General features: G+C 39.9%; 2 protein-coding genes across 24 annotated transcripts in view; both read right to left on the bottom strand.

The window, feature by feature from the left end:
- The window catches only part of ITGA9 (integrin subunit alpha 9), a 230,823-nt gene extending 226,836 nt beyond the window's left edge, over positions 1-3,987 (bottom strand). Inside the window, exon 1 of the mRNA XM_075143035.1 lies at positions 3,812-3,987. Within this exon, the coding sequence (XP_074999136.1) occupies positions 3,812-3,987 (176 nt within the window). The remainder of the gene's footprint in view (positions 1-3,811) is intronic.
- Positions 3,988-18,319: 14,332 nt separating this feature from the next.
- Positions 18,320-96,038, bottom strand: GOLGA4 (golgin A4). 23 transcript variants are annotated; one of them, XR_012672577.1, is made up of 26 exons: positions 95,648-96,035; positions 85,185-85,280; positions 75,610-75,708; positions 70,892-70,957; positions 69,413-69,727; positions 67,361-67,408; positions 66,864-66,920; positions 65,380-65,478; positions 64,720-64,858; positions 63,789-63,976; positions 62,653-62,736; positions 61,674-61,821; positions 55,332-55,510; positions 54,122-54,253; positions 52,980-53,156; positions 47,772-52,063; positions 46,866-46,987; positions 45,713-45,843; positions 41,501-41,614; positions 38,034-38,054; positions 37,796-37,864; positions 37,079-37,154; positions 31,142-31,245; positions 25,933-26,019; positions 20,332-20,490; positions 18,320-19,302 (listed from the first exon to the last, which is right to left on the bottom strand). XR_012672577.1 is itself a non-coding variant. In XM_075143006.1 (26 exons), exons 1-25 carry the CDS (start codon positions 95,750-95,752, stop codon positions 23,411-23,413), a joined length of 6,978 nt encoding a protein of 2,325 aa, XP_074999107.1. In that variant the 5' UTR covers positions 95,753-96,034; the 3' UTR covers positions 20,872-21,270; positions 23,377-23,410. The 23 variants fall into 23 exon arrangements, 22 of the variants coding, with proteins under 22 accessions (XP_074999106.1, XP_074999118.1, XP_074999108.1 ...); XM_075143006.1 differs by lacking the exons at positions 18,320-19,302; positions 20,332-20,490 and adding exons at positions 20,872-21,270; positions 23,377-23,440 and having other exon boundaries at positions 95,648-96,034; XM_075143011.1 differs by lacking the exons at positions 18,320-19,302; positions 20,332-20,490 and adding exons at positions 20,872-21,270; positions 23,377-23,440 and having other exon boundaries at positions 53,001-53,156; positions 95,648-96,033.
- Between the last annotated feature and the right edge of the window lie 15,671 nt (positions 96,039-111,709).

Below are 111,709 nucleotides of genomic sequence, written 5' to 3'. Positions count from 1 at the left end.
CTCATTTAAAAAAAGAACGGTCAGAGATGTCACATTATTAACATTTTTTATTGGGGCAAAAATTGACATTTGTTTCTTTTTAAACTGTCTGAAGGAAAGCAGAGAAAGCAACATTCTTGGTCGTTTTTTGAGTCTTTACTCCAAGCTTCTAAATTATATCCAGAGAACAGAAGCACTTCAGCTTGTCTCTGCTCCAAACGCAAGCAGCCACCTGGTTCCTTACTCGGCTGAAAAAGGCAATGACGGGGAACTGGGTAAACCTGTCAAGATTTACAGCCATAAAACCCGCTTAAGGAAGGAAAAGGAGACATTGTCAGAAACACAATAACCTCAGCACGTCTGTGATGACAAACTTTTCTTGAGACGAAAAATGTGCAAAAACAACTCCTAAATAGAAGCATCGTTGCAATTAACTATTTCAGACAGGTCAAAGGCACTGACTTACTCCACTGTCGTAGTGGAGGCTGAATACCCATATTCCACTATAATTTCTGTGTCAAGGACTGTGTAGCAGCTGACTATTCACATTTATCTGATGTAGCATTTCAAACCAAATATCCCCCCCCTTTCTTTCCTCCTACAAGAATATTTGGCTCATATAAATCTTCAAGAATCACCGAATCCTGAATCGGTTTACTGGAAACCTGCAGACCTGCGGTAGATAATACAGACGGGTGCCTTTGTGGTGTTGAAAAACAAACAGCTGAAACACTGAAGACCTGGCCATTACAGATACCATTTTAATATAAATCAGTGGCTATATATATACACACAGAGATATATACACACACACACACACCAGTACATGGACAGGCTACTGAGAATAACACACTTAATCTAAGAAGCTCTCATGATCAGAAGTGCGTTAGGTGAATATCAGCCCTCAAGCAATAAAGAGCAAGAAGCCCTGAACTATCATGACAACACTCTCAAATGCTTGAGAGCATACTCACACATCATTAAATTTTTTTAGATAGGCAAGAGCCCTATCAGCCTCAGATATCATCAATCACATTTTTGCAGGCTCACATAGTACACAGCTCACCAGGCAAGCCATGAATCCCCAAAATACCACTGTCTAAAGTTAACTTAGCTTAACTACTACCTACTGTAATGTATAGGCCAAATGGACATGAGAAAACTGAAATCATAACTCTTCTTTGGGTATATGAAAGCTACAAAGGTAAGAAGAAAACTGACACACAAACCCAAACAATAACCCCATGACTATTAAGAGGAGCTATATGCTACAATGGGATGAATAGAAAACATTTTTACTACATATTCCCTATAACAGACTTCAGCCTTTCCCCAGAATATCACATCTGAAAGAGAAGGGGAAGAGAAAAAAATTAAAAATCATCCAGTAACTCTACAAGCCAGTTAAGGAAAGAGGTCTATAGCTTTGCACACAAAAGCCTCACACACAAAAACCTGACAAATCTGAAAAACAGCAGAGTTCTACTAAGCATTTGCTTCTGCACTCATCCAATAACCTGCAACTGGTAATCAGTTTAGACTTGAAATCAGAGACTTTATGCTCCGAAGGTATGTATAAGATTCTGTACAGTATAAATATGGTTTTAAAATAGTACTATATCATATTGGAAGCCTTTATGCCCAGTTGAAGTGGGCATAGCTAACGGCACTGACAAGGGTTCAGCCCTTTGATGGTCTGAATGTCAAGGAAGATTGGCCAGATCTTTTAGGCTTTCCAGAAGAAATGTTAAACACTTAAAATTGATACTATGTTGCAGTATGCAAAAAAAATGTGCTTGCACTCAAAATATGCCCATCCAGTACAGGGGATGGCATCTTCAGAAAACTGGAAGAAGGCTGCATATACTTTTAAGAACAGAGAGCTTCATCGCTGTCCCTTGACCTTTAGGATGCATGCATGCATTAAGAGCACAACTGCCCATAGCAAACTACAATCAAGGAGAGTGTGAAAAACGTATCTCCCAAACGTGTTACCCCAGCCTCTGTTGGGCACAGGATTTTGAAGCACCCATGAAAACAAACTCCCCGGTTCCACGATGAAAAGAGGAGCTTTCCCATCAATGGTGACAATCCCACCCTCATGATTTTGACAGTGCTGATGCTGACCATATGAAGCTGCTGTTAACCCTTCTGGGTGTTAGGCCTAGCAATTTATTTAACAACACTTCAAGACCTTAGATAATTTTTTTTTTTCCCTGGGTGCCATAGCCAAGGCTCTGTGAAGAAGCTCCATTTTCAGAAAACTGGAGTTTGCGTAACTAACTGGAGTTTTTACTTTTGAGCACCAGACTTCTTACAGATGCCTGCCTTCAGACGGATGCCCAACACTGCTAGTCCAGCATCGTTTCCAAACCAAGTGGGACATCTGGGAGAGTCTCCTCCCTAGTCCACCTCCCCTTCCAAAAAAATCACACCAGCAGGTGCTATCTGAAGATAATTCCTGTTATCGATCAGCATGATAGACACCTACACAAGGAGCAACAAACTATATCATTTTCATCCCACCATACCCCACTCGATCAGCATTTCATTCACACCACTGCAAATCCCCAGCAATTTGTGTTGAGTACAAGTCGCTTTCAGCCTTTGCATCCTTTGTTGGTTCCTGCCCCAAGTTAAGCATTGCTTTAAACTGAGAGCCTTTCTTCTCCCAGAGCGCTCTTCCTCTATGAAGTCTTCTGATAAGTCCTTAAAAATGAATGCTCCATGAAAGCCACTGTGCAGAAAGGCAGAGCACACAACTACTTGTGAAGTAAAGGGTGTGAAAGAAATTCATTTTTAAAGAACTGGACGCCAGCATGAATACTTTTATTTATATCACAGTGCACCACAGTTCCAACATCAACAGCTGAGTAATCGGGCTATATCTAAGTGTAAAAGATAAAGACAAGCTTTGTGGACATTTATTGGCAGCAGTGGCTCCTACTCACATTAGAAGTGCACCAGATGACATCAACTAAGTCCAATTAAGAGAAATCAGTTTTACTTCTAACAAAGAGCCTCTGACCCAGACAAGAGAGAGAGACTATGCTCCAAGGCTTTTTTCACTCAATGGGAAAAACAAGAAACTTGCCAGTTTGCATAATTTTTTGAGATGTAGACAAACTTTCTATAATCGTTCTTTTTTTTTTTTTTTTTTTTTTTTTTTTTTTTTTAAGTTATATAGACATTTCCTCTACGGTCCCTCACGCCAAGAGCAGGCACACAGAGGATGCGATTTGGAAACGTCTCCCCAGCCACCGGAGGGATTTTCCTCCTCGCCGGGCGCAGTACGGAGCCATCAGCGCTGTCAATGCTGAACGCGCCGCTCCCGCTGCAGGTTACCGCTACGAACATTTTCCCCGTTTCACACGGCGTGACCTGTCATCTTTCGCACCCCGTGCGTTCTCCGTCACGAAGAAGAGCTGCTAAATACTTCCCGCAAGGAAGCGGGGCCGCGCAAAGCGCCAACCCGCCGGGCGAGGGGCCGCCGGCGCTTGAGGACCGCGGGTCCCCGGTGCCGAGCGCCGGCTGCCAGCCCGGGACGGACACCCCAGGACTAAAACACCGCCCAACGAGGGGGACTCCGGTTTACATCAGGGCGAACCCCCCGCGCGCAGCGGGCGCGGAGCCACGGCGCTCCCTCCGCCGCAGCCGCACGGCGGGGCGGAAAGAGCGCGGGGAAGAGTCCCCGCTCCGCTGCCCGCCCTTGCCCGGGGGGCTCGGGTCCCGCTCCCCGGCTGCAGGAGAGGCGGCTGCCGCGGGGGATGCTGCGGCAGCGACAGCCCCGCCGCCTCCCCGCCCGCGGGCGCGCAAGGTCCGCGCTACTCACCACCGCGTGCTGTCGTGGTAGTGCTGCAGCACCGAGTACCCGAAGAAGGAGCCGTTGGGGCCCTGGAAAACCACGGGGCGACCCACGTCCACGTTGTAGCAGCGCGCCAGGGCCACCCACAGCAGCGCCCACAGCACCCGCGCACCGCTCCGCCGCGCAGCCGCCACCGCCGGCATCCTGCGAGCCCCGGGACAGCCGCCCGTCCCGGCGCCGCTGAGCGCTGAGCCCCGGCCCGCCGAGCCCGCGCTGCCCCCGGCGCCGACTCCCAGCCGGCGCGGCCGGGCGCGGCGCTTTTGTGCCCGCCCCGCGTCTCGGCTCCACTCGGCTCGGCCCGGCCCGGCCCGGCCCGGCCCCGCCGCGGCTCTGCTGCGCCCCGCGCCGCGACGCGCGGGGACTGCGCGCTCCCTCCGCCCCGCTCCGCTCCGCCCCGCCGCGCCGGCGCCCCCTGGCGGCCGCGGGCGGGACCCGCCGCGGGAGCGGGCAGCGCCCCGCAGCAGCCGCCCGCCGGCGAAGGCGGCCCCGCCGGGGGAAGCGGCGGGCTCCTCCTCGCCCCGCGCCTCCCTCTGGCAGCCCTGCTCCGAAACGCTCGGTCCTCGTCTCTTCCGCCCGGCTCCTCCCGCCGCGGCACCCGTGGGTGACCCGCGGGGCCCCGCCGCCGCTCCTCAGCATCCCCCTCTGCCACGAAACAGCCCTTTAGCTCTGGCTTAATCTCATCGTTCCACCTCCCCCCCGTTCTCGCGCGTCCCTCCGGTTCTGCCCTCATCCACACCGCTGGAGCCGTGACCCTCGAGGGTCTGGAGGGAGAAGAGGGAAGCCACAAAGCCGAGGGCCAGAAGGAGACGTTGGAGGAATCAGTCCCGGCTCCCATCGTTCGTTTGGGGCCCGTGGAGAGGAACGTTTCATGTCCAGGGTGAGAGAAGAAGGGCCTGATTCGTGTCAGGCTGAAACGAAGGGGAGATTTTCCTGGGAAAAGGGAAGCCGTGAGGAGAGGCGATGTCTTTTATCAGGGCAACAGGAATGAAAATACTTTGGGAAAAAAATCAGAGCCGTGTTTTCCGGCATAAGTCCCTCAGGTCTGAAAAAGAAGCGGCAACCTTCGTGGCTAAGTAAAAGCTGAAAATAATTGCTCTGACATTTTAATAGTTAGACTATCTGAGAGCGAAAATAATCACTCAAAGATGAGCAAGAACAAAGGCAAGAAGACAGCCTCCTCCAGTGGGTAAGACAAGGGTGGCGTATCACCCTGCAGGAGAAGGGGAGGGGAGCTACGTGCCAGAAAACCCTTGGGCCCACAGAGCCCATCCTTTTACTATTCAGTAAAGAGCGACAAATTTTAGTGCTCAGGATTCATGAAAAATTGTCTTTAGATCCCTCTTGAGGATCAAGACCAGGATCTCGGAGAAGAAATGCTCCCTCAGAGGTAACTGGGAGTTTCATTTGTTATTGTCAGCCTTTGCTGTGGCTGTTTAATTCCACATACTCCCCTCGTCCATGAGGAGGTGCACTGGGAGAAGCAGAGTAGATCCTGGGAAACATAAGAGCAGAGGGGCCAGGAACTCCGGTACGAGGGGAACCGGTTCTTCTGGCCGACAGCGGGAGACAGGCGGCCAGGTCCAGGACTTCTGGCGTAGGCACAGTCTGGGTGTGTTTGACGCCTGATGGTTCATGGGGAATTTGGTTCTGACGACAACAGCGATCTCCAGGGAAGAGTGCTGCATGTTGGGGCTGTTTGAAAGCTGGCGTGGGGAAACACTGTGGCAGGCCGAATCGCCGTTCAGTACAGGAAGCTCTCGGCAAAAGTTTAATCGTTTTCTGCAAATGACGGCAGGCATCAGGCTGCGCGTTCATCGAGCAGGGAATTTTATGGTAAACTGTTTCATGATATCCCCGTGGCTCTTTCAGAAGCCCGTTTCTGCAGGGGAGCATCCTCATCAGGTAAAAAGATTGTTCATGAGCATTGCCCTTGAGCATCGCCCTCAGAGCAAGCGTCCTGGTGCCATATGTATACGTTGCTGTTTAGAAACTGCCATTTTTGATGTTGACCGTGATGCCAGAAGGCAGACATTAGCGTAGGAATATTCCAGGGACAAGTTTAATAGAGAAGTAATAACTACAGAATTTTGTGGTGAAAAAAATCAATGGAGGAAGGGATGTTTGCAATCATCAAGGTATTTTATGTTTGCTGCGTAAAGCCTAGTGGTGTAATTATTTAAAGCTCTTGTTCAAGGTGGCTTGTAAAAAGGCTGGGGTAGTGCGAGTCTTCTCTTCTTCATGTAAGTATGTCCAGGGTTATGGAGATGTGAACATTTTCCGGTCTTAAATCTAAGTGGCACGGTGCTCAATATCAAATAAAAAGGAAAAGTCACTTATCAATAACTTCAGCCTTTGGTGTACGATCAAATTGAAAGAAACGCTTTGCTCATTAGAGCACTGAGTGAAAACAACGGGGCGTTTACATCATATTAGCAGGCATATTTATAACATTAAATGAAAAGATTTTCACGGGGGTTTTATAACTGCAATCAATATGGATAAAAGTAACCTGATTTAGGCAGAAAGTCAATATGCCATGATTAAGCAAATTCCACAAATGACATGCAATCCCATTAGCGCTACCAAGCCAAATCCTCTGCCTTTTGAAGCAAGAAAGTGATGGGGCTTTTCAATTAATTAACCCGGGCAGTGAACGATGCTCAGACAGCTCTCCGACAAAGTTAAAGGAAATGTGAGCTGACACGCTGGAGGGAGCGACGGGTTCATCCGTCTCCAGAGGGAGGAGGGAAGCAAAGCGGCTGGATGAGGTGAATGAAACACTCATCTCTCACGTTGTAGAGCGCTCTCGGGAGGACTTATTTCAACTAGAAGTGATACAATACGGAACTGTGTCAGTCCATAAAAAATTTTAGCTCTCCATTCTTGGCAAGGAAGACTATCCAGAGAAAGGCCAGGAACACTGCGCATCCAAATACTGAAATCATCTCACAACATTTAATCCAATGGGAATTTTGTCAGTCTGAGCAGAAACAGAAAGTGCCTGTCTAGATGGTGTAGGTTTAGCTGATAAAATCCTGGCATGCCATTTACAAAAGCAATGGGAAGCATCCGACTGCAGCGACAAGCATATAATAATGTACTGTTAAAGGAATATGATGGTAAAAATAAGGGCTGAGAACAAGAAATAATACATTAAATCATATGTCAACCCTTTGCGAAAGAACTATTCAAACTAGGAATAGCTATATCTGCATTTCTATATCCCTGTTCTTGCTGCTTGAACCTCGATGTTTGCATCATCTAGGGAGGCTCCATACCTGCACCACAGGGCTAATTTGTAGTTTACACCCACCTATATTAATTAAGTACTTAACTGGAATTTAACATGCTGTATTTTGGCAGGGCTCGATCTCCAGATTAGGTTTTAAATTAGAAAAGTTATCTGTAAATTGAGGACCGTCAGTGAAACAGCACCCTTGACAATACTTTTTAATTAATAACTTGAATTGTAGAGGTCAGGGGGGAAAAAAAACCAACACAATAATGTTCTGACTGTGGAAAGAGAAAGAAAACAAATGCCCCACCTCTGTGTTCCTTACAGATTCCGTTGTGTACAGACCTGCTTCATCAAGAGCGAGTGCTAACGGACAGTTTCCCTCCTGGAGGCTTCTCCTCCCAAAATGCCACTTCGCACATAATTTTTTTTTTTTAAATATATAGATAGTTTTGCTCCTGTGCTGCACATACTGAACTCAAAATTGTTTTCCTTATTTTGACTAATACCTTACTTAATTTTAAGACACTCTTTTTGGTATGCTAATCATTTGCCTTTCCTTGCATTTGTATCAAAGCGGTGCTGTGGCGTTCCCGTGGTCTGACTGTGGTTGAGGTTTTACCGTCTGTTTTAAGCCAGCCTACAGCCACAAGTAACTCTGCATTTTCACCAATTTCCCGCAGGCACCCACGACTTAGGACTGCAGTTGCTTTAAGCTTGTTTGACCACCAGTTTTGAGCTCCACCTGTTCAGGAGTGGATTTCTCTAACCTGTCCCCATCTCCCTCCCGCTCGCTCTCAGCTTCAGCTGAGGCTGCGCTCCTGCGCTGGGACAGGGCATCCGTCAGCAGGGACGCGCTAACGATGGGAAGGCATCCCATAAGCTCATTAATAGAAAGGCTGCTGCCTCTCTCAGCCGTTATTCATACCTTTATGTCAGTATATGCTTAGCAAAGAGGTTTTAAGTGAACTTGTGTTAATGCTTTCCCATCGCGGCTGTGGGACTTGCTGATTCTTTGTGTGTGTTCTCTATTTCTCTGGCAAGTGCTCAATAGAAGGAGATCGTAACTATGTTTGTAAATCAGGTCTTAATGATAATACTGCAGTTTATTTTTAATCAGTTCCCACGGAGCTGTGTGATCTAATCCACCTTCAGACTCAGCTGAGAGCGACTCAGCTCAGGAGACCAAACTTCTTCAGTCTTTTAGTGGAAGAGATGTTTTCCAGATGTTTTTTGTAGCTCTTCTTGCATACCAGGTAAAGAGCGTCCTCTTCAATTCCACTTCCACTGTGGCTCTGTGCAAAAGATTGATCGTGGTTGCCTCCCCCGTTGGAGGAGAGAGAAGAGCACTGCCGCCTTTCACTGCGCTGTAAGGAGAATGGAGAAGACTTCTCCTCCTTCCTCCTTTCTTTTCAAGCCCTCACCATTGCTGAAGCTGTCAGGGAGAAGGGTGTTGCTTTGGAACAAATACATAAAAGGACTAACTACAAAAAAGACCAAAAAATATTAATATATACATATAAATAAATGTCACATATTTTGCATAAAAAGGGAATTCCCCACATTTGCTTGCCTACCAGAGAATGAGGCAGGAAACGGCTGGACTGACAGGGATGGAGCTCTGTGCTTCCCAAATGACTGCAGTCACACCAAGAGGAGCTTCCTAATTTAAACTCATGCTATTTCAGCCTGTCAGACATCAAATCGTTTGCAGCATCTAGACTTACCAGCAAATGGTACAAACTGTATCTTCCTACATTATTCCCATTAAATTAAGGAGATGTCGCCCTCAATTTTTGCATCAAATGCAAGAGGAATTACTTTTGATAGGTAACACATTCAAGTTGAGTTCCCAGTAGAAAATTGAATGAGGTGCCTACACTGATCTCCTCACGTAGTATACGCATTTAATTTCTACTGTTCTGTTCTTCCATTTGGCTGTAGCTAGTTCTCCGGCTGGAGTAAAGAGGGAAGAAGGAACATTATTCTCTTGCTGGTACTGTTATTTGCCATTGTTAGCTCTTCAACCACTGTCTCTTACCCTTCTCATAGAGCTTTGCTAGAGTTTTTCAAACAGATTGAGAATCCAAAAACTTTTACCTGGGTGGAAGATAGAGCCAATGCAAATCTTAGGTGATACAGAAGCTGATGATTTAATCAAAAATCATCTTCTCATAATAATAGCTAAAAGAACAGATTGGAAAGCCAGAATCTTTAGAGGCTTATATGCAAAAATCAATTGCCCCTTTTTAAGTATTTAAGGGTTTTCTTTTCTTAAACTGTACTGTTTCAGCAGCAATCCAGTTTCTTTAGTGATCCAGCCTCACCATTTTTCTATCCCCTTGAAAACTATGCATTAACATTGGACTTAAACACTTGTCCTGGCTTTCAATATTGGGATATATTTCAGCCTGATTTATGGTCAATTTGAGCCCAAAGAAAAATGCATCATATAATGTAAAATGTATCTCTAAAACATTTATCATATGCCGTATACCAGCAAGTGAAGGAATTAATCTGAGCCAAGTGAAAGGAAAAAAAAAAAATCCATCAAGTAAATTTTTCCCATTTGATAAAGGTGGGTTTTTTTTCCCTTTCTTCAGTACCTCCAGATCTCTGCAGTTTCATACTCAAGTAAGAGACCTCTACTCAGCAGTCTCTGTTCAGCTATACGACGTGCTTCATTAAGTACATGCTTAAATATGAGGAATTAAGGGGAACGGAATGGCAGACGTGAAGCTAAGCACGTGCTTAGGATGCATCGGGACTCAGGCTAACTTATGGATACGCTGCTAACAGCAAGTAGTCATCAAGTTTTGCCCCTCTCAGATTTTCTGACAGCCATCATATGTTTGTTTGCACGTGGTTAGGATTACAACCCTGTTGGATGTATTCATATAGCATATATTTAAAAATGTACACACACGCACGTTGCAAACCAAACACACACAGGCTCCTTTTGAATCGCTTTTTGTTCACTAGCGTTGGTCTCACTAGTAGGCCTGTCACTACACGTTTTTATTTCACGCTGACATCCGTGAGATTGTGTGCTCAGTCACTCAGAGTTGTTTGAACCTCGTTACCACAGCCCAGGGATCAACTGATCAAAATGCTTGTATCACCATAGTGAGAGGAGACACACTTTTATTTGGCAATATACTGTAATCAAATCCTCTATGTGCTACTTCTTTTGATTTATACATGTTAGAAAGCTAAAAGGAGGACCTGTGGATAAAAATGCGTAAATCCAAAAATAAGCCATGTAGCAATATATTCTAAAAGTACGTGCAATGTGACTCAGGTAGTTACCCCTAAAGTAGCTGCGCCAGCCCCACGGGGCCTCTCAAGAGAAACAATGAAGACGTTCTGTTTCCTTATCTCCACTGACAGGTGCCCATCAGGACCACTGTGAGGAGGGGGACAGGTTATCGAGGTACGAGAGCTATGGTTAAGGAAAAGTGAAGCTCCACCTGTGGACAATTCAGAGCACCTGAAGCTGGGCTTTAAAAATGGTCAAGAGACAAACCCCCTCTCTCATCCGTGACCACAGAGAAACTCCAGAAATACTAACCTCGCTACAGCAAAGCTAGCCTTTGTCAGTACCTCTGAAACAATCACTGAAACGCAACCAAAAATATGAGAGCCCTGAAACATAACTCATAGATATCCCCACACTTAAGAAGATTGATACCCTCTTAATTGAACTCGCTTGCTAGCATTGTCTCAGCTTCATCGAACTTAATGTTTCTCGGCTAACTAGAGAGCTCTCACCCATGGCTGAATTTTAAACTCAGATTAGATAAGGCTGCTCACTGTATCATACAAGTTGGAGAAAAACCTGTCACTAGCTTTCAAAAGGCACTGCCCCAGCCTACAGCTTTTCTCCATAATCTTCTTAGTAACCTCCTGGGGATTGTAAGTAAAGGAGGCGAAAGCTGAAATTATGACTTTCCACAATAGAGCTCTTTTTCCCAGAAGACCACCACTTTATGGCTAGCCCTGGGAAAAGTGGGAAGGCTACCTGAAGAAATACATCAAAGAGAAATGATAAATCAAATCCCCCTACTGATTACCGTTCTTTGTCCAGCATCAGGAGGGGATTAGACAAAAACTGCAGTTTCTACATCAACCTCAGGCTGACAAGAATTCAGGTGTCTGACACAGAGACACAATGGATCCTTATCACAGTTTTCTTAAGTAGCTTAGCCCTATCCCCGGTAGTATCTGAGTTGCAAACCACCGACAGCTCTTCCCCCTTCTCCTAGAGGATCCCCAGGACAATGGGGCAATCTCATAAAGAGAACCAACATGCTGCAACGTTGCAGTGAAAAGGATAAATTGTAAATGAAATTCTGCAAGCATCACCTCCCATCCAAAAATCCCACTGATTTCAACCTGCGCATTTCAAGTGCTAAACACAGGTAGAGTCTCCTGTTCCCCGAGGTGGGGAAAGCCGCGCTGCCGTCGGTATTTCAGCAGTGCTATCGCAGAGGCTTATGGAACCGCTGCTTTGCAGACAGCTAACCCTTCCTACTAGCTGCGCTGTGGCCATAGTCAAAGGACTAGCTGATGACAAGACTTACAAAACAAATATAGAACTACAAACCAGGACTGTTTTCAGCAATAGAGCTTCAAATCTAAGCAGAATTAACTAGACTTAAAGATTATACCAACTTACATGCCGTTAAATTTCTGTGTCTTAGTTTCTATAAAATTACAGCTTAAGACAAAGATATTAGGTACATAATTACAAAGAGAGCGTTGATTGTCTTCGTCATTTGATTTTCACTTTTTAGTGAACCTCCAGGGATAGAGGTCCTTTTCAACAGCCTGGACCTAACCCACAGAAACCCAGGGAAGGGTTCCCAGAAGCTTTAATGGAGCTGGACTGCTTAGAATTTTTTAAGCCCGATACAAGTGGATTTTGCCTCATTTATCTCATTTCACTACATCAAAACAAAAATCACAAGTGGGAAACGTGTAGCAGATATGAAAAAGTCACAAAATACTGGCCACATGGTGGATCCTGTGATCCACCATTTTTCTAGGGGATACTAAATCTCACTGATTTATACATCGAAGTGGTGTCTCTACTTTCCTTTTTAGCCTCCATTTCTAAATCTGTTAGTCTGAGACCCTGGTGGTCACACAAGCTTTGGCCACTTGTCGAAAGGTCCAGTTTACACTGCAGCTTTCAAACGTTTTGCTTGGCATTCTTGGCACATCTGCTTTCCATTAGCCTGCCACTGAATGTTTATTATTCCACATGCTAACTATCATAGACTCCTTGTGTGAAAAGTTCAGGTGAACAATAACCTATTTATCATCTTTGAGAGATCCAAACCTGTTCTCCCCAGACAGAAAAGACACTTTTTGCAGTTGTGTGCGTGGGCACTCAAAGCTTGAGCCCTTAACCAAATAATTTGGATATACAGGACCCTTCTGTGACCCAGTTATTCCTAAATTGTCTACTATGCTATGGCTTAATTTGGTGTGTGCTGCACATACGCAGTAGTTCAGAAGAGTAAACTGTGGGACTCCATAGGACTTGTTATTGGCATGAGATATGCCAGAAGCAGCATAGTTATCCAACTTAATAATGTGAAAAACACTGAATTTGAGCATCCAGATAGCAAGAAGGATGCTGTCTTGATGCCAGTGATTTAAAAGAAACCAAACAACAAGAAAGCAAAAAAAACCGCAAATCCTTCAAGCCCTCCACCCTCTAGGACAAAATTTTTTGCAGGTATAATTCAATTTAAATCAGTGGAATTAAGGCAAGGCATTTGCAACCCCCAGAGTGATATTCACTACAAATAATGTGAAGAGAGAAGCACGGCAGTTGTGATAACACAGCAGGCTCTCTTGTTTATGAGCGACATTATTCACACACCTCAGTGACTGGCCCTGGTATAAGAGAGGTTCTGGGAGGAATTTGGCAGTAACAACCCTGTCGTCCCACAGACCAGCAAGAAAATAAGACAAATTTGGAGGTCGATGTGACAATTTCGTGGTTCACCTGCTGATTTCTACTGAGTAGCTTCCAGCATCATGCTATTAAAACGAAGTTGCACACTCCTAGCCCTCTCGCTCACTTGATGAGGACTGACCAGGTGGCACTAGCAATGTTAGAAAAGGCTTGGGACATCTTCCAAAACGGAGACAGCGACTGTCATGCCCAAGCTGTGAGACTGGGGTTTTGATAGAGGCTCCTCCTTTTCCTTTTCAGAGAAAAGCAGAACCCTGGGAAAAAAATAAGAGTACATGATGCTTCCCCATCATCCTTGTAAGTGCTTACAGACCTGCATGTCCCAGGTGAAAGCAAGCCATGCTTCTGTCCTCAGCAACATCACCAATGAAACTGGGACCAGCCGGGTTGGGCTGGTCACACTGCGCATGAAATCAGGTGAGATGTTTAATTACCTTGCCTTCCCCGACACATGATAAATTAGTCCAGGCATCCCAGTGCGATACATTAAACACACTATGCTCACCATTAGTTGACAGCAGCAGTGACATGAGATGTAAGCAAAGTTTAATTGTCACCTTGTCAAAAGGGCATGAACTGAAGTTATTTTTACCTCCTCTTGTCCACTGCGTTTATTTGATTCCTTAACTATAGTATGCCATTACTGCAGCCACAAAGGGGCTTTCTGAAAGCCATCAGGATCCTGCTGAAGGATGTCTATAACAATACATAAATTGACTTCTATTTTTAGTCAATATTAGAGCTTATCTAAAGTAAACATTAATTCTGGCTCCCCTATAGTCAGCATCCCTCCCAGAAATACACACTCTTTTTCTCAACCTAAAAATAAGCCGGTGACTTCATGCATTTGCCTCTTATGCTCAGTCTCCCCACACTATATAAAACAAGCAGCGGACCCACACTGTCTAGCAGCTCTCGGAAAGTCACCCTCACCTTCTGCCTGTTTAAAAACTTATTTCCGAGGAGACACTGATGCACAAGCCCTGGAAAGAGTCAGCGAAGACAAATGAAATGAAGTGTTTAATGAAAAGCGTTTAATGAATAATTGCACATAACCGGCACGTCAAAGAGGAGCTGAAGAGACCACCTGTACAACCCAGCTCTGGCTGTCGCCCAGCAGCTCCCTGGCCCGCAGGGCTCCTACCAAGAGGAAGCCGTGGCTCTGCCAAAACTTCTGGCTTGCCCTGCCGGTTTATCGAGGTGTCCACATGCGCCCATCCAGAAGGTGCGAGGTCAAGTCTAGCTCTCCAAGCAGAAAGGCTGTCTCTAATCACTAAACCTTTTTTTTAAAACAAGGTTTCATACCACTCCAAGTGGTAACTAAGGCAGTATATCTGCCTGTGCTTAAAAGCCTAAACATAGCAGGTTCGACGCATGGCCACGTGCAGCACGCTACAAAGCAACCACGTCTCCTTGTAAGACCTTATTCATGCTGTTCATTGCCACCGGTGGGTGCATTCTCCTCTCTTCCTCTATTATTGTATTAAGCAAGTCACATTAAAAAAAACGTTAAAAAACCCTACAGATGTAGGTCAGACAGGTCCATAGATAAAGGTGCGCCCCAATTCCCAGGGACTGGCATGGCAGTTTTGTATTTATTCACTGGTTGAATAAGGAGAGGCTGTAAGACCAGCACAACTTCCACAGTATTTTTAGGTAGCACGGGGATGTCCTCGTCTTGAGGAAAAGTACGGGGAACCTGGATCTCTCCTGCTTACCTGTATTTATAGCAACATTTCTATCTGTCCATCCTAGAAATGAGGTCCCACCATGGCAGGACCTGCATAAAATACACAGAAACTGTGCTTCATCTCAAAGAGTTTAATACCCTGAGAATCATCAAGCCCTGAATGTGCTACCTGAAGCTGAGGGAAAAAAAAATCCACACTTAGCTAAGGTAGACACGTCCTGTACTGAATTTGTGGTTGGATCAGATTTTAATTCAGTGAGTAACAACGCTGGAATCTCGGGGCTGAAGCATGCTGTGCTTTAAATAACGCACAGATAACGCTCGCCGTGGCTGCAGGGCTTCAAGGTGAGGACAGTTTCTCTCTAAGTGGAAACACTTTTCGGGGAAGTCGAAGCTAGAATTCAGTGTGGGAAACCAAAACATTTGCTCTCTGAAGATAGCTCAGCCTACTTATTATTTTCATTACCTTAAAGGAAGACCCTAGTCTTTCACCTCATCCCTCCTCCTTTCTTTTTTTATGCCACTTATTTAATCACCATTCTAAAAGGGCCACCTAACTCTGGTCCTAGCCTAGGCTATGAGGAGGGGAAATGATCTCCATTATTTTTAAGGCATTACTACTCTCTATATTACAAGCCCTAGAGCCACCACAACAACACACACCAGTAAGAATTTTTGGATTGGCTGTGTCTTCTTTTTGTATAGTTTGCAATTTAGTTGTTTCAAGCTTATAAACCATCTCCAGTGGGCTTTTCCACTTCCAGGCATAGGGAAGTACTGCCCACTTTGTTAAGGGATAAAGGAAAGTCTATTATTTTCAATCCCACAGTTCATTTCCAGAATAATTTGTTGCATCAGCAAGGATGATAATTTGGTAGTATCCATAAGGATATATAGATGTGTAAGTGAACCAGAATATCCAGTTACATTAACACAACATTTGTTGGGGCACAAAATCTCATGGGCAGTGGGGAGGTCTACTTCTAGACAGCTTGTGCCTGCTCATGATCGATTGCTTCTACTCCCTCCGCAATGGCTGATCGGCTGCGAGAACAGCTGGAGTGTTGGTCAGAGACATAGCAAACTCAAAAGTTCTACACAAAACCAGTAATATATTTAATACTTCTCATCTGATCTGCCATGATGAATCTTGCATCTCAAATAACTTTACTCTGTAACTACTTCTCTTCTCTCTTCCTCATTCAGATACTCATTCTCTTTATTTTTCCATTTCAGCTGTTTCTCCAGAGCTTGTGGCTCGAGCGAGAAAGTGGCAAGACTCAGCAGTAGCAGCAGCTTACAGTTAAGGAACAACAGAACATGTGTCATGTTGGCTGCACAGAGAGATGCCTGTTCTAAATTTGTACATACTGTTTGTTTGATCATTTTGATTCATTTGCAAAAGATATACTACTGCCTCATCCAAGTTGGAAAACTTTTAAATGCTTCCCTTACTCCAGTAAAACTGGATGATGCACAATGCCGCTAAATGAGACAGCTATTTTTCTTGCAGACATCAGCACTGTAACAAGTAGGAATCATAGATTAAATAAGAAGGCTAAATACTTTCTTGGACCACTAAAGTTTCCAAAATATAAACAGTGGCAAAGATTACAGCATACACTCTGCTATTCATCCCTGTTCCTTTCAGTGAAGTTAAATGCTTACAGAAATGCTGGAGATTCAAGCCGTCCAGCCACAAAGAGAGGCTGGTACAGCTCAGCAGGCAAAGGCGTCTCTGCCACGGGCATGCTGACCTGCTCTCCAGACTCTGGGTGCCCTCCAGACTCTGAACCTGGTCAGCCCCCAGGGCCACGCAGGCCTTGGTCTCCATTTGGAAAAGCTACCGGCCAAATCAAAGCGGCTTTGGTTACGGCAACACGCCTAATTAGAAAACAACTACCTTGTTCATTTGCCCGATGGCCACCAGGTGATGATGTGACCTGGGCTGCTCTAGAAGCTGCAACCAAGAGGAGCAAGTCATGTGTCACAGCAGACGTCTGCATCACACTTAACTCCATCACCATCCATTGCTGTACCACGATGTGCTAGCACAGCCGTAAGGTAACATGTAATTACCACGGCCTTAATTACTGCTTCTCTGAAATGTCACATGGTGTAAGTGTCAACTGTAGGAAATAATAGCTGTCACTGTTCTACAATGAAAGATATCTCTAGAGACGTGTTTACTTTGAGTCAACGTGCCTTTAAAATTACTCTAATACATACAAGAAAATAACTCAATGTTAACAGAGGAAGACTAGAATCAGTGTAAAAGAGAGCCTGAAAGAGAACAGAAAATTAAAGGTGGTAACTCCTAGATCATAAATGCAATGTAGAATAACATACAACTTACTGCTTACTTCTGTTCTAGCATCTCTAATTTGCAACATTATGAACATACACAACCAAATAGAGTTTGAAAATCCCATGCTAGCAATGCTTTTGAGGACCAGGGTCTAGGAACAGGCAGGAGGATTCATATATAACTGGGTCTGGATATCCCACACATAGGGGAGAGGCTGCCGGTTCGTGCTCATCTTGATTTCCATAATGAATCACTAATGGTGTTGTGAAAGAGCTGTCTTTTCTTGAAAAAGCAAATGAAAAATAAATTTCTCAATTTAACAAACTCCATAGTGAAAAAAAAAATATTTTCTGTAGCACACATGGATGGACAATAAGATTGTATGCAAGAAGTATGAATTACAAAATGAAACCAATCTTCTCAATATTCATCCTAGTTTTCGGCAAGTCTGGAATCCTCATTTTAGAGAAGAGAACCAGATACCATATACTACATAGGAAAGAAAATATATTTTAATATAGCTCACAGAAAGAGGGACTATAAATGGCAGAACTGGAAGTTGGATGGATCTATATATAATATTTTATAAAAAGTTTGAAATAGTATGTTGCCAATAAATATTAGCCTAGGCACTGAAATAATGCAGGAATAAAAAACCCGGTATTTTTCATCTAAATTAACAATGGTTAATCCTTAGGACACTAGAGGACACTTGATAAACATTTTAAGTCTTATCTTTATAAATAGATCTACACATTTTTTTCTATGCACATGTGTATGGGTCCATAAAATCATAAATGCGATGTATATTGAATGTAAAACTGGGGGAAAGTTCAACATAAAACAATCCAAATAAGTCCTCTTGCAGCAGCATCTTTTAACAATCCAGTCTGAACAAGCTTGGGATCCTCTAACCTATGCTAAGGCGGCAGCCAAAACTTCGATACAGTCTTTGGCTTTTAGCTACGTGTGTCTAAACAAGGATATTTTATAATCAGAAGTATTTGTGGCCTGGAGTATATTAGTTTATAGTCACATTGGCACTACTAGCAGTATTTTATGACACTCCAACAACAAAAAAACACTACACAAAATGAAGTTCTCATTTTCATGCTTTCACCCTAACTCATTTCCTTTATTTAAACTCCAAAGCAATACTTTATTTACATATTCTCTTTAAAAAAATAATCTAGAAGCAGTTAAAACTTCAGTCTGACAAAACTCTTGTACTTAGCACTTTCCCATTATGTTACGGAATAGTTATGTGATTGCTTATGAGTATATATAGAAGGGAAAAAAAAACATTTAACTTTTTCAAAATGTGAATTTGGGGAGTGGTTATCTGATTTTAGTTTAAAAAAAAGAATCAAGGATAACTATATAATCTCCTTTACGTTCTTCAATTAGGTCACTTAAGGGGAAAAAAAAAATCATTTACTCCATCTAATGTTGTATAAATATTATACAGACTATTTCAGTTTGCTCCACTGCGCTTATGTCATGCTTGACAAAGTACAGTGTATAACTAATATCCCTTTCACGGAAAGGGAAAAGAACAAAAAGAGAAAATGTGAAAAATAGCCCATTTGTGAAGACAAGAGAACTGTAAGCGATCATAGTGGTACTCACTGTCAGAGTAACACATCTCTGCATTTAATTTCCCAAAGCCTAAGACAACATACACCTTACATGGAAACCTGAAACTCAAACCTATGTTTTAGATCGCTGCAATGATAGCGACAGCAAAATCCTACAAATCTCAGCCAGCTATGAGAGGAACATGCATTTTTCACAGCCAAACGTACCCATGTCAAGTCTGGTCCAGTGTCAGGCAATATGCTGGAGGATTGTCTTCTGCTACGCAACAGAAGCAAAGAGACGATCTTATAACTGAAACCATTACAAAGAACATTTTTTTAAAACCAAATTTGATACATTTGATAAAAGGGAAAAGCTCAAAAAAAAAAAAAAGAAACTACAAATAATAAAGCAGCATGAAAATGAAGAGATTTTGCCAGAGACAAGGCAGTAGGAAATAAAAGATGGAACTCTGGGTCCTTAACTATCAAAGGCAAGCCATGTCCCTTTAGACCGAAAACAATAATTCAAAGCCAGAGGTATTCTTTGGACAGCTGGTGGCCACAATAGACCTTGGAGCACTCAAATTGTTGCACTTCTCCCAGTTTCATTAGGATACAAAACTGTGCAAATAAATTCAGCTTCTTCATTTCTTTTCCTGCAGATGACAAAAAAGGTGAATCCCAGTGCATTTGCAAAAAAAAACCCAAACCCACAACACCAAAACCAACCCCAATTGTATCAAACATCCTACATGTCATTGGCCTCTACTTATTTTTTGGAGCCACGCACAAATATTAGGCTGCTATCTGTGCCCTGGCCTGAGGGTAAGCTAACTGAACAGGACATGGAAAACCACTGGACATGACAAGAGAAATGGCTGAACTTGACAGGTAACAGTATGAGAAGCAGACAAAAGGGATCGTGTTGTGAGGAATGGCTGGATCTCACAGGTGGTTATGGGGGAGTTACGCGAGAAAAGGCTGAACTTCATAGATAATCAGAGGCGAATATTGGGGATGCAGAGTCTTGAAATGCCAACAATGCTGAGGTAATCGCAACTCTAATACCATATGAACAGTATGAGAAATACAAAATTTGGGTAGTGCCCTTGGGCATGACAGCTGGAGCAGGACAACAAATCAAATCTGTCAGTTTGAACCACACCACATTAGCCAAACCTGTTTCTGCCGTCAGGAGGACCCGCTCTTTTCCTTGGCTAACTGGAGAGCACCCAGAGGAACAGATTGAGCATCCCCGTAGCAGGATGCGTGTTCCAGGCCTGACAGCATCAGCAACTAACCATCAATTCCCAACAGTATTCAGAAGTATCTTTCAGGCAGGCAGTATATTTAGAAGGCCTGCTTATGTTCAGAGATGAGGTATTAAGAGGACCGCTGCTCCTATAAACACTTGTTAAAAATTATATTCATGGAAGACTGATCACCTTGAACCATCTTGGCACTAGCATACACAGTACAGATGACGTTATTGATATGGTAAGTATCAAAGTAGCTGGAGAACAAGTTAAATTTATCCATACTTGCATATCGCGTCAGAGGTTCACAACTTACATACCAAAATGACAAGACAGGCGTTACTTAAAGGAACAAAAATACGTAATTTAAAACTTTTACCAAGCAAACTTCCCTACTTGCTATATTGTCACGCCAGCTTTTCAGCTCACCATGTGTCTGTTTCACAGGTTGTGACCCCTTGACAATCTGAAGGTCTCCACTGACTTCTTACAGTACTTGAATAGCTCTTCTTATAAGACGGATTTCAGCCTGGAAATGTCTCAGCTAAGGATGTCTCGAACAGGAATAAGAACAAAAGCTGGTGGATCCTTTCAAAAGAAAATCATACCAAAGAAGTTCCAAAATTATACAGTAAATAAACTTTATTTCATCTCAGCTCTTGTCAGATTAGTGCTGTCAACAGTCACAGATCAGCATATGATACAGTTATGTATTAACTATTTACAATTTACAGTAACGTACTTTTTCTCCAGAAAATATAAGTACAAAAGCTAGGAGTAAACAAATGAGGTACTGCAATTTGGATTTATTGTAGGCAAAAGCATATAGAAGTGACCTTTAGCAAACAATCATAAGATTATATCGGGACAGAGTAGTCATCAGGAGTGCCTAGTTCATCAGGAAAATCACCTCAACCGCTACCCATCCAAAAATGTATTGCACAATTCATTCAAAAATAAAAAAATAAATAGAAGAAACAAACCATTTATTTCAACTCTTAAAAAACACCCAGTAAAGCCTGTATAGAGATACAGTAGTGGGCAATTCCTTCCTAGGATAAAGTCTTTTCTCTCCTTTAAAAAAATAACCTTTAACACAAAATAGAAGACAGTGTTCAATAGAAGAGAAAAAAGACTCATCACCAGATAACCCCTGATTAGCGTTTCTTGTCAAGGCAGTTTTAACTATATTCATGGTCCAAAGGTGGTGCTGAGTTTTGGTTCTTGCTGCTCCGTTTGTGACCTTGAATAATAGCTTTTCTTCGTGTCCCTTCTCAAGGGACAACAACAGAGATATGAACATATTTCTAAGCAGCAGTGTCATGAGACATTCTCATCACAATTTCTTCAAGATGGTCGTAGCCATGACTAGAAGAATGAGAAGTTAGAACAAGTGAACAAACGTTACGTTATTGATAGCAACTTAGAAGCACTTATTATGAAAATAACAATGATGTTGTTTATCGATAGGAATAGGAAATGGAAAAATTTCAGATAAGTCAAATTGCCAAATTATTAACTGATTTCAAGCAAGTAATTCCATTCCAGTATCTGCAAAACAGTTGAGAAACTGTGATGAAAACGAAATAACTTGTAGCAAAACAGTCAGGAGTCTCACTGGAAAAAGATAGTCTACCACATCGTTGCATCATAATCCGATGAAAAACAAAGTTGTCCTTTCTGAATAAGGCCTATCATCAAAATTGAAATGATGAAGTAAAATTTTGGGGCTAGGAAAAAGCCTCCTCTACTAGCAAAATATTTATTGCTTTCACAATGAAGTCATCATCCTCTTAAGTTCTAAGTTTTATACATGCGAGAGTATTATCCCACTTGCTGGCTATCTACTGACATAAGTCACAAAAATACTTGAGATAAAGAAAGAAACTACAATCCAATAATGAGGTCTAAACATACATATTAGCTTAAGTTATGAAAGTATAACAGGTAAGTGCTGACATTAAGGTCAAAAATCAAGCCCTTCTGTGATATGCTTCAAATGCGGCTGAGAACGCCTGAACTTTTTACCACCAGCATTACAGACAGCATGACGAGAATTTAAGTTTCAAACATGCTTTCTGCAATAGTGTTGTAAATAGCTTTGTCCTATCATTACCAACAATTCAATTATTTTCAACAGAGGGCTAGAAAAAACAGTGGCTGATTTTGTCAAGAAGTGATCAAGGCCAGGAGGCAAACAGTCCAAACTCTATTGCGTTTTAAGTGCAATAAAGTGCACCCGCTATTGTATTCAGAGGTTTAAAAGAACACAAAATAAAGTAGAAACCATGACTGTTTGTTAAGATGAATAGATTTTTTCCTTTGAAACAGATATTATTTTGTATTGAAGGCTGTATTTGCATGACTGCAAGAGAGGAAGATAGCCTGTCAACTGCATTGTGATAACTGGCAATGGAAACAGCCCAAGTTAATCCATTTTGCTACGGCAGTGGTGCAGGCCAACCACTGCATTTCAGCCCACTGACAGCCATTGGTTCACATGCACTGAATCACTTCCTGGCAACTGTGCAAAGCTTTTCAGTGGCAAAGGAGGAAAAGGGAAGTTGGGCTGACTGCATCCTATAGAATTCATCTGAAGAGTTTATTAAACATCATACATCACTCATGACTCAAAATGTAATCTTATCAGCAGTGCAGAAAGTTTTACCTGTGTACTTCCATATCCTACTCCTCTCTCAACCACCATTGCTGTGTGTTGCTTGTTTAGCTTGGCTAGTCTGATGTAACCTGTGTCTTTAGGCCTAAATCAGCTGCTGCTTTCCTGTAACACTACAATTAGTGTTGCAGATTCATAATGAAAGTAGCTTAATGAAACCTGAAAAAAGGCAAATAAACTGAGAGCATAAAGCTCCCCAGACTGTTCTCCCTAATCTCTCTGCTCGAGCTTCTCTTGATACCAAGCCAAAGCTCTGATTCAGAAAGGTACTGATGTTTAAACGCATTCATATCCTAATTCCTCTACAGAGGATATTTCATCAATCTTTTTTAAAGTAATCCATTCTCATATTTGTTAGATGTAATAATTCATTTCAAGCAGTACAGTATATGTCTCCCATAAATCTGACTTATTTGCCTATTCAAAAAAGGAGCTCAGAAAGTGAATAAAGACAAAACAAAGCCAAGTGCAATAAAATTTAATATTACATACTAATTTATTTAAAATCTGATTTTTTTTCCTACAATTGAGATTTCTGTAGCTCAATCAACATTTTAAGTTATGCTTATAACTCAAAAAGATTGGTTTTGAATCAATATTTACCATTTTCAAACTTGGCTTTGTAAAGCAAAACATGATTAACAGTAGAACAAAGTTTATCATACACATATAGAAAAAAAATTTGAATTTTTTTTAACAAACAAAAGCAGGCAAGAAAAAAAAAGCAGAAGAATGATTAATCTCATACTACAGGTTTCATCTTTAAATAAAACAAGTATATATTAGGCTTCACTCACCCACATGCTAACTAAGCACAGACTGATGGGATATTCAGAAGATACCACTGCGAGGTGAGGCAAACTATAAAGCCAGGAAGAAAACAGCTTATTGGACTACTTTGTTAATAGTGTAGCTAAGAACTTTGTGGACATCTATTGCTTACAGATGAGGGTGCTGCAGTTAGATCACAATAACTATGTAGTAAAAACTAACAGCAAAGGAGATACATTGATCTAGCATATGCTTATTGACCTAGGAATTTGTTAGAAGTTTTCAGAAACCTGTTAAGTATATGCCCACTAAGAGGGTAAATAATTACATATACTTAGTACTACACACACTTACTCTTTTCCAGTACCACAGTTAATTAACAATTTACACATTAAAATTAGTTATAGATGTTTTGCCCATAAACTAACATACAGAAACAACTAAGCTTTATGTTAAAAATGCACATTTATGTTGTAGCTCAGAACTTTATTGCTCATGAGATCTAAATACTGGGTATTTTCAAATACCAGCATCACTCCAATATTAAGTGTGGAGAAACACTACTGCCATGTACGTAAACATCAATAAATAAAATACAAAAACCCCAGCATATTTCTTGACAGAATAATTTATGAAGACCCCTCCAACTTTTTAGTCGTAAACAGAATTACCCCCAAAAATAATTTGTGCTTCAGTAAACAAACTTATTAACTTCGAAAGTGAAGAAAAAAATTACTACACCCCCCATAATATGCCCTAATATTTGAGTTTGCATTAGATGTCTAATTTAATCTCTGTGGATTTGGAAAGGAGAAAATTCATAGGCTAGATCTGAGCCAAGAAAGGACTGCTATGTCAAACCCAAGAATTTTTTGATCAGGACACAGAGCTCTTTGAATGACGATATCCTTAACAATCAAAGCACCTGCAGCCTGCAAAAAACCTCACTGTATGTTCTAGCCAAAATTTAATACCAAGGACCTTTAATAGCAAGGACCAAAACTTGTTGGATGACTTCAAGTTAAAGTTTTGTTTAGTATCAGAAGTTGTGAATATCTGTTTTAGGAAGACCAGGTTTCAAGTATCAAAAAGCTGAAGGGACTGCAAAAGTAAGGTCCATCTCTCTAACCTCTCTTTTGGCCATCAGATATATATTCCTAAATATTACTCTAGCTTGCCAAAACAAAAAAAAAGTGCCAGCTTTCTACTTGAAGGTCAGAGAAAGAGAGCATTGAGAGAAAATCATCTTTGGGATGCAAGATACCTATTGGAGCTGCATTATTATCAGCATTTATATAATTCTAAAAGTATTTTAAATATTTAAGATTGCAAGACACTCTCAAACTTACTAAGTGTACAGAAAAATGTTGAAGTATTTAACACTTTCCTCAGATTTGATACTTCGAGCAGATGAAATGGTAGAAATTTTTTAAAAATTTGTTTCAATGGATCAACAGGACTTTAACTACTTCAACTGAAATGTAAAAATGTTCAAATTTTTATTTTATTCTGTTTTTGGAATTGCTAAATAAATATATATGCAAGGCCAGTGAGAGAAACAGAATGCAATTATTCTCACTTTAATTCCTAAATATTTTACTAAGCTGACCCACAAAGAGACGGATCACAGTGTTGACTCCAGATAAAACGCAGAGAAAACTACTACTGCAGTTTTTATCTTAAGAAAAAATAGCTCCAATACATAAAATAGTAACAGCAATACCAAAGAAATGTTTATGCTCATATATTCTTCTTCTTTTTTGGGTCTGCTTCTCAAACCCAAATTCACCTTTCTGGTAAATAGATTAGCTGGTAAATACCAGCTGTCACATAATAGGAAGTGTATTGAAACTGGGAAAAAAACAACCAACCAAAACCAAAGTGAAGTGTTTAAGACACTTATTTTTGACCTGTCCTGACCCAGAGTGAACCTGACATATTTTGATGGGTTTTCAGTACAAAAATAAAGCAGGCTCTTAAAAACAAAACAACAAACCAAACGAAACAAAAACCCAATCTTGTTAGGATACTCATTTAAGATAAAAAAGTACCTATCCCACTTCAAACACACATATCCCAGATGATTGAGTTAATCAGTTTTCTATTCTACAAGCAAAACAGCTTTTGTTTTTGCCAGAAATTTTATCCCAGGGCTGAAAAATCTCTCTTGACATATTTTTCATGAAAACTAGTATGATTCCACAGACACTTCTGAATTTAAGAAACGTGAATTTTCTGTCAGATTACTTTTTTGATTAGAAATTTCATCTGCAGAATAGTAGTGATGACTGAACTTGCTTTATTCTGTTGTACCCATAGCTATCAAAAATACGGCTTAACTGATGATGAGAAATACTGATTAAGAAAATATACTTGCTTCCCCCCCACACACACTTTTGCTATAAACTTAAACCTACAGCTGGAATTTGACATTCCACTGAAGAAGAGGGAAGGAGGGAGAAAAGGAGTTTTCTTTGCGGACATGTGGACACAGGGAAAAAGGAGACTTAAAAGAAAGTTTCTAATTCCTTATTCTTGCAACCTAATCTCTTGCGTAAACTTGGTTTACTTATATAACTTACCAATGGTCGAGCATCTTCTCGTTCTAGTATCTTCTGAGTCTGATCTGCTGGGAACTTCAGCACTGTTGTTATAACCTTGGCCATTGTCTAAAAAAAAAAATAGGTAATTTCATATGCACTAAAATACTTTGTAATATTTTAAAATGCATTTCATTTATGAATACTGGATGCTATTTTTAGTAATATCAATGAAAAACACAGTGAAACGAGTAAGATATAACTACTTATTTCACACGATATATGCATGACATGTTACGTGAATTACATGAAAACCATGAAGAATCTTCATTTCACATTGTCACAAACTGCAGCTACTGTAATGCGATGTAAGCTCTATGGTATCTATGCTCAAATACTTGAAGTCCATTATTAAGACAGCATACTGTTACAAATACTGCTCCTACCACATTTGATCTTAACGGGGCCTTTCTGAAAAGCACATTTCAGGCACATGGCACCTGATAGAGTCCTTATGGATTCAACTACAGTCACATACAATCACAATCCAAATACTTTGTAAAGAAATGAAACATTGAGAAAGCAGATCCAAATGTCAGATGTGGAACTCCAGTTGTGTAAATATTTTTAGCGGGTATACAGTAACCCCATATTTAAATAGCAAATCATTTAGACATCCTCAGACAGAAGATGTAAGAATATCAAAGCTTTGGGCAAAACAGGCAACGATTATTTCCATTTTATAAACAGATGAGTGGGAAGAAAAAACTCCAAAAGGCTCAAAACAAGGTTCAGCTGACTTCTACAAGAAAGGTCAAAGTAAGAGCTGCAGTGCAGCTCAAACAGAAGGTGATTGCAACAAAACCAGTAACTGCTGCTCTTAAAGAATGTGGATGAGATAAGATTGCTGCTCTGAATGTCTACTGCTTATTACCAGTCTCACACGTGGAATGAAGAGGGAGGCTGTAGCAACAAAGCAGCTGCAGGACAAAAATGATTGCAGCTGAAAGTGAGAGGTAAAGCCCTAATTTGCAACAATTTTTTCAGTATATAACTTAACCAGGGATAAAAATGAAAAGAAAGCAAAACAAAACCAAGCCCTTTCAGTTCAAAAAGCTTAAAATTAACATATTAATAGTTCCTATAATTCAGAAGTGCCTCTACTGCAGTTCCCAGATACACAAAGGAATGTGCTCAGTGCTACAAACTAACTTAACACTTTTCTAATTTCTTTTGCCAAAATCCTCATCACAATTATTTAGGACTAAAAGATTAGAAAGCATTGAGCTTACAGTCTATTCAAACTCTTTGTAACGGAGCTATCAAGAAAGCCCTCTCCTAACAATTTTTTACAGGACACAATGGCATGCAATTATGAAAGAAAAATCGACCAACACTGCAAATACTCCATGAGTAGACACTTATATGCCAACTTAAAGAGGGGCTTTCTAAAACCTTCTTTCCTGAAAACATTCTGTTTGTAATTTATCACTAGCAATGACTTGAAATCATCTCCATGTTTTTGAGGCCACTAGGGAGATTTTGACACAGGATTATTCAACGCTATTCACAGTTGCATGGTTATGAAACAAAGTTCCAAGGATTGCAGAACTTAGGATAGTGTGTTTAATATAGGCTTACCCTATTGCTCTAACAGTCTATTCTACTATTAAAAACCCCTAATAGCTCTTTAAGTGTGTGAGTACACACATATATGTTCCTGTGTGTGCATCTCTACATCTACCTACAGAAAGACCCTGAGCTTTCCTAAACATAATAGCTAGTTTTGCTGTAAGAGATGATAGTTTGCATTCCCATTTCTTTCTATGAGGCTGACATATTCAGATATGTCATCTCTGAAAATAATACCTTTACAATGATACTGATCAGGCCCTCTGTAATTCAAGAGCTGCTGGTCAAATGCAGAACCTTCAAAATCCAAAGTTTTACAGAAATACCCCTTGTTTTTCTGCAATGCACAAGAACATGTCGAGGTGCCAGAAAAATATCTGCATAAATTTACTATCTCTGACACATATGTATTCCATTACATTCTTCTATGTACCTAGTCAATATCAACACAAACATTTATTACAGACATACAACCCTTGGACTGATTTTCTGGCCTCAGAAGAGACTCCAAACAGCATAATGAAGTTACAAGTAGAGCATCTAGGATTTCTGCAAGACTTAAGATTTAGTGTGCAGTACACCTGGACAGTGCAACTGTTCACGTGTCTGTAGAAAATATTATTTTATTTGACGTACTGGTTTATGCCATGTATTTCCAGGTTCAGATATCCTGAACAAGGTGCATGCTTTGAAAAGGTTGGCAGTCTCATTTCATATACCCTGCCAAGGACGAGGCAAAAAATAAAGTTGGACTGGAGGGCAAGACAGTAAAATCCCCCAGCGAAGACATGTGCAGTTTACAAAGAATGTGATAAGTTCCAGGTTACACATTATGACCATAGTTCCGAACTCTTAGATACTGAGCCACTATCAACCCTCAATATTTATCTTATGTCTCCAGCACTATAACACAACTGATGCATTCATTAATGTCTCTCCTTAATATGATTCCAGGATCATTTACCAGGCTGCATAAATGGCAATCCACCCTAGACAGTTTGCACAGATTCTCTTGAACTCCTTTCAATAAAGAGGAAATAATGTCTATAGAGATCACCAATTTCACTGCTGAACCGCCTTTGAGACATGGCATACATATTTGCACTATAAAAGGGGACCCTGCACAGAGAGAGGCCACCATAATGATCTTACAAAAGAAAACTAGAAAAAAATTGCCTCGTCTGATCCAGGAAAACAAAAGCTGAGAGAAAGGCATGTCTGCACCGAGGAAGTAAATCTCAATACAGATCTTTTAACTCAAGGACTGTGTTGGGGGAAAAAAGCACATGTTAATACTTTACTAACACAGTTAGACTGTGTATTAAAAGATTTTATCAATTGCATTGTCATTGCTCGTGGTTTTCCAGTCAGCATAGCAGGATGAAACCAGTTTTCAAGACATAGTTCAGTAAATTTAAGATTATATGACACAACCCGTATGAGAGCAGACACTATGCTCAGTGTTTTCCAGCAACACATCTAATGGTTGAAAGAAAACCAGCAGATGAAATCAGCTTGAAAGTGCTTTTTGAAGCAAAAGTGAAGAGACCAAAGTATCTTCATAGTTAAATTAGTAAAAATGCTAGGCTTCATTCCATTTTAATTTTCCATTAGTAAATGCGAGTACAGCTACAATCTTGATCAGCTAATAATAGAGGACTAGACAATACCAGAAATTCTTCCCTTCTTGAACGACATCAGAACATTTACCCTCAATTGAAACTTGCTAAGAGGTAATCAAATTAGTATGAACACACAATAGAGAGGAATACAAACACATTCCATTTTAAGAACTCTGTCATTCTCCCTTACCTATCTGCATCTAACTTCCCAAAGCTAAAAATTGTAGTGCTTTGAAAATTATTTCTGCTGGTTGTTTGTTTAAATATAGTTCCCCTTTCAATCATATCAACTTTCAAACAATGCCTTCTCAAGTTATTGTAAGAACCAGATGTCTACCTTTTCTGAGTTATTTTTTCTCTTCCCAATATTCATCTTTTTTTTAGGAGCCAGCGTGTAGGCAATGTTGCAATGGCGTCTTCTGGTTAAATACAACGTAATCTCCAGGGCAAAGAAATACATATATATGTCTACAAATGCATACATATATATAAATGCATACATACATAAATTTATTATATATATTTATTCATATAGCTTCTAAGCAAAGCAATTGAAAGAAAGACAGAAGAGAGACCTAAAGTCAATTTACTTTAGCACTGATTGGTTTTTTGTTGCCGTTATTGAAGAAATCAACTGCAAATTTTAGTATATCACCGTTAAAAAGGAAGAAAAACCCTCACAACTTTATAATCCAAAGTTCTGAGGCATGTAGAGTAATGTTTTGAAGATCAGTAAGAAACAGCCTTATAAGTGAAAAAGAGGTTTCAAATTAGGTTTTCCTGAAAGCAAATTTGCTACGTGCATCAGCTATCTGTAATAGTCATCTGCAGCTGTCTCAAGACTTGTTTGAAGCTGAAACACTGCTGACGTGTTTTTTAGCATTTTTGCTTGTCTAAGTCCCTCACAATTCAAAATCATAAAATCCAGTAATGTACGTATTTTTCTTTAATGATTTCAGTTGTTTGTTATTAAAGTAGGAGAGCCATCCAGCGAGCCACAGGCTTGTGAACAGAAGGTAACTAGTGATTCTGGGTTTTTTGGATGAGAGATTTGTTTTTTTAATAAAAAAAGGAATTAATATCAAAGTGAAAAATGGGATAAAAAGAGAGAGGAAGAGGAATCCCAGAAGGACAAGATGTCCTGCACAGACCAAGTTTTATTCTGTACAGAGCACAATGAGAACAAAGCTAACTAACATAGAAACCTACATAAAACCTCTTTGCTTAATAGTAGTCCAAGTTGTAAGCAGAGCAACAAAGAATGGAAGAACTCCAGGGAGGAGAAAAAAAACAAATAGGAAAAATTCATCTACACAGCATTTATCATCCAAGAAAAATGTTTGTGTTATGACATACCTCTTTTGAACCTGGTCATTCTCTAAGTATCAGTATTGCTACAAGCCAGTACAATTCCAACTTAGGAATGATTTCACAAGCTTGCACCATACAACAAGACGCCTACTGTGCAGTTTTCCACTACTTTTAAGAGTAAATTAATACTATCTACAGAAGGTATGCAGATCTGGGAGCCCTATAAAACACCTTTAAGCAGCAATTGAAGAGATATTTCACCATTTTCAGAGCTACTAACAAAGTATTATTTAATCTAACTGTTACCATGTTTGTTTCAATATGACGTCAAAAGAGCACTTTCGCTAATATTGTGCATACCAGCTTTCACAGCACATTAAGCTTGACTGACAACAGGACTTTTGCTAGTAAAACCATACCGAGCTATAAAGATTTTTATCTTCATAGGTACATTGGTGAGAGATGAACTCCCCTTCCCCGGCCAGTCATCTGGGCATGCTGACAAAGTTTTTAAGGTATAGATCATGCCTCTTTGGAAAAAAAAACATGAAAGCCTATCGAATCCTGTGTCAGTAATAAACAGCATGTAACGAATCACAAACACATGGTACTTCAAATCTATAGAGGAACGATGTTAAACTGTATTCTAACCTGAATCACATGTCACCACATAGAACTTCACATACCTTTGTCTCACGACCCATCATATATTCAAAGAGCACTTTCCTCAAGTATTCAAACTCAGTAGGCTCCCCAAAGAGGGAAACGTCAGTATGGTGAAGGTTTCCACCTGTGTAAATAAAAATAAAAGAACATTTATACTGAAAGTCACTCATATGAATCTACGTTTCACCAATGGTATGAAATTGAACAAGAACAAATGCCGGATTCTGCACCCGGGATGGAGTAACAGCAGACGCAGAAAGGTGTCTGGGGGTGCTGGTTGACAGGAGGCTCAACAGGAGTCAGCAGTGTGCCCCGGTGGCCAAGAGGGCAAGCTGCGTCCTGGGGTGCATCAAACACAGCCTAACCAGCCGGTCAAAAGAGGTGATTATCCTGCTGTATCTAGTGCTGGTGCGGCCTCACCTTGAGTATTGTGTGCGGTTCTGGGCCCCACCATTTAGAAAGGATGTTGAGGTACGGAGGGCACCAAAGCTGGTGAAGGGGCTGGAAGGCATGTCCTCTGAGGAGCGGCTGAGGACATGAGGTTTGACGAGTTTGGAGAGCAGGCGGCTGAGGGGCGACCTCAGTTCTCTCTGCAGCTTCCTGAGGAGGGCAAGTGGAGAGGGAGGTGCTGATCTCTTCTCCCTGGTACCCAGTGCCAGGACGCGTGGGAATGGCTCAAAGCTGCGTCCGTCGGGGGAGGTTGGGACTTGACGTGAGGAAGCATTTCTTTACTGAGAAGGTGGTCAAACCCTGGAAGAAGCTTCCTGGAGAGGTGGTCGATGCCCCATGCCTGCCAGTGTTTAAGAGGCATTAGGACAATGCCCTTAATAGCATGCTTTAACTTTCAGTCAGCCCTGAAGCGGTCAGGCAGTTGGACTAGATGGTCATTGTAGGTCCCTTCCAGCTGAACTATGCTGTGCTATTCTTCTTCCTACCTCCTCCTGTCCCTACCAGCACATGCTGAGGAAATCTCTGAGGACATTTCTTCCCAGCCCTGCACTAGCAGAAGGCATTGAATACCCATAAGCATGTCCCAGCCTAGGCATTGCCTCTCTCACGTTGTGGGAAGGAGGCACGTACCTGCTGATGGGGGCGAGAGCTGCGGATCGTCTCGAGAGAATTGGACCATCCGCCCAAATTTGCAAAAAGCGAGTGTGAAGTGCGGTTTTTGAAAGTCTCCTGTGTTCATCCACTTGAGCTGGGTTTCCACAGGAGGGCAAAACCCCACAGCTCTGACCCTAGCGAGCCTCAAAGATCAAGCCCTCGCTCTGAAGCAGGACGTGCTCCTCAACTGAATGGTGCAAACCTTTCTGAGGTGAGCAATACCTGTTCATTTCCCCGTGGATTTTGTTTCTCTCCTTGTACTCATTTTTAGAAATGCCTGATCTGTGTCCCGTGGGAAACCAGGCTAAAATCAAAGAGCCTGAGAACCACAGCACTCCCTCAGAGCGAAGGTCCATCTGGCCCAATACGCTGTCTCCAAAGTGGCCAACCACCCCTGTCTAAAGGAGAGCACATGAGCAGTGCAAGCCGACTTCTGCCGGGCTCCTGGGGGTGCTCCTAGGCCTCAGTGGCTGGGACCGGCCTCCCCTGCGACCCCCACCCACGCCGCCTCCTGCCCAGGGCCCGGGGGACGTGTCTCAGCTCAGCCTGGGGCCTGCAGGCCCTGCCTGAGCCATGTTGCAGGTGTGCCCGTCTCTGCCCCTGTCCTCTGGACGGGCCTGGGACCTGCGCTGCAGAGAGCTGCTCTCCTGGGCGCAGCCCTCAGGCCTCGGTCAGAGCTTCTCATGCAGAGCTCTAGGCGTGACATAGCGTAACCATGCTGCTCCATTCCCTGCGCTCACCACGAGTCGAGTAACGGGGAGACTGTTATTTGCCTGAAATGCCAGGGGGTTTTCAGCTCCCAAACCACTTTCAAGGACACATAACGCAAAGGTTACAAGTGCAAACAGGATTTTATTTGTATTTGTATTTTTCTGAATCTGTTTCAGAGCCCGTGCTCACAAGCATGAACACAATGCGCATGTGTAGCCAGGAGCAGGCTGATGCGTTCTTCAGTTTAGCTTAAAACATCCCTTGCAGCCTGGCAAAGGCAAGCCACAGAGCTGCAGAAAGCAGCAGCAGGAACACAGGCCAAGCAGCCCCTGGTTCCTCAAGAGGGAGAACGTGAAGAATGAGGACCACGACCGACCACACACAAAAGAAGAAGATGAAGAAGAAGAGGTGTGTGGTACCGTGGGGTATTTTCCAAAGTAGGACACGTAGCGATGACAAGCACACTTCTTGCCTTCTAAAACTTGCTGTGCCGCTGTGCTTCTTGGCCGGTGATGCCTGAAAAGCGCTCTGGTGCCGGCCCTGCGCTTGTGCTGCAGGCAGGGAGAGCTGCAAAGCGGCAGCTCTGGACGGTGCAGCAAGCCTGCAGCCCTTCCAAACCCAGGCTGTTTTACACAAGCAAGAACCCCCGGGGAAATGGAGCCAAGGGAAGAGCAGAGCTCGCTCCCGCTCCAAACTTGCAACGGGCAAGAGAGCCCGAGAGAGCCAGGGCACGAGAGGTGCCTTGGAGGTGCAAGAGCAGCGGGCAAGAAGGGAGCCGACAGGGCCCAGAGGAGCCCTGGCAAGGGGCTGTGCTCAATGCTACGGAGGACAAGAAGCAACCCGCGGGGGCCACCGTGGGGGCCCAGCCCGGGAGTCTAGAAAGCTTCCTCCCCCCGGATGCGGGGCACGAGGGCCACCTTCGTGGAGCATGAGCAGCAGGCACCTAGCCCAAATGGCCCAAAGGAGCCCGGGCAAGGGGCTGTGCTCAGTGCTGCAGAGGCAGGCAAAAACCCCCCGGGGACACTTGCTAGCCCACCGTGGGGGAAAAAAAGCCTTGCTCCCCCCAGCTGCAGGGCACGAGAGGCCATCTTCGTGGTGCATGAGCAGCAGGCAGTAACCTAGCCAAAAGGGACGGGAGGAGCCCTGACAAGTGGTCATGCTCAATGCTGCAGAGGAAGGCAAAAAACCCCCGGGGACCAGTGCCAATCTGCCCCGGGGGAAAATTCCTTCCTGACCCCAGCGCTGGCGATCGGCTACTCCCTGAGCATGTGAGCAAGACCCGCCTCCTCCTCCCACAGGCTGGTCACGCCTCCCAGGAGATGCCCAAGCCCTATTCTCCCTCAACCTGGAGCCACCTCAGGGGCTTCTGAGAGTGGCCACATGCCCCCGGCCTGATTGACCTTGGGGGCAAGAATCCTTCCCACGCCTGACGGGACTCCAGTGGATGCTCCAAAGCTCTGGGACCCCTTGCAACACCTGTGCATCCCATTTCTTATGGCTTCTGCCCCTGGCTCCACGGGGGTTGAGGACGGCGAGCTCCGAGTGCTCCTCAAGAAGGCATTCCCTTGGTCTTGGCACTGCCATCCAGCTGAAAAGGCCCCATAGCCTCGGGCACCTCCACGCGTTGCTGCTTCTCCGCATCTCCTGAAGGGCTTGCGCCGCTTCCCTGAAGGCTGAGGCAGGATTTCCATCCATCAGATGGGCTTTGAAGGTGGCCCTGCCGGGAGCTGGCCTTGCAGCGGAGAACATCCAGCAGCCTCGTCCAGCCTCCGGTCAGCCCCCTCCGAGTAATTCCACCCACTCCTCAAGGACGTCCTCGGATGTCTTCGGGCTGGCCCCGCGGCCAGCTCTGGCAGCGGGACACAGGTCAATGCTCCCTTTTGTCCTGGCCCGGGGCACTGTGACTGCTGCGTTGCCGGGCGGTGGCACTGTGACACGGGGGTGACGGGGCCCCCCATGCGCAGCCCCGCCCACTGCAGCCCTGCCTGCTGTCCCTCCGCCCGGCATCCTTCGGAGGAAGGCCTTTGGGGTGCTGGCCCCGAGGCAGCCCCAGTGCCCAGGAGACCCAGGGGGCTCTCCCTGCCCTTGGGGGCCATGCAGGGGGCCTGGGCCCAGCTGCTGGGCATTCCCGTAAATTCAGCTGTACCTCCACGCTGTGTAAATAAGGGCATTTATACCACAGACAGTCGTTTGGCTGTGGTGATGCCTGAGGTGGAAGAAAGGGTTTTGCTTCCCTCTGCATGAACTTCGCAGAGACATGGAAAGCGTGCGTGATTTCCTCACCATTCCTTACCACTGCATGAAGGGACATCAAGTGGCATTCGCTACTATGCTCTTTATGGTGAGCTCTTTTTCTAGGAAAGAAGTCCTGAACTGTTTTGTGTTCTTGACCGTAGTTTTCCTCCCACTTCAAGAGCGCTTTTCCTTCTTTGGCCTTCACCCTTGATATCTTCTTGAAAGTGATGGCAGCCCTCTCAGCCTTTGTCCCTTCCAGCTGAACTATGCTGTTCTGTTCTTCTTCCTACCTCCTCCTTTCCCTACCAGCACATGCTGAGGAAATCTCTGAGGACATTTCTTCCCAGCCCTGCACTAGCAGAAGGCATTGAATACCCATAAGCATGTCCCAGCCTAGGCATTGCCTCTCTCACGTTGTGGGAAGGAGGCACGTACCTGCTGATGGGGGTGAGAGCTGCGGATCGTCTCGAGAGAATTGGACCATCCGCCCAAATTTGCAAAGAGCGAGTGTGAAGTGCGGTTTTTGAAAGTCTCCTGTGTTCATCCACTTGAGCTGGGTTTCCACAGGAGGGCAAAACCCCACAGCTCTGACCCTAGCGAGCCTCAAAGATCAAGCCCTCGCTCTGAAGCAGGACGTGCTCCTCAACTGAATGGTGCAAACCTTTCTGAGGTGAGCAATACCTGTTCATTTCCCCGTGGATTTTGTTTCTCTCCTTGTACTCATTTTTAGAAATGCCTGATCTGTGTCCCGTGGGAAACCAGGCTAAAATCAAAGAGCCTGAGAACCACAGCACTCCCTCAGAGCGAAGGTCCATCTGGCCCAATACGCTGTCTCCAAAGTGGCCAACCACCCCTGTCTAAAGGAGAGCACAGGAGCAGTGCAAGCCGACTTCTGCCGGGCTCCTGGGGGGCCTCCTAGGCCTCAGTGGCTGGGACCGGCCTCCCCTGCGACCCCCACCCACGCCGCCTCCTGCCCAGGGCCCGGGGGACGTGTCTCAGCTCAGCCTGGGGCCTGCAGGCCCTGCCTGAGCCATGTTGCAGGTGTGCCCGTCTCTGCCCCTGTCCTCTGGACGGGCCTGGGACCTGCGCTGCAGAGAGCTGCTCTCCTGGGCGCAGCCCTCAGGCCTCGGTCAGAGCTTCTCATGCAGAGCTCTAGGCGTGACATAGCGTAACCATGCTGCTCCATTCCCTGCGCTCACCACGAGTCGAGTAACGGGGAGACTGTTATTTGCCTGAAATGCCAGGGGGTTTTCAGCTCCCAAACCACTTTCAAGGACGGGGGTCTGAGCAACCCTATCCACTTGAAGGTGTCTCTGTCCACGGCAGCGGGGTTGGACTAGATGACCTTTAAATGTCCCTTCCAACCCAAACCATTCTATGATTCTGTGACACATATCACAAAGGTTACATGTGGAAACAGGATTTTATTTTATTTATTACTGTGTCAGAGCAAGAGATCTTGCAAAGGAATTCTAATCACAGGAAAAGTAAATGCCCAGACATGTAACACAATAAAGATCTGTAAAATCTAATATTTGTACTGTTAAGAATTTTAGAGTCATGTGTATTTAAATAGCCAAGACAAAATGATAATTCCTCCCCACCCACTTTCGAGTGTCACTGCCTATACCACCCCCCTTGAGGATACAGAAAGCTTAAGAACTCTGATACAGAGCTCTTTTAACTGTATGACATAAAACAAAGCATCAAACAAAACGCTGTGTGATCTGCTCATCTAAAATCACACACCAGCTCTATTATAGCAGACAAGACAAAACAAGGATAAGATGTCACAAAAATATTATACGAGTGTTTTAAGAAGACTGCCATTTTAATAAATTGTCTGAACCAAAGCATATCTTTCAAACAACCGAAAAACTTAGTTGCGATGGAAACTGCGTACTTACCTCTGTACGGTGTTCCAACTGATGTGACGTACGTATTCTTCTCGTAAGTTTTCAGCCGGTCTTCCAGTACATGAATCTAAATAGAGAACAGTCAAAATGATAAATGGTGTTCACAAGCAGCTAAAATAAGCATAATTGAAACAGTTTTCAGCTAAACATCATCTCCTTCTATGAAAGCAAAATACATTTGCTTTTTAAGGAAGGAAAACATGAAAAGTTGTGTTATTAAAAACTGTCCCTAAACTACTTAAGGAAATGTGTGTAGATGTGTATATACACATAAGAATATCTAGCAAATGTTATGCATACATATGTATTTACGTACATATATATACATGTCTATTTTATACACATAAGCATACATAAAAAAGAAAACGTGACAAAATTCATACTTAGCATCAAAAAAGGTTTAGTTCAGAAAAAGAAAAGATCCATAATTTCATGAAGTGCATTGTTCCATTTTTAACTTTGCAAATGTTTTGCTAATCTGTATCACAAGCATCTGGTATTTTCATTCTCAGGGGACAGAGGAGGACTTTGAAAAGTGCACAGATCTTCTGAGAGCAAGTATGAATCAAAACTATTTTACATGTGTATTATTTCCATAGTGCCTGTGCGGATATGTGCTACATCACTTGAAAAGAACAAACCTTTTAATACTGCAAACACAAAGCATCAAACAAGAATACTTTTTACTTGTTCAAACAGCACCCTTACCTGCTCTCTGAATTCCTGCTCTTTCAGTTTTGAATCATTGACTAGTGTTGTCTTCTGTGCAAGCTGTGCCTGAAAGAACAGCCACATATGGAAATCGTCAAGAAACTGCTGTAGATAGATACCTTTTCAATAAACCTCTTTCTCCTTTTAACACACACAAACTTATAAGCAGTATTTCTGCTTTCAAACTGCTGTGAAACAGAACTAGAGAGCAAAATCAATAAAATTTAAGACTTACCTGAAGTTCTGTTATTGTGACCTAGAACAACAACAAAAATTAAATTAAAATGTATGAAAAATACTGCATATATCAAGCACTGGACATGGGTAAAAAAGAAAGAAATATCAATCACCTAGTTCTGATACAGTGTGTTAACTGAGGATGATAAAAATTGAAATGACCAAATCACACATATTTTTATAAAAACAAGTAGTCCCATAAATAGTTTAACTTATTTGTATTGACAGTACATAAAGCTTATATTTAAATTCTCTCATTTGATTCTCATTTGATTATCATAAAAATAACTTCAAGAACTTAGTATTTCCAAATCTTTACAAAATGCATATTGGAGAGGAATGATAATTGAATGAGTATGAAGCACATGCCAGAAAACCCTAGCTACTACTAATACTATTCACAATATTGTATCTTTTTCTTTAATTCTCCAAGTTGCATGTGGAAATGTGAACATTTATCTGAAAATAGCTTCAGCATAAGAGCTTCATGAGCTCTACATCTTGCAAAGATAGCAATGTTTATCAAGTACAGAAACAATTCTAAGCTGAAATTTCTATCTTTCAATGTTTCAACTCTAAGGAAAATAATGCTTTCGTAGGATATAACTCAAGGTTGTAAAATCATTTTAACATCAAATAATTTGTTTGGGGTTTTTTGTATTTGGTTGGTTGGTTTTTTTTGTTTTGGAGGTGTTTTTTTTTTTTTTTTTTTTTTTTTTTTACAGTAACCTAAACCTTATCACAGAAGTGGTACATACTACTTGTTTCTTTCCGAGCCTCTTTGGAATTGTGTTGAAAAGGAAAGCTGTTCCCCATCTCTGTAGGTTCATAAAACCTGTGGGTTTTCCTACACGCCAGAAACAAAATATAGGGGAAAATCATTCCTCTATGGATCTCAAACCTATAAGTGCAATTCTTACTTCTGAAGAGCTCAATCATCTGACCAGACATTTATTTTCTCATGAGGAGAGACAATTTCTGATATTTTTACAACTGTTTATCACAGTCAGACAAATATTGTTCAAACGTATAGTTACGCTTCATGTCAAAGTGGATACGTTATGTGTGATGTTTGGCCTAGACTGACAACAAGCAGCACAGGAAACTTTATAAAAACAAACTTCTGTGTGTTCGGAGACTCCCAACTTTAGACAACAAATGAATCAATTGCCCACAAAAAGCTGCTTCCAGTCAACATAAGACTTCTGAGCTGTTTTACTACTAATGCTGAAGGAAAAAAAAAACCAAACAAAACAGAGTAATGTTACAAAGCAACAAAATAAAAAAGAAATAAGGTGAGACAAAAGATACCATGGCAAATAGAAGATGACAGAGTTCATCTGAATGCACATGTGAAGTTCAGATGTGGATTTGTACACTTCTGCTCAGGTATGTGGACAAGATCCACAGGCCCTGTCCAATTTTCTCACATAGCTCTGTAATGCTGCACATACATGCTATTGTATCAGTTGCAAATATATGCTATTGTACCAGGTAATAGCAAAATTAGTTTCCTGCAGACATATCGAGGACAGGCAATGGACAAATTAAGACAGGTAAGAATTAAGAACAACAACAACTCTTAATTTCTAAGGAGGAAAAAAGAAAACTACCTCCTGACCCCAGAACAGACTGTGTCAAAGAGTGAGAATCCAATCCTGAAATACTGATAAAACAAGCCCACTTACTCACAGCACTCTAAATATTTGAGCTTCAACTGGACTAGATGATGTACCAGGAGCTATTTGCACATTCAATAGCATAATCTGACTATTAGAATAGTTATGTTGTTTTGAGATGAAGTCTCATTGTGAATGGTATGAAACACAAAATTCACATTCAGTTAAATCAGAGCTATGCAAAAGAAAGCTTGTGAACAATTTGCTAAATTCGAATTCGGTTAGAATTCTCAAAATTACTGAAGAAAGCTTGATGCCTGTACGTCAGAGAAATCACAGATATTTAACTGCCTTACACTCACCAAAAAATCCCATTCTTATTTTGCAAGCACTTCGAACCTGGATGCTTTAACTGTACTTAAGTACACGCACTACCACACAACCTGGTTTTCCTCCCCTCCAAATGAGACATGATTTATCCTTTAAACCAAAGCTATTTACCAGCAATGGAGTTCTCTCAACTGGTTTATACCTGCCACAGATGGAACAACTCCTTTGAGTTTCTCCAAAGTCTGCCATGGAAACTCCAAGGAGTGGAGAATCGTGGACAAGATTCCAAAGACAGGCAAAATTAGCTGTTTATTTTGTTTATTGTAACCAGATTCATCTTACATAGAGATGTAATATTTGCAATATTCAAATATTTACAGCTCTATGCTACCATTGCAAATCTGTGCGATGCATTTCTGGAAAGAATTGAGAAATACATGAAATACCGTTGCTGGTATATAGATTTGATATAACTTTCATGTCCTATTGGTGAATATGTAATCCCGAAGATGCATGTATAATATGATGCTAAATGACTGCCTGTATTTATAGTGACTTCTCTAACAAAGTAAGTAGTGAAACAGTTAACGAAGAAGTCCTAAAAATAAAGTACTCTTCATACTTTTCAAAATCATGTTTTAGGGCTTAGGAGTCTCTTAAAGAAGCTTCCTCCAGATAATAAGATTATATAAGATTATCATCAGTGGGCGGAGAAGGGTTGATTAAGAATACAAGGCAGTCTGATACAAATATTTTCTGTTATCAAACAACACTCACATCATGGAATAGTTAATAAAAGTAATATAAAGGGTGTTGTAAGCAAGTGCAAGGCCGAAGGGACAAACACTAGGACAGTGAGGTAATTTGTACTGTAAGTTTGTAGTGTCAAATAAATATATTTAGTATCCCCATTGCTGCCTGCTGTCAAAATGAAAAATTTAAAAATAAGGTTAATATGAATTCTCATCAATTCTCAACATATATGACAACACCTCATATACTTTTCCTCTTCTCAGTGTAATAATAACTAGTAATATTTTCATCAAAGAATTCCTCAAACTAAAATGTGGTCTCAAAAAGACAAAAGCATGCAGTCTTCTTTCAATGAACACCTCTCTGTCCATAATTGATATATTCAAGGCACTATTTCAGAGCCCTCTGGAATTTGAATTTTAAAAAAATCACACTAAAAATGACCCAATGTGATTTCCTTTCCTTCTAAAGGACTTCCAGTAAAATCAACATAAAAAACACACGTAGGGGGCAAAAAAACCCACCTTAAAAATCACAACACAACTGGACTTTTTAACATACCATAAAAAAGGTAGTACCAAATACTGCAGATTCTAAAGAGGTTCTCTTTTGAAGCACTTAACATCTAAAAGAATAGAAACTGTATTGGAAAGTGAAGGCCAGATATAGAAATAAAATACAATTGAGAGCAAACTACAGAATTTTATGCAGACTAAGCATTTCACATCTAAAGATATAAAAATAAATGTTAGTGCCAGCTCACTTTTTCACTGTTCCAACGTTCCTCTTCTGCCATCCTTTGTTTGTATTCCTTTTGCAAGTCTTCTAGCTGTGCCTGCAACTCATGAACTTTTGCTGTCATCTCTTCTTCACGAGCCTTCAAAATACAGGAAAAAAAATTACTTATACTTAAATTAATCATCTAACCACTCAAAACCTGAACTACAGTGGACAGAAAGCAATCAACAAAAGAGTTATGCTCTACACGGGAACAATATGCTTGAAATTCAGTATAAAGGCTAGTTACACTACAGGACTACAGAAAAGAGCAAGAAACAAACATAAGAGCTTAACAAGATTTTGCAGGCCTTCAACAATTAAGATTACAGTTAGGATTACAGTTAGTTTTTTGAAAATTACAAAAAAAGAGCTATTTCTATTGGGCACTAAAACAGCATTCGAGTATAATCCAGTAAGTCTATTACTGGAGAGATTCTGCTTGCTTATATGACCTTCATAAAAGGGACACATGATGATACAGAGTTACTTCCTATACTCTGGAAGTGACAAGGACTTAAATCCTTTCCTCACTCACTCGCACAAAGATGTTCCTAAAGCAGTTTTAAGCACATTTTCAGGAACAACGACTTCCCGTTCACAAGGGTTTGGAGGGCACTGTGCAGTGTGGAGTAAAGAAGCAGTGACAAGAATGGTAGGGAGGAAATGAACTTTTCCTGTATGTTTTACGAGAGTGTGAAGAGTACATTAATAGGAGAAAAATACGATCCTAGCAAGTTAATCCACCTATATGACACTTTGCAAAAAGAAGTATTTTTAAAAATTGTGTCCCCTCGGGCCTTTCTGTGAGGTAACATGTTAGGGAGCTTGTAAAACAGCACTCCAAAGTGCACTGCTGAATTAAACTAAAACTCTAGCTTCACTCATGCTAACCGCTCAGGGCAGTGAGCTGCCTGCTCTGCTATGCAGTAGTATTTCAGATTGGATTAGTACAATTAATCAACTGTTATCAAGAACAGAACTGCTGATCAAAATTTTGTTCCATTCAAAATCTCAGGAGTACAAACTATAGTGATACAGAATATTCACTGGAAAAGTAAGTGCAGAACTAGAAAGCTGGTCCATAAGTAAAAAAAGAATTATTTCCCTGTAAGGCCACTTTTTAATGTGTTCCTTGCACCCTATTTAAGAATAAAACACCCTCCCCATGCAGCCCCTTGGCCCAAAACCACCACCAAAAAGAAACAAAACAAACTCCCCCCCAAAAAAAACAAAACCTAGTGAATGGGAAGTCACAGTACCCAAGCAAGTTTTACGGCCTAGAAGTTTTAAGAATATCCACTTTCGATAAAAACCTTGCTCAAACACCAGGACCTCCAAACACTGTTATTTTTTATTCATTCACATGATTTTTCTATGCCCTCAAAAATACATCAACAATTAACATTTTCTGAGATTTTTTTTATAGATGGTTATACTCCTCTAGTTAAAACCCCTCAATACCTGGCATATTCAGTTGCTTCTATTTTCACTTGTTTGGGGTTTTTTGTGGGGTTCTTGTGGAGGGGGAGAGCGGGGGGGGGGGGGATGGTGGTGGTTGTTTTGGTTTTTTTGAGGTTTTGTTACATCAATAATCTAAAATCTTACAATTTCTAGACTACTGTTCACTGAAATAAATCAAAATTGCATGCACGTCATTCGTAGTCATAGAAGCTAGTTGAAATGCAGAAAGGAAATTCAACTCAAAATGATGAATGAGACTTCTGTAAAAGGGATCTACCTGTGAGCCACTGTTTTTGTAAACCCCTGAATAGAGATTGTAATTTAAATTTCAAAATAATTAGAGATCACGTGGGGTTCCAACATGCTACAGAATCTGTATTTACAGTAAGAACTTATTGTTCTATACAGCACCTCTCAATCCATACTCTAAATCCAAATAGCATGCAGTTTATTTTCAATTACAGTTATAGAGTAAGACTTCAATAAAGTCATAATTTCCCAAATCTTAACCACAAGGCCTACCCTGTATTCGCATGGGAGTCATTACGACAAATGAAAGAATGCACACCTGAAGTTAGGTATTTTATTTTTAGCTCATAGATAGGCTTAAAATAAGCTAGCTGGAGCACAACATTCAATTTTTCTCTAATCATATACTTTAGTGGAAGAAAAAAGACTTAGGTCTCAAATTACAGGCTACGCTGATTTACAAGTCCTTTAATTAGGGAGACTTTCATTAAATCTTATGTGATAAAAGTTTTATGAAAGATAAGAAAACACCAGATAAAGCAAGAGAAGTACCAGGGGAGCACTTCACAAAGAAATCATATTAAGTTTAACAGACTGAATGATTCCTGCTCGTCTTTAAGGATATATACTCAAATCAAGTTAGACTAATTTTTAGCATCATTAACCATGTTTAAAATGCAACAAAGAGCTACAAAGTTATATAAGCAAAATTCATTCTTGCAGTTGGCATTATTTTTGCTTCATCTTCTTACCATTTATGACAGAGACAAACCTCTGCATAAATGTCTTGATGCGAAATTTCTCAAACCTGTCATGAGCAAAGTCAGGTATAAGTGGGGTAATAACCCGTAACTTTAGGCTAAATTGAGAAAACCTATACATCTGCTAATGTATATGTTCCTATTTCTATCAGAGATCTCCATGAATATGACATACACTCAATTTAACAGAAATATTTCTTAACTTTTGAGATGCCTGCAATACTTTTTCAGGAAAAAAGGTAACAAATTCTCTAAACTTTTTTTTTTTTCCTTCCCTGAAATATCAGAAACAAAACACTCACACATATACCATTACCTAAAAAAGAAATATGTACTCTGAAATTTAAAATATCAAACTACAGCTTACTGCAGTTCCAGGCAACTGTCATTGCCATCATCAATGAGATGCAAAAAACAACAGTGTTCATGTCCTCCAATTGCACAGAAGTCAAATTAGCGCAAACCTTCAAGATCATACATTGTGTACAGCAGGCATGTTTCTGACATATGTACAGACTGAATGCATCAGAAAACAGAGAGGAATTACATCTGTATACTTCAAATCACAGACTATTTGGGCCTGTAAAATAAGGACCTGAATGGCAACACACTGCACATTCAGGTAAGAGAAATATAAATCCTCCAGAAATGCAGAATTTAGACCTATGGTACAAAAAAAAATAATCTCAATTGTTTTATAACATGCCATTTTTCTAAATTAGGAAACAAAAGAAAGGGACTCTAGATTTAAACCCCTGCCATCTCCATCCAACTTGCTAGAAGTTAAAAAATCAGAGTGGAACACACCAACTGGTCTACAAGATTGAAATTTTTAGTATTAAACCCTCAGTCATGCTCAGTACATAGCTCTTTGGGCTGGTAACTCAGCATAAACAAACAGAAGTTCACTTACATTTATTACTACTGGCTCTATTCAAGGGACATTCTTTTTTATTAAATTATTTGTGCAAACAGGATTAAGATTAGCAAAATTAAAGCCTGCATCCCAATATGATGTACAGTCTAGCACTGAAAACCATTTAATCTTTTGTTGTCATACCTGTGGGGCTGGGACAACTTACTTGGCTAAAACAGGAGGCATCCTTAGAAGGTAAAATATCTTTAGACTGATGTTGGCTGCCAACTTCTGGTTGAAATGTTACTAGAGGAAAACTATGTTTTTCTAGAAATATCATGCCGACAAACTGTTCACTTATAAGTAAAAATGAAAGCTTTACTAGCATAAGACCTATGCAAACAGACTGCACCCTCCATAGAATAGAACCTTACTTTAAGGGCTATGGTACCAACCTGGACACAGCATCAGAGAAAGGAGCTAGAAAGTGAGGCTAACCCATAAACACTGTATTTAAATCCTTAAAAGAAACAACACACCACCACAACTCTAGTAAAGCTTCAATTTAACTCACTCACTTTCCTCATTTCAATCTGGAACACAAACCGCTCAAGGACAGAAGGACCTAACCGTATAATTTGTAATGAATGACTAGAGCTGGGGCTTAATTTTTCGTGTTCTTTCACGTTCATAAAACACAGAAATAACCATTCTAATTGCAAGCTAGATCACCACACATATCAAGTGTAATTCAAGCATTAAGATCTTCACTAGAAAGGATTATAGCTTTTCTGTCTAGTTATGCAATGAAAAAAGGGGAAGAGTAATTCTGAAATGTATGTAGTCATATCACTTTTCAGAAAGATACCTCAAGGATTTCTTCATATTTTTTCACAGTTCTTTTCAGATCATCTTCTTTTTCAGCGATTTTTTTATGCAACTGTGTTGTCTCTATGTGATGATTTTCTATCAATTCAGTTTCTACCTCCTGGGCTTTACCTATTAAAAAAATATTTATTTTGTTAAATTATGTCACAACAGTATTAGAAAAAGCTTAAAGACAACTGTGGAAGGCACCTGTAAGGGAAACTTGTCAAGAAAATTCATTTCTCCACATTGTCAGTGATAATTATGTCACTTGATCCTAATATGTATAAAGTTTGTTGCCTGCAGTTTTTCGGAGCAATTTTTTCTACCTTTTCTCTAAAAGTTAAGATCACAACCAATATTTATCAACTAATTCTATCTCCTACTCTGATCTAGAGAGTAACTGAAACATCTGCAAATCTTCAGAAATTCCTCAGTAGGGGTACTTCCAGTAACTGTGGAGTCAAAAGGTAACTTTCCACTCACTTCTCCAACCTCCAACTTACACTATGGTGGCAAAAGATGGACAAAGAGAAGCTGAAATATGCTGTAGTCTAGTTATAACCAGATGGTATAGCAATCAGACATCATATCCAGTTGGTACCTGTTAGTAGTTACAGTGAATGAAGTCTGCAAGACACAGCTAAGAAAATGCAATTCTGATTCCCAGATGGATCTGAGTTTCTCTAAAAGCCATCCTTCAGTGCCATATATTCAACGATGGAGTGTTAAAGGTGTTTACTGCTGAAGCCAAAGTAGTATTACAATGAAAACTTACCAATATGCTTTCACCTCTAAAACCTTATTCTCCTTTTTTTTTTTTCTTTTTCTTTTGTACATATGATAAAAAGGTAAGTACCTATAGCTACCATGGGTAACTCTTGCCATGACAGATGCAAACAGAGTGTTAGATCAAAGATCCATTCTGCAGGGTAAGGAAGAACAGCTATATATGTGTTTTCCTAATTGTGCTACAATTAACACTTATATGTTATTTCCTGAGCAAGAGAAGTTATTTGCCCGAGTTCTCTAGGCAGTCATAAAACACATTTTGTCTTTATCAGAGTCCCAGGTAAAACCCCCTCCCCAAAACATCTGAAGATTTGGTTTTCTGGCTATTTTACTGATTACAGTTATATTAGTACTTCACTTACTGATCGTCTCTTTTACTGCTGTTTCCAATTCTCTTTCTTTTTGAGCCAGCTGAGTATTGAACTCTCTCATTAACTGCTTTAAGGTGGAGTTGTGCTTTAACTCAATGTCTTCTTGTTCACATCTATGCAAAAATGTCAAAAAAATACAGTGAGGAAATAAAATGTTTAAAGAGAGTGTGAGAACAGTTTAGCAAGGTAGGAGATCTGGGAATTTCTCCAAAACTATTTTAGAATGGGATGGTTTTGAATTATATGAATTCTGTGGGATTCAGGGAGGCTTTTTGTTCTCTTCCTATTGAATTCACCTGGAAGGCGTAGGTGTTTCATTTAAAAAACAACCCAGAATTGAACCCTTCCAGAGATACGGAGTCTTTGCTGAGGAAGATGAAGAACTGGAAGTAAAGAATGTGCCACATAAAAGCAGAATTTTTAGGGAATTCCTTGCTTGAGAAACCGTTAAGAGGGCTGAGCAGTATACCACATTTTTGTGCAGTACATATGAACAATTCTTGATATCATTTGAACATGAAGCTCTAGGTACTAAGTTTTAATAAACTTTGTTTCCTGTTTGAGGAAGATAGAACTACATTTTATGTTCTGGCAATGCTGAAAATGACCATCACTAAAACAAATGAAAAGCGGTATTACGTTGCCAAAAGACAAACCACTTTTTAAACTGATGACTCAAATAGTGTTTTATGTGTTCATGAAGTGCTACTTTCAAGTAGTGCTACTTTCAAGTAGCTCTTTTCTTGCTATTTCTCTAAGTCTATTTAGAAAAACGACATAAAAATACCAGTCATTACTTCAACTTTACAAATTCAGCTTTAAAAAAGTATTCTTGAGGTTTTAGTGGTTAAAGATAAAGCAAAGAAATGGTAACAAGAGCAGGAACAAAGAATTTACCTGATTTTCTGCTCCATTTCTTCTAAGGACTCCTTCTTTATTATGTCAAGTTCCTGCTGATGTTCTTTTCGCAGAGTACGTAAGTCTTTTTGAAGATTATTCACTTCTTTGCGCAGTTTTTGTTTCTCCCTTTCAGTCTCTTCCAGTTTAGTCTGCAAGTCCTTCTGCTGGTTCTGCATATCACCTAGTAACTTCGGCAGCTCCAAACCAGATTTAGCCTTTTCTTCAGCGTTTTCCTCAAAAGCTTTCACACTGTCATTTCTTTCATCTAACTGTTGCTGTAAACTTTTTAGCTTTTCTTCATATCTCAAACTCATATTTTCCATTTCAATCTTATGCACTTCATTTTCCTTCTCTAGATTATTTTCCAACTCTTTTATCTTCTGTTCTAAAGACTGCCTGCCTGCCTCCTTCTCCTGCAATTTTTTCTGGAAGTCTTCAATTACATTCTCCATATCAAGATGTTTTTGTTCTTTAGCTTTTAATTCTTCCCTACTGCTTGCTAAATCACCACCACAACGAGCATGCTCATCCGCTAACAATGAGTATTTTTTGGTTTGCTCCTCAAGTTCTTTCCTGAGGCTTTCAGTCCTACTCTGCTCCTCCTGATGGCTCTTCTCAACACATTCTAGTTTTTTAAGGAGTTCTTCCTGTTTGTTTTGCAGTTCTAGATGAGAGTCATTACTCTCTCGTTGTTCTTTTTCATACTTCTGCAACAATTCATCTTTTTCAGTTAAGCCCTTCTGTAACACGTGCATTTTCTCTTCATATGTCTGTTGCACACTCTCAAGCATGTTATTTTTCTCTTGTTCTATAGCAGCTTTTACGCTCTCTACTTTTTGCAGCATTTCTTTCTCTAATTCTCTGGAATCTCTTGACGACTTAATTTTTTCTTCTAAGGACACAATTTTGGCCTCCCTCTCCTGCATTTTTTGTTCCAAGTCTCTTACCTGATTTTCTTTTTCTTGCTTAACTTGCTGTTCCTTTTCTTCCATCTGAGACATCAATTGCTTTTTAATAGAACCGATTTTTTGCTCTGCCTTCTTTTTCAGATCTGCCAGCTTAGTGCTGTTCTCTGCATTCAGTCTCTCTTCTAATTCTTTTAGTTCTTCCTCTTTGCTTTTAAGTATCGCTGACTTCATTTGATCAAATTCCCTCTCCTTTGCTTCAAATTCAGCTGTCAGTGAACCTATTTGCTTCTCAAGATTAAGCACTTTTTCTTCAGCCTCCTTAAATCTATTGTCCTTTTCAAAAGCCACCTTCTCTGCCTGCTGGAGTTGCCAAGCTATCTCTTTTTGCTCTGTATCTTTTTGTTCACTGTACTTTTTAAGTTCCTCCATCAAGGAATCATTTTCTGAAGTTTTCTGAGCAATGTGTTCTTCTAGTTCAGCAATTCTTGCTGCTTGGTTTTTTAACTTTGCACTTAACTCACTTTCTTGCTTTTCCCTCCTGTTTTGCTTTTGTTCCAATTCACTTTTTAAACTACTGAGATTCTTGCTTTGTTTAGTCAGCTGCTCCTTCAGTTTATTTAGCTCTTCATCTTTTTTATTGGCTTCAGTATTGCTTAATTCAAGTTTGCTCTGCAAATCTTTAATAGTATCATGATTTTGTGTAAACCTGGTTTGGGCTTTCATCTTCCACTCTGACAGCTTGGCCGTGCAATGATCTACCTGCTCAAGAGCTGATGCTTTTTCTTGACTCAGCATCTCAACTCTGGACGATAACTCCTGTACCTGGTTTAACAACTGTAACCGATCCTCTTGATGTTCCTTGCTTAACAGAGACATGGCTGCTTCCTTCTCCGTTAAACTTATCGTGCTTTCAAGTCTAACATTAAGGTCATTAATTGTTTTGTTGAGAGCAGAGATCTCAGATTCTTTTTCCTGGAGTTCCTCCCTCATTGAGGTGACAGCATTGATATTTTCAGATAGCTCTTTCCTCAGCTGTGTTATGCAAGTTTCTTTTTCTGATGCTGCTTGCTGCTGATGCCCTCCCTCTTTTTGCAATTGTTCCTTTTCTGTTACAAGTCCTTCAATGTCAGCCCTCATGGACATAATTAAGTTGTCCTTCTCTTGCAGCTGTTGCATTGACTTTTGCAAAGAAGCACTTGCAGCAGAATGATGCTCTGTTACTTCTCTAAGTTGAGCTTCTAGTTCAGGAATCTTACTCGTTTTAATTAATACTGTTTCTTTAACTTTTGCAGTTCGGCGCTCGCAATCTGCAATTTTGCATGTTACTATGCCAATTTTTTCATTACATTTTTCAATTAATTCATTGCTTTTTGTTTGCAATAAAGCTTCAGCATTCTTCCAATAAGCATCTAACTGGGCTACAAGTTCTCCTGACCGCCGTTTAAACTCTGTTTCTTTTAGCTGAATTGCCTCTATTTTTTTCTCATAATTTTCATGATCTTTATACTGAGAAGACTGCACAGTTTGGAGTTTCTCTTCAAGTGTTTTCAGTGTATCAGCCAGCTCGGTAATTTTGGCTTTGTCCTTTTCTTCAACTGCTTTCTGTTTACTGAGCTGTTCCTGAAGTCCTGACTGCTCTTTCAGGGACTGATTAAGATCACTTTCCAATTTTTTCAACTGTGTTTTCAGGTCACTTTCCTTATCTGACAAAACATTCACCTTAGCCGCTGACTGCCTTAGTTGTTCTTGCAACTCCTTCAGGGACTCCTCCCTTTTCACCTGTTCTTCCTTCAGTCGGGTTATCTCTGTTCTGGAGCCCTCCTTCTCAGCACTGAAGGTGGCAAGTTTCTGTTTCAGGTCTCCAACTTCCTGCTCTTTCTCTTGCAGTTCCATTTCATGTTTTTCCTGGAGCTCTTCAACCTGCTGATTGAGTTTCTTTTCCCAACTCTGGGTAATTTCTTCCAACTCCCTCCTATGAGCCTCAGCAAGACTCTCTAGTTGCTCTTTCTGATTAGATTCCAGTTTTGACACGGCATCATTGATTCCGGCTGAGCTGGCATGTGCCATTTCCAACATTTTAGCATTGAATTCGCTCTCTTTCTGACTGAACTCCAACTGCTTGTTTTCAAGCTCTTTTTTTAGTTTAGCTTCCTGCTCAGCAAGTTTCTTTTTGAAAGTTTCCTGCATATCTTTTGATTTCTGTTTGATTTTCTCCATTTTGTTCTCCTGACGTTTCAGTTTACTATCATATTCTCCTTGTAAAGCACTAATTCTCTCCTCTGCGGCAAACAGTTTCTGTTTAAGCTCTTCCACTTGCTTGTTTTGTAACTTCATGTGTTCAATTTCATTTTCCTTCTCAGTTAGACTTGTCTTTGCCTCATCCGCCTCTCTTCGTAGATCCTTCAGTTGACATTCATATTGTTGTGTAAGAGAGGTTACTTTTTGTGTATTTTCATTGCTTTGCTCTTGCAAATGCTGCTTCAGGTCACGTACCTGAGAGACGTATGCCTCTAACTCATTCTTGACTTCATTCAGCTGGGATTCAGTTCTTTCTAGCCGCTCACTAAGTTGCAATTTTTCACCTTCAAGATCTGTCAGCTTTTGCTGCAGCTTTGCTAATTCCTCTTCATAAATCTTTGCCTGCTCATTAGAAGTACTCTGATGAGACTCTGAAAGCTCCTCTAGCTTTGCAGACACCTGGACAAGTTCAGCTTCAGATCTTTCTGCAGATTCCTTTAGTTTCTGTTCATGTGCTTTTAGTTCCTCCAGATGTCTGTCTTTCTCCTCCAATGACTGCTTGAGTTTGTTGAGTTCCTCTTTAAGTATCTTCTCAACACCTTGAATAGACATTTCATGCTCTTTTAACATCATTTCAACCTCTTTGTTGTGCCGTTTCCTCTCTTCTTCCAACTTTCCTTCCAATTCTTGCTTTGCTTCACACACTTTACTATTCAATTCTGAGAGCTCTTGTTCTAAATCATGACGTATTTTTAGTGCTTCTGATAGCTCAGAAGACAGTGCTTCTAATTCTGTTTGTTTCACATCAAGTTTTTCTAATGTTTTTTCATTCATCTCTTCTATGTGTGCACGGAAAACTGTTTCTTTCTCTTTCAGAATGGTATCTATCTCTTGTTCTTGTTTCTCTCTCATTTTTTCTATTTCAGTTACTTGTTGCTGCTTTAAGATTTGGAGTTTTTCAGTCCACAGCTTTTCCTGCTGCTGTTTCACATTCTCCAATTCCTCCTTGTGTTTTTCAACTATATCATTGATTTCCTTATTGTGCTGCTTTTTTTCAGACTCCATCAGAGTACTTAATTCCTCTGATTGCTTTCTGTCATCTTGCGAATACTTTGCAAGGGAGCTTTCCAGTTCAAGAATCCTCTGTTAGAGAATACAGTTTTAAAAGAATATCAATATTCAAAAGGTAACAAGTTGATTAAATTTTAAAAAAATCTCACCAGGTTCACGTAACTACAAGTCACTTATTCCTTTATTTTTAGTGTATATCAACCGTTTATATAAGCTTTTCATTCATCTATAGTTTGTTCTCAACTTTGCTTCCATTATGGTGAGTTAGTTATTTAACAAAAATTTTTCTGTTTCACTGCAGTGAAAATAGATACAATAAAAACTTGGAAAGAATTTAACTAATTCAAACAAAATAATTCACATGATATTTATGAGAGATATGTTCACATTTTCTTATTAAGCTAAAGTACCAATACATAGGATGAAAGATATCAGAGTCTACATGAGTATTATGGAGCTTTGTACATATCTACTGATATATCTTAATTCCACCTCTCATGGAAATGCTGCTGTAAGTTAAAACGCTTCTATAGGCAAAACTTCCAAACTAATGTTTGGGAGTGGTGGAATAATGTACAAACTTGCATCAGCAGATAATACAATCCTACCCATTATATAAAGCAAAGGACACTTCAAATATTTAAGCAAATTTTTTACTTACACAAAGTACCCTTATAAGTGTTGTATGGTAGCAGTACCCAGAAGTTAAACAGTTTAAAGTCTAACTCTCCTGTATAACATACACAAAAATTATGTAGATGGATACAAATTCATATACCACACCATGATATAAACAGAATGCATTTCTGTATTTTGCCATCTAATCTTGCAAAAAAACTAGGGGCTGCAGCATACCATGACAATACATTAAATTTGTCACTACAAGAAGCATTGTAGGATTAAAACAACTCAACTGCAATGAATCCACACTATTTGTAAATCTGTCACAGTTAAATATATACTGAAAGGAATTTTTGTAAACATTTACCCTTTTGGAATCTTTACTCACAGTTCTAAAAGTCTCTACTTCTTGATGCATCTTCTGAACTTTCTTGTCACACTCTGACTGTATCGCTTTCTTCTGCAGCTCTGATTCTTCTAAGGCTAGGGATTCTTGCTGCTCTTGTTCTTGAAGGGTTTTTAAACACTCACTCTGATTTTTTTCCTGTATCAAAAATTATGATTAGAACAATAAATATAGTCATCACACCTTCAACTAATCACCTGTATTCTCTCCACACACACAAACAGTTTGTATTTCATTTGTGAAAACAACATTGTTATAAGTCACTTCCATTTTCTCTTCTTGGGAACCATTTGTCTTCTACTTCTCTTTGTACGAAAAACATAATGCAATCCAGCCTTTCATTTTGGTTTGTTTACCACAATTGAGAGTAACACCTTAGAGAAATAAAGGTCTGTCCTCACTTGATTCCACTGCTAATGTATTTTTAAGCTTCTATTTCCTTATAATTAAAAAAAACCGTTGAGAAACAGGTAGAAAAATATAGTCAGGAAGGGACTGTCAAAGTCCCTCAGTCCTAGTCACCAACCATCATGGAAGAGCACAAAAGAGAATCTACTGTTTGTTACGTAAAATTACGTGATGATCTAAAGTGGATTACAGTTTATAAAAAAGAGCAAAGAATCCCAATGACTCCTCCCAGCCTGACCTAGAAGAAAATTCTTTTCTGAGGTCAAACACTTTGAATAGTTAAGCCTGTTCACATAACACAACGCAACCAGACGTAATGATACCAACACTTTTCAAATAACAGGTTCATTCTTTGTACCTCTTTTACTCTAGTGCTGTGGCTAATCGCCAATGATCCAGAGGAAGAAATTAAAAAACCCAAGTCTAACAAAAAGAGTTTTCAAAAAAAGAAGTCTTTCCCACAAGATACAGCTGTTAGTGAGCAGTGATAGTGATTAATTATCATTATTCAGTCTGGATCATTGCAGCTGCTTTCCTTTCATTTTGCTGAAGTCTCTGAGCTCTTTGACTTTTGGAGGAACACTCATATCTTTGAGCGCAGGAGGACTCTCACTGCGGAATAGGGTCAGATTAAGACTTCTAGTCCCACCTCACACTTCGAGAAATGTCTTTCTACACATTTTAGGAATACTTACAAGAGCTGCCTTCATCTTCTCCTGGAACGCCTTTTCTTGGGCCTGTAATCTCTCATTTAGCTCCTGATCTTTGCTAGCCATTTCTTTTTTATGGAATTTTTCTAGTTCAGCAACACGCTCCTCTGAAGACTTCTGTGAATCAAAGTCAGAAAAAACTAATTTCAAAATACTAAATTACAAAACACTTTGTATTATTTCTCAATAAGAAAAGCAGTGCAACAGAGAGAAGAAGCCAGAACCATCTCTTTGCTCCCTTTGAATAAGTAACAATCACTTGGAGCGCTTAATATTAAGCCCTAACAGTTGTCATTTCAAGCTTGAAGTTATCCATCTTGCTTCTCAAGTCTTTCACAGTTTTACTAAAAGAAGACATTTCCTAAAGACTCTTCTACCAAGGTGAACTTGGTGTTTTCAATCTCAGTTCAAATGTGATAATAAATTGGAAAAGGAACTTCTGTCTGTAGCTTTCCCTGTATTATTGTTATTTCATGAGCCAGAAAGTCAAGTGGTGATACCCTATGTAGACAGCCATCTACAACCTACATATGTGCTTTATTGAAGAATAATGTCATGCAAGTCAGTCATCCCCTTAAAGCATCCGTGTATTCTCTTAGAAAAATTAATAACATAACAAATGTCAACACAAGAACTGCAATTTCAGCGTTCAAATTTACAGCTTTGCAAGGCACATGCAGTACTCCTGCAATTCCTACATGAATACGCCAGATGAAGCAAATTTTAGCGATTCTTAACCAGCAAACAGTTTGGCAGCAAGTTCTTAAACATTTACACATACTGGGCTAGAATAATCATTAAAAGTACTCAGTATTAAAACCCAAAATCCTGATGGAGATGTGTGAGCTGACTGCCATTAATTTCTTCTTCTTGACTCCCTTTAAAGTCTCAAGTGTACTTCTAGTAAATAATTTTATTAAATACTGTGAAACAAAGAGTAATACTGTTCATTTTTACATGCCTCTAACGTACTGATTTTAAACTGTTGGGGGGGCGGGGGAAATCTATATAGGGAGTTTTCTATTTTGTCTTAAGTAAATCTTTAATCCCAAAAATTAATTTTTATAGAATTTATTAAATGGCAAAAATTTTATTACAAAGTTCTGATATACTGATGTATTTTACATCTATAGTTTAACTGTAATTGAATTATTAGATTAAAAGCCAATAATACAGGGCGAGTTTCAGCTTTTACCTTCATAATCTCAACCACCTCTTGTTTCACTCTGGTTAACTCCCGTTGAAGATTTACCCTCTCTTCCTCACTTGCCTTTTCTACTGCTTTGATTTTTTCATCCATTTCTGCCTGCAATTTTTTCCGGGCTTCCTCTGTCTTTTGGGCAATACTCAGAGCCCTCTCAAGCTCTTCAAAAGCTGCAAAGAAAAAAAAAGTATATGATAGCTGAGAAATATCTATGTCCCTTGATAGAAGAACAGAGTTCTCAGTAACTGTAAATTACACAAGTAACAGAAGAATGAGCTTAGGAATCCTTCAAGAATTCACATGGGTTTATTATCTAGAAAGGAAAGAGAACTGACAAATAGCTGTGAATGTCTTCCAATACGTTCTGTAGCTTCTATTTCTTCGCCTAAAATCACTATAAAGTACATAAACCGTATAAATAAACTATGGCTCCTCTTCTGGCTGTATGTGCTGAATAACTTTGAAGAGGAGGAAAAAAGCTGCACAAAGAAAAGACAATTCACAAGTTGTTCTTCCGCTAAAACAAGCGGACGGAAGCATAAACCAGCAATGACTGCTATGCAAGTCAGTTTTTACTGAATCATGAAAGAGTTCTTCCTGAATAGAACACTGAAGTATAATACCAGGCACTTTATTCACCTAAGAGCTGTTCATTTCAAACTGTACAACCTAGATAAATTTCTCTTTAAACTGCTGGAGTCCATACAGATGACTTTGCTAATTTCATTATTTCACTACTTACTTTTAATGTAAACTACTGTCAATGCAATTCAGAGACACTGGAAAAGTGTTATGAAGACTGTCCTGTGCTGCTAAACTTCGCAAATAAAATGTAAGAAAAAAATATTAAGATTTGCTCCCTGAAAACTTGAGTATCTATAAGATGTTTCAAAAGAATAGTCAAGCTGCAGTGAAGAAATTTATTTACATTTGCATAAGATGCACAAGTCTGCTGAAACACATTTAATTTACAAATCGGAAGCAGTAATTCCACAGCTGCTTCCCATGCTAAGGAGAAGTATTCTAACATACTTTATTCACTTCATAGATGATCATTTAGATATAAAAAGAAAGCAAAGAAATTCCTGTGTTAAGTTGATTTTTTATTATTATTATTCAATACCAGTATCCAAGTTCCTCACTGAAACTGATGGCAGAATCTATATAGAATAACACAAGACTAGAATTTGATCACTATTAGACAAATCTCTTTTCCTAAATAGATTATGGATGTGGAAAACCCCTGCTGCATACCAAAGGAAAATTCAAGTCTCAGAACAGTCTACTATATGGTTAATTGTTTGCGTAAAAGAACTTTGGCAAAACACCTCTGTAAAATTCAAAATCACAGTGCCAACATTAAGACTGTAATTTATGAGAGCACAAAAAAACCCTAAAAGTATATTATTTTATTATACTCTGGACTACTTGGATACTATCCTGGGAGCACACCGAACAAAATAATTTTTGAAGTGTTATTTAGTATGCTAAGCTTTCTTCCACTTAGTTCTATCCCCCCAAAAAAATCGTAATAGACATGCACATGTCTAGTTTCCTTGATTCACCATTATTTAGTAGGCATTCACAGCAATTCTCGTAATCCTTGTTTTTTTGAAACCATCTTTAATAATGTTCAGGCATGAGTTTTGAGAACTGAATAATAATTTCCATTCCACACCTTCTGATAACATTCAAAACTGAAGCTTTTAACTACAATCTATACTTCTGAGGCAATGCTACAAATACGTTTTCAAGTAATTTAATTCCATAAAATTGCATTCACCCAAATTCTGACCTTTTCCAGAATTTTCTTCTGTTTTCTGAGGAAGCCTCTCTCTGACTATTCACAGCAACGATCATGTTTTAGGACAACACAGGGTTGTTATTGACCCTGGCAATACCAAAGCACATCATTGTATCCACTTTTTCACTCCCGGTTCTACTTAAATAATAAATACTAAAACTCATTACAAAAAATTAAGAGCACTAGAGATTACTTCAAAGAGCAAAAATGGTCTAAAACATAATCCAAGCATGCACGAGGCTTATAGCTCCTAACTTTCCAAGCACAGTTCTTCACAGTCCCCACCAAGGCATTTGCCACCTGGGACCCACAGGACTCAAGTCCTCCCCCCTCGCCACCCCGGGCACAACTCAGTTATGAACACAGCCTGCGCAAGTGCATTTGGAAAATGGCACCGACTTTGCTGGTGCTCCTCTCAGCCCTAACCAAAGCACGCGCAGACAGCAAGATTGGTCAAGTCCGTCAGTATTACAGCATCTTTTTAAAAAAAAAAACAAAACAACCCTACAGACGTTTACAAAGTATAGCTTGAAAATAAAGCCTGCAAGTAAAAGATTAAGTTATTTCACTTTTCCATACACGTTTTCTGATTTTTGTTCTGAGCAACATAGACTTTATTTTCAGTTGAGAAACCTGTTACTTCTGCAAAGGGAAAGAGAATGCATTTGCCACAGCCCACAAATCCGCCAGAAAGACGACCCAGGTTCACACTAGGATTGACTACTGATATGTAATAGCTGAGCAACATGCAGTACAACAGCTGCACCACCGAAATCGCAAGCAGGATGCTAATACAAAAGCTAGACAAGAGCGGATGGATAAAACGCCAAGGGGGTATGAAAGCACAAAGAAGCAACACTTCACAGAAATACACTTAGCTCTCTAAAAGTTAAATTATACACATCTCAGGCACTTTTAGCACTTAAGCAAAACAGAACATTTTTATTCAAAGTAGTTAATTCTAGCGTAGCGTGACACAACCGAATTTCAAACCAGCAGAGGGCTAAACTATCATCAAGTAGACAGAACACAGTCTAAATTATTATTATTTTTAATCTATGGGAGATTTTAATTCTACTGTGGATAAACGTCTGGAATAAAAGTCCATCTTTTTATCCAAGTACATCTATTCTGAACGCAAAGAGTGAAGGCACTGCCTGTGCTCTTCCCCAACCAGCAGAGCTACTGTTGAGGGAAGATCTTTTAACCAAGGCACTGGTTAAGTGAAGTCTCACAAAGGCACAGTGGCAAATCAGAAACAGTAACAAGCACACTAAGAGACTCAGGTGAGTCTTGCAAATTCATGTGACCAAGCCAGACAAACCAGAAACCTTCCTGTGCAGTACATAAATTAGACAAAAAGAGCCTGAGCAGAGTTTTAAGAAGTGCGAGGTTGCAAAACTGATTTTTATAAAACGTGTACTAGAGAGTTGACTGCTTTACATACGCTGCTCCAAAATACCAGTCTCAGGTCCCTTCGCCTTGCCTCTCCTACCCTACCCGGTGCAAGACCACTCCGTACTGCAAAGACTTCTTGCTTACTCTGCCGGTGCTGCAGATGTATTATCTTCAACTATAGTGCCATCTACTGCTGAAAATTGTGAAGAAAGCTCTAAATAGGATGGCAAAGGAGGGATTTACATGTTTTCTTACTGAAGGGTGAGAGCAGGCATCTTGTCAAAAGCTTCAGGAACAAAGGTTGAATTAATTTCCTATAGTTGATTTGTGCATTTAGGCAGGATTTTAAATGCACAGTCCAAGCTTTTTGTTTCTCTGCAGAAGGGTGCAAAGCATACGTTAATTAAGCTTGCAAAAGAAATGTCGCCTACAAAGAATGCCAAAGTAAAGCAAAATGAATTTGCTTTCTAAAGACTTTTTTTTTTGTTTACTGTACAGAATATAAGTAAATCAATAATCTGCATCCTGAGAAGTCAGAAAGGACTTATGCCAAGTAGTCTCAGGAGAAACAAACTTCAGTTTACCAGTAAATTTATGAATACTACAAATAGCTTTGTTGAGGTAAAATATAAATAATCTATGTACACTGCAAAGCATTAAAAGAAAATCAGTTGCAGTTACTTCAAGTAAAAGTGCCTGAGAAGCACAGAATTTACTTTTTAGAGCCCAGTTCAAGCACCAAATGTGTGATGTAAGAAAAAAGAGCCCTTACCCCAGTCCTGTTCATACAAGGCTTGGGAAAGGCACCATGATTCACTTATTGGCATGTGTGGATGCACAAAAACAAGATGCTCTGTGAGATTTCAACATAACGTAACTCTAACTACAAAAAAAATAAACTTCAACTGGGGAGACCAAGTTACAGTTTACACAACACGCACAAAATAAGCATACATATCTTTTCACTATTTCAGTACAGAAAAATACATTAACATTAAATCAAACACTGGAGCATTTCACTGAAGTCACTGAATTACAAAGAAAAAAGCCAGACATGTAACTCTAGGCAAGGTAAAAACATGAAGCGGAAAAATATACCACTTTTTACCCTACAATATAGCACTATGAAAGTAAATTCCAAGTATAAGTGTATTATGCTTATTCTTATTTTGCCGTATCGTAAATGAAATTAACATTTCTACAAATACAATATTCCATTAAGTCAGTTCTTCACTAAATCATGATATAGAATAAGAGAAGTCTAGAATTTAAAGTCATCTCACATTAACTATCCAAGAAACAGAACTTTAAACAAGTTGACCTCAAATACATGAAACTGCCAAATTCTTAAAACTGGTACAACTCAAAGGTTGTGACCTAGAAGTAATTTCAGGCTCTCCCAATACTGATGGTGGTTTTCTCAAATGCCTGAACAATTTAGTTCAACTGTATAGAGCTACACTTCCATTGTACGTCACAACATTTTTGGAATGCATAAAGCCAAAGAAGTAGTAGGAAAACCTAATAAAAGTCACCTTACAATTTTGCCTATCTTAGAAGTAGCATTAACTAATTTTCCAAGGGTTCCAACATTTATATATGCATGCTTAACAGAGTACAAAAATAAATGCACTCAAAGGTAAAGTGGATGCTTACGCACCCTAAAAGTTACCAAAAGTACTTTAAAATTTTATTTAAAAGAGAGCATATTTAACACACAAATCTCCCCCTAGAAAAGTGCAGTGTACTCAGCATATTATTCATAAGTGAAATTACTTCTCACTACAATAGTTAAGTTTTCCAGGTACCCAGAGCATCATCTCTAACCCATTTTCACCTTCTGGCTACACAAACCTGAGGAAATTACTATATTAACCACAGTGTGTAGATATTAGTTCAGAATTAAGAGGTTTCTACTGCTTCAAAAAATGCTGTGTTTCAAACAACTATGACAATAACTTCGTATCTACAGTAGTGTTAAAATATTCTTCAGCTTTTTTTTTTTAATCATGAAGAACAGCTTCCTAGTCTCCAAGAACTGAACAAAATCCAATTTTAACAGGACTGACTGACTTCTGAAATATGAATTTCCAGAGCTAAAGAGACTCATGCAACCTGAAAGGGTAGGAGAGGAGGGCACCTAATCAAAATGTTTGTTACTTGCACAAGATGGATATTCAAGCTGCTTTTCTGTATTACAGCAGAATGATCTACCTAAACTAATCTCTAAAATTGAAAGTTCTGATCTAAATCTACGTAGATTTAAAATAAACCCATATGAACTGTGTTGTTTGAACTTCTCATTGCTTTTTAGAGAAAGAAAATATGCATAATGTTTTATGCAAACTAACCACTTCTGAGCTTCTGCCAAAACAGTGAACTCCTTCAGATGCCTATGAGACCAAGCTAAATTCTTCTAAAAGAATTTTGATAGATATAGCGCAAAACAATTTCACTGTTCAAAAAACAAAGGTGGGGCGGATTGACCTTCTAACTTACTTTCAAGCAAAAGGAGAACTGCACGCACACATTAATTATTGTTACCTAATTTCCATCAGAAGCAAACTACAGCGTGTAATAGTTACATAACCGCTAGGTTCCAAGCCTGAAGCAAAAGGAATCATCACTGCTGTTTCAGTAAAAAGAAATCAGAATGCTTCTGCTATGATTATTGAAAGAAAATGCTTATTATGGTCGTAACAGATCCTCTTGTTTCTACTTCTTCCCAAGCTCTTACACACTCACTGCTATGCTTTCTATGTAAAATACTGGTAGCATTAAAATGATAATTTATAGATAGTTGCAAGTTTCCCTCCTGAAGTTACACCAGCAACAAAACTCTATCAATCTTTTCTCCTACAAATGGGAAAAAACAGCTGCCCTTCAGCAGTTTCCTTCCTAACTCCAGTTGAATTCACAACAGAGACAAACCACTCAAAAACATCCCTAAACTCTGCTGACCAGAAGTGAAGTTAGTAACGACGCTAGCAGGGGTGATATGTAGAACGCTAGGAAAAAGAGCATCTCTTAATATCCATTCCAAACAACAACTGATGAAAGAGTGCAAAAAGACCACGCTGAAGCTTTCTCATGTTTAAACGTGAAAGCTAATAATCTCCAGAATTTCTTACCAGCTCTTTCAGATTTTTCTTTCTGTTCTTTTAATTCCTCGCCTTTTGTAGTTATTTGTTTGATCCGAGCACGCAGTTGGGCTATCTCCTCCTCCTTCATTTCCAATGTTTCATGCATTTGTCGCTTTGTCTCTGCAATTACCATGCCCTATGGAAAAGGTCCTTGTGATAAAAAGCTAGCAAATAAATAAAACGTATAGCTAAAACAATTTTAAGCCAGGACACAATCCTTGTCAGGAATAAACTTTAGTCTATTACTACAAGACCAGTGATCATGGTATTTTTCTATGTCAGAAAACAGAAAATGCTAACAAAAAGAAGGTAAGAATAGGGATTAGTTTGAAGAGTAGCCAAAATTTATCCCGTGGTGAAAATAACTCCTCCCACAACTAAGGACCATCAAAAAACTTCCTCCTTCTGGTACAGATACTTTTCTTTGAAATATGCATTCTGTAAACAAACCAGAACTATAAGCATTGTAGTGTGCGTACTTCTCCTTAGAGAATATGCACATATAATGACTGTTAGTCATGCTGCTTATTACACCACCAGAAGTTACTCCAAGTACCAAGACTGTGATAAAAAAAAACTTTAAGGAACAAAAACCTGAGAAACTTCATATTCCTAAGAATTCCTACCGTTACTTTTCCTTCATTGGTCGTTTTTTAATTCATTTACATTGTATCTCATCTTCGTTGTTTGTTTGTTTTAAAGCTGGCATCAAGGAGTGTATTCAGCATAATTGCTCCATCCTAAATAACATCATCTTGCAGTATTAAGTATAACCTAACAGATAAATACCCTAAAGTATCTATACAATAAAATTCTCAGGTAGCTTAAATTATTTGCTCATTAAAACATAAACCAAACCACATCAGATGACTAAGAACAGCTTCTAATACCAAGAAGCCATATATTGTGAGTTTTAAACAATCTTCTTCAAAAACTACACAGAGTTTAAAGAAAATTTTTTGTTTACCTTGTCTTGTTCTAGTTGCTCAATCAAATTCTTTGCATCACGCAACTGCGTAATCAGTTTAGTCTTCTCAGCCATGTGAAGGTCCTAAAAAAAGACCCCAACCACCAGTTTAAAGCACTGCCACCTGTAAGAAAATACCTTCTTCTGACAAAGAGCTTAGGCTTGGCTCTTACCCTGCACTATCCCTTGGAGGAAGAGCACAAAACAGAATCCAGGGAAATTAAAGTAGGCAGCTTTAAATTACTTTTAAATCTCCCAGTGCTAGGCTGCCTCATGGCTTCCATCATAATTCAGATATCTGATGGCTTTGTTACAGCTGCCACAGTTCTCTCATGGATGTCAGAGCTGCTACAGTAAAATGGGCAAGAAACATGCCTAAGGCATGACCTGCATCTCGCCTTACAAGAGGATCTCAGCAGTGCAACATAATTGCTCATTACTGGCCTTGTTCTGGAAAAGGTCGTTAAAATACTCGAGTCTTTCAGAGCTCTTTCAAACTGGGCTAGTGCTCAGTGACCAAGACAGAGAAGAGAATCTGATCTCCAGAACTGAAGTTGAGTACAGCTATACTTGTCACATTTTCACGTTTCCATTACTATCTGCCACCTTACTTTTACTCCACACTCAGCATTAATGGCCTTAAAAGGAAAATTGAGCAAAATAATTATTTAGCTTTGGGACTGCACTTATGTTTTATCTTCACTATATTGTGCTCTCCACTGTCCTGCCTTTCTGTGTTTTCTGTTCATTTACATAACTGATGCCTCTTCCACTATGTCTTAAAGGTTTAGCTCTGCTCCACTTTTCTCACTTTACCTCCTGTCTTCTGCGCTAGGACAGTCTTCTCCTCACCCCAGCTTCCCACAGCTACTTTATTTCTGACACCATTTTGATGGTTGTTCATACAGTAAGGTTTTTTTTACAGCTTTCTGAGTACAGTAAGGTTTCATACCCTTCTTTACAGCTTTCTGAGTAATTGCTCAATGTGTTCATTTCAGGTGGGTTTTGCACCTTTAACTCCAAAAAAGTACAGGGACAGTGTGTTTAACGGTCTGCCCTATCAATAAATTTTCGAAATACTGGAGTTCTTGCTATGTTTTAGTAGCTACCCGTAAAGTTAATAGCATTTTCCATACCTTCATTTTCTCCAGTTCCTGAAGTCTCTCTTCTAACTGTTCTTGAAGTGCCTCTTTCTCGTTGGTTAATTGGGCGCAGCGCTCCTTATGTGACCGAATCATCTCCTTACAACGTTGCAGCAAGTTCTCTTGGCGCTTCACCCTCTGATTAAGAGTTTCCAGTGTTTTAACAGAATCTTCGTTACCCTCTACAAGACAACATATCAACATTATCATATGCACACCGTTTCCAAAATGTAGATCTGCATTCATCATTCACATTGAGGGTGACTCACAGGTCTCTGAAGAAAGTTATGCAAGGTCTGCAAAACCTCCTACTGACTACTATAACTGCCAGAAACATGCTACGCATACACAGAATAGTAAACACAGTCTTTCACCCCAAATTAATTTACAAAACCCCAGTTACTAGCCAAGCTTCAAATCCAAACTATTATTCAACAAGGTTTTCTATGCAACTCAAATAACCTCCTGATGTGACGAACACTTAGATTATTCAATAGCATAATATCAAAATTGATTTTTGCTTTTACTTTTTCCTGAGAAAGAAAAAAAAAAAGGGGGCGGGGGAGGGGCAACTGGTCTCCTCTCTAATCTCCAGGTATAGGTCCTTGCTTATGGGGGACAGACTCTCTTAATCACTTTAAGTGGGGATAGTAACAACACCTACCTGCAAAAGCAATAATTAAAATACTATCATCATTATTGACAAAGGCAAGACGTATCAGATTTGAATTCTTATGAAAATTTAATATCTTAGAAGGGTTATCCTGTTCTGTAGCTGCCACACTGTTTTCGAAACAATTGTCTCCTCCTAGAAAATACATCCTTACTATGATACGTTCAGCCTTAAGTATTGTTACTCCGTCATAAATAACAGCAGGTTTATTCCCCAAAATTCAAGATCTCTTGAAAAAGCCGCAATACCTACCATTGCTTCCTGATTCCACAGTATTTTCTGTACTGATTTCTTTTGTTGGGCTTTGAACTTGTGGTTCAGATTGGATATTTGGATCAGGCAATTCAGCGCCTACCTGACCATTCTGTAACCTCTGTTTCAGCAACGATACCTAAACAAAATGTTCTTTTTGTTAAAAAACCAAGGATTCTAAGCAGATCATGTTTTCATCTTCAAAACTAGAGAGAGTTAAATAAAATGGTATCAACAAGTAGAGAAAGGAAAAAATCTGTCTGAATTTTTTTAGCATTTTTTAAAATCAGAATTATGTTTCCAATTAACAAAACTTGTATCATTATGAGTGGAGAAACAAAGATCAATTAAGCAAAACACAAATTTTACCAAAGCAATTTTAGCTCAAACATCTGCTAATGTTATGTTCTTGATAACAAAGACATTACAAAGGTATTTAAGCGCAGATAAAACAATCATATTTAACATGAGTGAGATTTTACAAAGGTATCCTCTACCCAAAGACGCATTTAATTTCTAGATAATCATAAATTCTCAAGAGGCTTTACAACGTTGCAGCAATTATAATAAAACATGGACATGCATTATAGGAAATACCTAATTTAAAAAAAAAGTTGGAAGAGCAGTTTTAAAGATCATCTGTTGGGTAAGGTATCTTACCTGAGTTTGCAGGACACTAATGAGTTGATCCTTTTCTTCTAAAGAAGCATCAAATTCCTCTTGAAGATGTTTCTTTGCTTGTTGATCCATCTGGAGCTCCTGAGAATCATAAATAAATGCATCTCAAATGAAAACTGAAATGTGAATTTAAAAGGGTTATCAAAATATTATGAAATAATATTAAAAATACTTCTTCGCAGTTGTGACCCCAGAATACAACCATAAGGTGGATACTTCTTTTACTATACAACATTCCACACAACATAATAAGAGCATCCCATTGTAATGCCAGCATTAAAACAGCAAGAGTCTAGATTTGATGCAGAATTATCAATGATTCTTTCTTCCTACAAATAAGTTCGTGTAGGGATGACTTCAAGCCTGCTCGTGAAAACTGTCTTCCATGCACACATTTCTCCTGGAAGTTGAAGACTGCACTTCGGTAAACTAGATTCTTCATTTAGCCACCAGATTAAGTCAACATAAACAGTAGAAATGTAAATTTCTCTTATGCTCATTCAATATGCTAGCATTCTAATATGACAAATGCCATTTATAAGAGCAGAAAGTTGGCTTTTTTATTCCTCAAACGTGTTTCAAATGAGAAAGCCAGAGAATGCCAAAGAACTTAACTATATAAAAATCAGAAAAGAAAAAAAAAAACAAAACATGGAGATATATATATATGAATCAGAAAGACTATGACAGAGAGGCCCTCGCATACCCGTCTCCGAACCTGATGCTGCAGTGGCTCTTGGGGCAGTAAAAAGGCTTCAGCTTCACATTCTGCTTCACCAGGGTTTGACAATATGGCTTTTGTGAACTTGCCCTTTTAATTTGCTCTGCCCAATAATTTGTACTTATCTTTTAATTAAGCTCAGTGTGTTTATTATCAATACCAAATACATTAGAGCTTCTCCTTTTAATTTCACTGTAACCTAAGGAGACAATAATCATAACACAACCTACCTGATTTTATGACTGAAATCAAACTATACTGCAAATCCATAAAAACAATGTAAATGCTATAACTGAGATCAAGATGAGTATTTTTAAAAATTTGATCCTAAATTTTTTTATTGATAGTCATTAAAATCTTTACTAAAAAAGTGCCTATTACTTGTATTTGCCTAACATTATTATTTCTCAATACTAGAAGAGCAACAAATTGCACAGGGACATCTATTGCTGGGCCCAACAATACTGCAAGAACCACACACATTTCCACCTATTTCACAATGAACAGAAAAGCAATTCAGTCAGTACGATGAACTGCTCTGTCTTAAGAGTATGACAATAAGCTGCTGAATGGGAAACAAGCCAGAGAAATAACCCCATATAAACAAATGAAAACAAGTGGTAAAAAACCCTGCTATGCGATAGAAAATATTTTGTAAAGTGAACAAAAAAATCAAAAGCTCAGCAGAAAAAGATCCTATGTATGTGTGGTATAAAGTAAATATTCAATCAATAAAGGAAATTACCTCTCTCAGTTCTCCAATTCTGCGAAGTGCTTTATCCTGACTTTGACTCAGAATGCCCTTAAAAAAAAGGAAGAATAAACACCACGTGTATTAAATGTAACTTTATATATAAAAGTATAAATAAATTCATAGAATTGTATTTCAGCAGAAGAATTAAAAATTATTTATATTTCTCTTTCAAGTCAAACTTGATGTGTAAGTATTATCATAAACTGCCAACTGTGGGTTGGCAATCTATCACCTGAATTCAGCTGATGCAATAAAAAAGGCTGGAGTACAATAGCTTCACAGCTACTATTTTGACAAACAAATATTAGCTTGGCTTCCTTAGAAATCCCAGGTAAGAAAGAGTCTTTAGTTATACCCACACATATATATACACACAACGTACTGTGTAAGCACACACACAGAGCGCACTGAAAATTAAACTGTATTTGCACTACCCACTAAGATTCAGAGAAGCATTCAGGTAAGAGAGGATGAAAAGTAATGCTTACCTGTAGCTTCTTCTTTTCCCGCTGGATAACTTGATAAGCAGACACTAGCTAAAATATAGAAATCAGGTATAATGATGATAATGCGTCCACTTATAGCTATCAAAGTTATTTGCTTATTGTATCACTATCCGCATTTTCAAACTCTTCACTTTACTTGAGAAAGCTCTTCTGACAGAAACGTACTTAAATTTTCTCAATGTTTCTTTTCCATTTATAAAGTATCTCCAATGCGTTAAAAAAATAAAGCCTACATGACAAAACAATGAGGTTACTCAGCATTCATGCACTTTTCCCTTCACTAAAAAGACCTCTAAGAACAGCCATGCTTCAATACAGGCAGTCAAAAAACTAACTGTATCAGAAAGTTACATCCCAGACAGCTACCCCACTGGGATGTACATTTGTAAGGGTACACGTCCCAGAGAGCTTCACTAAAATTAATTTTACAATGAGTATGCATTAAAAAATACACTTACAAGTCTAGCAAAAAAAGGTCTGTGTAATACTGAATGGTCTCATCCCATGTGCTTTGCAAATACCCAGCAGACAAAGAAAGACTGGAAGTGGACAATATTTCTCATTGTAAGCTGACAAAAGGACTTCATGAGTTACTGCACAATTTAGTTTAATGAAAAATTTGATCACAATTGCCTAAGCTGTCCAAAGTTGAAGTAGCATAATGGCACTTCAACTAGAATATTCCATTTTCAAATTGCTGAAAAATTGAAGGAAAACAAATCCAAACCACCAAAACCAGAAATCTCTAAATCAAAAGATGCTTCAAATTCTTATTTAAAATAAATCAGGGTTTTTCAGAATTCAAAATTACTTTTAATTTCAGAGTAATACTTATTTTGCACTTAAAAGAAAACGAAAACGGCTATGGATGGTTTCCCTTACCATATTTTTTGAGATGCTAACTTTGTATCCTACTTTAAATGAGAAAAAAATTTTACATCTTAAATTCTCATTATATATTGAAACTACTTTCTTCCAAGCTCCAGCAAAACATTTTTTTCCAACTGAACTAAAGAAACTCACAAAACCAGAAAAAAACCCAGACTTTTTTGATAGAGAAAATTAAGACTTGCTGGATTGAGTACACTAAAAAAACAGAACAAAACAAAACACCAACCCCAAACCAAAAAAAACCTACAAACTGAAGAATTTTCATTTTGGAAACACTGTTTACATAAACTTTAAAAAAAAAAAATCTTATTATATTAGCCGGAAAAGAATGAAAAATTAATGGGAGACAACAATTCCTGAATTAATGGAAGACAATTGTTTTTTCAGGTTGCCGTATACATATTTTAGATTCCAGAGATTTTGACGGTAATAGCCAGAGGTCTGCACAGGAATTTTTGTATCTGAGGGCAGCAAACATTTAAAGAACTGTAAAAAACAGTGCAAATGACAAGTTTTAAATACAAAACACACACATATTTAAAAAAAAAAAAAAAAATCAACACCACCAGTTCGAAAGCTTCACTTTTCCCAGTAATTTGGAAAATGAGGAGCAAAACTACTTGTATCTAAAATAGCAAAAGAAACAGTCCTTGAATGAATTCCTTCCAGGGAATACCTAGAAATTATGAAGAGTAGAACTTATTTATTGAAAACAAAACACTTGCCCACTACACATATACACTGTGTACTTCAAGAACAGGTTTCAGAAGAAAAGTAAATTTGCTGTCATGCAAGTACAAGCTATGCTCACCTCTGTACTGAACTCCACCCCTTGCTACGAGCTTTCAGCAGAAACCATCATAGGCCTACTTTGTGTGAGTAACTACTAATCAATCTCTATTGCTGACAACAAATTATTTACAAACGAGAAGAAAAGGATTTCCACATTTTATTACCAGAAAAACATTCGCCCTATCTAGGTCAAAAATAACTAGCCTTACTATAACTTAACTTTCATGTTAGCTGTAAGTCGATCCATTTGCTCCAAACAGGAAAACAGAAAGATTATCCACCACTGCAGTATCTGTTAGCCTCATCTTTTTCCCCTCTCCGCCCAGGTAAGTCAGTAACAACATTGCCTACCTCTGAGTATTTTCCCCTATAGTTGCCCAAACTGCGCTCCATTCTGCGCAGTCGCTGCAGCAACTGCTCTTTGCTGAGGCTGTCCGTATTTCCCAGCGGCTCTTCTGTTTCACTCTCAATGTCAGAAGGTGGATCAAAGGTGGGACTGGCTGCGTCCAAGTCCAGTCGATTCAATGAGTCTCTTGAAGAAGTTCGAACCAGGGACTCCTTAGAAGAGGAGCGGAACAGGGACTCTTTTACTGGGCTTCGAAACAAAGACTCCATGGAGGGAACTCGGAGCTGAAGCCTCTGGGCAAACGACGGAGTGTCACTCAGCTGCAAAAATTCAAAGCAACGAATCACTTCTGCACCGGTTTTAGGCAGACAGACACACTAAAGCCAGGAAACAGAGACCTGACCTGGGCAAAGGAACAATTGCTGCCTAACACATGCATGACACCAAATAGCTACCACTCCTTTAGAAGAATCATCTCCTTGTGCAGAAAAGTCAAGCATGCAGCTACCACATGTGTGCAAGTTCAGACAGCAACTAAATCCAATAGACCACAGCTCTGATTTAAGCTTCTGAAAGAAGTATTTGTGTGTAACCCCTTCAAAAAGTGAAGAATATGTAACTAAAATAAATAGTTGCACTTACTGTTGTCCCAAATGTAAAAAAAAAAAAAAATTGTGACTCACTTCTCAATGTATTAAACAGAAGACTGTATTTATCTCAAAGACACAAAGAAATTTTCCTATGATTAAGAGAACAAATTCATTGTAAAAGTCCTTGTACACTAGTTAGTTCTAGCATGCCGTCTTAAATAGTCCTTCTTTTTATTTTTAAATGGCTTTATGATTTTTACATAAAATGCAACTATCGATTTATGCAGCTAAAGTACAGCTGTTCTAAAATGAAAGGTTCTGTGCTATGGTACCGTATTACTGCTGGTGCTACAGAAGTGATTTGAAAGCATTACTGCACGATGTTGCCCCCACAATCAAATGTTGGGACACACGTGCTAGAAGCCACTGCTAATCCCACTCCAGCAAGCTAAACTTTTTCTGAGATATATTAAAGAATGACCTCCACCTTCATCACTAGTGACAGTTTTCTTAAGCCTATCAGTTCTTTTCCTTCAGCTAGAAATTAGTTTTCTAGCCACACAATATGCCTTCTACTTTTGAAAGCGAGCTTAACAGTCCATATCCCGTCCTGGCTGTGTCCGAGCAATGAGACACACCTCAACACCGGCAGCCTGCAGCACGCCGTCAGATACTGCTAACCTGTCCCTACAAAAAAAGCTCCACGCATCAGTGACAACACTTAATACCAGCTAATGGGATTATACACAAACAAAACACCCTAGTATCCTGACAGAAAAGTACTTGTCATCCCTACCTCCAGCATGAAGATATATACTGGGCACTTAAGCCAACATAACACAAAGACAACACGGCAGTGAAGGAGGAAACAAACCACCCATACCCTTCCCATACCTGCGGAGAGGCTGGTCCGCTTCCATTGTTTTCTGTGGATCTGGGAAGTGGTTGTTTAGTTAAATTCTACAGGAAGAAAAACAACTGTTAGAAGGAATAGACTACAACGACTGTAATTCATCAATTCCTACAAATAGCGTCTGTGTTTTTTCCTTGCCTGTGTTTTTAGTACTTTCTTTTGAATGTTTATTAAGATGTCTTCATGCAAACAAGCTAGTTTGTTAAATTCAAAACAGATTGCTGCAATATACATAACTACAAAGCAGCTATGTGTGCGTGGGTTAGTATGAGACATCTGCAAATGCTGACATCTCCAATTAAATTATTCATAATGATTATTTATGTAACATTTATGCACAAATCAAAGAAACAGCAAAAAGACAAAATGATAGCAGGAAAAATCTAATTGATGACCAGTGTTGTTTACAGCCAACATGAGTAACAGTGGAATCACACTGTCTTTCTCTATTTAAGTACATCTTGGCAGGGAGGCAGGGGTTGTGTGGAAACTACCTGGAAAAAAAGTGCTGGTAACAGGCTGTTTAAGACTCCAAACAAGCACAGGAAGAAAGTTAGACTTTCAGAAAAAACATCCTGTGCAAAACTTCACACGTACATTCCTCTGCACTCCCAAAGAAAAACAAACAAACAAAAAACCCCACCCAAAAACCCCAAACCAACACAGCAGAAAACAATAGTTTTGGGGGTTTTTTGTTGTTGTGGTTTTTTGGGTTTTTTTGTTTGGTTCCGTTTTTTTCAGAGTTCAGACATTTCTGTTCCTAGTCTGTCTATCCTGCTTTTCCTATGTCCTGTGTTCAGGTGTTTTCTAACCTGTACAAATCCAGACAGTTTCCTGGTGTTTAAACCAGGTTAAACTGAAGTAGCAAAACATGCTAGAAACCATCTTGGATATGATTTTTTTCCCCAAGAGAAGCAAAGCACTGAGACATATCAAAAAAAGTATGAGGAATTCAGTTAAAAGCAGTGTAACTTGTAATTTTTAATCAAGATGTACCCTGATAGTTATACGCAAGCTGTAAAATCTAAGGTGTGGATACAACTTAAAATATCCATCATAATCATCCATGTATCTGCTACATGATTACACCCACAGCTTCTACTCTGTGTGGATATGCAGATAAGCATACATAAACATAAATGTAGAAGAGGAATGATTCAGTGTAAAAGGGCTTCAGAAAGGTTTGATGTGGAGCAAACTTATAGAACTACAAAAATACCATAGAAGAAAGAGAAATCCAGACAGTTCAGGAAGCCAGAGAAATGAGCAGTCACCCAGATTCAGACAAAGTGAGCAATAACCAGCCGTACAAGACGACTGTTTGGATTTGGAAATTGCGCTTCACCTGGCTCGAACGAAATCTGCATTCTGCTTCAGAGCACTATCCTGTTGCAGTGGATTTATTCCTAGTGGATTAAGAGCTGTTACTGGGTTTTAAACTAAAGCACTCCTACATTTTATTCTCAGCTCCATTACCTGTTCTTTTTAGTTTCCTAACGGGAAAGTTAATAATAAGGGTAATCCAAATAAAAATTTATCTTATGCTTTATAATTTACAAAGCATCTACCATGCTAGTACCGGACTGACAACAGAGGAAGACAAATACTTTACCAAGAATTACAAACTAACTACAAACACTTCTTTCAAAAAGCATACATTCTGATACCCATAAAAAGAATTAAAGGAAACTATGGAGGGTTTGTACATCTAATTCATAAGAAAAATTTAATAATATTTAAGATCTATTTTAAAACACAAGATTAAGTAGATTTATTAAATCTAATAAGGTGTTTATGAATATAAAAACCATGGGTGCTGTTCTTTTCTGTGAAGATCCTTAAAAAGCTGCCACTAAAGGATCTATGAAGATCCTTAAAAAAAATGCCATTTCGAAACTAAAACTAATGTCGCCACTTTTAAAATTTTCCTATTAGTTGTGCTGACATCTTTGTATTCAATCTGTGTGAACAAAAGTAGAACCTATATTTGGGATTAGACTTTCTATTGGCATAAATCATAAAAGGGATACTCTGGTAATCTTTTATATAAAAACTGGACCACCACAGGTATCTAGCTGCTGCAATTCTAAGTCACTGTGTTCTAGGGCAAAGGGTCATGTTCTGGTGTCTACACAGTAAAAGGTAAGCATGAATGGAAGTTGCTATATATAAGTACGGATTCAAGAGGCTTTGAAGAGCTTAAAAGCCCTACAGCCTTTCATAAGCCTTAAAGAGATGTTTCAGAAAACTAGAGTCACAGAGCACAGGCTGGCGCTTTGAAAGTCTTAAAACCAGTTACATCAAGGTTTCTGGAGACCAATAGAAGTCTTTCTTCCATGAACCCATAGAATATACACAACTGTATCTCTATCCAAAGAGAGCTATACTTACAATCTCTAATAAAAAGGTTGCTTTTTGTTATTAAGGTGTATAAACCAGAGCTCAGTTTTAACTGGAGCACATTAGGGTGTTCTAGTGACACTTGTGCTTCCTTACTTCCTCATTTCTAAAGTGCAAACTAATTCATCTTATTTATTTCTCAAAGATATAAATAGATTTGTAAGCCTAAAGAGTGAAAGCTTAAATGTCTGCATTTAAAAACATTTTACTGTTCTCCTTCCTTCTCAGGTATTCCAAAATTGAGTACGTTATGGGGGAAGGAAGGAAATCTTAGCACACATTTTCTTCCCTCATTTTCCTTTAATTTTTCTTTAAAAACCCTTTCTGTTCGAGAATATTTGAACTGTTTCTTCATGGAACAAAACCCATGCAGCTTAATTAGTAAAGAGTTTATACTAACTTCATCTATGCCAAAAAATCCACAATTACAGTCACTTCTCTATGATGCTCACTCTCTTGGATCACACACCACTTGCACACACACAGTTAAAATACTGGTCTGTTTTAGCAGAATTAATACAAATTTCTGTGCGTCGATGAAACTTTCCCTTTCCTGCATCTTTAGTTTACCTAGGTTTCCCAAACCTATATAATCATTTTTTAATACATATTTGTATATAATCGGCCCTCCTCTTCCCTATAAACTTTTTTATCATTGTTTTCTCCCCCCCCAATTCTTACTGTGAGAGTACAGCTCTAAAGCTTTCAAGAAGTTCAGAGAACAAAATCAGTTTTGCAGGTAACATATTATTAATACACATTAGTAACATATTAATGATAACTCTTACGTTGTATTTATTTGCTATGTATGCAGTCTTGTATATAAATATGCAAGTAAGTGATTCCTGCCACTAAAGTATATACTAAAAGATAATATAAAGACAACATTTAAGCATTCACAGAAATATGTTTTTCGACGTGCAACTGTACTAGGGATATTCTGTAGCGTAGTGAAAAACAGCCCACAACTGTTTACTGCTCTAAGTGTAGAAAAACTTAATTAAATTTGCAACGAAACTTTAAGTAGTGATCACTGGACCTGAAATATGGTCAAAATACCTAGAACTGAGAAAAAAAAAAATCTAGTAACTATTTCAAAACTACAGATTTCAGCACAGTGTGAATGTCCTCTTTGCTCCCCATCAAAAAGCTCAATCTTGAGAACACCCTGACTGAGCTAGTAATGAATCTGTGCTCTAAGGGCATGCTCTAAACAAGCATAACCCTTTACAACAAATGAAGGCTTTCCACAGATCACCTTTTTAATCATTGTTTCAGTCCAATCTTGCTTAGCTTGAGAGAGACAAGTCCAACACAATACAGTGTGTTGTGCTACATCCATCTGCTTATCAAATTTCTATCCTGTTACAGCTTTCAGTGACTTGTCATTTTCAGGCTCTGCATGAGCAGCAAAAAGGCACTTGCTAAACTGGAAAAGCAAAGTAATCAAGAAGTATGAGGATGAGCTGAAACTCTAAAAATCACTGTTTTGAATCACTATGGACTCAGAAATGCCATGCCTCTGAAGCATGTGAAAGATGCCATCCAAGTCCTGTGACAATAATGAGAAGAATACAGCTTTGCATGTGCGTATGTTAGAAAGCAGAAGGCTGCTTTCCTCTCTATGCCTGCTTCTTTTTCTCTACTCCTTGTTCTCTTCTCACTGAGCTTCTCCACGTGTATACTATGAAAACAACACTGCCAGGCAAAGAAATATATATTTAAAATAAAATCTAATTATTAAAAAAAAGACTATTTATCATCACAATAATAGCTGCCAGCTTACCAACTAGAAGTAGCTGAATTTCAGTGTCTATGCGAGAAAATTATTTCCTGCTACCATTAGTAGTAAATGACATTGTGAGGCTTTCACTGTGCACAGCAAAAAGCATGTAATTTTTAAACAAAAACAATCTCAATGTTTATCATATCCATTTATCTTGAATACATACAGACATACATAAAAATGAAGAGGAAGACTTTCAATGGCATTAATGAATTCTAAGCAACAAACGTACAAACTTGTGCAACAATTATTAAAAAGTTGTGTAGAGTATGGTTACCTGTATAACAGAAAAGGTGTTAATTTTTTTATGTTACAATAAATCCACATCATACAGCACACCAGCCAGGAGCTATCAGGTACTACCTCTGCGAAATTTAGTGCAGGGTTAGCAACAGGGTAGTTAAGAGAGATGCCTTTGTGAGAACAAGCCACAAGCGACACTAGGTTTGCCTTCTAGTACAGTACTCTCCTCCCCCTGCTACAGGCATCACTAAGAGGGGTGGGAGGACTCACCACACCGTCACTCTGTGGCTTAGGTTGTTTGGTGGAATCCAAAGCAAAGATAGTATACTCAGAGAGAAAAGCAGGTTCTGCTATCATCCCGGCTAGCAGCTGTCATTCAATGCAAAAAGTAGGAAAACGAAAATAGATCAACTAATAAGGTAAAGAACGTTGCACGATTTTACTCAATTTTTCCACACTATTAAAAACATCATAAAACAATACAGCAGTTTATGACACAACAGATTTTGATAAAGGCAGGACATAACCAGAAACTATGCATTAGATCATTTCAGAACAGCCAAAATATATTTTGATCATTCAAAAGTAAAAAACCACACAATTAAAAAAAAAAAAAAAGATCGTAGTTTAGTCAAAGATAAAGTCTTTGTCTCAATGTTTCAGGCACTGATATTGTAATTTTTTTAAAAACTTCTGTGGATGACTTATCTTCAGATACCAGTGAGCCTTCTTTGCTCTCAGTTATGTGTGAAAAACTCATTATTCTAAAAATTCTATCAGTATTTCAGCTATAAACAACATAAATTGCATACTTTTGACTATTTATCTTCTAGTGCTCTTATATACTAGAATTCTAACTACATTAAAAAAAAATTCCTTACAAAATTTTTCAAACTACTGGCAGACTATTTTGTAAAAACACCACAAGTTGAATTAACCATTTTATCAAGTCAGTATCAAAGAAAAGATTTAAATTCCTAGAAACGAAAAACACGAAGAGAAAGAGACTGGAATTTGAATTCAAACTGGATATATACATGTAATGTAGTGCAATCTAATGCTGTTAGGATGCTGTAAGAGATTTAAAAAAAAAATTCCTCGTGATTTTACTCACACACAAAAGTTCACTGTTAAACTTTCTGATAGCCGGAGATTTCAGAACTGTGCTATCTGCTGACTGAACCAAAAAATGATATGGTTTTTCTTTCTCATTATTTCAGAACAATTTTGTTTTATTTCAAGTTACTAAATAGTATTTTTACGAATAAAATCTATTATAATGTAAGTTAGAGTTTGATTTTTTTTTTGTGATTGTTACATTGACTCCAGTGCTCCAGTAGATGAATTACATAAATTAAAATTGTGAGAGAAAAAATATTTTGATGCATAAGATTTGGAATGCTACATGACTTGCAATTTGTGTCCATGAAACCCTTTCAGAAAATGTATTAAGTGCTTAATGTTCAGTGACAGCCATACACATAAGTCTCTGAATGTCGGTACCGACTCCCTATGTCTTTTCTCTAATGTATTTCTAGGCTGAAAAAACCCAAATAATTACTGAAAAACCTGAGTAGCCGAGACCTAAATTACCAATCCTGCAGAAAACACAGCAAACTAAAAACCTAAACAATATGCTTTTATTGCCTCCTGTTTGATTCGGTATACTATATACATACATATATGCACACATACACACACACCCCCTAGTCCAAATGTCCATTGCTGGAGAATCCTGCTAGTTAACATCAGAAGACCTTCTAGAGCTACAAAGGGAAAGCAGCTTTGGTTCGTGGTCAAAAAAAAAAAACAAACGAACAACAACAACACACTACAGAACTGTGAACTGTCTTTACAGACAGAGTACTAACTCTAAAATTTATGCCCAACTTTTACTTCTCAAACTGGTAAGTACAGTGACAATTAATTCTGACGTCTATTATTCAGGTGCCCTTGTCATCGCATTCCCAAAGCTGGCATGGGACAAGTGCTCCGCTCCAATAGTTTACTTGATTTGCCAAGAACTAGCTAGGTCCAAGAAACTCGGGTGAAATTTCTCACTTTTCAGCTACTACAAACATGAGCTGCTAACAAAAGAGAAGGTCCCATTTCTCCTGCTCCCAATCTTTTTCCCCCCAGCCCGGACACACTTGCCCAGTGCATCCACTGTGGTTGCAACCACATGCTGAGGTTGGTCAGACTGGTCACCAGTCCCTCTCTCAGCCTGTTAGCAGTATAATTCCTAAAAGTAAGCTGTATTAAAGTTCCTGCTATAAATTTGTTCAACTGTGTAAAACCCACCTCTTTGCTCATCTGAGCTTTTAGGCAAAACAAAAATAAGGAAGCTGACAAGTGTTGATGATTCCAGAAAATCTTTGTTAAGTGGTGATGGTTATAGAAGCTTATAGCCTTGACCATGCTATGCATTTTGTACATGTACCTCTTGAAAGGGCACAGAAAAAGAAATGGCAAATACTATATATACACAAGTGTACAAACATACAGCAGCAGTACTACAAGCAAGCCTGATGGTGTCGTGAATTAGAAGCATGCAAATGCTCAACCACAAATAAAACGATGAAATCTTTAAGATAACAATTACTTTGTATGTTTAGAGAAGACCAATTAAGATGATGAAACAGTTTACAAAGCACCCATAAATGGATTATGGCAAATATTATTAACCAAAAGATTATGAACATTTTCAACATGTAACATACATTATCTTCAGCTTAGTTAAGTCACTTTTAAAAACATGACCATCAAGAACTTCAGGAATCACAGATGGTTCAAATTATCTCTTCATAGTAACAGTATGCTAATGTTTGCTTCTCAGAGTATTAAGTTGTGACATTTCACCATAGCACTATTTTGCTTAATCCTAATTCCATTAAATAGTACACCAAGCAACGTGCATTAAAGAGAATTCCTATTTAATCTCTAACAAGTTATTATTCTTCACCTGAAATTAAAAAAAAAAAAAATTGGACTGTCAGTATGTTCAGCATCCATGAATTGTTATATTTTCAATCATCCCCTGAAGTCCATGACCATGTCAGTGCAGCCAAGTTCTAACAGGAGGCTTAGACAGTAAGTCTTTGACAAAACGTTAATTACAAAACCCAAAACTTATGGGTAAGATGATAAAGAGCTTTAAACAATGGAAAGAGTTAATTTTAAAAACTCACTCGAACTACCTGGTAGGCAAGTGATAGTGAGCTTATATAACTCCTTTTTAGCAAGATCAGAAGATCCAAGCTATCCACAGCCTAAAAGATGCCAATCCACATTACTAACTGTTACAGTTTCGAGAAAAACAAAGAAAAAAGCTTATGAATATAAATTAATGCAGTGCTCCTTGAGTTTGCACACCTACAACTCCAGGGTCTCTTATCATAACTAATAGTTTACATAAACAGTAGAATGCAGTTAACAATACTGTTGAGTTTCACAGGTGTTAGTCAGAACCCTGATGCAAGAACATCACTGAATCATCTCAGCTTCACCCTACTGTTGCTTGTGTAAAGGCAAGCACAAAAGGAAGGAGCCAACCCTACAAATAAAGAAGGGCAGAAGACAACAATACTCAGGCAGAACAGTAATCACTGTATCAAAATGAAATTGCAAAATATTTCCTCCCCAGTAGCCAAGACAAGAGTTTCACACTTCAAATAGCTACTAAAGACAGAATATACTCAGTCATGGTCCAAGAGTGGTATTTCCTTCGCACGTTTAGAACTGGCTGCATCTGCATATTAGTGAGTTCATCCGCCATTCTCAGATGTTGGGTGCCCAACAATGAAAATATTTAAGTACTTGCTCACAGTGTTTTTGCTACTCCAGCAGCTCATTACCTGTTACGTTTTTACAGCTAAATTATAGGCAGAACTGTCTAATGAGTCCTACAATTACACTACCTAATGCTTTCCAATATATACATGTGTTTCTATTTGTACTTTTTAGTTTTTTTAATCAACTATTCAGTATGGCTTTAAAACTAGCTGTCTAGTTAACTTGGGGCATTTTTTCCTATGCCTGGAAAAAAAGCAAGAAACAACCTGCTGGTCTGCCAAAATTAGAGCGATATAAATATTTCCACAATGGATTCTTGCACTTCAGAATCTGGCCTAAAACCCACTCTGAATTATCTTAGTAGCTTCAGAAACATTAAGCATATCTGGTGCTATACTGTCTAATGTATCAGTAGCACCACATTAACGCTATGCCAGTAATGTGATCAAGAAAACTAGACCAGCGGGGAATCCAACTGGGCTGAAGCATACTGGAAACAGACAGAATGTGCAAAGATGTAAACAGTCCTTTAACTAACCTTCCCTAATCCTCTGAATGCCATCAAATCACACTTGAAGCTTGCTATAGAACTCCTACTAAGATCTTCCAACATTCTGTTTCAAACATACTCCAGGGTAAATGAGCTCCCTACCCCATACCGACCTTAATCTCAAGCACCAAACTGAGGCTATGATATTGCTGATATTTTGTCACAATATTTAACTCCTATTCTTTTTTTTTTTTGCAAGTAAAATCTTACTAACCACAAACATTTTTATCTTGGAAAGAAAGTTACAAATGAGGTAAATTAGGTGATGAAGCCAGACACCAGATGATGCTATGTTTCCTTCAGTATTACCAAAGAACAATACTTAAGTTATTTTTCAGGTAACCTTTATATTTTGAAAATTCTGAACGGTTTTTGTAGCCCTCCAGTTTGGCTTAAGTTAAGCAATCTTACTTGTTCTTTATGGACTTCCTGAACTCCAGAACCAACTGTGTTCCTATTATTTTTGCTATTCCTCCTCCCTCTGAGGAAGAGCAGCTGTGTGGTATTTGGCTGCCTGCCAGGTTAAACCACGACAGAACTACCATGCTCAAATCTTCTTTTGCTAAGATTCTGAATGAGCGGGGTGCAAAGGCCAAAGTACATGTGATCCCTAGATCAAAGGGCTTCCTTAACATGCTGTGAAACAAAAACCAGAATTTAACAGGGATTAGAGTTTGACCCAAGTCTCATTGCTCTGGAGTAGTTGAATCAATGCATACTACATACATATAATATGTTTGATTGCCAACATATTATATGTTTGATTCCCTTTCAGAAAAAGAAGAGAATCAGTGGTTCCAAATTTCAGATTAACCTGTTATCAAGCAAATTTGAAAATTCATACATTTTGTTAGCAAAGTGCATCATGGTATAAGTGCATTTGTAGGATGTTAATACTCAAAAGCTTCTATAATTGTATGTGGACAGTTTTGCTATGTTGTATACAAGCACAAGAAAGACAGAGGGAAAGGGATTAGACTACAAGTTTGTCTAAGAGACAAACCAGTATTTGCTCACCTAGTTCAAGGAGCTTGGGGATGTCTTACTGACCAGTAACTCATTCCCCACAGTAAAATAAAAAAATTTGGTTATTTGTCCAAGTTGGGGAATGCCATAAAGAAGTTGTGAATAATTCAGTAATTGGCTGCAAATTAACTCTATCGCAGCCAAACCCAGCACAGCAAAATAATCTTTTATGCCTCATCCCTAATGTGATCAGGGAATAGGAAAAACTGAAAAGCTGAAAATTCCAAGGTTTCCCTCTGCAATTAAAAAAGCCCCACAATGTAAGAGTGCAGAACTGCGTTTTCAGAAAGAGGTAGTACAGAAATCAAATACAACTCTTTTCTGGTTTGTTTTTCATTGTGATGAGCAATCTAAACATGCTGGTACATGCATCAGGAGTTGTAAAATCCAGGCTTTAGATACAAACTAAGTTACACAGCCTCCAAAATTTAGTTTTAAATTTGCATGTCAGAAAGGAAAAAAGAGGTAGATATATCTGAACCACCACCACCATCTTTGCATGGCAACATCTATTTAGAAGTACTTCAAATTAAGTACATGAATACAGGACAGATGCAGCATTAACAAAGGTACTGAAGGAATATTATTTCAGCTTTACTTGTCCTGCTTTATTAATAGCCCACACTAGAAAAACATTTCAATTAATTTAAAAACACAGTCATTATATAGGACTGAAGTGAGACTGAAAAGTACCTTGGCTAGTTTATCTTTAGCTCTAAGAAGAGCTATATATATTGTGCTCTGCTGTCACTTCCATAACACTCACAAGGATGTGAGTGATATTTGGATCTGCATGACTGGTAGGTCATCCACAGCAAGCTATCAGCTGTTTGCTCTCAGCTGATGGCTCCAAACTAGCTTTGTTATCTTCTGCAGGTGGGCCTGACTTGTAAATAAGTATGTTATAGGACAGAAAGAAAATTTTGAACTTCTAGGAACTATACTGAATATGATTGATCTATTTCACCTCAAATTCTGTTCAAGAGTCAATGCAGTAACAGTTTGAAAACCAAACACTATTCTTCCCTAGAAAAGATTGGAAGCACTAAGCAAGCATGTTTTAATCATCCAGGGCTGTTCCGAATGGCACCAAGACCAACTCAGAAAGGATAGGATATACAAATTGTCAGAAGAAATTCTATGGAAGTACCAATATATGCTTTTACCTCACACTGTAGTCATATTTTATGAGCTACTTGCAAGAACAGAATACAGAACTAGAAAGACTTCTGCTTTTTCCTTATACATGAAAAAATTATGAGCTTCTCTGTAACACTGCCTCTGGAGTTCCACCTCTGAAGAAGAAGAAAGCAGGCACAAAAGAGAAACTTACCTAGTGTTCCATGAATGGACCGTACATGTTTGGTTTTTTTTTTCTAAACTGAGAATGTTTTGGAATTTTGAAAAGTAAAAAAATCTTACCATTGCAGAATATAAACCAAGAATGTTTGCGTGTATGTTTTATTATGATTCTTTGATCAGACTAATGCTGTCCTTTACAATTGTAATTCACTCTGAAATTGTTTTTATTCTAAAAAAAATATTCTGAGTTTAAATCAAAGCTTTCACGTACAATACTTGCAACTTCAATATTACAGCACTAAAAATCCCAAACCATGATCTATTGAAGACATACTACAACATAATAGCCCAAAAGGAGGACAGAGAACACATAAGAGAACTGTGAAACACTGTAATTTTGCTTAGCTTTCAGTACCAAAAGTGTTAGCAACTATTCATGTACTGCAGGAACGTTTTAGCATATGATACTCTTCAAAAACCAAACATTTTCAGTGTATTAAATGTCAGCCAACTTTAGTTCATTGTAACGCCATTGCCATTGACACCTGTACATAAAACATCTGCCTGATCAAATGAGAACACTGCAAAAATGCCCCCCAAAAGACATAATGCACCCACACAGTCATATATTTTCAGAGATAATATGTAATACCTTCATCTTTTTTAAGCATAATAATACTGTCACTGAACTGAATTTTATGAAAATCTAATCCAACAAACAAATTTCAAAGATGATTCACTTTTAATCATTCTGTTAGCATTTATGAAAAATATTTGGAGAAAGGAGATTTCATGTTTTGATCATTTAAATTTATCTTTATTTTAGTAAAATTTTCCATTTGATGTAAAACCAGTCCTTACAAAAAAAGAAGAGATTTTCATTCCCTTAGCAGCTTCACTACTTTCTGAATTTCTAATTACAGGATATGTTTCACAAGTAAAATTCTCACAGCAGCTCCCTAAGCCCAAGGATAACTGTAAATCTGAGGTCACTTTAGTACTGTGTTTCCATTCTTATCTGCCTCTCTGATCATTCCAGTGTAACCATTGTATTTAGAGTATATGTTCTTCCAACATAACTTGGCATGTCCTGTGGGGAATTCTTTGCTTCTCCTGTTTGTCTGGAAAAGCAGTCTGAAAAGAGAGTCTACTGGGGGGCAACTTACATCTAATGAAACAGTACAAGACAAAATGTAGTTCTCCATAGAAATTATGAACACTACAGAAAGTATTGATACATACAGGTGACATATCAGTAGCACCCAAAAACATTTGGAAATTTATTTATTTTTTAAATATGTTATCCAAGTTGTGAAGAAAGCTAGTATTTTTTAATAAATCAATTGATGAAACTGAGTCAGAAGATAAGCCTTCAGGCTCACAAACCTTTTTCAGATCTGGAATAAAAGCAGACATCCTCAAAAAGAAATACAAGTTAGGGAAAAGTATTCTGCCTTTCACTCAATGTGTGAGTTATACTATTGGAGCAGAAAAGCAGTTGGTAGTTGTATAATAAAAGGGATCAGGAATGTTACCACTTAATCTTTCCCTTTATTTCCCACTGAAAACAGAGAAGATTTCTTCCTTTCGTGTAGGCAGCACCAAATTAATGACAGACAAAAGCCAGTGAATCAGTCGCACAGAGGAACATCACTGTGTCTCATGGCTTCAATATTTCATATTCCACTAAGCTTTTGCTGCTTAAAAAGTCTGAAAACCTTGGCCAAATCAGTCCTTTAACCTCTAGCACATTCTAAAATGGATACACATAATAAAATAAAAAAAAAGGGGGAATCTTTATTTTTGCACTGGTTACTGATGACACCAACTCTCGGCACCAACTCACTCCTAGGCCACAGTGGTAGTTCTCATGTGGCAATATGCCACTTCTATACTCTGGATAAAGAATAGAAATGCAGGTTGTTTCCCCCCGACAAAAAAAAACCAAACAAACCCCAGCAAACTCTCCTTACTGAAACACTTAGTTTATCCTGGGTGACACTGCTTGCTGACATTTTGGAGCATCAGTTAACAGAAGACCTCTCTTCAGGGACAGAGGGAGGTCATTACATACATACATATATATATATATATATATGTATATATAAAACATTAGAGAAAATAAGCATATATTAGAAAACTCAATACTGCATTTCCAAAATACAAAACAAAACGAGGTACTCTTCCTTTCATTTCTATTATCATTGCAGGAAGCAAACTGCCAAGCTGTAATCACCGGTAGGGGTCATAATGGAATCTAAGACAAATTTCAGCTATAGCTGATCATGTCCTGAAGAAAACATGGTGTTAAAAATTGAAGTGGATTGTCCCACTGCAAGAAAACACATCTTTTTTGTAGCAAAACCCAGCAACTGAATTTTCTGGCTAGGAACTCAACATTTCCTCTGACAAAGTTCACAGAATCACAGAAGTTCCCTGCTTTACTCCACCGGCCTATTTTCACGCTCACTAAGTCAGGGCTTTTTTTGTTTGTTTGTTTTTTCTATTTTTAATCAAACCACTTCAAAAAAAGCCATAGTACTTAATATGAAAAAAGATGAGTGCGCATTATCTCCTCTGTTTGCTCTATTATACAAGTCATGGCTACCCTGATAGCAATTTTAATGATATTTTATGATTGATAATTTAGACTCAGTTTGGTGTGTGGTTTGTTTTTTTTTTGGGATTTTTTGGGTGTGTTTTTTTGGGGGGGAGGTGAGGGGGGTAAATTTGATAATTATTACTGGTATGGTTAGAAACATTCACAAGGGCTCAGTTTAAGCCTTTAGGCTCATCCACCTCAAGTTACCTCTGCAGCTAACTGGATTCCCCTAACTTTTCAACTAAAAGAGGCATAAAAAACAAAGTCAGTCTCTCTGAATGTAACTTCTGTCCTACAACCTCACTGAGGTCAGTTCAGCGGTCAGATTTTTAAGACCTGAAGAAGGACTTAAAAGATTTCCTAATTTGGGGGTTAACCACAGCTTAAAGGTCTAATATTAAATACTTCAGTATTTAACCTAAAAATTAGACTATTCAAATCTATAAATGCACAGAAAATAGTAAGATTGAGGAATCAAAAAAAAAGTTAATCAAGGACACAAAGTTAGATTTTTATTTTATTTCTTTTTTGAAGTTAAAGTTGAAAAATACAGAAAAACAGTTCTCAACTGACCTCTTTGTCTGGTGTTAAAGTGCCTTCATCATTCTGATCTGTAAACGAAGATGTCCTGCTTCTGTTGCCAGTTGGTGGAGGGGATTTGGAAGGAACCTACACAGAGATCACATATATCAACAATAATATTAAGTCCAGGACTAATTATTCCGTATCATAATTTACTTCAACAATTACTAACTATAACATCTCAGTAAAGCCTGCTCTAGATCTCCCTTTTAAAGAAAACAATCAGTTCCAAGTACTGTCTGTGATAAGTTCTAATTTCTACAAAATCTCCAGAGCAGAATATGTCATCAATCAGCCACGAGAACATGCAACAAAATTAGTGACTTTGATAATTTCTGACCATGGTCCTCTTAGACCAGATTTGAAACTCAAGCCTCCTAATACTTCAGCAACATACTACAGTTCCTTAAGGTTTAAAAGTTTTGCAAACTTACAGGGATTCAAGCATTTACATACAGAATACCATCTGATTCCTTTAAGAAATTAAAAAAAAAAAAAACAAACCAAAACCACTGACAAAAGCAAAAAACACACTTATAAAATTGAATCTAAACAAAGAAAAAGGGCAGAAGAAAATGACACATTTTATGATGTCAATATGAACTTGTTGTTCCTGTCAGAAGTGAACATGTATTGAAAGAAATTTCACAACTTCATGCTGAGTAAGGTTGCAACAAGCCACGCCAATCCAACCCAAACATAGCTTGGCAGCCTCATACTTCAAAATATAAAATTTCAGTATAAATGTAATGAACATTAAAATATCAATAAGCTTTTATGTACAAAGAAACTAATTAGCAAGATCTCTCATTAGGTATATTCTACAATATAACCGAAATGAACAAAGTGGTGTCAAAAAAAAAAAAAAAAAGAAAAATAACTACCACAAATCCTTCACCACTTTGTTGCAGCACCATCATTGAGGTTGCATACATAAATTCTGCCTTGCCAAATGCCTGTCTCACAAGATAGAGTTAGATGTTCTGAAATATGATTGACAGAGTATCAGACCACTGAAAAGATATGACCAAAAAAGGCAGTTTTTTCAGAGAATTACACTCCCTTTATAGCCTAAATCTATGGGTAGGTTTTGTAAAATTTGGATACTAATGAATTAACTCCAATATCATACAAAACACAAGATTATTCCAAAATCTGTCATAGTTACACGTCTGACCAAGTGGACCCAATGTTCCCACCTGAAAAAACAACTCAAAAGTCAAACATCTCACCTAGTACCACATAACCATTCACCATGAAAGCTCTATGTCCTGCTGAAAAATTCCACACCAAAAGTATTCATGGGGTTTGAAAAACAACAACAACCTATTCATGCCAATAGCCTATTCTCCTCCTTTTATTCCTACTCCCTAACCTAATACCAGTGACTTAAAGAAGATCGCTTGAAGCCCTCACCATACAGAAGGAAAACGGTTTCCAAACATTCATCACCACTTTGCTACTGTTTAAAAGGAGTATGAACATATCTCTTCACTCTGCCCTTAACAGTTCTACAGTTCTCACTGTTGCGTTCAGACTTCTTGTCAATTTGCAGCCATTTCAGTGGCGCTAAGCTCTGCAGCACGAATATTCGTTGATCTCATGCAACAAACAGAAAGATTATGTAACTGAAGTTGGCTAGAACAGCAGAGATGAAAGAGGATAGCATAGTTCAGCTGGAAGGGACCTACAACGACCACCTAGTCCAACTGCCTGACCACTGCAAGGCTCACCAAAAGCTAAAGCATGATATTAAGGGCGTTGCCCAAATGCCTCTTAGACACTGACAGGCATGGGGCATCAACCGTCTCTCCAGGAGGCCCGTTCCAGGGTTTGACCACCTTCTCGGTAAAGAAATGCTTCCTCACGTCAAGTCCCAACCTCCCCCGACGGACGCAGCTTTGAGCCATTCCCACGCGTCCTGGCACTGGATACCAGGGAGAAGAGATCAGCACCTCCCTTTCCACTTGCCCTCCTCAGGAAGCTGCAGAGAGCACTGAGGTCGCCCCTCAGCCTCCTGCTCTCCAAACTAGTCAAACACAGTGTCCTCAGAAGACATGCCTTCCAGCCTCTTCCTCATCTTTGTTGCACTCCTCTGGACACATTCAAGTACCCTAACATCCTTTTTAAATGGTGGGGCCCAATCTACGGGATTGCATTCCCATACTGTGATCCCCCCTAGTATGGGAATGCAATCAGTACAGCTAGAGGGAATCAGTGCGGGACGTGCTATTTCCATATGTATTTGCCTTGTAGGGCCCTTTGCAAAGAAGAAAGCATGGTCTTAAAATGCACTAGCTACCAGTTCATTTTTGAGTATAACTCAAAACAGGTTTTAGCTTCTAAATTCCATGTAGTTTGAAACCCTTGCTACTTAAAGACTGTCTTTTTCCCAAAAGCCCTCTGGACAGGGGGCCCTCCTGCCAAGGGAATCCATCTCTAGCATCGCTCTGCCTGCTGATATCTCAGATCCACGGTTGGACACATGCAAGGGCCTGTCGCATCACACTGAGCTGGAATCAAAATGTTGAGATTCTTTAATTGAACAGATATAGTCTGACAGTTTTCTGCACTCTGCACCAGTTTTGCAAACTCATTACCATGTGTGTGCTAGAAGATTGTTTCTCATAGTTTCTTTCATTAATTAAAAAAAAAAAAAGTTCCTTTGTATCTGAATGACGTCCTCAGTAATTTCATCACACTGACATTCTCACCTGGTTTCAGGTGGGCATATAAAAAGCAAAATAAAAAAAAAAAAATCCTTCTTTGCAGCTACCTTCCAGGCATGCAGGGCCTCTTAAAGAGAGGCACTTGCCTTTTAGTGTCAGATGGCCACCAGACCAGCCACCTCCTTACCCATATCAGCATTACCAGCAACAGCCTTCCTCTTCACTAAATGCCTGCAGAATACATTTAAAAAATCATCAGCGACCTTTACTCACACCCCTGGAGAGCAAAGCATATCCCCACAGACAGCAGTGCCACAAACTGCATCGCACTGACCCACCAGTGTTTCGTCTCTAGAGTTTTTTGGTGAAGGGCTGGATCTGCTGGTCCTGACTGCGTGGAGCTGGACTCCAGCAGGCTACTGATGGGCGAAAGCCCCCTTAACACATCTGTCAGGCTCCACCCTTCATGCTTTGCTGTCATCAAATGTATGAAAGAGTGAAGTTCGTGGTCTGGTCTTTTGAATTTAGATTGCAGAAAAGCATCGTTCAAGAAATGTAGGTTTCCTTGTCCACATCATATTCTGGAATTCATAGCATCCATGAGCCAGAAGCAGCTCTATCTCTATGGCCCCCATCCTGCCTACCAGCTGAAGCTCTGACAGAAGAGATATCCCCAACATCAATAAACCCCGAATTAAGTGCAGGGTAGAAATAGGTAACACAACTTCAGGTGGAGCGCCCTGAGTTTCTGCTCCAGTTTGGAAACATCGGAGTAGGCAAATGTTCCTGGAGGCATGAGTAGGTCACAGGGTGACTATAAGCCACGAATGTGATACAGGCAAATGCATTCTTGTATGTCAGGCAAGCTATTTCCATCAGAAAGGCAAGCGTTGTGCAAAGCCCTGGTGATAATTCACCTGTACATGTATGGACATTTCTCATTCCTCCAGTTCAAGAAAGACAAATTCCATATGGGATGAAGGCAAACAAAGACTAAGCAGTTGATAAGGGGCATGGAGGGCCTACAGAAGATGATGATGACAGGAAGGAGCAAAACAAAGGCTGAGAGGGCTGCTTTCAGAGAATACTTTCAAGAAAGGTATCAAGGATGAAGGCCAAGGAAGGAAAAGTGCTATTGAAGTGGAAGGAAAAATATGGTCAAGAACACAAAACAGTTCAGGACTTCTTTCCTAGAAGAAGAGCTCGCCATAAACACCATAGTAGCAAATGTCACTTGATGTCCCTTCATGTATCGGTAAGGAATGGTGAGGAAATCACGCATGCTTTCCATGTCTCTGCAAAGTTCATGCAAAGGGAAGCAAAACCCTTTCTTCCACCTCAGGCATCACCACAACCAAACGACTGTCTGTGGTATAAATGCCCTTATTTACACAGCGTGGAGGTACAGCTGAATTTACAGGAATGCCCAGCAGCTGGGCCCAGGCCCCCTGCATGGCCCCCAAGGGCAGGGAGAGCCCCCTGGGTCTCCTGGGCACCGGGGCTGCCTCGGGGCCAGCACCCCAAAGGCCTTCATGTGAAGGATGCTGAGCAGAGGGGCAGCAGGCGGGGCTGCAGTGGGCGGGGCCCGTCACCCCCGTGTCACAGTGCCACCGCCCGGCAACGCAGCAGTCACAGTGCCCCAGGGCAGGATAAAAAGGAGCATTGACCTGTGTCCCGCTGCCACAGCTGGCCGCGGGGCCAGCCCGAAGACATCCGAGGACGTCCTTGAGGAGTGGGTGGAATTACTCGGAGGGGGCTGACCGGAGGCTGGACGAGGCTGCTGGAGGTTCTCCGCTGCAAGGCCAGCTCCCTGCAGGGCCACCTTCAAAGCCCATCTGACGGCTGGAAATCCTGCCTCAGCCTTCAGGGAAGTGGCGCAAGCCCTTCAGGAGATGCGGAGAAGCAGCAACGCGTGGAGGTGCCCGAGGCTATGGGGCCTTTTCAGCTGGATAGCAGTGCCAAGACCAAGGGAATGCCTTCTGGAGGAGCACTCGGAGCTCGCCGTCCTCATCCCCTGTGGAGCCAGGGGCAGAAGCTATAAGAAATGGGATGCACAGGTGTTGCAAGGGGTCCCAGTGCTTTGGAGCATCCACTGGAGTCCCATCAGGCACGGGAAGGATTCTTGCCCCCAAGGTCAATCAGGCCGGGGGCATGTGGCCACTCTCAGAAGCCCCTGAGGTAGCTCCAGGTTGAGGGAGAATAGGGCTTGGGCATCTCCTGGGAGGGAGGCGTGACCAGCCTGTGGGAGGAGGAGGCGGGTCTTGCTCACATGCTCAGGGAGTAGCCGATCGCCAGCGCTGGGGTCAGGAAGGAATTTTCCCCCGGGGCAGATTGGCACTGGTCCCCGGGGGTTTTTTGCCTTCCTCTGCAGCATTGAGCATGACCACTTGTCAGGGCTCCTCTGCTCCCTTTTGGCTAGGTTACTGCCTGCTGCTCATGCACCACGAAGATGGCCTCTCGTGCCCTGCAGCTGGGGGGAGCAAGGCTTTTTTCCCCCACGGTGGGCTAGCAAGTGTCCCCGGGGGGTTTTTGCCTGCCTCTGCAGCACTGAGCACAGCCCCTTGCCAGGGCTCCTTTGGGCCATTTGGGCTAGGTCCTGCTGCTCGTGCTCCACGAAGATGGCCCTCGTGCCCCACATCCGGGGGGAGGAAGCTTTCTAGACTCCCGGGCTGGGCCCCCACGGTGGCCCCCGCGGGTTGCTTCTTGTCCTCCGTAGCATTGAGCACAGCCCCTTGCCAGGGCTCCTCTGGGCCCTGTCGGCTCCCTTCTTGCCCGCTGCTCTTGCACCTCCAAGGCACCTCTTGTGCCCTGGCTCTCTCGGGCTCTCTTGCCCGTCGCAAGTTTGGAGCGGGAGCGAGCTCTGCTCCTCCCTTGGCTCTGTTTCCCCGGGGGTTCTTGCTTCTGCAAAACAGCCTGGGCTTGGAAGGGCTGCAGGCTTGCTGCACCGTCCAGAGCTGCCGCTTTGCAGCTCTCCCTGCCTGCAGTACAAGTGCCGGGCCGGCACTAGAGCGCTTTTCATGCATCACTGGCCAAGAAGCACAGCGGCGCAGCAAGTTTTGGAAGGCAAAAAATGTGCTTGTCATCGCTATGTGTCGTACTTTGGAAAATACCCCACGGTACCACACACCTCTTCTTCTTCATCTTCTTCTTTTGTGTGTGGTCGGTCCTGATCCTCATTCTTCACATTCTCCCTCTTGAGGAACCAGGGGCTGCTTGGCCTGTGTTCCTGCTGCTGCTTTCTGCAGCTCTGTGGCTTGCCTTTGCTAGATTGCAAGGGAGGTTTTGTTAAGCTAAACTGAAGAACGCATCAGCCTGCTCCTGGCTACACATGCGCATTGTGTTCATGCTTGTGAGCATCGGCTCCGAAAGAGATTTGGAGAAATAAAAATAATATCCTGTTTGCACTTGTAACCTTTGTGTTATGTGTCTTTGAAATTGGTTTGGGAGCTGAAAACCCCCTGGCATTTCAGGCAAATAACAGTCTCATCATTATTCGACTCACGGTGAGTGCAGGGAATAGAATAGCATAGAACAGCATAGTTCAGCTGGAAGGGACCTGCAATGATCATCTAGCCCAACTGCCTGACCACTGCAGGGCTGACCAAAAGTTAAAGCACAGTATTAAGGGCATTGTCCAAATGCCTTTTAAACACTGACAGGCATGGGACATCGACTGCCTCTCCAGGAAGCCTCTTCCAGGGTTTGACCACCCTCTCAGTAAAGAAATGCTTCCTCATGTCAAGCCCCAACTTCCCCTGATGGACGCAGCTTTGAGCCATTCCCTCCCACGTGTCCTGGCACTGGATACCAGGGAGAAGAGATCAGCACCTCCCTCTCCACTTGCCCTCCTCAGGAAGCTGCAGAGAGCACTGAGGTCGCCCCTCAGCCTCCTGCTCTCCAAACTAGACAAACCCAGCGTCCTCAGCCGCTCCTCAGAGGACATGCCTTCCAGCCCCTTCACTGGCTTTGGTGCCCTCCTTAGGACGCATTCAAGTACCTTAACATACTTTCTAAATGGTGAGGCCGAGAACCGCACACGATACTCAAGGTGAGGCCGCACCAGCGCTAAATACAGCAGGATAATCACCTCTTTTGACCAGCTGGTTAGGCTGTGTTTGATGCACCCCAGGATGCGGTTTGCCCTCTTGGCTGCCAGGGCACACTGCTGACTCCTGTTGAGCCTCCTGTCAGCCAGCACCCCCAGACCCCTTTGTGCAGGGCTGCTCTCCAGCCACTCCTCTCCCAACCTATACTTGTGCCCAGCTTTACTCCATCCCAGGTGCAGAATCCGCCATTTGTTCTTGTTCTATTTCATGCCATTGCCCCATGCTCCAATCTATCCAGATCCTTCTGCAAGGCCTCTTGTCAACAACCCCTCCCAGTTTCGTACATTTAGTATCAAACTTGCTAAGGGTGCATTCAACTCCTGCATCCAGATCATTGATAAAAAGATTAAACAGAACCGGCCCTAGAGTTGAACCCTGAGGAACACTGCTGGTGACTGTTCACCAGTCAGATGTAGCCCCATTCACTACAACCCTTTGAGCTTCTGCCAGTTCAGCCAGTTCTTCACCCAGCGCACCCTGTACCTGCTCATCCCACAGTTCAATAACTTGTCCAGAAGGATGCTGGGATGGACAGTGTCAAAAGCCTTACTAAAATCCAGAAAAACTACATCCACCGCCTTCTCTTCATCCACTAGGCGGGTGACCTTATCGTAGAAAGATATCAAATTAATTAAACAGGACTTTCCCTTTGTGAACCATGTTGACTGTGCCTGATGACTGAATTGTTCTTTACATGTCTCTCAATAGCACCCAGTATGATGTTCTCCATAATTTTTCCAGGTACTTAGGTCAGACTAAGAGGTCTGTAGTTCCCTGGGTCTTCCCTCATGCCCTTCTTTAGATTGGAACAATGATGGCTAGCTTCCAGTCAGTGGGGACCTCCCCAGACTCCCAAGATGATTGAGAGGGGTCCTGCTGTAACATCTGCTAGCTCCTTCAATACCCTGGGATGAATCCAGATACAACTGGTCCCTTACAATTGCAGTGTCCACAAATGGAAAGTCACTGTTCCCTCAGTCATAGTCCTCCGACTCATGCGATCAGGCAGCCCAAGGTCTATCAGTATTATTAAAGACTGAGGCAAAAAACACATTCAATGTCTGCGCTTTTTCTTCATCCCTATTTGTCAGGTGACCATCTTCAACAAGTATTGGTCCAAGACAATTGCAATAGCATTTTTTTTCTCCGTATCAGCAGTTAGAAACTGATGTGTTCTTCAGCCTGTGAGGGGCTGAGCACAGGTATTCTCAATCTGACAGATGACATCAGTTAGCTAACCATTCATACGAAATGGGGAGGCCTACAAAGACCTCCTCCTCAGAAGTGTTACACTTGAGAAACTGTACCTCTGGATTTAATCAGTCTTAGGTCAGTAAATTTAGTCTCGGACACTACAAACCAGAGTACAAATGACAAGCTCTAGGTCTCAAAGCAGAAGATATGAATAGAGCAGAGAGGGTATGGTGAGTGAAGTCTCCCTACAACAGGGTATAGGAAAGACAAAAGCAAAAATGAATGCAAACAAAAGTCTTATAAAACTAAGAAGTGTTAAGTGTTTGGAAAATTTGGTTTGAAAATGTCTCGATAGAAATTAGCTGATAATCTATACGATGATACAATACCCAATAAGTGGAAGGCATTTCAAGGATCTGAAGTACTAAAAGCAAGGTAACAAAAAGTATATTCCACGCTCTTCGCAAGACTCCAGTATAGGCCTCAAAACCTTCTCGCTTATTCCTCATTTACAGAATCTATTTTCAGACAAGGTATGAGGAGTGAGCAGACTAGCCTATTTTACTTTTAAGATCAAATTTAACTCCAATTTCCCTCTAGTGTTACTGGAGAGCAATTGAAGAATAAGCAATACTGCAAGAGAACTATTTTACACAAAAATAAAAATCTGTTCTCATTTTCTGCTTCTGCTTTTCCATTCATGTCAACCCTTGAGTTACATCACCTACTGTGTCCACAGTATAGCAGACTAGGTGAAAGTGCCATTTATCATAAGCTTTTGTATTAGGTTCATGAAATTTGTTCATGTTAATTTTAACAGCCAAATAAAGACTGCAATATATTACGCTGTTGGGTGCACATGTGCGCTCAGGCCCAAATTCTTTCACAAGGCTGATTTTCAGCAAGTTCTGACCCTTTAACACATGCACCAAGTACCCTGAACTAAGTGGGTTACAATATTGCATGCAAGGTACCATAATTTAGCTGCTGCTTATTGAAAATAGTAAGCACTGCAGCTCAATCTTTTTACACTCTACTGAAAGTTCACCACATATGCCAATTCAGGTCAGCACTCTAAACTGCCACTGACAAAAATGTACTTAACTTCCCTAACTAGAGAAGACCCAGAGTTAATAACTATGAAAGGGCTTAAAATAAAACTCAACAAGCTATATAAAGCTTTACAGTAGATCCATTTCCAAACATACAGCCCCTGTTTGACAAATGAGTGATTTAAGAAATACTACATAGCTGAATGTCAGCAGTTTTGAAACCGTGGTCTAATACTGAGACTATGCAGTGTCAGATCTCCCAGGGGTTCAAATTACATTCAGATCAAGCCCGGGCAACTGATCGCCTATTTGTAAAATTAACTAAATTATCTGCCTATAGCTTAACATTCACATGATACAGAGTTTATGCCAGTTTTATTCTTTTAGATTCCAAGATGTGAAGGATACTTAAGCCAGCAAAAAGTCAAAGAGACATAGGCAGACATTATCTTTTTCAGCACAGAGTTTGCCAATACAAAGTTAACTTTTTAAAGTCTTTCTACCCAAATTTGAACCAGTAGAGAGAGTTTATTCTGCTTCGACACATGCATGAAATCATCACAACATTTTTTTGGCCACTGTCACTTTCAGAGATACTCTGCATCCATGTCATATCTAATATGCTTTATTATAATTTAAAAACAGTAGTTTCTAGAATCCAACACTAATGATAATTTTGTGAAAGAGAAAAATGGCCAATTAAATTATGACTAAAAAAAAAAAATGCCTTGCTCTCAGCTTTATAGTATATTCTCAATTATCCCACAGTCAAAAAAAGGGAGAATAAGGTTAAGGTAAGCAGACCAACCCTCTAAACGACGGGAACAGAAGGGACTTACAGGAATTGCAAGAACAAACATTAAGATGAGAAAAAAAGATAACTAGCACTCTCAATGCTGGGTTGTTATCCAGTGCACATGAAAGTGTCATTCCTTTAAATGCTGAAGAAGAAACCAGCTCCTGTTTCCTCCTGTTCGATGTTCAAGCAAGAGACGGTTTTTACATTCCTCCAAAATCCAGCCTTTGTAGAGTGGCCGAAGAGAAGATCCGTCTCAGAACCCTCTGAAGAGGCTTCCAGGACAGGAGGCGGCTCGGTAACAACCAAGTTGGCTTTCAAAGTTACAGCCAAGCCGCGCCGCGCTGACAGAGAGCCGGGGCGCGGCGCTTGCCAGCCGGCCCATCCCGCAGCCCTCGGCCGGCCACCACGGGCAGGTCGCCACGGCCCGCCCTGCGCGACCTTCCCCGCGGCCGGGGCGGCGGGACCGGTCCGACCCGCTGTCAGCGGGACGCCGAGGCCGTCCCGGGCGAAGCGCGGCCCTGCCCCGCCGGGCACGCCGCCACCTCCGGGTGAGAGGCCACCGGCAGCCGGCGGGACACTGCAAGCCGCCCAGGTCTCCGTCCCGGCCCCCCACAGCGACCCGACAGACACCTACCCCCAGCGCCCGCGGTACCTGCGGCGGGAGGGGGGCGGCGAGTCCCCCCGCCCCGCGCGGCGGCGCCTGCTCCTCGCTGATCTTCTGCTTCAGCTTCTTGAACATGGTGGCGGGAGGGAGAGAGGAGGGGGGGCCGGGGGCGAGGGGAGCGTCGTACGACTCCCCGGCCGGTTAAGCAGCGCCTCCCGGGCGAGGGGCGCCGGGAGGGGAGGGTGGCGGTGGTGGGACTTAGCTCCGCTCGCCCCGGCCCCGTGGAGCCGCCGCCGCCGCCGCCTCTCCTTCCTGGGTCCCCCCCACCGCGGAGCAGGTGAACGCCGCGGCTACTGCGCCTGCGCAGCCAACGTGGAGCCGAGCGCTCGGCACGGTACGGGGCGCTGCGAGGCACAAACTTCCCAACGGAATCCCCTGTGCCCTCCCTCCCTCCCTCCCTCCCTCCCTCCGCCCCGGGGGCGGGCGCTGGCGGTGTGCCGACCCGCCGGCACCGGCCGCCGGGACCGCGGCGGGGCGGAGCGGTGCTGCCTCCCTCCCTCCGCCTCCCTCCTTACGGCCGCGGGGCGGGAGGCGGCGCCGTGCTGGGAATAGCGCGGGAGGGGGTGAGGCCGCCCGCCCGCCGTCGAGTCACCGCGTTTCTGACAGGAGGGAGGGGAAACGGAGCGGTAACAACCGCCGCAGCAGCGCCTTGCTGCGCCTTTCCGCCGCTGCGAGAGGTGTCGGCGCCGCCGTAACCGTGCGATCCCTTGCCTTTAACCTCGCCACCCGGGGGGGCAGGCCGCACGGGCGGCAGCAGCCGGGCCGCCCGTCTCCCCTCCCCCGCCTCCTGCGCCCCACAGAGCCGGGAGGGGAGAAGGTGCACCCCGACCTCCCCCTTCCGCTGCTCCGTGAGGGCAGGGGCGTGCGAGGGGCGGCGTGGCGAGCTCCGCCTGCGCCCAGGGAGCGGGAGGCGATTCGTCTCCGGCGGCTTGTATTTCCTTGACTTGATTTGCCAGAATGCCAGTAACGGGGGCTTGCACGCCCGTATGCGACAGAGCCTCTCCGTGCCGGTTAGCGAGAGTCTCCCGCGCAAGCTTGCACAAGCCGAAGAATCGGGCACCTTGTTATGACAAGGTAATTAAAGGTAATACCAAGGCGCTCGATTCGTGGGTTTGTTAAAGTTTCTGACTAAAAAATGCTCAGAAGTTTCTTTTTGAAACTGTCTGAAAACCTATCTGCTGATAAGACACTCACATTTTTTTCATTTAGTCCACGCTGAAACCTTTTGAGTACTCTTCTGTTTGTAAACCTGAGGTACGTTGTTTACAAATGGGCTACCATGAAAGGGGAAAGGCAGTGTTTGCCACCGTTGTTATTATCCCTTTAAAACTGGGGGGAAATGTTCTTGGCCGCTTTGGGTTAAAACCTACGGCTTTAGAGCCCTTGTTGGATGGGGGGGGGGGGGGTGTTCAGTCCTGACAGTGTAGTCCTGTCAAAAAAAGCTAGTCTGAACCTACAAGCCATAACAGCCAGATAAGTATTTTGAAGATTTTTATGTTCTCTCTTCTATAGGTGGACTTGAAACAGAGGTATAGACAAAAGTCTCCAGAACTAAAGGGGCAAAAATGCCTAAATAGCAGTCCATGAGGAGATGAGATAAAATGGGCAATTAAGTTTACTGCAGCCACAAAAAGCAAAAATTCTCTACTTCAGTCAGGTAGCCTCTGTTCCCCCTATATCTGACATGCAGCAGCACGGCTGTACAACTCAGAGGTTAGCAAGCAAGAGGGGTGTTGCCTGATGGATGCTTTGGGAAACCCTCTTAACAACCTTCAGTCTCCTAATAAATCTGCGATTCTCTCACACTTACGTGCTCTATTACAAATGCTAGCTCACGTTCTCTTCAGCATCTACAGATTACACTCCAATTTTAAACCTAAGTCACTAAATGTAGTATGTGAGTTTGATGGATAGATGCGTAATTGAAAGGGTACTAGCTCCTACAGCTATCAAATAGAAAAGCAGAGCTTTGTTAATTCTTTCATAAAATGTATCCAACACAAAGGAGAGAACTGTATTATTTCCTTGGAAAATTGAAAGCTTGAGATAGTATGTTCTGTTTCTCATAGTTTTCATAGGACTAAAAGCCATGTGGAAGAGAACAAGCATGAGACTAGAAACTATGATAAAAGGTAAGTTATTTTTTCCTACACTAAAGTCTTAGTTGCTACAGAAAATGGTAAGGTGATTAATTAAATGGAACTCTGTTAATGAGCTGCAATAATACTAACCCAACGTGGTAATCATATGGCAGTTAGATATTTTCCAGGGGATTTTTTTACTACAGTGTAGTCTTTTGTTGTGTAAATTCCAACATACCTAATCACCTCCTGTTCTCCACAGGAGGTGCCTAACCTGGGTTTTAGGAAGAGGTGAAGTAATATTTGTATGTATCATTTAATCATATACAGATTGGTGGCATTTAAAAAATCAAGGACAATGTGAATTTCTGTGCTTTTAAATTGGTACGAAACAGTGATATTTTGTGATACACAGCTATGTGTCTAGTGTTGCTTAGATAATACAAAGTGGTATCCCACATTAAGTGGTAGTATACAAATTCTGAAGATACATATGATAACTTTGCAAAAGTTATCTATCATAAGCCTTCTAAAAGGGCTTTAACTGTTTTAGTGCCTGGGCAAGTGTGATTAAAACATATTGCAATATACAAAGCATAAACCCCACAGAAGTCCTGGGGGAAATGTCTAGAACTATATTCTCACACACAGTGTCAAAAGCCCTTACTTAACTGCATAGTACCTTATTTCTAGAGCATCAAGCTGATCTTAGTAGATTTCTTTGTGAAGGTGAAAGTAGTGGTTGAAAGTGAAGATTTGCCCCTCCTTTTTTATGTTCCTTAAGTACACCAGTTAACATAGGCTAAAGAAGAGAAATATGACATGATTGTACTGTCTGTGAAAGGTAAATGTACTTCTGCAAACCGCACTGGTTATGGTGGATAATTAAGAATAAAGGCCTGTTCCAAATTAAATCTATAGCAGTCAATGTATTTCCGTGGGAAAGGGAATAGAGCATAAATGTAAAAGACACTGTTTTCATAGCAGTCTAGACTTCTCTAATTGTCAGCGACAGTGACCCACACATTCCTGCAGTCCCATTCCTTGCCTTGTGCTAGCTCCAGCGTTTGTCAGGCCTTTCCCTTAGTCATTTCTGCATGTTGAGTCTGCAGAAAACTAACCTGACAAAAGAGCAAATAATTTTCTGCTGACTTACTGTGCTGAGTCCCCTGAGTACAAGAGCTGCTGCAAGAGGGACAGAGGCAGGCAGGAGGCAGGATAGCTTTACATTGCTCAGCAAGATTCAGCCTTTGCTGAGCAATTTGCTTAACTTTAAACTGAAGTAATCCCAGCAAGTGCTACTTCAAGTTCAGCTAACAAGCAACTCTGTTACTGAAAAAATTGATACTGTCTCAACCAGTAACTATCTTAGTTGCTACTGATGACTAAAGCATTCATGCCTATGGCCTCCAGCCAGTCTAATCTGATTTTTAAAATGCTGTCTTTAAGTTACTGCAGCTTTCTGGAAGTCACAAAAAAGCCATGGGCATAAATTATGAATATGGCTTTCAATACTTTTTTCCACACCTACAACCCCAATTTATGAAAAATGTGTGAATTTGCTAGCAGCTAATTCTTTCAATCCAGTCATTCATCACAAATATGAAAAGACATAGAAGAAAGCAACATAACATATGTTGGTTCGTATTTTGTTTGAAAGGTTTGCCATGTTTGAATTTTTCTTTATATCATCACGCTGTTAAAATAATGTCTAATACAAAATATTCCTATTACTCCTACTGGATAATATTTGACATTAAGGGAGTTGCTTTAAAGTAAATGAACATGAACTGGTAATAGAGTAAACAAACCTAAGCAGAAGGCAGAACTAATGGTCCCAAGGAGTTACTGTTCAGAGCTAATGTACACACCACTGTTCTTTACAGACAGCTTATTGAATGTTGTATTTGGTAATAATCGCAGTTTTTACTCCCACTCATAAAATTCAAAATACTAATGTTGATGTTAAAGCAGTCATAGAGTGTACCATACATAGGTGCACAGGTAATCAGTTTCAGTTAGGAAGTATTTTGACCTTTACTTCAGCACAAAGGTAACAAAGAACAGCACGTTATCTGATAGTGCAGTGAAAACTCTGACAACTTGTACCTGCAGCCTACAGAAGGAGGAGAAATAGTTGTGCAAGGTAAATCCTTTATAGCGCTGTGATTAGAACCCTACCAGTTTTAATATGAAAGTTGGACTTAATGGATAATCAGATAATTTATCTAGCCTGATTTGTTTGCCATTTTTACTTTTGTATCTAAATGTTGTGCTTTATAACCACCACCAGATGACAGTGTTCTAGAAGATTATGACTACGTCTCTACAGAGTCATTGTCAGTATAAATGCAAAACTATACCAACAATGGGATGAGAGTTTAAAAACATTCAGGTCAAGGAATTGACAGAAACCAAAGTTTCTACATCAGCTGTACAATAGTGCCGTGTACAAAGTACGGGATGCTCTAAGTAACTTGCTGGATATCAAATATTAAATTTCTTTACCATGTGGCTGACTTGATGGTTGCTTAGCAAACAGTCTATTTGCTGTTTATTTGTGTATTCATATGTTCATCTGTGGTGCCTAGATATTGGTCTGATCTCAGTGAAGGTAGAACTGAGCAAAAAGGTTCATTAATAGTCATCTGAATAAAGATAGTGACTTGAGGGAAAAGTCAGATTTCTGAGTGTGTTCAAAATGCACAAGGCATTCCATAGGGGGATGGAACACCTCTCCTATGAAGAACGACTGAGAGAGTTGGGGTTATTCAGCCTGGAGAAGAGAAGGCTTTGGGGAGACCTTATTGTGGCTTTTCAGTACTTAAAGGGGGCTTATAAGAAAGATAGTGACAAACTTTTTAGCAGGGCCTTTTACGACAGGACAAGGGGGAATGGTTTCAAACTAAAAGAGGGTAGATGTAGACTAGATACAAGGAAGAAATTTTTAACAATTAGAGTGGTGAAACACTGGAACAGGTTGCCCAGAGAGGTGGTAGATGCGCCATCCCTGGAAACATTCAAGGTCAGGTTGGACACGGCTCTGAGCAACCTGATATAGTTGAAGATGTCCCTGCCCATGGCAGGGGGGTTGGACTAGACGACCTTTAATGGTCCCTTCCAATCCAAACTGTTCTATGATCCTATAAAAGGCTATGAAAAGAGCAAGGGCAGCATTTGAGATAACTGAAAGGTAGCCTAAAGGCTGCAGTTGTTCAAACTTACATGACAAGAGGAATTAACTCACTTCAGAGTGAGGAAAAGCTGACAAGCATTGCTGCTCTGCACCTTGGGAGGGAAAGGAACCTCTCTGCTCTGGTGGGAAAGTTGTTCAGAGATCACATTTCATGCCACACACGTCTCGTTCCAAAAGTACAAAGTGCAAGCTCAGGCCTTGAAGACTACTAAGAACCACTGCAGTAAACTGGCTCCCCAGTTAGGACTGCAGGAGGAGGAAAATTATTTGGATTTATTCAGCTGAAAGACCATAAGCCATCTTTTTGTGAATGGGAATATAAGACACGGAGAGATTTAAAAGCGAGTGACAGGATTTGATCCTGCAAGAGTCTTACTTTGCTAAAACAAAAATCTTCATTTTATCACTACCTTGTTAAGTGGCATTTCCTTTATGCTTTGTTTAGAGAGTCAAAACCCTTCTCTTAACTTCCATTTCACTTTAATCGTTGTACTTCCTAAGAGCTCTGGATGCCATGAAAAGAGAGCCAATGATGCTATAAAACAGCAGATCCTTTATATCAACAGTGATGCTAGTCACGAGTTCGATTTTAAATTAGCTGGCAGCAGACTCTCACTTTTGTTCTTATTTCTGTAATTACAATATTAAAAAAACAAACAAACAACACACCACTATATGGGCAGGGGCCTTATACCTAAAAAGAGAAAAGAACTTGCTCCTGGAGGCAGACCTCCTTCATGGCAGAGGAGTGGGCTGGTTTGGAGGGGACCTGGGTTCTATTCCCAGCTCTCCCAGTGCCTTGCTCACCCACGTTGGGCAACCTATTTTGCATCTCGGTGCTTCTATTGGTATTTTAATCAAGAACAGTGAAGCTAACCAAATTTCTGCAAAGATATGGTTAGTTTTCCTCTTTGCTTGCCCAGCTGCTGATAGAAAGGTCAAAGGAATGACTGCTTATTTAAATGCTTTTTAAGAATACCAAGATATACATTCATAAGACACAATTATCTCCCTGCTGGGATTTTTCCAATTCTGTGATAATATTTTCCCCTTAAGCACCGTCATTAAGAAACGGCAAATGATTTTGCTTAATCATTTCTAGTCAGCAGGGCTAAGAATACATGCAAAGATCTTGAGACACTGAGGCTATTCAGTTGGGAAGAGCTAAAAAAACCTAATTTAATTTCTGTTATCCCTTTAACTAAAGTGTGGAACATCTAAAACCACATCACTGGAGATGCTCCACCCAGCAGAATTCACTTTTGAGGAAAGTCACTGAGTCATAGCATGGCAGATTCTTAAAAAGGTGTACTGAATAACATTTGCAACTATCAAGGAGAATCAGGAAGTATTTTTCCCAATTACAATACTGTATAATTTGATATGTCATTAATGAAAACATGCACTTTCCTTCTGCAGCATCAAATTTATTAATCTGATGCAGAATAGAGGAAACAGTGATTTAGGAATAATTATACTACTTCCCTGCACCACAGTTTCTAGAATTTACGAAACAGAACAAATACACATTTTTGTTCTGTGACTACACAAAGCCGTTACATATAAAAGCACAAAGACAGTAGTTTTATGTAGCTAGATCTATCAATTAGTCCTTGAATTCAGGACATGTGAAGGTTATGAATGTAACAGTTCTCTAAGAACACACAACCAATTTCAGATTAGGAATTTGTCAGCATTTAAGAGAATGTCCTGATATTGCTATATTTTTGCTTGGCTATTGTTGTACTCTAAATTCCCTACTACTCTTACTTTTCAAATGTTTTGGAGGGAAGTGTTTCTCATCCTCCTTAATTCCTTTTTCTAGCTCCCAGGATTTACTACAAGCTTTGCCACCCAGTGAGTAGGGTGGAATATCTGGTTGAAGAGACCCGAGGGCTGTAGGCCTGAAATTCCTTTCATGTCTGACCTACTTCTCAATGACAGGCCCATAGGGCACTTCTACATAAAGAAAAGTAACTTACCTTTCAGCTGAAAATAGTGAATACTTCATCACCTCTACAGAACTACTACAGGAACAGAGTTTTATTCAGTATTGATTTGCATACATGATATCTGGCTTTCTTGAAGTGCTTTAGAAACAAATGCTTGGTAGGTCTGATGGTATGTATGCCCACAGAATAAACACAAGTCATTTTACAGGCGAGTAAAGTGAGTTCTGGAAAACTCAAGATACTGCACAGCAACTTAGTGGTGGCTATGGGATTGAAACATGGACCATTTGATACGGTTCCCAGATTTATCATTTAAAATATTTTTAGCCCTGTGGTCTAGAAGACATCCTTACTTAATTGAGTACACACATAATGAAAAGAGATGCTCCCCTTCTTGTATTCTCATGTTATTTCATCGTCTCTAGGAGCTCACCTGTATGTAAGGATGACATCCTGGCATGCTTCCTTTTTTACTGTCCCCCCTCATCTGCAAAGAAATACTGCCAATGCAGAATCTTGAGATGTGAAGCACTTCTTTGACTTGAGAAAACTATTATTTAAAAGGAAGCGATTACCGAACTGCTCAGAATATTCCAACTATGTGATTTTGCATCTTCATCTGTTAACATGTATTATTTCAAATTAAACTCAAATTCTAATCATCAAATTGTTCTCTCTCAGACTTTGCTCAGCTTATTTTGTCACTTTGATTCCACGCTCCTCTCTCACACACAAAGTTTTTCCCTGCTTATTCCAAAAAGGCCAGAGACATTGGGTTTGGCTTAACAAATACCAGGTACAGCTCACAGCATGGTTATCTTTAATTATTAATATAAAATATTCCTTATTGAATTTTTAATATAAAATATTCCTTATTGAATTGTTAATATAAAATATTCCCTATTGATGAGTGCATCTATTAAAATGGATCACTTACCTTTTAAATGGCAAAATACCAGTTTTCCAACTATCCAAAGTAAACTCTGATGCCTGTAATTGAAGTATTACATTGTTATACTTACAGAGAAAAAAAAAAAAAGCTCAAAAAAAACCCTATTATACAGAATAGTGACAAGTCTTCACACAAGTATTTCCTCTGGTAATTTGCTTCAAACCACCTGGACTTTCCTGTGGCTCTGAAAGAGGAGAGGCTGTTAACCTAAGGGTTGCAATTATACAGTTCAATTTATAGTAAATGCAGTATGAATTCTAACTGTTATATCAAGAAAAACTAAGATAACCTCAACTTGTCCTCCAGCACCTGAAACTTCATTTAGAATAACACCTGTGGGAGATAAGAGAAAAGAGATGCTGAGTTGATGGGAACTGCCTCAGTATTAAACTGCATTCCGTGTCTTTGGGTCAGACAGAGATCTTAATCTGAAAACTAGCAATTTTACAAGTTTGTTTGTTACTACAACATAAAGCAAACTAGCTTGGCGTAAAAAGAGCAAGATTTATTACTCTGTCTGGCTAAATTAAAGGATTTCACGCAATTTGATTTTTATTTCCAATTCCGCCAGGTCCTTCTTATGAAACCAGGAGCCATATTGTGAGCTACTAATTCTGATTTAGCAGCAATTTGCATGCATCCAAAGAAACTCAGAGTTATGATGCAAGTCACTGTTTACTGAAGAATTTACAGTATGATTTTTACTCTGTGAATCTTTTATATTAAACGCATGTGATAATACTTATTCACAGAAGTGCTACACTGAATTATTTACCAGAGATGAAGGCCAGATCTTGCACTCAGGCAGGGGGGCCTGCTGTGGATACTTGGGTCAGAATACACAGAACTCATGGAAACATGGAGATGTAATTCTATCTCCTACCAGTCATGACTAGAATGGAGATGTGTTATTTAGTCTTTGATTTCCAAGTGTAAAGTGTCTTGTATTGTTCTTCTATTATCCTACCTTATTCAGTTCATCCCTGTAACTACCCAGAATAGCAAGAAATGTTATTTCTACATCATGTAGCTCCCTGTACATCTGTTCAACTCATTCTTCAATATAAACTGCCAGAATCCAAAGTACTGAGATGATTTTGCAGGTGGGGCACTGACAGAAAAGAAACCCATTATGGTTAGAAAAAGTGTTGCAAACAGTAAACGTTTCATAATTATACTATAAATATGCACACAAATACTTAGACGGAAGGCGTAACTTCCTTCTGGCTTTGTTCAGATACTGTAAGAAAGATAACTCTTCACTTACTGTCATAATGCATTAACCATCATCGTGCTATTATATAATTCTTGTTCAAAGTACCCTCTAAATCTAACAGTTTGCACTGAAAATGTTTCATGCAGTATTTTCTCTTCTTCCTCCATATATTAAAAATTGCTTTAAGTTTAATCTAATTAAGCACAATATGAAGGTTCATACATTCATTAATTTTATTATTCGAAACATTTTTCTAGATATTTAATTCTTTGTAGTCTAGTGGTCCAAACTTTTGCTGGTCCATTAGGGACAATCCTAAGCAAGTAACATACTGCAGGTAAGATCAAATTTTGTTCTTGCTAACCTCTGTTACAACCTTTTAATTTCTTATAGCTATGAACAATGTCAGAAAGTCTCATTGGGTGATACACTGACCACAAGCCATGTGGAGCTTGGGGTCTTCTGGTGTAGTCCATTTAGCATGTGCTCAAGCAGGAGCCACACAGGAAGGTTAGGTATAGGGAGATAACTGTGAACTATTGTGAAATAACAAACCACCGTGAATGAGTCTGCTTTAGCTTCTGTGATGCCAGTAATCTAGAGTACACAGTGCGTATTTATAAAACATTCTCTTGTTGCCATCACCTTACACCCTGCAAAACAGCCATGAAGCTATCGAGCAGTTTTGGAAGTGACTTCTCTTACCTAAGCCTGGAATACTTCAGAATCAAGGTGGTACTTCTCTGGATTCAAAGGAGAAATTGCTGCTTCAGGAGAATACCTAGTCTCCAAAACCAAAACTGGAAAAGCAGACATCATACAGGTAAACACAGTTGGTTGCTCAACACAAGCCTCAGAGCAAAGAGAACAGATAGGCAGTAGACTGCAAACACAATCCAGAGCAGAGAAGCGGGTACATGAAGAGTCTTCAAATCACTCTTTGTCCAAAAACGAATAAAATTTCTGATTTTTAGGTTCAAAGATTTGCACTTTTTGAATGCAGTTTTGTCTTTTTTTTTTTGCACTGATTCACATACAAATAAATCCAGTTGCATCATTCACGCAGAGACGCCCTAAGAAGACAAAAGCAGAAAGGATCAAGTCAAAAGCTTTGTTATACTGTGCAAAGGAAATAATGAAGGGGAAGAGAGTTCCCTTAGGCTTATTTGAGAAGATTGCCACTGCAGACAAGAAATTTAACTCCTATTAAATAAACTCCATTAATGACAACTGGTAATTTTACTTCTAGTTAGTGAAACTAATTTCATTTTTGCTGTAGTGGAAGAAATTTGTTGTTCTGTTAATTTAGTCTAACGCTAAGACTGCTCAAAGACGAAGGCTGCTCAAAGACAGAAATACTGAAAGCATAGAAAACTGGGGTTTGCCTCCAATGTTTCCAGAGAAGATAATTTTTAGGAGAGGAGGAAGAAAAATACTGAATACACTTAAAAGGCTTGCTGACTGAAATGAAATGCTTTCTTTAACAATGAGAAACGTATCAGGTACATTAGTCAAGACAGAAAATATTTATAGTTTTTAAATCAAAACCAAGAATTGTTTGGTTTTTAACATCATCTTACTGACTGTTATATTTTTAAAACTTAAGTATATTTTTGTTTGTTTACATATTTGGAAATAGGGGAAAGTGTAAATACTGAAAATATAAACTATTAACAGAATTTGAAACATGCGACTCAAAATCAGACCTCACAGTGCAAATACAGAAGAGACAAAGGATCAGAAAATGGCATCACTGTACAGATAACAGCACAGTATTGAGAAATGAGAGCAGGGGTACTGCCTAATGTTAAGGATACAAGTATCAGGTCTTCATTACACCAGTGTAATAACCTTCACATCTTTGTGATCCTGTCTTTCCGAGTGCTTTTATTATAACAACGTGCACCAAGAGTCCACTCCCTGCCAGCAAGAGGCTGCAAACAGCAGCAGCTTTCATCAGCTGATCAGGGATAACAGCTTATACTTCTGCACCTACTTCTCTCTCTTATTACCTTTACTATCCCCCTGCAAACTCCACTCCTTCGTCTTCTCTGTGCTAAACCGAAGAGTTCTCAGTCCTGGATTTTGGCCAGCTGCCTGACTTAGGGGGGAGAGCAGCTGCTTCCCAGGTGGCCAGCCAGCAACGGCTGCCTTGCACCCTCACGCTGGCTGCTGGGGCACCTGCCAGCCCACGGTGCCTCCCACCAGCTGCTGACCTTGTACAGGCTTAGCTCGCTGCCAGCCACGGGCTGGCGTCAGAGCGGCTGGGTGAGCCACTGGCGTTACTTTCCAGGCTGTGTGTTGGGCTCTAAACTTTTATTTCTCATTATCAAGGCAATGATTTCAATTTAAAAGCCTCTGGATGTTTTACAAAATCTCCAAGTGAAACTCTCACATTTCTCGTCTTAACATAGCACATCGAGGGCAGATGTAAAATAGCTTGATTCAGTTTGCCCTTTAATCTTATATTAAGTTGCCAAAAGTAGAGCCAGCAGGTAAAAAAATTGCACCTTAGCAAATGCAAAATCTAAAATCTAAAAGCTTAGATCAATTTCAGTTTATCTATATGTACTGATAAACGTATTGGTTACTGTTTGTGATATACTAGTAGTTTACAGACAATGTCTTCCTTACAACTTTTTTTTTGGTCCAAATAATTTATGGGGTAACATTTTGCAAAACATCTCTTAGTAGTCTTTCTGGATGTCCCTCCTTTAAATCTGATAAAGATGAACAAGTACAACCCTGAAATAGCTAATTTGAAACATGATAGTTTTTACTGCTTTCCTCATCCAGCATGAAAGTTGTTTTTTTTTCCTCCTGTTTTTTGTTGTTGCTGTTGTTGTTTGGTTTTTGGGTTTTGTTTTGTCGGGGTTTTTTTTTTTGTGAGGAAAAGGTGTGCATGTTTTAACAGTAACAACATACTATAGTTAACAAGCCTCTTTTTTCCTGTTCTAGGTTATATTCCAGACTTTATTTCTACGCTTATTGATGACAGATTATAAGGAACACAACAACTATTATGTAGTTTCAAGCAACTAAATTTTATCTGTATCGACCCAGATCTTTACGTTTAGATACCAGTTACCATCCCACTGGTTATTTTTGGTATCATGTTTTACAAGCAACCCAGCCAAATGTCCTCTCCATAACACACAAAAGTAGATAAACGCAGATGCAGAACTGGTTGTTCTAAAAATGAACGTGGCTGTCTTGCTTACCAGGAATTGAGAACTGTGGTATTTCCCTCAGGAAACAGGCAAAGCTTGAAAAGTCAGCATACATCTTACTTGTGCTGGTCTGATGACTATTTAAATTTCTTCTCAGAGGTTTTGAAGTAAAGCAGACCTGGAGAGTTAAGAGAATACTGTGACATCTTTGGTGAAGGAGTAACCTAACAGCATGAAATGGTTATTTAAATAGTTGCTTGTCATTAGACACTGCAACCTGTTTGAGATTCCATTTAGCCTAGTTTTAGTATTTAATTTATTAGTACTTGATGTTCTGTTTTACACACACATACATATTGCATGTATGTGTATTTTATATACATAAACAAAAATTACAGTTTCTGTTGGCAATTTGAAGGATTCTTAAACTGGTGGATTAACCTATTCTATTTTCACGAATAAATCCTAAAAGCATTTGTTTTAAGCCTTAAGTAATTAAAGAAGTTAATGTCTATAACAAAGTAACAAAACTAAGCTGTTGCATAAAAGCTTAAGGTGTGGTTCAAAGTATAGCTTTGCTCTGAAAAAATAATGCAAGAACAGTATGAAAAATATTCATATATATTGTGCCTTGGTTCTGACACCAGATATGCTTTTTGTAGTCATGTAGAGAATTTGGGTTTTTTTTCTGAGGGGGGGAATTTTCTGTTTGTTTTTTTTTTCCCCCCCAAATTGCCAGGGCCACAAACCCAACCTTGGCTCCTGTAGTTACCCAGCGTTATTTCTTGCTCATGTCTCACTTCCTGTAACAAAAGTTCTCCCTGCCAAACAGTGTCCTCGTTAGAGTTGTGCAATCCCGTTTTTTAAAAGTGATGCCCTTGGTGACACCTGTGCAAGCTGAGCTGAGGTTGCATAAGTAACCAACTGGCTCTCTTAAATGGATGCTAATAAACAAGTCTGCACAAGAAACTATAATCCAGTTTGTGTGTGCTCTCTCTCTCTTTTTTAGCTGAGTTGGTCAGAATAGTTAATAAGCGTACAAAATATTCAGACATGAATCATCACAAAAGTTACTGGATCTCCTTTCAAATGCTACAGAAATGTTGAGCAAGACTGTCATGTCACTCTTCAGAATTAAATCATGCCTGGAAGTAGAATTGCCCAGTATGTATTTGGAGTGGCATCTGCTTGCTTTTATACTGCTTTTACATTTGCTCAGCCTAGAAACAATAGAAGACAGATTATTTCTTTTGCATCATCTATAGCTTTGTTTACTCTGTTTCAATCGGTTTGACTTTTGCTAATATAATTCAAGAAGTCTCACAGAGTTGCATAGCTATCCTGCATAGGTGTAATCTAAGACATCCGTTAACAATCATGGTTATTTGCATGATTGGCTTAAAAACCCCTGAAAAGGCAAAAGAAAACCTTAGAAATTGCACATAATCTTTTCTTGTTCATGTATCAAATACAGATTTTTACAATGTTAAAGTTTTTTTAGATCAGAACTGCACATTACGTACAGAAACATAAAAACTTACTTTTTACTCCTTTCATAATTTATCTACATCTAAATGGGATCGAACAAAATAATGCCAGTATCTTCCCCTTATTTCTTATTTAACAAGCTGCTCTTTGGACACTGTTCAGAGCACTCCAGTGCTTAAAATTTTACTGTATAAAAATGGATATTAATCTATAGCAATTACAAAAATCTTCCTATAAAGACATTCTAAACTTAAAACACAATATTCTAGTGCTTAACTTATTTCTAATAGACTTAAAAAAGAAAAAACAAACCCGACCAAAACAGTGAAAATAAATATCTAGAAAGTGGGGAGCAATTTTCAATTGTTTGGTCAATTAACAAATCTGTGTTAAAACAGATGTTTTCTACAAAAGATTGCATTTACTTGGAAATGTAGATTTCTGGGAAAACATTGGAATGTAAATTTTTCAGTTAGCCCTAGCCACAGCTATTCAACAGACAGTCTAACCTGCTGAGGATGCAATGGATCTGAACCAGAACAACTCATGCAATTCTACTGCTGGAGTGCACCGAAAAGATTTGTAGGTGCCAATTCCCATCAAAATGCACCGTATGTGCATAATTCCTACTGTGCCCTACAGCTTTTTGCACTATTAAAAGTAAATGAGGTAAAGGGAAAAACTAAATCTCACCAATTCTGCAGTTACCTAGCACTACCAGAAACCTTCTAGTCAATATTAACCCCTACAAGAACAGCTGTGAAATGTGCATATCCCCACAACAAACGGCCAGGAATTTTGAATGCTTGTTTTTTAACACTACTTGGTAAACGTCATATGTATGCAAAAACCTTACAGAGAAGACTGATAATAATGCCTCAGTACTCCAATGAATTCTACAAAAGATTTAAATAAAGAATTTTGTGATTATGTTCAGCATACAGTCTGCATGCATTCTGCCTTGTAACTATTCCAAATATTCTCTTTAAAGTCTTAAATTGTTTCCCATCATTTACATTTAAGTCATGCAACCCTTTGCTTATTGCTTTGAATGTAACTGAAAATCAACGTTACTTTGAATAATGACAAGTGCTTCAAAGAGCTGGTACTGAATCATTTTAAAGATCTTTTGACTGTGCCACAGGATTACTCATTCTTTTGGTCCATCTATTTAGTTTTCCAGTAACTAAAAATACATTTTACTACTCTAGTAACTGAATTATAAACTGCCCAGTGTCTGTTTATGTAACTTTTACATTTAACTTACGGTAGAAACTGTCTGATTGCTATGGTTCCCCAGACCTTATATTTTGTAGATATATTCTGGGTCCTAATAATTTCTGAGTTAAAAAATAGGTGTAGAGATGATCACATGCAAAAGGTCATCCAAGGAAGGCAATGCATCTTTTTTTTTCTTCTTTTCCTCTTGAATTTTTAAAAAACATGTAAATGCTGAGATTGGAAACATTTGTTTAATATATATTAGTGTCTGTGTATCTGATGACAGAAATGTATCTTTAGCAGAAATGAAACTCTTAACAAAAGGTGGGGGAGGACAGGACTGAAAAGGCCTGGCAGAAGCCTCCTCTAAGCACATCCAATAACTGTTTTGAAAAACAAAACAAACAAACAAGCAGAAGTTGCTCCCTGCATTACAAAAGGGGTTTGCATTTATTTTACACTACAGCCACATAAAGTTGATTTTCCACCTGTCACGAGAGAGTAATAGAACAGCCTTTTTGTGGGGAGGGGGAGAACAAGCAGTTACTAACAACATTGGGAATCTCCAAAAGAGGATCTACTACAGCTGGAAAAAAAATGTACGTTCAATTGTGCCAAATGAATTGTTGAGTGATGGTATCTGAACTGAGGAGATGGAAACTACAAGAAAAGAAGGGGGCAAAATGGCAAGGAGAGAAATAAGTGGGTGGAGGTGGTCAGCACTTCTTGCAATGCTATGTTAAACCAATCTGTCTC

The sequence above is a fragment of the Calonectris borealis genome, chromosome 2 (assembly GCF_964195595.1).
Source record: "Calonectris borealis chromosome 2, bCalBor7.hap1.2, whole genome shotgun sequence".
Taxonomy (NCBI): Eukaryota; Metazoa; Chordata; class Aves; order Procellariiformes; family Procellariidae; genus Calonectris; species Calonectris borealis.
Note: the sequence above shows the minus strand (reverse complement) of the source record. Positions and strands in the feature narration are given on the sequence as shown.

Excerpts from the sequence above, each read along its gene's own strand:
- GOLGA4 (XM_075143005.1), bottom strand. The coding sequence starts at position 95,752 with ATGTTCAAGAAGCTGAAGCAGAAGATCAGCGAGGAGCAGGCGCCGCCG. Across the intron at positions 67,409-69,412 it reads ATAGGGGAAAATACTCAGAG|CTAGTGTCTGCTTATCAAGT; the intron begins GTAGGCAATGTT and ends TCTATATTTTAG. Across the intron at positions 31,246-37,078 it reads AGTTGGAACACCGTACAGAG|GTGGAAACCTTCACCATACT; the intron begins GTAAGTACGCAG and ends TTATTTACACAG.